At 42.3% G+C, this 142,238-nt stretch overlaps 5 protein-coding genes across 8 annotated transcripts in view; 2 read left to right on the top strand and 3 right to left on the bottom strand.

Moving 5' to 3' along the window:
• Positions 1-7,642, bottom strand: part of CFAP36 (cilia and flagella associated protein 36) — a 10,153-nt gene extending 2,511 nt beyond the window's left edge. For both annotated transcript variants that reach the window (XR_014615998.1, XM_084201821.1), the window contains exons 1-6: positions 7,512-7,642; positions 3,940-4,004; positions 2,952-3,053; positions 2,440-2,554; positions 1,422-1,509; positions 731-782 (exon numbers count right to left, since the gene is read on the bottom strand). Coding sequence is in view for 1 of the 2 variants with exons in the window: in XM_084201821.1 (XP_084057947.1) it covers positions 731-782; positions 1,422-1,509; positions 2,440-2,554; positions 2,952-3,053; positions 3,940-4,004; positions 7,512-7,626 (537 nt within the window). In the remaining variant the exon portion in view is untranslated. The remainder of the gene's footprint in view (positions 1-730; positions 783-1,421; positions 1,510-2,439; positions 2,555-2,951; positions 3,054-3,939; positions 4,005-7,511) is intronic.
• An 18,367-nt stretch (positions 7,643-26,009) lies between these two features.
• Positions 26,010-87,118, top strand: CCDC88A (coiled-coil domain containing 88A; the record flags this gene model as incomplete). 3 transcript variants are annotated; one of them, XM_084201682.1, is made up of 31 exons in its annotated part: positions 26,010-26,779; positions 26,901-27,001; positions 41,095-41,203; positions 44,796-44,865; positions 48,447-48,505; positions 49,095-49,178; positions 49,735-49,875; positions 50,987-51,156; positions 54,680-54,761; positions 55,688-55,846; positions 58,307-58,453; positions 58,933-59,077; positions 59,684-59,868; positions 61,200-61,337; positions 63,413-64,483; positions 64,954-65,081; positions 67,923-68,061; positions 68,640-68,816; positions 69,318-69,479; positions 72,178-72,455; positions 73,242-73,385; positions 73,914-74,100; positions 74,469-74,614; positions 75,287-75,379; positions 75,571-75,785; positions 80,526-80,609; positions 81,652-81,855; positions 82,144-82,215; positions 83,188-83,268; positions 84,654-84,919; positions 86,111-87,118. In XM_084201682.1, exons 1-31 carry the CDS (start codon positions 26,717-26,719, stop codon positions 87,116-87,118), a joined length of 6,108 nt encoding a protein of 2,035 aa, XP_084057808.1. In that variant the 5' UTR covers positions 26,010-26,716. The 3 variants fall into 3 exon arrangements, with proteins under 3 accessions (XP_084057808.1, XP_084057807.1, XP_084057809.1); XM_084201681.1 differs by having other exon boundaries at positions 67,920-68,061; XM_084201683.1 differs by lacking the exon at positions 80,526-80,609 and having other exon boundaries at positions 67,920-68,061.
• A 7,955-nt stretch (positions 87,119-95,073) lies between these two features.
• LOC311151533 (prolyl-tRNA synthetase associated domain-containing protein 1-like) lies at positions 95,074-96,206 on the bottom strand. Its single transcript, XM_084202041.1, has 2 exons — positions 96,102-96,206; positions 95,074-95,565 (listed from the first exon to the last, which is right to left on the bottom strand). Exons 1-2 carry the CDS (start codon positions 96,180-96,182, stop codon positions 95,128-95,130), a joined length of 519 nt encoding a protein of 172 aa, XP_084058167.1. The 5' UTR covers positions 96,183-96,206; the 3' UTR covers positions 95,074-95,127.
• A 1,880-nt stretch (positions 96,207-98,086) lies between these two features.
• MTIF2 (mitochondrial translational initiation factor 2) lies at positions 98,087-108,035 on the top strand. Its single transcript, XM_084202349.1, has 14 exons — positions 98,087-98,280; positions 99,505-99,736; positions 100,223-100,328; positions 101,226-101,397; positions 101,553-101,713; positions 102,127-102,303; positions 102,696-102,835; positions 103,226-103,350; positions 104,079-104,283; positions 104,868-105,120; positions 105,750-105,890; positions 106,648-106,812; positions 106,942-107,082; positions 107,454-108,035. The coding sequence occupies exons 2-14, from the start codon at positions 99,512-99,514 to the stop codon at positions 107,621-107,623; spliced, it is 2,181 nt and encodes a 726-aa protein (XP_084058475.1). The 5' UTR covers positions 98,087-98,280; positions 99,505-99,511; the 3' UTR covers positions 107,624-108,035.
• Positions 108,036-108,263: 228 nt separating this feature from the next.
• Positions 108,264-109,898, bottom strand: RPS27A (ribosomal protein S27a). The gene is made up of 5 exons (XM_084203554.1): positions 109,746-109,898; positions 109,418-109,472; positions 109,140-109,225; positions 108,746-108,877; positions 108,264-108,442 (listed from the first exon to the last, which is right to left on the bottom strand). Exons 1-5 carry the CDS (start codon positions 109,791-109,793, stop codon positions 108,293-108,295), a joined length of 471 nt encoding a protein of 156 aa, XP_084059680.1. The 5' UTR covers positions 109,794-109,898; the 3' UTR covers positions 108,264-108,292.
• Between the last annotated feature and the right edge of the window lie 32,340 nt (positions 109,899-142,238).

Here is a 142,238-nt window from a genome sequence, read left to right as displayed (position 1 = left end):
GAATTTCTGCCTAGAAATTGTCTATGCTGTTGATCAACCGCAGCATTCATGTCAGAACCCCACACCATTCATTAAAATACGAAATTATTTCGTGTTGAAACATTCTTTTAACAAAAACCATATCACTGACCACTAACCATCATCTTCTCTGGCCAGGTGAACTTGACTGGGGGCTCTGCAATCTGGCTTGTTTATCAAGATATTGCTGTTCTTGGTGGTCTATAGAGCTTTGGACAAACCTGCCTGTTTTCCCAGTCAAGGGGAGGTTTATTGCCATGATTCCCCAATTTGGACAGTCCCCATTTCCATTCAGTTTCCTTCCTCTGTGGTTTACTCTGATGGACACCAAGGGATAGTCCCTTGGAGAGGATTTCTGGGTCCTGGTGATTAGTTCTCTCTTGTGAATACTCCCTGAATAACTACACTGTCTATCAAGTCATCCTGAAGGTAATTCCTGTGGGATTATGAGTGCTGCCATCTCCAAGCAGCTTACAATTTGAAGGCTCTTTGATCCTGACAATATCAGCAAGTCAGCTGCTCCCTGGATCTGAAAGGCTGACACCCATTAGCAGGATTTCAGGGTTCAGGTGCTGAGCAGGGAATGTGCTGCTGGTGGGATACTGCACTGATGGAACACAGGGCCTGGAAGGGATCTGGCCATAGCCAGCACAGAATATCAGGGGATTTCTTAATCCTCCCCATAACTCACACACAAAGGTAAGACACTCACTTCTTCAGTCCTCTTTCTCTCTTGCTCTATTTCATACTCTTCCTTAGATTTTCTGTAACAATAAACATAAGTAAACACTCAAAACTCATTTAGTGGTAGTGATTTCCAGGGAAATTTAACACTGCTTAAATATTTGAGGACTATCAAAGCAATTATAAGGTAATGTGAATTTTTCAGTATCTAAAATATTTCCATGACTTAAATCTTAATAGAAATAAATAATTGGGATAAACACCTAAGAGCCCACTGTCCTCAACTACCTTTGTGCTAAAATAATTGTGTAAGAAGTTCCAGGACTTACCCATCCCTTTATTTCATTTGCTAATTTAAAGACAGGAAGGGAAGTATTCCCGGAATCCAGAAGGAAAACAGCCCTATCTAATACAACCTGGATGGACTCATCTGCTATTATTTGTTTATGTGTCTGTGAACTGGGAGTGGGGGAGAATCTGCAGAAGTTGTACTGGTCTCACCCATCTCAGATCACAGCCACAGCTCTCACTCACTGTTTCAATGTTCCTGAGCACACCCACTGCCCAGCACCACCCATTTGCCCTCAGGCTGGATGTTGACAAGAATATTCCTATTATCTGTAAGATGAAGGCAGTTTCCTGGAAAAGGCTGGAAGAGTTAGGTCCTACAGACCTGTACTTGAAAATAGCATACTAAATGGGTCTGATTGATTTCTTACCTCAGAACCTCCCTGAGTATTTTCATTTCCTCCTGTTCAATTTCACTGAATACATCAGAACCCTCTGTCAAACACTCAGGCAATACACCTGGAAGAAAACAAGATTTATGCATTATTCCAAGGAAAATGATCTTGTGTTCCAGTTGGCAGAGAAGAAAAGAAAAATGAAAAAAAAAAAACCCAAACAAAAGAAAATCGCATTCACAAAACCAAAGCCATGTGAACTGTTTCCACAAAGTTCCTAGAGGAAAACATCCTAAATCCTGTTAGGAAAAAGGCACAGATTTCTGGCAATGAAAGCTTTGACATCAAAGGTTAAGCCAAACTTTGCACTGACCACTATGTGGCATTTCCTGTAGGCTGCAATGCAGCCATGGCCACCTGAACCACTCCCAAATGTGGCTGTTATATGGAAGGTGAAATCTAAAAATGATTCTCTGAAGAACACTCATACTGTAAGAAGTAAAACGAAAGACATGGAAGGAAGGAGTGGGATTAAAATCCTTTCAGAAGCATCAACAGAGCAGCAAAGTTGGGTGTGGATTATTTTCTCTTCATCTTCTTTCTCATGCATGTATGAGCATGATGAAGGCCTTAACTTGTGCTTCCTGAATAGATTTTTTCAGTGTGAATTGCACAGCAGACACTCCACCATCCTTGCCGTGCAGGGAAAAGAATTCCAGCTATTGATATTGCTCCTTTTGAGGAACTGCTCGAACTGCTTTAACTCAGAAATGCTACCAAAATTCTGCAACAGAAAACTCAGTTAAATTTCACGAGAAATTCAGACAAACAGACCTGAAAACTCTGCTAACCTCACAGTACAGACAGCTGCCACTGGGAGTGCAAGCCAAGGACTAGGTAATGAAATCCCTGTCCCAGTATCATCAACTGGGTGTCTTCCAGTATCTGCAACTGGAGCTGAACCAGCATTCCACGCTCATTTATGAATGGCTTAAAGAGTCATCAAAAGAACACTAAAATCCTGCAGAGAACCCCCACATTCACCACTGCTCACCATTTCTTTCTTTGATAATTCGAATTGCTTGCAGTTGCATTTCAATATTTTTCTGTACCATCATTTTTTTAAATAGCCTAAAATCTTCTGCTGCCAACACTGTTTGCAGAATGGCCTGTGGGAGGAAAGATATGCACAAAATTAAACCCCCACAGAAAATCCTAACCAGCTCAGTCTGTTTGAAATTAGCTTGATTTTTCAATTCTGGGGAGCATGTTTTTAATAATTAGATCTCATTCTCCTATCTGTCTGTTTTTCCAGATACACAAGAAGAGCTCGTGGTCAGGAAAATAACTTGTGGGTTACATCTTTAGATCAACATGCCTGCAGTAACATTCTGAAATATTATAAATTTATTACAAAATTAGGTTTTGTCAGTTTACAGCTGCAGTTCAATTGAAAATTACAGTTGCACCATGGAAACTTCTCCAATTTTCATCTCCTGCCAGCTGCGTTAGGGAAAGCATCAAGCTAAGAATGAAATCCATACATTCCTTAAGGAAGGCAAATACCTGGGAGGTGTGGGTCTTTGCAAGAGGAGAAGAAAAAGCTTCTTGAAATTTCTCCTCATTAATTCCAACTTCTTTAAGGTAGTCCTCTAGTAACCTCTCCACCTGTAAGAAAGAATAAGCCTTACCTTCTAAGGTTTTTCCCTGAGAATCAGTGGAATTTCTGTCATGATTGCCTATTCTTTTCTGCTGGTGTGGTTTATAAACCCCAAGGAAAATCACTACAATAGCGTAACTGACTTTCCTGATTTCAAGCTTTATTTGCTTGCATGAATTGTTCAAAATGAGAATTTTTATTGCTAAATTTGATGGCTCCTTAATGTATCTTCTCCAATTTCCAGGACTCTCACCCATGTACCTTTTCCCTAGTCTCCTGGCTACTATTCCTCATGGTTTTTTCATGAAAATAAAAGGCTTTTTGCCAGTCTGTGCCTGAAAGCCTTTAGGGTCAGAGTAGAAATGAATGCTGATTTGTATTTATTCAGTCAAAGCTTTTAAATATCATGTATTTCCCAGCCTCATTACAGAAAGTGTTAGAAATCTGCATGTACTATTTTATTGGTATTTAAGCTCCAAAAATCTCCTGTAGTTTTTTCTAATAATTGAAAGATAATTCAAAAGATTTCCCAGACTCATCAGTGAACACAATACAAGTTGTGAGTGTTCTCAGACATCCTGCTGGTTGTCATTTTCACTTGACAGAAAATAACATTATCAAGCTTATAAATACAACCTTGAAGGTAGTGGATATATTCATTTTAATGATGAATATGTAAAGCAGCCTAAGAGCTGTGACTGTGCCACAATTTCTTTTCTATGTACCTGGTCTTTAGGCATATAAATGCATATGACAACTCCCAGGATTTCTAAATAACACATGGAAAAATACTGAATAACAATAATAACCCAGTCAGAAGTTCATCTAAATACTTGTTTGACATTTTAAATTCTTTTGCTTAGAAATTTACCACAGATAGTGAATAATGCTCACCAGAGCTTGGTACTCCTGATAAATTTCTGTGTATGACAACTTGCTTTCTTCTTCATCATCAAAAACTGAGGAGGGGGAAGAAGAAACATTTTACAGTCAGTGTACAAACCACCACAAATTAACTTACACCCTAAACAGATTACTTACTTACACCCTAAAAGATTAACCTTTACAGGATAATATATTTAATCAATGAAAATATAGGCCATGACTTATAAAAGTCCTGTGTTTTTCCACACACTTAGGCTAAGTGTGTGCTTTTGATAATTGAAAGTAATGAAGCTGCCTAATTTAATATTGGGAAAATTTATCTGCATAATAGACTTGTAAGCAAGTTGAGGATTCAGCAGATGCATTCACTAAAAAGTAAGCTTGAATATGAGAACTGCCCCATGATTCTGTGTAAGGTTGTTCTATGACACATCAAGCAGGAAATTGCTCTCTCTCCAAGTATTTACATGGAAGATGTATTTATTAATGACTTAATTTTTTAAATGTCATCCATATAGTGAGAAACCAAGGTGATGCAGAAAAATGAGTCCCTGCCTGCACAACCAGATAAACCCAAAGAGGAAATGTGGTGCAGTTAAGTTATATTTTAATTCTGTCTATCCTGATGTAGGAAAAATGGACATTCCTATACTATAGGCCATGTTAATCATATTCATGTAAATTCATCTTAAATCCCTGACTGGAGCTACTCAAGCTCATGATCTCTATGCTGCAGAATATGTGGAAGAAGCAGAAAATAAGAACTGAAAACTAAGGTTTGGGGGGAGGGGTGGGGCTTAATTTACATTTTTTTCATGCCAGCAACTAAGAGAGGTAATGTAAAACCTGGCAATTAAAGCAGAGGCTTAGAAATAAATCTGCTTCAATCCCCTTCAAGATTAGCCACTTGGACAAGTCACTTGCCAGGAACATCCTTTGAAGTCATTTGAAGAATAGGAATTCTGCTTAAATTATTCTTCATGCACATGTGACATCTCTGATGGTGGTGATGCCTCTGGAACCAGTGCAACCTTCAGACAAACTCAGAGTGACTTTTTGAAGGCATCCAACATCTTTCCCAGCTGTGACAGCCCTGAGGTCACATCACTCCAGACCTGGGGACAGTGTGAGCTGAGGTGGCACTTCCTAAAGCAGCATCACTTTCTAACACAGAAGTGCAATGACAGAAATCCAGTGACACATTTCAGATCCCCCAAAAGCAGAGGAAAATCTGGTTTTTAATCATACTTTGGAAAACCAACATTGCTTGTGGGTTTTGCACAAGGCAAAATTTTTAATGAAGAAATTAAACTAAAAGGTTTACAAATATCTAGGATTAAATTGAAATGGTAGGGGAGGTATTACAGGTATCAGTTCTGTGCAACCACCACGTTACCAAACTGAGGAGAGTGAAGACACTTGACAGCCTCTGTTGTCTCCTCCTGGCTGGGGATCACTTCCAGCCCTTGCAGCCCACAACTTTCCCCTTTTTCCCCCCCCCTTCCTGCCCTGGGGATGCCAAGCACAGGGATGTCACCCCTCAGTGACAGCTGCCTGGCACTGCCAAGGGGATGTTCCTGCTGCAGAGCAGAGTGGGAAGCTGGCACAGCCCGTGCTCTGTCCCCAGGCTGGGGACACACCGGGATGAGGTTCAGTGCCAAGTAAAGCAAGCTGCAGTCAGCATCTCCTCTCAGCTAAGTGGCTTTAAGGAGTACTTGGAACAGAGACCTTGGATTTTCTTGAGTCAGGGCTTCTGAATCACGTAGTCATTATTCCTTACGGTTTTGGCACAGTCTTTGGTGGCCCAACAGGAATAAAGATCTGAAGAACCACAGTATGTGGTTCATATGTATGCCCCACAGTAGGAAGACAAGCCAGGGGACACAGATGTCCTGGAGACACTCATCATCTTCTTGTTAAAACTGAAAATCTTGGCTAGGACCCCTCAAATGGGATGGTACACACCCATCTATTTAATTTCAGTTTGATGTAAAAGGAAATTTATCAAGCTGTAAAAAAATGAATCAAGTTCCCAGAAGGAGGGAGAGAGAGAAAGCAAACACTTACTAACAGAGAGAAAACCATTACAATAAGTTTACAAGTTGAAGTGCAAGGACTTGGCTGAAGTAACTACAGTTCTCAAATGAATTCCTCACATACCGATTACCAAAATCCAAACTGTATTTTCGAGGAGTCACAAATTATTGGCAGTTAATCAGAGTGTTGCTAATTTGCTTGTCCAGCCCAAAGATCAAATGTTTTGGGAGTGCAAAGGACTCTGTCCTGACAAAGTATGTCAGTACCAAATCAGCAGGAAGTGACCATCACGAGCCTGCCTCACGCTAGGTGGAAATTTACAGCGGTTCCACAAATCTTCTTACTGTCAGTAAATTCCCCTCAACCTTCTAAGGAGAAGGGATCATTGCTCCTGAGAGGGATAAATCAATTCCCTCGATAGCTAAACCCAGACCCTTTGCAAGATAACCAGAGCATTCAGCCCACCCCAGGTTTAGGCAGACTTCCCAGGACAAAACTTCCAGCCTAGGTTTCTCCAACCCTTCCTAGCTGTGAAGGCTCCAGGAGCTTTCCCTTCCTCTTTTCCCAGAGAGGAAGCATATGGATGGACTCATGACAATCGTGCCTCATGCAAAGTTTGGGGGAGTAGAAACGATTCAGGGAGAAACTGAGAAGCAATTTTTTTTTTTTCCAAGGATCACAAACAAAAGCTGCCTTTGTTTTTCCAAAGGGCTTAGGCACTGCTTTGAGACTTGCCCAAATTGTCATTACTTTGCTACTGTAAGGATCCAGGTGTTTTTTTGGCAGCAGAAGTTGTTCTGTATGCAGAAGTAACTTAGCCAAATCTCTTCATCAGAAAGTCAATTTCCTCCTTCACCCTCTGCAGATACAAACCTGCACAGGCTCCCCTGGCTACAGGGCAATCCTGGCCCCTCCTCACTGCCTGTACTTGCACTTCACCCGGGCTGCTCCCCAAATTATGCCTTGATGGTCTCAAGAAGACAAAGGAAGAAAGGGAAGTTTGAACTGGAGTTGCTTCCGAGCTAAACTCACTCACAGGATAGCCTACAAAACATTCCCGGTAACCCCTGACAGCGCCGACTATCATTTTTGCGACGTACTAAAACTCAGGGGTTTTCACCTCTTAACTGACAGCACTCACATAATTGCAGGGATTTAACTTTGGGCCTTCTCCTCCTCTGTCGCACTGACCGGACAGAGCTTTCGGTTGTCCGGAGCAGTTTCCTGAGGAAAACTCCCGGCTCTGGGAGACCTTTGGAGGCCGTGCCGGGGTCCGGGCCGCCGCAGGGTGCAGCGCTCGCTCGGTGTCAGCCGTAAGCTCACGCCATAATCCCAGGACGAGCTAATGGATGCGAACGGCACCTCCCGGCACACGGCTCGCCCGGGGGACACGGCGGGCCCCGGGCAGCGCCCGGCGGGAGCGCGGCCGGCGGGGCCGAGTGCGCGCTCCCGCAGAGAGCGCCGGGGCCGCGGGGACGCGCACCGGGACAGGCCCCGGCCGCGGCCTCGGGCACCCGCCCCGCCCCGCCCGGCGCCCCGCTCACCCTCGCAGTTGTGCTCCATGAACTCCAGGATGGGGATGGACCAGGCGGGCCCCCGCAGGAAGCCGGCGATGGTGTCCACCACCCACTCCACGTCGTCCTCCTCCCCGGCCGCCATGGCCAGCGGCGCGGCCGCTATGGCAACCGGCGTCACGGGGCGGGACCTGCGGGCCCGGGGCCGCCCTCACGGCATTCCCGGGATTGCGGCGCGGCGGGAAGCGGCAGCGGCGGGCGGGCGGCTGGGCGGCGTCCCCCGCCGCCTGGCGAGCGGGTCCTGCAGGGCAATGGACAGAGAAGAAATTGGCAGCTGCGGGGATTGTCAGTCGCCAGCGTTGAGGGAAATGGAGCACGGGAATAGGGGCTCAGGCAGGCTTCCCTGTGCTCGGGGATAGCCGGGATGTGAGGGAAATGGAGCACGGGAATAGGGGCTCAGCCAGGCTTCCCTGTGCTCGGGGATAGCCGGGATATGAGGGAAATGGAGCGCGGGAATAGGGGCTCAGGCAGGCTTCCCTGTGCTCGGGGATGGCCGGGATATGAGGGAAATGGAGCGCGGGAATAGGGGCTCAGGCAGGCTTCCCTGTGCTCGGGGATAGCCGGGATATGAGGGACACGGCCCGGTGCCCTCCGGAGAGCCCCAGCTGTTCTAAGGCATCTCTCACCCACATTTTCACAGCGCAGTCCAAGTTGGGTTTATATATTTAAATTTTATCAAATACTATGCCAGAGGATGGAAAATTCCTGTTGCCTGTGCAGAATGCAGAGACATTGTGGAGCAAATTATAACACATTCCTTGTTAGCTATTAAAAGTGGTGCTCTATTCTAATGTTAATGGCTCATCAGGCCTTCCTAAGAACGTGGATAATTTGTAATTTAGTAATGCTGCAAACGCCCTACAGTGCTGGAATTAGGAAATAATTTACAAAGCAATGGGTAAGAAGGTTTACATTGATGCTTAATCATTTGGGTATTTCTTAGGGATGGTGGTTGTGGTATATTCCTTTTCTCCACTAAAATTAAGGTAATTTCTATCCCTGTCCTCATCTCTTACACTGCTGACAAACTGATAAGTTTTTCCCAATGTTTAAATGCATGTTCTTCCTAATCCTGGATGATTGCTTGCCTTACTGGTGCATGTCACTGGTAAGTGAAAAAAAAACCAACCAGAACCCCCAAAACACAAACAAACAATCAAACAATCCACAAAACCCCCAACAAAACAAAACAAAACAAGACAAAACAAAAAAACCAACCAAAAAGAACTTCTTGATCCTTTTTGAAATATTTCAATGACCACAAACAGTGGCAGTTCCAGGATCGTGCTTGATCTTGCTCAAGAACTCTTGTAGCCATTAATAAGATTTTACCTGCACAAAGTTTCAGTGCAGGTAATTTATTTTATTTAATTATTTAGAATTTAATTTATTTCCTGACTATTTTTTCTCAAAGCTAACAATTCTATGCCCTCAGAACTGCAGAGAAGTACCTGATCATCATTTAAATAAGAATCTGCACTGGAAAAACTTCCAATTTTCCTTTTGCAGGCCACTTTTTTTCACCATCAGTGCTTCCATTTCCACAGCCAGTTTTGTGGTCTGAGAGCATCAGCATGATATATTCACTGATATATCAGCATGATATATTCACTTCCTACTTGTTGCATAAAAAGTTAAAGCATTTCATCACAGTTACAAGAAAAATTGCTGCAGTAATGAGTATGAGGAAATTCTGTCCTCTGTAATCAAATCCATTTTGGTGTCTCACAGGAAACTGCCTGATGTGATCATGTTCTATCCATAGGTGTCAGGGGAAGCACTGGAGTTGGTGGTTTACTTGTTAATAATACAAAAGATAGAGCAGGAAACAAGTTGCTACTTCAGACATTTTGACATACATACATATATATATTTATATATATTTATATATACACTCACACACTGACAGGCAAATCTTGTCAAGCCTTTCCAGTCTCTGTGTTCCTTCCACTGAATTCTTTATGTCAGTGCCCAGCTCTCTTCACATCCAGTGGTTTCCACTCACTAGCACAGTAATAAAGTTTGAAATTCCAGAATCTTGAGAATAGCTGACTTCTTTTTGCTGAATGCTGGTTTTGATCTGTTGCTGAATTTATAAATTTCTTTATCTATTAATAAATAAAGAGGCAAGAAGTGAGGCAGATGAGCTTCTTAGCTATTAGCAGAGGTGGTTTTTACATCACTTCTAATTTCTTCAGTGTGAATAATTCTTTAGCTTTTGAGCAGTTTAAAGGATACTGGCAAAAGTGCAATCATAAAATTAATACTTAAACAGTATTATTTTTAATTACTCTTTTGTTTAGGCTTTAATTCTCCCACCCACCTTGTTTGTAACAGTCTTACTACTACAACAGCTATAAATATTTTTACCTTAGTAAACTTAATGCAACTTTTCCAGTTTGTTTTTATAAATTTTAGTTTGGGGGGAATTTTTTTTTAATAAATCTGACCTCAAAGAGAACACTGAGCTCAAGCTTCTGAAAACCTGTGGTGTAAAGGCCTTTTCTTTCAGTCCAGGAGGCAGAATTAAATGTGACTTCCATATAGAAGGCTGGAAATTAAAACACTAATCACTTTGGGCTTATTGGCAACAATTTATTGTGGAGATTTTTTGGTTAAATATGTTATACTTCAGGGACTTCACTGCACTTTAGTCAAAGCTAAACTAGGAGAGAAATTGGTTCTGAGCAATGCAGACACATTGAAGAAGTGCCTGAAGTCAAGTAAGGAATTGTGAGTTATCTTCATTTTCCTCCCCTCTGGGATATTGAGCTCCTGCAGGAACTCCTAAAGATCTTCTATTTAGGTCATTTTCTTTCATTTTATAAAGCTGTCCTTTTCTCTTGTGACTCGGAGCTTTTATACAAATGTAAGGCTGTTTCACAGCATCCATTCTGCCTGAGAGGCCACTCCTAATATAATTATCTCATAATAAGCATATGCTTTTCCTATAATAATGCTTCTCAGCTAAATTATCTAATCTTAAAAGCATCTCAAGTGTCCAACATCTTGTGCTTACTCTCTGTAGCTTGTGGAAAAAAGAGATACTAGAACTACAAGAATATTATTTCTTCTCTTTTTTAGATCTTTTTTCCTTTATATACTTGCCACAAACCATGCACATTTTACCCACACATTTATCTGAAAGTCTATCCATACACCTGATTTCATATATTTTCCTGAAGCAAATTTTGTTGTTTATTTAGCAACACCAGGGTTCATTCCCATATACACTTTTTTTTTTTCCACAGGGATTTTCTCCACATCTATTGACCTGGTGTTTCAGTAATTGCTGCAGTGCTTTTACCATTGCTTTTTTTCTGTAATGCCTGCACCTCTTGAATTCCAAAAAGCCTTGTAACAGTTTAGATTTTTCTGTCCAATTTCAGCTGATATTGATGGAAGATGAACTACAGCAAGGTGAAGCCTGTGGTTTGGTCTGAAGCCTGTGAGCTTTGTTATTCTAATCTCTTCTGGCATAGAGTTCTGCAGCCATGAGCAGGTTAAAAAAGGAAAAAGAAAAAGCCCTGTGACCTTTCTTTGGAAGTGGAGAGTTTCACTGAACCAGGAAAGGAGGCATCTGTGGAGGATGAAATGGTATCAATAAGGGTATGAGATGGTTAGAAACAGTAAAACAATAAATTGCCAGATGCATGGGCATTTTATTCATTGCAAAATAAGGGTGGGAGAAAGGTCAGGGAATGCCACAAATCCATGATAATAATAGCTTAAAAAGAAAAAACATAACTTTCTGTTGTGTATTGATTTTGGGGAAAGATCTTTATTTCTGAGCTTAGGTGACTGTCTACACAAGTCCAGCTTCTAACACCTTCAGCCAAGAGTCATGAAAGCTCTGCAGAAAGACTTGTACCCACCAACTCATTTCACTTTCTCTTCAGTTTTTAGCACTGTGAGAATTATGCATTTTTAATTTCTTTGTAGAACTTCCCTTAAAAAGAACTCCTCAATATTAGGATTACTGAAGTGGGGCTGTGTGGGGAGTGGGACTAGAAGAGGCTTGAAGGCTGCCCAGCCTTGGAGTTTCCTTGACTGCACAGTGCAAGAGAGAATTTATTTGAGGCATGAGTTTGGTTTGAGTCATTTAGTGTTACCTCAGGGCTTGGCTTTCAAAGAGGAATTTACAGACAAAGTGCTGGTTCTGGGGGCTCTGGGGAAGAACTGGAGTTTGCATTTCTGAGTTTTATTACCCACATGTTTCAGTTGCCCCCAAGAACTTTGGCTAATTGCATTGTATTGTTGATTATAAAAGCCAAAGAAAAACCCCAAGGAAAACAATGCACTGGAGTGCCTCACAGAAACTCTGCTTTCTACTGCTGAAACTGAAAAATCAATTGGATGTACAAGAAAGAAATACTTCCACAGAGATACAGATGGAAGTGCTTTGTACAGAACCTCATCAGTCCTGTTTCATGGATTTCAGATGTATATGACTTTAGCAGGTGGGATATTGGAAGAATTACACAAATGAGGTGAGCAGAGTACATGTGCTGGAGAGCAGCACTTTATCCCATGTTCCAGGTGTGTTCTCTGGCCCCCAGGGGCAAAGGGACTCCACGCTCTCAGCTCACACTCTCACTGTGCCAGCTCACTGATGGGATGGAGCTCCGTGTCCAGGGTGACACAGGAGTGTCAGGGTGACTTGTTTTGAGATCTGAGCAGAGCCCAGGAATTCCAGACCCCTCACTCCACCCCATTAACTCTCCTCACTGCTGCAATTGGCCTTCCAGCAGCTTGCAGGTTTGAGGGGCACTGATCAATAAGGAGTTTTGCCACCACAGCCAGCAGTGGGGAGAACAGAGATGCTGCTGTGGTGCTGCTGCTTCCCTCTTGCTCTGCTATTTCCTTTTCATTTTCTAAGGTGCTGTCCTAGGTTACAATATTAAGATATATTCTATTCCCATCCTCAAGAGCTGCTGAAACCAAGAGGGGCATTGTTTCCTCCTTATCTCCTGTTAATGGGCCCATCAGTGCCTTGCAGCATGACTCAGAGATAACTCCCTCCAGGAGCCATTTCTGTTTAGTGGCCCCACCACACCACTCACAGACTGCTCTGCTCAGGGGGGAGGAGCTCAGCATCCCCACCTGGATATAATCTGGGATTTGGGACAGAACAGCCAGTCTTTCCACTGCATCCCCAGAGGAATGGCTGTCTTTTCCACTGGATCCTCAGGGGAAGACTACACCCTTTCTGCAGGATCACTGCTCCAACAGAACCACATCTGCCACTCCAGGAGGACTGCAGCCACCAATCCAACTGGACTGCTACCAACACCCTGAGCCACAGGGTGTCAGGTTGTACTCTGACTTTGTCAGTGGTTTTTCTTTTGCATTTTTACATATATTTTGGTTTTCTTTTCCTAATAAATTGTATTTTTGACTTGGAGGCTCTCACTGGTTTTGCTGTTGAACCAGAACAGGTGCCATGTACTCAGGCTCATAGCGGAGGCTCTGAGTTGGACGTGGCCTGGAGGTACGGAGCTGTGCCTCTCTGTATATCTGGATACAGCTGCCACACCAGTAGGTGTGACTCAGGAAGGCATAAAAACCAGAGCTGGGGGACAAAGAGTGGAGCTTTTCACAGCTTCATGAACAGGTTCAATGATAGCAGCACAAGCAGAGTTGCTCCTGTTCTTACGTGGAGGACACACTGTAGGATTCCAGTGTATGCATGGTTTTCATTAAGCTCTGTAACTTTTAATACTTGATTTTTATGAAAGCACCATGAGTTATTTATTAAGTAGTTTGTATTTGTGGAGTATGGGATTTTTACTTGTGCTTTAATGCTATGATTTAAAAAAAAAAAAAAAAAAAGTTGGCAACTATGCTTTTATAAAATTTTCATTATCAAATGATGCTGTGTGTAACTGAGGGTTATTTTGTGACTGAATCATGGATTGCCTCACAGTGGAGCTCAGAGATGTGGGCTATGCTGTCATTTCAGAGGACTTATTTCACCCTGCATGTCTTGCTCATGCTTTTTAACCTTGAAAAACTTGCTAAATATATCGAGTGTATGAAACTTGTCACCAGTCTTTACAAAGGTGTGAATAAGCAGGCTAGTTAGATTTTGTAGGAAACAGAGACCAGGAATGAGGTGAAATGAGTAGTACAAAAAATTGTGATTTCCAATTAGTTTGAGAATGGAAGGTGGACAGCAGGAAGTTACCACTGCACAAAGCTTTTTGCCCTGGCTTTTTCTGTCTACTCCTAGCTCTGCTTTTTGGAGAGGAGTGCAAGCCACCTGTGCTTTCAGCTGAAGGGCTCAAAAGACAGCCATGAACTTTAGTTTTCAACAGCCTGCAGGGAGAAAGGCTGACTGGACAGCCTTGGAGGTAAACCACTGTTCCCCAAAAGGAAGGAGCTTTGGGGATCTTGCCAGACCAGGATTATCACTCCTTGTCTGTTGGTGGTTAGGACTCTTGGAGTTTTATTGTCTTGGGGCTGGGGTTTTTGGGGGTGGGGTGGCGATGATGATGTTTTCTTAGCCAGTTGCTGGTACAGGTTCCTCAGAGTTCAGTGTCTGTTCAGAAGTGTTTGCCCTGATGTTTCTCTGCAAGGTTTTATGGAGCTCTGCTGGTTTGCATATGCCTGTGGTGGGCTGGCAAACGGGGCTCTGAGGCTCACAGGGTGAAGCTAATCCCTGCTTCTGCGCTCTTGGCAGAAATCCTGGCAGGACTTTAGGCCATGAGGGAAGTTGGATAGAGGACAAGGGTCGGGGGGAGGTTGGAAATTGCATTTAAGACTCTGCTGGGAGTCTTAATACTGGTAATGTGTTCACTGAGATAAAGTAGGAAAAGTGCTGGTTGGGAAAGCTGACAAGAGCCCAGCCAGATCCATTTTGGAGCTAGGGATCAGAAAGTTTCTTCCTGACACTTTGCTTGGCTGGACAGGCTTAGTTTACTATTTTAGAGCAAACAACAAAGCAGCTCTGCATTGTGGTGCCAGAGTAGTAATAGAGCACTTCCTGTACTTGAAATTCAATTTTACATTCCCTGCAGAAATACACATGGTTTTCACTGAACTAAATAGAGTTTAGCATGTTTGGTATTAATATTACTGGATCCTTGCTGTTTGTATGCATTTCTGTGCCAGAATGCCTTTATATGAGAAAAATATGTCCTGAAAGCTTTTGTAGGGATGAAAACACCATGCTTTTTACTTGGAAAATGCCTCCAGAAGGTCTCATGTGGTGTTGTGTATTAATCTGTAATAGGATGGAGTGATTTGAACTGACCTTCACAAAGTGTTTAGCTGAGTGAACACTTTCTGTGGCAGCATTTTCATTCGTAAATCCAGGATGCCAGAGGGAATAAGGGATGGGGAAAAGGAGAACTTCTAGAGTAGCAAACTCTAAAGCCTAACCAACATGAAGGAATGAGATAAGGGAGTTGTTGAGCAAAAGGTACAAGTGAATTAAGTGGGTTTTTCTGCCAGGCCTTCACTGTTCACCACAGAATACATGAGTGAGGAGCACTGACACTAAGGATAGGGAGCTTGGAAAGAGAAGGTGACAGTTCCTGACAGGCTGAGTGGTGCTTGGGCTGGTTAGGAGCAGGTGACTGGAGATACACAGGGCAAGGGTTATTTTTTTTCAGATGCACGGTGAGGGAAGTGTAAAGCTGATGGCATACAGCCACAAGATAATCACCAACATCTCAGTTGCAGGTCTGCATCTTTGGGTGCGCACAGGAGTCGAGAGCAGCAGATAAAAGGGCTGAGAGATTTGTTATCAGGGCCCACTCCAGCACTTGCTGCTCCTCAGGGCTCAGCCAGTCCCTTGCATAAGGCTCTTTGAGTCTAATGCCACTCCTGTAAGCACAAAGGACATCGAGGCTCTCAGGGTGACAGCAGATCCCAGAGCAAGCTGCCCTGGGCTGTGAGGAGGCAGGCTGGGTGGTAAAGCACCAGGAGGAGTGCAAACCAAAGGACAGCTCTGAAGCATGGATATCAAAGGCAGTGCCAGCCCACTGCCCCTTCAAACCCCACTTTGTACAGAAGCAGCTGTGTGATATTGTGCCAGTCACTGGCTGCGTCCTATGGTTTAAGATCCTTTCAATCAGCAGTAACTGAGCTCAGTACAATTAATTTGTTCCATTCCCCTATGTGGGCACACCCTGGAACAGAAGCAACTCTCTGATTTTTCAAATCAGCAGTTCTCTTATGAGATTTTATACATGACACTTTCAGAATTTCTCATATGCTGTCCTTCTTATACTTTTTTTCTGTGTCAGGGAAGTTTTATTTTAACATGCTTTTGTCTTTTCTGCTCATAGTGGCATATCCTAATAAATCTTTTTTATTTCTGAAACCTTTCTTACCTGCCATGATTTCTGAGGATTTTTTCCCCATTTTCATCCTTTGAATCAAAGCCTTTTTATGTTGATCTTTACTGCAAGCCAACAGTGTTATTTTTGTTAAGATTTGGTAGACTTTTTAATTGCTCTGAGGAGGTGGGCATTTCAATAACGTAGTTTTAGGATTAGCCAAAATTACAGAGAGGTTTGGAAGGAACAAGGCCTCTTTGGATCCACATCAACCTAATAAAAAAATCTGTAGAAAAACTGTTTCCAACTTTCTGGGCCTCATTTGTAGGAAAAAGTACTAAGTTTAATTTCCCTTGTAGTTGAACCCTCGAGCTGTCTACTCCTATGCATGCATATATATAAAAAAATCCTCACGGGGGCACTCTTGGTTTAAGCACAATGTAGAGGAGGTGCATTTTCATCTTGATTTTCCTTTGTAGTAGACTGACAAAAAAAAGCTTAAGGAGCTCCTAGAATGACTTTCAAGACACAGTTAAAAATAAGCTAAAATAAATGTTACATAAGGCAAAGGAGCTTCAATTCTGTCATTCTGGTATAAAGCAAATCTAGTTATATAATCCCTACTGCCAGAATTTTGACTTTCACTTAAAATAGGGTCATAGTAGGAATGAAAGGTCATTATTTAGAAATTTGGGATTCAGTTGATTTACCTGTCTCATTGTTTTTCTTAGTACTTTTGCAACCATTACCTTTTTTTGTATGTAAAAGAAGGGGAGAAATAAACTGTCCCTGTATGTGATGTTGTGGCTTTCCTGCTGTTACAGGTTATGATGTCTAACCCACAGTGACAGGGAAATCCAAGATACCTAGGGGAAGAATTTATTTGGTAATTTGGACAAAGCCTCCTGCTCGTGTCCATTTCTCAAGCCCACAAGAATTGAACTGAAATGATTTCTGAATTTGTATATTGTTAAGCTTCTTGACCAGCTGGAGTTCTCTTTGTTATCATTATTAATAAGCAAAATTATTAGTTGTTCAAAGAGCAGGCATATCAATATATTATTGATCATAACAATGCCATCACCAAACAGCCCAAGAAAAATTTGCAGAAAGAGAAGAAAATTACATTAAACACCTATTTTTGCTTTTTTTTGTCTTGCTGCAAGAACATTTAGTAGGTAGAGCTGAACTGTGTCATGGGCTCTTGAGTGAGGAATTCCTTGGGAGAAACAAGCCTTGTATTCTTCACAAGAAGGATTAGCAGTTCCTAAATGCCTGACTAATTTCTTAAACACAGTCCATGTTGCTGGTACAAAGGGAACTACAGAACTCCCAATACCTCACTGTTCCCTGCTTCCACTTAACTGCATCAGGACAGAAGCAGTAAAAGAAAGAACTAGACAGGGCAGAAGATCTGGGCTCGAGCAGTGATGAAGTCAAGTCAATCTGAATCATTTGCAATGTGTATTTCCACTCGGTGCAAAGGGATCAGCTCTGAAAGGTTAAAAAAAAAATCCTCACAAGCTGGAAGCATGTCAGTCATCTTTTTAATGGAGGTGTGGATGAACTGGGGGAAGTCTCCAGGGAGCAGAGAGGGATCGTTTGAGTCAGAGGTTACTCGTGGGCTATTTCCACTATCAGCACACCAGCCCTCTGCAGCAGCCTCTGCTTTCCTGCCAGCAGCTCTGTGCTCCACAGGCACCCAGGCTGGGAGCTGCAGCTCCTGCAGGGAGCTCATCAGAGGCAGGAGACCTCTCTGTGCTTTGGGATAATGATGATTATTACTGCCAACACCCCTTTTGGGTGACTGTCAGCTTCAGCTATAGCACAAAATTGGCTGTCCTCGTTCGTTAATTAATTTTGTTTGTAAAATACTCCTCTGAGGGAGAGGGAATAAATGTTACCATTAAGGACTTAAATAGGCTTTCAGATGAAATACCATAACCAGCTGCAGGTCAGCAACAAACCATTCTTTGTTAAGGTGTTTTCCTTTTGCAGAGATACAGCCTGAATAAGCTGAATAATCTCATCCTTTTAAGGCAGACTGTTAAGGTGGACTAATTCTATGATCAAAAATGTTCTATAGATCAAAACAGCAGGAAGAAATCAATTTAAAACTATTCATTATTTTAGCAGAGCATTTTCTGTGTGAAAAGGGCTACAATCTTCTACTTTGTATATTAAATATATCAATTATATTTTAATACTTTATATATTTTTGACCTGTTAATAATATTTAAAAGTAATAACCTTAAGAAGAATAAAACCTTCTCTGGTCCGCACAAGAATTATCAAGTGATGAAATCAAGACTGATATACATAAAAATCAGAATTCTAATCATACCCAGGTTATTAAAAAAAAAATCAAACAAATCATAGACTCTTTTAGATTGAAAAAGATCTTTGAGTCCAACCATTCCCCCAGCCCTGCCAAGGCCACCACTAAACCACATCCTCAAGTGCCACATCTGCATGGCTTAACTCCCTCCAGGGCTGGGGACTCCACCACTCTCCCAGGCACCCTGGTTCAGTAGTTATTTTAGCTAGCTGCTTCTTAATTTTAGCATTAAAAGTAAGGAGTGTGTTAAATTGCTTCATAATAGATTTTAAAAGGCCCAGACAACTGACATCTCAGTATAAGCCTGAAATTAGAAGGAAATTTAGTATTTTGTTGAACCATCCTTTGACCTTTCAGCCACTGTATATTGTACATTAATTCAGAAGTTGTTTTACAGAATGGAACATAAAAATCAGAAAGAACTTCAATATTGTATGACCACCTTAGGGAAAAGCAGTAGGTACATAAAGCTGGCAAGAAGAATCCACAGAGGGAGATATTTAGGCACTGGAAAGGGATAGTCAGGAAATAGCTGTTGATGACAGTGGTTTGCAAAAGCCTAAATAAATGACCAAATGTATCACTGTAGGTTTTAGCAGAAGAAAAATTACCTGTTATAGAAAAATGCTTCAATAAGAAAATTTAAAGGGTGGAAGATTTGGATTTAAAAAATGGCATATGAGAAGAACATAGGTAAGAATTCCAATTTTGTGTTCATGTCCAATTAAATTCACAATTCAGCTGGCGTCACAGTGAATTGAACCCTCTAGACTTAAAGCAAACAAAGGGGTCATGCAGTGGTGTCTGAAAGAGGTGTGAGTGAGCAGGCTGTTCCCAGTTCTAGGTAACTCAGGAATCCACCTTCTTTCAAGAAGCTTCATCAGGAATGCTATCTAATAAGTCTAATTATTATTTTTTAAATCCAGTATTGATTCCTTTTTGATGACCTATAATTTTTTCTGTTAATTAGTTAATATATTTTAATATCAGTCTTTTTAGTGTAATGCTGTAAATAACTTGTGTTTTCTTGTTCTATAAGCTTGTCAAATTATTGTCCCAAAGGCTAAATAGGGATATCTTAAAAGCTTTTAATTGTTTCACCAGTTTTTCATGGAGAGAAAAGCTGTTTTCAGACGTAAATAATTTGACAAATAACCAGGGGTAAAATCAGACATGAAAATGAAGAGGATAATCCTGAGGGAGGGAGCTCAGAAGAGCAGAGGCTTGAACAGAAGTGACTCTACTACAGCTGCATTCTTTGTGCTGTGCATTTTTTCATAACTAAGTCCACATACACACATGGAAATCTCAAGGACAGAAACGTTCTCCACCCAGTTCATTATTTCCTGACCTTGGGAAGATCCACCTCCAGCTGGTGAGGAATGCCTCTCTAATGAGACAGGCTAACATCAAAGGTGATGCAGGGCTCTGGAACTTAATAACCTCTCCTGAGCTCACAAATCTGGGTCTTGTGGCAGCACTGCCCAAGCTCCTGGGGTCAAGTGACATCCAGACTGCAAAAGATGGGTGAAAGCAGGGAGGCACCAGCAAGAGTCCATGGCAAAGGACAGGGAGCCAATTACCAGAGATGTGGTGTGTGTGAAAGAAAGTAAACTTAATGCCATAATAAAGCAAAACTGAGGCAAATGGAGTTTTAAGAGGTACAAAAGTCTTTCCCAGGGATAAAAAATCCCTTCTGTTTTGTGAAGCTGAATGAGGAGAGTGCTCCATGCAGAAGGAAAACACCAGAGAAGAAAACCAGCTCAACATTTCTGTACATCAGGGACCCGAGATGATGACTACAGGCCTAGTGCTGTAGATACAATTCCAATGTCTTGCTTTCCCAAGCCCCAGATCTGCAGATCCACGGGCAGCTGTCTGCTAACAATGAGCAGCCTGGGCTGCACTTTGCTCCTCATCAGAGGAAATGCAGAGCGTGCTCTGTAATTCATCTTTCTGACCCAGTTCATAAGAAACACTGCTCGTACTGGCAGCATCTCCTCTGACAGAAGGCATGTCAGCAAGAGCTTTTGCTCAGTCTCACTCCACTGGCCACAGCAGAAGTGAGTACCAAAGCTATTGTCCTGGAAACTGCTGCTCTTGCTGTAATGCTCAACGCTTGCCTTTAGGAAAAGAACAATCTATTTCCTTCATATACAGCAAATAACAAGGGGAAATTCACAAACAGCGTTATTAGACAGTCTTGTAGTTCACAGATGACAGCTGGAAACAGATGAAGGTTTTATTGGCTAAACAGGAAAAAGAGCTGAATTGTAATACTAAGTTCAAATTTTCTTTGAAAGGGAGTATTTCTCTGACACCCTTTTAAGAGTTTAAACCTATGAAAAATCTTAGGAATGGCTATTAAATTTAAAAATCAAGACAAATACTTGGTTTATTTCTGATCACATCAGTTGGCCTGCCACAGTAACATTCTTTCTTCCTGTCCAAGTGATTGAAGAGTAACAAGAAGCTGTAGGCTCCTCCTTCCTCAGACGGATCCCAGTATTAAATGAGACACTTTTACCAAGTGTTTCACCTTTTAAATACTGTCCACATACTGTCCACATAGTCCTCAAAGGAAAGTGTGGATATGTTAGGTAGGCATGGCTAGAAATGGTCAATAGGTGTTCTTGCAATGAACATTGTGCCTGACAGGAAATTCTGATGCATTTGACACTGGTACCCATAGAGGGTATTCTTTGTCTGCTGTCTCTGTACCAATTTCTTGCTATTTGCCACAATTGGACACTAACTGTAAAATGTCTGGGATGTGTAAAAAATCTTAAACGGACAACACCAACTTTCCCCAAGCTCCTACTGTTTTCTTCTTAATTTTTCTCTCAAAATATCCTAATTTTGAGGTTACTTACAACTTTCTCAGGAAGTTCCCTTAAAGTTGATGGGGAATTTTGGTCACGTCAGAGCAGACACTGTAGCAAGGAAAAAAATCTTCAAGAATTGTTGTGGAATTTTCAGTTCTTTATTAATGTCACAGAGGGATTTCCCCTTCTTTTCACTCCTATGGAACAAAAAGTAACATTTAGTCTGCTATATTTGTGGCACCTTTAGGATTTCATAGACGTACTTAAAAAGGCTCAACCCCTCAGTGTCCCTTGTCTTTACTGCCCTATCTTGATAGGGAATAGGATTTGATAGGGAAATGGGATTCTCTGGGAGCAAACAGGACAAGGAAGGTGGCTGTCCTTGTCATTGGCTAGGAGTTTTCACCAGACATTGTCCTACCAAGCCAGCCCATAATCAGAACATTCCAGTTTTGGCTGTGGTTTCATAACCCTGCTGTGGATCCCAAGCATCCATGCTTGGTCCCTGCTTTTCCCATGTTCTAAAGTCCCATCAGGCAAAGGCTGTTAACCAGCAGTGCTGACTGGGAGGCAGAGCCAGCAGCGAGCGCAGCGTCACCTCTTTCCTCTGCTTGTGTGTGAGAGGAAGAGAAAACCACTGTGTCTTGCAACAGCCAAAAAGGGAAGCCTGGTTGTCATCTACTCCCCAAACTGTCCCCTCCCTTGGCTCACTGTGGGCAGGGCTGACCAGAAATGATCTGACAATCCCTGACAAGGTAAGTGGGGCTGTATGTGGTCACCCTTTCCTGCTGTCTGCAGATTGAAGGCATCAGGTTTTTTCTGGATGTTCTTTTTCAATTTGTATTTTGCAATAGCAGGTACAGGAAATGATGCCATGAGCAAAAAAAAAAAAAAAGTTCACTGAGAAGATGAAGTAACTCTGTAATTTGCAGATCTGGCATCTAGGCACAGATCATTTATAATTTCCATGTCTTCTGTGTAGAGTCTTTGTGGCACATGGAAGATGCAAAAGAAAGGAGATGGGGGTGCTCTACCTGTACGAGAACAAACATGGCTCTTCTAACAACAAGGTAATCTCTAAATTTGTTTGTTCAGAAGCAGTAGATCATACCCTGTATTAAATACTGACAGTGCTGTTCCAGAAAATGAGATGTGAAATAACAAGATTGTCCTCTATGCATTTTTTCAAATTATAAAAAGGGTATTTTTTTTAGTTCCAAAATATTCCTGAATGTACATTCTTAGAATAGTTAGAACTATTAAAACTTCAGTTTTATAATAATGTTTCTTCTCTGTTTCTGGGTCAGCTAACTTCAGTTGTCAACTTTTTCAGCTTCTGGGACTGACCACTGTAAGTGCAGTCATCAAACTTTCTTTTAGGAGCTTTCCCAGGTAAAAAGTGCTAAAACAATGCAGCCAAATATATCACAAGCTACAGGTTCCAGTAGTGTAGTCCTGTAGAGCTGTGACTTCGAAGTATTTCCTTGAACAATACTCCTGGGACTCGTGACAGCTACGCTGAAAATGAAAGCCTTCCGTATTCAGTTCAAGATCAGAGAAATAACCCCAAAGACAAACATTTTAATTCATTTTAAGGGTTGTCTGTCAAACAAGGGCTGAGCAATCAAAGGCTGACAGCTTCCTGTCCTAGGGCGAGTTGTCTCACCTCGACGGGGTGGCTGCAGTCCAGGTTCTTCTGGCTCTGACTGCACTGCAAACATCTGCCCTGGCAGCGGTTCACCCTGGTCGGTGTCTGCGTGTACCTGGAAAGAGGTAAATGTTCTCACACTGGGTGGGACAAAGTGGGAGCTACTTAGAAGAAACTTTAGAGTTTCTTCACAGGTTTTCAGGGCTCTTAGTCTTGGGGGAAAAGAAAAAAAAAAAACCCAACTCAAACCAAAACTGAAAACAAAACTCCTCTGACTGCATCTGGATACCTTCTCTGGCAATTATCTTGTACTAATCTCCAGTTCAAATAGAGAACTGTAAATCATTTGAGGTAAAACAGCTGACAGTACATTTCATAGCTAAAATGTAGCACTCTTTCTGCAGGAACAGCGATCAACAGCAATGCTGAGCACACAGGCCAACTGCCTGATGTGGATGGAAGCAAAAACATCTAAAACCATTTAATTCAATTTTTAATGCTAGGGAATCTCAGTATAAAATGGTTTCTGTGAGCCAGCTGCTGTTACTACTACATGGGCTATCAACTTCTACTGGCTGGGCTCTAATTCCTAGAAATTTCTTGATGCCAAAGTCATTACTGCCTAATTAGAGCCCAGAAGAAACAAGGGGATGAGCCAGGGAAGTTCCATGGCATTGTGGGCACAGTCGCATGTTTACAGACTGCTGCCAGCCCAGGGAGTGCAGCGGTTGGCTGGTCAGGCTTGTACAAAAATGCTTTTGTGGCTGCCTTTAAGGGCTGGGGATTTATTGGCAGTTATTTCACCCATGGATCACCAGGTTCTTATTCAGAACCAAGACTGCAGAGTCTTCCTTTGCCCTTCCTTATTTCTGTTGTTTCACAGGAGGGCTGAGTTCACTCTAGAGATCTGTGAGAATCAAAGTCATTTAACTATGCAACATTGTCTAAATTTACAAAAAAGAATGCTTAGAATGCAAAAGATAGACTAATATTACAAGGTCCATAATTTATTTTTCTAATCTGTTACTTAGGCATTCTGGGAAACAAGTCATGATTGGAATTGGGTTTTTCCCCAATCTTGGACATTAGGAAAAATGTATATCTGGTATTTGGGTTAAGGAAAACCTTATCTGTTTAGCTGTTACTTGATTTTTTTCAAAGGCACTTAACTTCAGTCACTTCTATTGCAATGTTTTGTGGGATTTGGTTTTATTTTTTTTTTTTTATTAGGTGTGCAAAACTAAAGGTATTTGAAAAAATGCTGCTGCAATTCAATTATACCACACAGAAGAGAAGCTGAATTTAGTTTGAGATTTTGTAAAATGCTTTGTCAATGAACCACATAATGTATTAAGCAGATATGTACATGCATATTAATGCAGGACTGAATACTGAAAGCACAAGAAGGAGGAGAAGGCTCAGGGAAGGGACAATGATCAGGCCAGCACACTGCTTGTCATCCTCTGATTCCCCAGAAAATCTTTCTAGAAAGTTGGATTTTACTTTAACAGGGATGTGTCTGGATTCCACCTTCTGAGGAGAAAACCTGTCCTGCTTCTAGATTCCACTTCCTGAGGGGAAACCCGTCCTGCTTCTGGATTCCACTTCCTGAGGGTAAGAGTTTTTCTCTTCACAGGCACCTTTATTCTCAAAAAGGAAAATGGAAGATATCTCAGTCCTGCCCTGAGTTTTTCCCTCATGGGCCCTTTTTTTCCCCAAAGGAGAATGAAAGAGCATCTTTTCTTCCCACACTTATCCCCTCATAGATACCTTTACTCCCTTAACAGGCAATAGAAAGTCATCTCTTTCCCACACCGAGCTTTTCCCTCGTGGCTTTATTCCCTGAGAGGGGAATGGAAGAGCATCTCCTTCCCACCCTTCTCCCCTCATCTTTATTCCACATGAGGGGAATGGAAGAGGATCTTCCTCCCTCCTGTGCCGAGTTTTCCCCTTCCGGGCATCTTTATTCTCCCAAGGGGAATCAAAGAGCCTCTCCCTTCCTCCCTCTCTCCCTCCCGTGCTTTTTTTCCTCATGGGCACCTTTATTCTCCTAGAGGAAATAGAGAATATCCCTCCCGTGCCAAGTTTTTTCCCCCTACCGGCACCTTTATTCCCTAAGTGGGGAATGGAAGAGCATTTCCCTCCCTCACAGGCTTTGCCCTCACGGGTACCTTTATTCCCCAAAGGGGAAAGGAAGAGCATCTCCTTCCTGCCCTTCTCCCCTCATGGGCACCTTCCTTCTCCAAGAAGTGCCTGGAAGAGCCTCTCCTCCCGTGCTTTTTCCTTCCCTCACGGGCACCTTTATTGCCCCAAAGGGTAATGGGAGAGCATCTCCCTCTCTCACCTGCTTTTCCCTTTCCCGGCCCGTTTATTCTCCCAAGGGAAATGGAGAATATCCCTTCTGCGTTGAGTTTTCCCCTCACGGGCACCTTTATTCCCTCGGGGAGGAATGGAACAGCGTCCGCCTCCCTCATACGCTTTCCCCGCCACCTTTGGGTACCTTTATTCCCCAAAGGGAAGAGCATCTCGTTCCCGCCCTTTTCCCCTCACGGGCACCTTTATTGCACAAGGGGTGACTGGAAGAGCCTCTCCCTCCCTCACGGGCTTTTTCCCTTACACTTCCCTTACTCTTTTATTCTTCTGGGTTGAGATTTCCCCTCGCGGGCATCTTTATTCCTCAAAGGAGAATGAAAGAGCATCTTTCCCTCCTACACTTTCTGCCTCACGGGCACCTTTATTCTCCTAAGGGAAATGAAGAGTATCCCTCCCGCCCTGAGTTTTCCCCTCACGGGCATCTTTATTCCACCAGAGGGGAATGGAAGAGCATCTCCCTCACGGGCCCCTCTATTTCCCCCAAAAGGGGGACTGGAAGAGCATTATTATCCCTCGGGGGCACCTTTATTCCCGGAGCTGGGAAGGGACGAGTCTCTCCTCTCTCCGCCCGGCCCCACCGGAGGCTGAGCGGGGCCCGCAGCCGCATCGCGCGCGCGCGCGCGCCGGGCGCGAGTCCTGCAGCGGTTCGGCCGCGGCCCCGCCCCTTTCCAACCGCGCCGCCATCCCCGAGCGGCGGCGGAGGGATACCCGGCTCGGGGCGGAGGGATCCGCACGCTGGAGCGGCCGGCCGGGCAGGGAGGGCGGGAGGCAGGCGGGCAGGGAGGGAAGGAGGACGAGGACGAGGCGAGCGATGCGGCGCGGCCGCGCTGGCTGAGGCGAGGTGGCCCCGCAGTTGGGGAGGACGGGGGGTGGGGAGCGGAGCGGAGCTGGCGCCGCGGGAGCGGCGGCGGAGCGGCAGGAGAAGAGCTGGGGAGGGGTCGGGGGGCGCTCCGGGAGCGGCGAGGGGAGAGCGGAGCCTGAGGGGAGCGGCCAGCGCGGGGGAAGGGCGAGGCTGCGGGGCCGGGCGGCGTGTGTCGGTCCTGCCGCTCTCTGGCGCCGTAGTTTAGTGGAAAAGGGAAGGGATAGAAAAGGGAACTGATTTAAAATAGCCCCCGATCCCTCCGGGGGCCGGTTCCCTGTCGGTGCCATTGCAGGGGGGCAGCGGGGCTCTGGTGCAGCCGCAGCCCGGGGGGCTTGGCTGCGAGAGGGGCGGGGGTCGCTGCCCTCGCTGCTCCCCTCGCCCGGGCTTGGGGCTTTTTTTGTGGGGAAGGGGCAGGATGAGCTTGCGGAGTTTCACTGGAATTTTTCCTTCCTTTCTGAGGCGCTGCCGCTGCTGAAGCAGATTTTTCCTTCCTCTCTTTTTTTTTTTTTTTTTTGTCTGATGCAGAATCCCAGTAGCTAGGCAGCCTCCCTCTTTTCTTTCCTTCCTTCCTTCCACCTCTTCGCTATGTAGGAAGGGAGATGCATCAATGGAAAGGCTGAAATACGCTTAGATGGACTTTTGGATGCATTTTTTCTTGAAAGAGGAAGATAAATCCCGCTTGCCAGTGCACTGACTTTTGTTGGTGTTGCATCGCTTGGTAAAAATGGGGTTCGCTCACTCCAGCTGAATCCTTGGAGCATTCCAGAGAGTTGCTGCAGTGAAGGACTTATCTTTATTTTTTGCATCAGAGGAGCTGCATTGATGTTAACCATTTTTTTGTAAAATGGAGAACGAGATCTTCACACCCCTTCTGGAGCAGTTCATGTCGAGCCCTCTTGTCACCTGGGTAAGCGTTCATTTTCCCCTCACACGTTCCTGGTTTTATTTGCTCATTGTTTGAGAAGAGCCTTGCGGCAGGGGAGCGAGGTGGACTTGGTGTCACGGTGCTGCTGCTGCTTCTGTTCCAGGTGAAGACGTTCGGACCGCTGGCTGGAGGAAATGGGACCAACCTGGAGGAATATGTGGCGCTGGTGGATGGAGTGTATCTGAACGAAGTCATGCTGCAAATGTGAGTGTGGGCAAGCGCTGCCTTGGGGTAATTTTTTGCTGGTTTGTTTCTCTTGTATTTTTTTGCTGCCTTATGAAAAAGCCTTTCCCCCCCTCTCCCCTTACTGACCTTGGTAAATTACTTTTATTTGTGCGTGACCCGGTCGTGTGGTGAGTTAAGAGGAGACTTGGGATCGTGGCAGATCCCGACTCCACACAGCTGAATGTCCGAGCAATGTATTTGCAGGATGTATAGTGTGATACAGGCTGAATCATCTTTGTAGAACTTACTGGAAAATGGGATGACTCTAAATAGTTTCCCAGATTTCCACTGAGAGACATAAAAAAGGTTCATCCTGCTGTAAGTCATGCTCATAAAGAAAATTTTGAATAAATTTGCTTGGCTAATAAGGTTCTAATCCATATCTTGGTGCACGTGACCTGCAACTTAAGGATGGCATGCAACTCACACAGGGCTGTTCACTGAGCAAAAGGACTGCCCTTAAATTCCTTCCTCTTCATTTTCCACACTTCCTAATGAGGGTAGATATCAGTTAAGCAGTAAAGCTGATGCTTTGGCTATAGCCAACAGAAGAAACGTTTTTACGTGGGGTTATAAACTGTTTATGGAAAACTCTGGTTGTCAGAAAAAATCCTTTACAGTGGCTCTCTGTTAATTATAATTTTGACTGGAATGTTGCCCACTACTGTCATGCTGGAGAGTAACACTTGTCAGGTGTCTAGTGATATAATCATAAAAGTGTTACTAGTGCAAAAATTTCTACTTACTTTTTTTTTTTTTAATATATTTTGAGTCTCTGCAGAGAAATCCATCCATTTTCTGTATAGGTATGAAAAGCTGTGGGCTTATGGCCGGCTGGGTACATCCAGCAGTGTGTGAGCAGCTTGTGTTGGCAGCTGTTCCTCAGGAACAGTGCTCAGGGATGGGCATCCTCTTGCTCTGTTTATAGCTTTTATTCATATTCAGTGCTTTAAAAGTTATTACCCTTGCTGTTCAGCTGGTGTAAGTAGTCTGTGTCAAAAGAGCAATGCTTTACCACATCTAAGTGTGAATTCACAGCCTTTTAAAACCAATATTTCTTTTGTCACCTATTTCTGTACAACTAAGACTCCCAAGTATTCACTTCTAATATTCACTCTAATGTTGAAAAACATGGAAAACTTGGTGGAATGGAACTTCTTGGGAAAAAAAAAATCTGAGTGGAATCTGGCACACTCTAATAAGAATTTTAAGTGATACATTTTACTGAAGAATAGTATTTTTATTTTACGACGACTTTCTTTTTTTCTTGGATTGTATGAAGTAAGTAGATTGTCAGCTGTGGCCACGCATTTGATATGTAGAACTTCCATGGGATAAAAAAGTTTGACAGCTGGAAGGCAAATTTAGCAAGGTGATTTTGAAGAATATAGTCTTAAACTTTTTCCAGTGAATTTTTTAATACTGAGTATAAATTGATGCATGTATGTAAAATGGAAAACTGGGGAGAAGGAACATTCCCATGCCTAAGGCACTGTGTGTTGAATTTGGCTGTGACTTTGTGCATCCTTGACCCCATGCCATGATTACTGTACTTAGGAAGCATTGGGTGTGTATGTGTAAAAAAATACACATTGGAGATATAAATAAAAAAAAAATAAGTTGGTATTCAGAGAAGTGAAAACAGTGAAATGTAGAAAAGCATTGGTGTACAAATAAAATTAATTTTAGAAATATATCACTACACTGGAGGGTCTTTTGGGAGCTGAGAATTGCTGCTTAGAATTGCCTCTCAGAACTCTGTTCGTATTTTGGGAAAGTTCAGTTTGTTTTGGGTTTTGTGCCAGGATTGAAATAGGGGAAAAATTGTTTCATGTTTTGCAGTGTGGTCCTGTCTGTGGTGAAGTCACTGTGGAAACCTGTGTTAACTTTTAGTCCTGTTCATTTTGAATAGCCACATATTAAGCAAGTATCTTTATTTGCAAAAACACATACAAGATGCAGTTCTAACTAATCAATACAGATTATTAACAGTGCTTTCTGTTTTTATATCTCTTTTATTTTCCTTTTATACTTTACTGACATATATTGAGGAAATGTGGCAGAAAAATTTGTGTCATGTGACTTCAAAAGAAGGGTGTCTTTCGTCAGCATGTTGGGCTTGGGGAAGTTTTTTTTGGTTGTTTGGTTTGGTTTTTTTTTAAAGCTCAGTGACTTCACTTGAGAGCTAGAGGTCTGTGGTTAGGAGCCATGGCAGTATGGAGGCTGTTAGAGGTGCTGTGGTCCTGCTGCATATGTACTTTAATACTTACTTTTTCTTGCCAAATGTTGAAAAAACAAATTCTGTGACCATAAAAGTGAGTGTTAATATTGGATTAGGCATGGTTTGTAAACAGTTACACAGTCAAAAAAAAAAAAAAGTGGCTTTGTGAGTTAGAGAAGGTTTTTTGTTCAGTTAGAAAAGAGTTAATCCTGCCCTCCATCATCTGCAAGTGAGAGTCCAGCATTTGGTTCTCCTTGTGCTTGTCTGGATCAACTTTATTTTCAACAATTGTAATGATTCAGACAGGGCAGAGAGGTGTCAGCATTGGAATAGTTGCAGGATGCTGATGGTGCTGAGATTTATCAGCACTGAGTTTATTAGTAGCTCATCCATGAGAGAATTCATTGCATTCTTTGTATGATTTTTACCTTTGGATGTTGTGAGACGTGTGAAAAATTGCCCAGATTCTGTTCAGTGACCAGTTACATCTGAAGGGCTCTCCCTTGCTGGAGATGCTACAGGCCAATTGATATTATTTTTAATTAAGGAGAGCTCCTTACTTGAGAGAATGTCTCTAATTTCCTGTTTAAATTTAGGTCCCGTTCTTCAGAAGTATCCGGTTACTTACCTTCTGCTGGGATCAGTCAGTATCTGATGCTTGTGGATAGAAACCCATCTGTCTTTCTAAATCTGAGCCTTTATCTTTGTGCTCTTTGATACAAAAAAGGGGTCATGCATCTTGGAAATAAATCAGAGCACAAGAGATCACTGCACTGGTGTTCTGCCATGGCAGGGAGGTGGAGGAACATGCCAGGAATGCTTCATACCTTCACTGCACCTCTGTATCCTAGTGCTTCTAACATTATATTTTTAAAGTGCCCCTAGGCTTGAGTGCAATCTGTTGTGTATGGTGCTGAAATCAGGAACCAGCATCATTCAGTGGATTAGTCACCTGTTGCACACCCAATTACAATTGCAGTAAAATAATACTCACTTGTCCTGGAGATATTTTTCCAGATCCTGATTAACATCACCTCAGGTTTTTTTAATAGTCTTAGCACTGTACTGTTTATAAACTCCTCTGATCCAAAAAAACATGCAGTATTTTTACAGAAACACTCATTTTCTGCGTGGTATTTATTTCCATTTTTGATAGGTCTTGTTCTCTGATACTTGTTAACCGAATTCCAATAGGATTGGGTAAGAAACGATGAAAGTCTTTCAGTATGAGCTGTGGTTCCCAAACTGACAAGAGTCTTGCTGGCTCCTTTGAATAAAAAGAGGCAGCTGCAAGTACTTACAAGATTGGGGCTTTCATTACATTTACCACCACCATTAATATTTGGTCAAGCAACAAAGACTTGAAATAGTATTTTAGCTTTAATTGTTTTATAATACTGTGCTTTGTATTTGTGGAAATAAATCTAGTTTAAAGGAAATATTGGACCCAGACTGTATGCAGAGTTGGTAATGTACAGCCCCAAACTCTGGAACTGAATTAATTTAATCCACTGTCTGGAAAACCTGGCTGCTTTCATCCCAGTGTGCCTTTTATAACTTTGGTCTTCATTACATAAATTAAGTGATACTTTCCATATCAGTCTTTGCATCCAGACATGCTGAAAACTACTTCCAAGATGCAGTCTTTCATTCTTCTCCTGGGTTTTTCCCCTTTTACCATTCTCCCACGGTTTTTCCCTGACTGAATCCACTTGCAGGCCTTTGACACCATCAGATTTTCCAGGTGGACTGGCTGCCTGTTTCCTCCCAGCACGCTGGTGGTGTGTGCCTAGAATGTGGACAGCTTCCTTGGCTGCTGTTTGCAGCTCTCAGCCTTCACTTGTGTGCTTTTTTCCGAGCACTTCAGCTTGCCAGCCCATACTTCTGGCTTGCCTATATCTTCCCCTGAAAACTGGACCCTGTCTCCAGTGCTGGAGCCAGCTGCCAGGGCTCTGTGAAAGAGTGCAGCTACTCAATCCAATTAACTCCTTCTTGGGAAGACCAAGGAGGGAGAGGCAGCTTCAGCCAGGCCCTGGCTGGGTGGGGGAAATGGAAAAGAGTTTTGAGGAAAAGGAAATCGGCGACTTTGGCAGCAAAAGTAGGAGTGTGTATTTTAGAAAGTCAGGTATTATGAAGTCCACACCTTTATCACTTCATGGTGTAGATTCACACTTCCCAGATGTGCTCTGACAGGCTTTCCAAGGTGCAAGGTGTCACTTGGACTTTGTGAGAGTTGCTGCTCCCAAGAGTAGTTCTGCAGCAGCAGGGCTGAGATTTTTCCTCAGGAAAGCTGAATTTGTAACAGTCACTTTTTTTGTAAAGAAGCAAATTCTTTAATAAGTGGTCCAGCACAATGTGCACCAGGACTGCTGAAATTAAACCCTTTTGATTAGAGAAGAGGAAAATGTAGTTCTTAGTGTAATAATGAATGATTTTAGATGGGACCATCAGCCTGCAGTGAGCTCTGAACTGGGCAGGTGAGGTGGACAAAGGCTGACAGCTGCACCTGTGGGGTGCTTGGGTTTTTGATAGATAGAGGGAGGAAGAGCATGGGTTGAACATGGCATGCTTGAAGTGCTTGATCTTGGCCTGTCTCTGTTTTACTAGTTTTTGTTATGCTTCTGTACCCTTTGCTACAGCTGATGTCCACTTCCTTCATCCTGGCTACCCTGATTTATTTCTGAGCAGGAAACTACTTTGTAGTTTGCTCTTGTTCTGTGCAAAATTTTGGAGATTAGGAATTAAATCATCTTACTTTCCTTTACACGTACCCATCCACTTCTGTCCTCTCTCCTTCATGTGCCATCTTGGTTATCTTTCTTTGACTCTGTCTCCTTATTTCATTTGGTAGCCTGCTACTGCCCCATCCTTACTCTAGGCTAGTCCCTTGGGCCAGGGAATAAAAACTGAATTTAAAACTATTTTTTAATACATATAGAGAATTCTGTTAAGCCTGTCAACCTATTCCATAAATAGCCATCTTAGATGTAATATCAAAATAACTTGTCTCAGCATTGAAAGCATTCTGGCAAGGAAAGAGCATAACGTTCACTATGGCTTTGCAGTTTCTTTTTCAGAGAATTTTGCATTTCACATTCTACATGGTGTTTCAAAGCACTCCATGAGAATAAGAGCAGCAGTAAAATCCAGTTTTAAGTTAGCCACAGACACCTGGCTGATCAGCTTGTACCCTTCAGTGGCAAGGCTGTGCTGCTCCAGGTTTCATGGCTGCTCTGGGGATCTCTATCACAAACCCTTGCAAAGTGTTGTTGTGCTCTGATCTTTCTTTTGAAAACTAACCTAGTTAACTGAATTTGGGTGCTAAATCAAGCTCATCTTATCTTATGCCAAATTTGAGATTTACTTCTAGATTTTCCTCATTTGTTTCTTCTCTTAAGAAGGGACTTTTGAGTTTTGTGTTTGTTCATATGTTCTTATTTTTGTTTCCTCCTTTTTGTTCTAAGCTAAATAGCAATTTATTACCTTCCTTGTCTTTCATAATGCACCACTTTTCCCTAGGTAGTAATTATTTAGGGATCAAGACTTTTTTCAAGATGCTGCTTTGTTAGACCATGTGACTTCAGTGGTGAAAGATTATTTGGGAATAACTGTGTGAGAGTGTCTGTGTTTGTTTGCTTTGTTTCAGAGCCCAGCCTTTATCCTGAAGATGCTCCAGAGGCAGTTGCTGTTGAGCACTGTTTGCAAAATGCCTCCCTTTTGTTTAATGGGATTAATTGATGCCAGGGCTTTGAATTGAAGCAAGGCTACTGCTTGACCCAAGCAAAAATTGCCTGCTGTTGTATTTTGGGATGGGAAATTGTAAGGGATGAACTCATAAATGGTGTCTCTTGTATTCCTGGCCATTGAGTGAATCTTTGTGTTGCACATTTAGAGACACTCCAATACTTGCTTTCTTTCCTACAGTGACAGAAGACAGTCCACTTAGGTTTATTACAGAATTTTATCTTGGTTTAAGCTTCAGGGAAATATTTGCTCTAGTTTTTCTCTGTGTGGTATCTTTGTTTTTCTTAAATAAGCCCCTGAGCAAAAAGTGTCTGCTGGAATTTCCTGGTGGCTTGGGAATACACTTGCTGTATATTTGGAGTATTGTGTGTGCTGGGCAAAACCAGAATACAGATACTGGGAGATACACAAGTGAATGCAGGAATGTCACATTGTCACTAGTCTAACAGTGGGTGTAGAGAATGATGAAAATACGTATTTTATTATTAATCATTTACTTATAGAGGGTTTATTTCCCTTCATAAGAAAGGAAATGGTGTTCCAACCAAAAGTATTTTGTGGAAATCTGTGTGGTACTATTTTTACTACTGAAGATCTTTCTGGTCACTGAAACCACAATATTTGTGTATTTGGTGCCATCACACATCAGTATTTCCTGTAGTTGTTAATGCTGAGTACTGGGGTGTTTACCTGTGGTCAGACTGTTTGTGACTCTGAAGTGAGAACTAATGTTTTGTGAGAATTTGAAGCTTCAGCCAAGTTTATAGTCAGGAGTAAAATGAGTGAATGTTTTTTCAAGTCTTTCAAAGGAGAAATAATTTTTGATAATGCTGTGATTATCAAATAAAGCAAAGTACATACTGCTGTGGTGCTGTTAGTTAGGATACAAGAAAAAAACCCTTGTCCTTACAAGCTCTTCTTAAAAGCCTTTTTTCAACTTAAATAAAGAAGACTGCACAAATGGGTGTTGCTTTTAAATCCTACATAGTAATTTTCCCTTATATTAATATTTTAAATATCTTAGAAATCATGTTAGCTCCACAAATGTCATTTGCTCAGGGCAGTAAGTGTTCATTGTCTTCTGTTCTGTGCTGCTTGCTGCTTCCTGGCAGCGATGACAGCTCTGCTGCTTTTAGAACTCGTTGTTTCTTCCAAACTAATACCTTCATGCTTGCAGAGTGATCCTCCCAAGGTGTGCTGTGCAAACATTTCCTGACTGCAGCGCCCTGGGATGTTTGGTGCCGAGTCAGGCTGCATCTTGTGAGGCAGGTGTGGCAGTGCCTGTGTGTGAAGCTGATGTTAGGCTGTCACAGCATCGCTGGGGGTGGCAGTGTTTGCAGCGTTCCCGCGGTCAGCTGCTTTGAGGTGTTAATCACAAAGTAAAGTAGTTCTCTGCTGCTCTGGTTTTTGGTACTGAGCTGAATAGGTCCTGAAAATTTGGACTCATTTCAGAAGTAAAAATTCTTGGCTCTGAGAGGGAAAATAACAGGCAGTGCTTGAAGTAGAAGTCAAAACTTCAGACTTCAATATCCTCAGTATTTTGCTTCTGTGGCATGTCCATGTTGTTGCTCTCCTGACCTTTGGCCTGTGCACTCTTGCATCCTTGGGCACCTTTGGGTTTAGTTTAATTTGGAAAATTGTGTGGTGCAAGTACTACAGCAGTTTAATTCTCCCTTTTCAAATTATATTTCCTGCTAACCTTCTGTAGTTAAAGAAAACCCTGCAAAACCAACCAAGTAAACCAACAAGATGTTCCTTGAAAGATACTTAGATTTGTGGGGTAGAGTGTGTTTCTCAGACTTCCTGGTTCTCATATGTTTTTACTCACAAAAAAAAAAATTTTGTTCGTTGATGTTTCTTCTGGGAATTCTCAAATTTTTAATACCTGGGTGTGTTTATTTTGTGTGTTAAGTGTTCTGTGCTGCTCTGAATACTGTAGATTTTCTTTTCTGTGAGTGACACTTTTAATTTGGTGGCAGCCAGATGACTTTTTGCCAGCTGTGCCATTCTTTGATTTGTTGTGGGGAGCTCACCCAGGTTACTTGGTGTGGTCAGCAGTGACTCACTAGGTTCAATTTTTGGCAGAAAGCTTTATTTTTACATATTACCGTTTTAGTGTGATAGGAGAAGAATAGTCAAGGTGAATCAATAGTAATGAAGTTATTTCATACTATTTGATGATAAAGACAGTGGTTGCTCTATAAACTTGGAACTTAGGGTCCAAGGTTTTGGTCTTTGCCACAAGAGTTTGTGTAGTCACAGTTGTGTTTAGTCAAACAGGTGAACTCTTTTACCTCCTTTCTTGTTTTCTCACACATTTTACTCACCTGCATACATCTTCTTTACTGCAGTTAGGGAGAAGAGAACAAAAGTAAATCTGGGCAGTTCTGAATTTTGTTTTGTTTATTTTTTAAGCCCTGGGAAGAAGAAATGAAAGATCAGTCAGCAGACCTGTTGAATCCCTGTGGTTTAGCCTGGCTGTTGGCACATTCCCATGTCCCTGGCAGTGTGGGGCTGGGAGGGGATGTCTCTTCACGCCGATGCTGCCACCACAGGGGGACCACGCAGCGGCTGTGATGTGCAGCAGGTCCCCATCCCTGGGGCAGGGAGGTACAGCCTTACTGGGCAGGACGCAGCTGCAGCTCTCCCAGCACCCTGCAGCCTTGAGGAGCCGTGCAGCTCCTGTGCTGGAGTGCCAGCCAGGCTGCTGAGGCACCGGGCAGCTGCCCTGGGAGCAGTTGAGGCGCTCAGATGCTGAGCTGAGGCTGGCAGGGGGAGGCTGTCTGCATATGCTCAGTATGCACAGCTATGTTCCTGGCAGTGCTCCCTGCGATCCCACCAGCCACTCTGTTTGGGTCAGGCCAGTTGGTGGTGGTTTGGTTGGTTTTTATTTTTAAGTAGGCATAGGGCTTCAGCCTCCCTAACAGTTTATGATGTTGGACATAATCCTAGGAAATGGGGTTTTGTGCAGGGGCCAAAAGACGTTTGATGTTAGGCCTGCTTCCTAAAGCTCGCATGATCACGAGGCAGCAAACCTTGCATACAGCTGTTGGACTTCTGGCACACACAGTCAGTCCTTGCTAAGTGCAGAGTTAGTGCAGTGTCCTTAAATGGAGGTATTAATGCTGATTTGGTGGTGTTTGGGGTTATCTTCAGATGTTTGAGCAGATGACCGTTTCAACACTGCATCGGTTACTGCTCAAGCATTATTGTCTCGAGGATAGAAATACAGTGTTTTACAACTGAAAGGTAGATTGTAAAATGTTAAGTAATTTGAAGATTATCAGTTATTCTCCAGTGAAAGCCCCATGGGTTTTTATTACTTTTTTATTGTTTTGCCAGTAAAAGGACACTTCTGTATTGTCTCTTTGTAAAACACGTTTTGAGCATGCTTATTATTTTTGTGCCAGTAGTAAATGATGAAGATGCTGCTTTATTAGTTGAAGTCTATCCCAAAATTCTGTTATCAGTAATTACTGAAATATTTGACAGATACCAAGAGTGAACCTCAGCATTCCAGTTAAAAGGACTTGGCAGAAAATAAACTTTCTTAGGCATGCAGCATTTATTTGTACAAGTGAATGCTGTGCTGCTGTAAGCTGAACCACAGGGTAGCATTTCACTGAACTCACCAAATACATTCAAACAATGGTATATTTCAAATTAGGGAGCGTTATGATACCAGACTTAATCATTAAGTACCATCAAGGAACAGATGGCAACAGAGGACACAACTGGTTTGCAGTCTGCATAGATTTAAGCATGAGGCCATTAAGCTATCACATTCCCATTTCTGATAGATTTTGGTCAATGAAAAATTAAAGACACATAATCCCTGATTATATGAAGTCTCAATCTGTGATTCATGACACTGGTAGTATTTCAAAATCACTGAAGTTCCCTGTGTAATCAGGAGTTTTAAACTAATGCATTATTGGGATAGATGCTCCTGTCTGGTTTTATTGCTATTGAAATTAATGTATCTTGTCATAAGTAGGTTGCTCTTAAATGTAAAATTGCTTCAGGGCATCTTTTACCGCTCTGCTTCCTATCGACTTCTAGACAGATTTGCCCTATTTTGCTGGGCTGTTTGCCACTGAAGCAGCTCAGTGTCCCCATCTCATAAAAGGAGTAGTTCAGAGCATGGATGGCCTTAAAAATGTTTATAGTAGCCACCAGAATCTGAAGGTTTTAAAAAGCTGCTTTTTAAAGCTGTGTCTTAAACTGGTAACGTAGACCTTTTTGTCTTCAAAATAATTTAATTTGCATCCTGTATTTCCAGGATAATCCAGTTTATTTCAGTGTCATTGGACCTGATGTATTCTAATAAATAGAATTGTTTTGCATTAATAAAAATATAACAATTATAACCATTTTGCTGGTCATAGAAATTCGACAATTCAATTTATGGGTATAAGTACTTCATTAAAATCTTTAATAAATTAGTTTTCCAGAACTGTAAATGAGTTTAGAGTTGCTCTTAGAAGGTTCTGGCAGTTCATGTTTAGAATTTTATCTTTCTGTATGAAAAGTAGTTGCACACAGACTTCATGCTTAGTAAAAAGTATTAGTATGCCATGACTTGGACCAGCCTGAAAAAATTTCTACAGACCACGTAAAATGGAAATGTGCAGCCAGCATCCTGCTATAGTATTTGAGATGATGAGCTATATTGACTAAATAAATAATATTTAAAATGCTGTTTAGTGGATTAACGAGTGCTCAGGTTGGAGTCTTTGAGAACATGAGACCTGGTTATCAGTATTGGAAGTTGAAGGTGGGTTTAGTTGGTTGGTTTTTTTTTAAATAAGGAATTTCCTGTTCAAGGGCCTAATCATGGTCCTTTCATAGCACTGGTGTAAGGAGGGATCTGTCAGGTCTGTGCTTGGCTGTTCCATGCACCAACCTGACAGTTCTAACACAATCTGAAAGGTAGAAATAAATCAGTGACTGAAGATGAGGGAGCTCTGCTCAACATCAGCACAGAGGCTGCTTGGTGGGAATCCCTCTGTTTCCAACATTCACTTTTCAGCACAGGGTCATTTTGGTAGGCAGCCTCTAAACAGTCTGTGTTTATAATCATTTAATGGCATCATGTGGTTAGAAGGATCTCAATTACTGTAACCCAGAAGTGAAGTCCTGTTTGCAATGGAAGGTACTGAGAGCAGGATTGCACTCTGGCAAGCATGGGAAACAATTTTTTTGTCCAAGTCACTCACCCTAGTCATGGCTAACATATACTGAGAGTGTAAAGACAGCTGACCTCTCATGGTTGAAGAATAATGAGCCAAGAGAACATTCATTACCAAAAAACCAGAAAAAAGAACCTACTACCAATAGTGAGTTATTGAGGGTGCATGTTTAATTAAATAAAAATGACTGTTAGAGAGTAGTACTGATACCTCACTACCTTGCTTTTACTGAACCTTAAAACCAGTGGTTAAACTTCTTGTTCCCACTACCTACTTTTAAGTTCTGCTGAAAAATGTTAAGGGAACTTGGAGTTTGGGGTTTCTGTTGGACCCTTTGCCATAATCTTTTGGAAAAGTTTAAAATTACTAAAATAATTTTTTTCTGTGCATCAGATTGTCCCAAGGCTGACATTCTGATTTTAAGTGCTGGTCATTTGCACTAGCAGAGCATCTTGAAAGTGGACAGTAGAGTTTTTCCCAGTGGTAGAAACCCAGCTCCAGAGCACGTCTGCAGCTCAAGTTTTCCCAGCAAAAATTCACAATCTCAGTAAACTGCTTCCTGCAATTTAAGCCAACAACAAAAAGCCAAACCAAAACAAAAAACTCCCCAACTTTCTGTTTTAAGCTACAGGAATGAATCATTTTGGCACTAGGCTGGTCACAAAGCTTGGCATAGAGGGAGGTGAGGTTGTTAAAGCAGCCCAAGCCTTCCCTGCTGGCTGGGCTGATCCTGTGGTGTCATGAAGATCCAGTAATATGCAAATGTTGAAGTTTTTGTTCATCCAGGATCAATCTCAATACCCTAATACAGCTTTGGAAATGAGAAAGTGGAAAGCCTGAGCTTTTATGACGTTTCTGTTTTGAGTTCTTGTGGTTGCACGCTAATTTTGGTGTTGATGCTAAAATAAGAGCTGGCACTATATCCAGGAAACCCCTTTGCCCTGTTCTGAGTGCTCTAAAGGGAGAGGCATCTGAAATGTGTGGCTGTAGAAATGCTGCTGAAGATGATGAAAAAGCCCAGAGATAATCTTCATCTTTAATCTTAATGACCATGGGATTAAGGGCCCAAATCGGCCTTTTGGAGATATGCATGTAGAAATAGGAGACTTCAGCTGATCTCTGTAGGTCAGCAGGATTTATTGTGGATTTTCTCTTCTGATTTTAACAAATTTGAATGAATTCAGTGTGGAAAGGAGTCCAGTTCTGTGCATTTGCAAAGCATAATTATTTTTAGCCCATTTAGTTGCTTTTACAGCTACAGGTTGGCTGATCTAATAAACCCAAGGTCACATCTTAGTCACATGGTTTGGCTAATATGTTCTAAAATGTATTTTAATTGTTCATAATATTTTTAGGAACATGGTGATGAGCATTTAGGAATGAGGCAATTACCCATGTCCTAATTTTCCTAGATTTATAATAATAAATACAGAAAAAAGATTCTGTGCCTACTGCTTTTCTTTTAGAAATGTCTGTGTGTTGGAGGTGCATTTTTTATATGACCTGACTTCCTTTCCCAGCAGTGGTTTTTCTATTATTTCTATTTGTGTTTATAAGCCAGGAAATGCTGATAGCAACAAACTGAAGAAAAGACATAAATATATATATTTTTAAAAATCTAATATGCTAAAAGTTGAGTGAGCTGTAGAAGGCAAATAAAGTTTGTGTAGGTAAGTTATATATAAATGAAAAATATGTAATTTTTGTACAGAGAGTATGTGAAACTACCAATCAAAGGGATAAATTGCATCAGAGTAAGTCACAATACCACAATATTCAGGTCATTTTTGTTTTATAGCAAATAACTCCTCTTTCTGCATTTGATTCTGTAATCCTTTGCCTGTGAGTGAGTTATTGAATTCCATTACTTTTGCACATTATCAGGATCATTCTCCATTGCCATAATATTTTTTGAAGGTTGCTCTTTGGGGTTTTTTTCTCCTAAAGTTTGCCAGTGGCTGTTCTGGAAAGTGTATTCTGTATTCCATTGTTTAAATCATTAATGACAATGTTGAATAAAACCAGAGCCAGCAGACACATATTCCTGCTGGGAGCCCCGGTTTGACAGGGAAAAATTGGTAGTTTGTTTTTGAGTGCAGCATCCCAGCCAGCTCTCATTTATCTAATAATAATATCATTAAACAATACAATAATACCATTAAATATCAAAACTTGCATTATCAAGAATCTGTAAAAGTGAGAAACTTCACATTGGCCATCCCTTAGGAATTCTTTAAACATTTCAGAGAGTGTTATGGGGTGTGCTTTGATTCTGCATGGTTTTCCAGGAGAAATCCCGGTCCATGGTTGTCCTGCTGTCCTCTGTGTGTTCCAAGGTATTGAAAAGGGTGACTCATCTGCCTTTCCTCAGATCCTTTCTGCTTTGTGAAGGAAGAAGTGATTGATTTCCTCCTTGAAGCCAAGACAAACCAGAGAAAAATCTGGTAGTATATGATAGTACATGACAAAAACTCCAATTAATAATCCCTTTGTTGTCACATTCCAGCAATCTGTAAATACATTTAAAACAGTTTAGTGTGTGTTAGCACGATGTGTTTCATATTCATCATTGTTCTAAAAGTTAAAAATTCCATTTTGTTCCTAGTGAAATACCATCATAGAGCCACAAAAACTTTCCTGTCAGACCCATTCCCTGGGAGTTGTGGTGGGTGCTCCCAGTTTCAGGCTGCATTGGCAGCAAACAAGAATGTGAGGCTGGCTGGCTATGTCAGAGACATGTTTCAAGCTCTTTCCATCTTCCACAACTCCTTATTGATTAGTGGAGGGGAAAACAAGGCTGGTTATCAAGACAAGGAATGGCTGTGCTGGCACATTAACTATAGCATTTGTTTTATAGAGGAAGCTTTAAAGATTAATGGTCAGTGTGTTTAATGTATTCTTTTTTCTTTTCACAGCAATCCAAAGTCTGCTAATCAGAGGATAAACAAAAAAGTAAACAATGATGCATCATTAAGGATTCAAAATTTGTCTATTTTGGTGAAACAAATAAAAACTTACTATCAGGTCAGTAATTGTTTGTTGTTTTGTGTTTTGTCTGGAATTATTTCTAAATTTTCTTCTCTAGTTATGTCTTTAAGGGTAACAGGAGTAAGATGAACAAGAGATGCTTGTATGGATGGTTGTTTAGATATCTGGGCAAATTTCTTATCACTGTTTACAGGTATAAAGGTGGTGTGGACACACTTTTGTATGAATGATGATCTGTTTGCAGAATAGATACTCTGTGTGTGCAGTTACTCCTGTGGTTGGTATTTTCTGAGTTGAAGCAAGTTTTGTGTCAGTGAGGGAGATTATTGCATGTGCATTTAGTCTTGTAAATGGAATTTTTGTTAGAAAAATGTGATGAAATTTCCTGGGCTTAGAGTTAATTGGGGAATTTGTAGTAAATGCAGCGAGGATCTAAGTCAGAGCTGTAAAAGAGCCACTGAAGTTTGATGCAGTAGTAGGAGCTGGTGCTGTGGCTGCTGAGCTGGAGAGGTGCTGTACACATGGCCACAGCAGAGCTGGGTGCTGCTGCTGTCACCAGTGTCCCTCAGTGTGGCTTTCAGTGCCCTTCCCCACTCCCCTGCTCCTCCTTGCCAGGAGAGCCCAGACCTGGGAGAAATCCTTGGCTCTGCCTCTCCCCACACTCCTGTCCTGAAGTCTGCTGCTGCTCCTGTGTCCACACTCAGTGTGTGCTTCCCAAAACCCTGAGTGCAGTGAGGATTCCCAGCTGTCACTGCCCTGACCGGCCATGGAACATCTTCCCAGCACTTCCCACCCCTCTCTCCTTGGCAGCCCCTGCACATGGATGTATGTGCTGCCTGCTAAGGCCCATATGCTTTTCCTTTCCCTAAAGGAAGTCATTTTCCACCAGGCATTAGTGTTCCACAACTGGTGCAACAGAGGCACAAACACTGACAGGATTGATCTTTTTTGGAACACAAAGCATTCCCCATCCTGCCCTGGCCTCATGGTATCACCAGTCCAAGTGCCCCAGAACCAGGCAGAATTACTGGCATTTAGGTACCTTTGGATGGTTCAGGATAGCAGATGTTGCTCCAAACCTTTGTGATAGAAACAAGTTCATTAGAGCTTTCTTAAAAGAAAAAAAATTATTATTTTTAAAGAAATGGTAAAACCAGTCACCACTTTAGTGGTCCAAGCTGTATTGAACTGGCCTTTTTAAATTGTTTCATACATTTTCCTCCCCTTCCCAGTCTTTCAGGGTTTTGGTCACCAAACATTGAAGGGCTGGTGTTTCTAGCAGGAGTGAAGGCATTTACTCTCCAATCTGGAGAGCTCCTCAGAACCTAAAATTGCTTTTGGCATGTGTAGATATTCACTCCCTACAGTGCTGCAGGGAGGTTTGTGCTTTGTGGTAGTTAAAGTGTTAATGGATGGGCTGTTTCACAGAGGGGTCAGTTGAGTTCCTGTCACCTGTGAAATTCCCCAAGGCAGGAAAGCTGGGGCTTGATGGATGCCTTGGAATCAAACTGAGAGGCCTCCCTTAGGCTGGGGTGAGGCAGGAGCCTCACAGCCCAGTGCTCCTGAAAGCTGAGAGTACAGGAACCCTGCCTGGGGGTGTTCCTGGGGGTGCCTGGGATCCCAGGGAGGGCACAGGACACCACTCACTGCACTGAGAGAGGATTTTACTGAGGGTTGGCAGCAGACACTGATGAATGTGGGATTTGGGGATTTTTAGCCCTGTTAACCTGACTCTTAACACTTCTCATTGTGAGCTTGTCCATGCTGGTTCGTTCCATGTGGTTTATAACATCTGGGGAAAACCTTCTCTCAGTTTAGTGGCAAATCACATCAGTGCTGTGGAAGTACTTGTTAAAAAACCTGCACTGGTATGATGTAACATTCAAAATTAAGGTGTTATGTTAGATTAGTCAATTTTTTTGTTCCTGTATCATCTTAGTTATTCTCTGGAATGACAATGCTGGTCCTGAACCAGTAATTGGAGTGTGTACATTTCTTGGCAGTGTAAGAGCGTGGAACTGTTCTCAGCAGTTAGTTCAAGACAAATGATTCTAAATTTTTTGGTGGGCTCAAGAGGTTTAATCCACTGAGATTGGACTGAGGAGGTGAAAATCTTCAGTAAAATAAATGCTAGTGAACTGTGAAAGTTTGTGCAAGCAAAGCCAGTGCTGAAGTTAACTCCAAGAGACAGAAAAGGTGTCAGACATCTCTGGGGCACGGCAGAGGTGTTGTAAGGAAACAGGTGATCCTGTCTGTTCAGGACAGGTGTGTTGGTTACTGCTGCTCATGCTCTGCTTTGATACATGATCAGCTTTATGATAGCATCATGGAATTATTTGAGATGGTACCAAAAAACCACCCCCAAAAAAACAATAAAAGCAAACAACAAAAAGCCACTCTAAAAATATGTGATTTTCTTTCATAGTAGCTGTCAGCACTAATTAAATTCATTATTTTTTATCTGTTTTATATTTTATTTGAAAGTAGTCTTTATGAAAGTCTGAGAAGTATGGGTATCAGAGTTGTTTACATTTCATGATATTGGAGGAAGTCAAAGCTGTTTTCTCCCTCCTTATAATTTGTCTTAGGCATGTCCAGAGGGAATGTATATTTTGTAGTCTACTATTAATCAATTCAGGTATAATGTTGATGTTGTATATGAACTGATGGGAGCTTTCAAGTATAGCTGTAACTAATAATTTCTACTGGTGTTTTTCAAGAAATATTAGGGTTTTGTTCAATTTGACCTAAAGCAAGTGGACTTGTGTTAGGTTGTTGCTTATGATGTGACACCTGATGTGTGCCTTGGGCTCTTCTGGAATATGTTGCTTTTGAGTAGGAGCATTTTGTATAGTAATGGATCTGTCACTGTAGAAAAACAAAAAGCCTGACTATAGGATGGCATCTGCTGGGAATAAATATCTGGGAACAGGAGAAAGACTGTTCTGCTTCAGGAGAATTATGCTCTGTCTAGACTGGGGATTTGACCCGATTACAGCCATTACAGGAGCTCCATTGATGGAATCCATGGAACAGATAGGCAGAGCTGCTGCCTGGTGTGTGGCACTTCCCAGCTAAAATTCCATGTGATTGTGCACACAGGGGCTTGTACCTTTATATTCACAGCTGGCCCAGTGTCACTGCAGCAAAAACCCCTGGGATTGTCACATCCACGTTTTGGTGAGGCCAAAGAAACCATGAAATAAAGGAAATGGATTTTTTGCAGTAGAAATGCACCTTAGAGCCAATAAAACAAATACGTATCAATAAGTTAGTCAGGGAAACATGAACATATTCAATTTAAAGGGTTTTGCTACATTCTGAGACTTGGGATCTCGTTTGCCTTAAGATCCCTAAGCCAGCTCATTGCCACGAGAGGATTTTGCTGTGTGAGATGATTGTGCAAACCAGTAAAACAAAGCTGAGAACAAATATGAGAAGTAACTCATATTTGTTAGTTGTTTTTTTAATTAGAATGCAAATAATTAAGTATTGTACGAATTGTATGCATGAAGTTCTGAAAAATATTAAAACTGTTTAATTAATACTGATTTTTCTTTAATGGCTGTTGGCATTTGCTTTCATTCAGTACATATGATGTAAATAATGTTTTAATTAACTTTTATAGGAGACTTTGCAGCAGTTGATCATGATGTCTTTGCCAAATGTGCTAATAATTGGCAAAAATCCTTTTTCTGGTAAGTTTATTTTTGAACTAAGATAAAAATGTATACTTGGCGTGATAATTTATATTCTTTCACTGGAAATAAAATTTCTGTAGTGTTGAGCCTTTCAACAGAAAATTGTTTAAATTCTTTATCAAATAAGTGGTTTAACAATGATGAGTGGTGATTTAATCATGATTTTCTTTGTCCTCACAAAGGGACCACACTCTAAAAAATGTTCTGTCACAGTCTCAGCCCTGGCTTTCACTAGGATTTATACTGAGCCCGAGTGCATTTCCCAGCAACCAGTGAACCACTGATGGCACAGAGTTAAAGTTTCATGTTCTCCCAGCTACTGCACCTTCAACTTTCTTTACTGGTGTCACTGCTGAGGGAATTGGCAGTCCAGTGCATCTCACTTGATCCAGCTCCTGATCCTTGTTTCTCCTTCTCCCAAACTCTCCTGCTTCTCTTGCATCCATACCTGAAAAATATTGCAGTTACCTTCTTGTTTTCTCCCCTGAACTGACACTGTCTTCTCCATGCTCCCACCTTCTCTGCTTCCAGCTCTGAGAGTTGCAATTTTCAGACCAAGAAAATTAGCCTGTGTGGAGCCAGCTGACTGTCCACAGCCACTTGGGAATCTCTGCACCATGCTCTCAATTCCAGCAGCACGGAGCAGACACACCTGGCCTGCATGGAGCCACTATGGATTGGGCAGAATTTATTTCCCTAGGTCTAATGTGCCCCAGGTGTTGTCCTCCTGATGTTCTGCACCTCAGCAGAGAGGTCAGGAACTGCTCTAACAGGCTGTGTAGCTTCCCCTGGCTGCTTTTATTTCTTTGGGATGTCTTCTCTGCCACGCTTCTGTGTCTGTGGGCCAGGGGCTTCCTCATGAGCCAGAAGAACCATCTGTGTTTCCTCACTTCCCAGTCCCAGGGCTCATAACATTGGTCTTTTCCATATCCCATCTGCACATATCCCATCTCTGGAGGTATCTTGCTTTAATTCTTTTGGGTTTTACTTTCTGCTGTTGAGTATTGCTGCTTTTGCTTCCGAGGTCACAGCTTTCTCAGTTTTTATATGTGCAGCTGCTGTCATATGCACCAAGAAGTGTGAATGTGGTCTCTTCCTTTCCAAAAGAACAGAATGCATCGTGCTTTTATAATTTGGATTCCAGACTCTCTTAAGGTTTTCAAAAGACTCCATGGATTTGCCTAGAAACCAGATTTATTGGAAAAACAGATTTAAAAAAACCTCAGCTCATAGTATTGTTTTGTAGTGACATTTTTTATTCTGTTCAAGATACTGAGAGAAAATGTTTTGACAATATTGTGTAGTAGAAGATGACATTTTATTGAAGATGCACTATCAAACCCCACAGAGATAATACTGCATTCAGTTGTATATGTTCAATTTTATGGTTTGGTCATTTTTAAGGAGTTGTCTTTGTGTTTTGGGATCTGTGCTTTGGCAGTTCTGCTGGTGTGTGCTTTGCTCTTCTGTGGAGATTTTGTTGGATTTGTGAGAAAATTTGAGCTTTTCTGCAGTGTAGCACTCACATTTAAAAAAAAAAAATTTGTGCTTGTACAACATTTTTGAAGGTGTTTCAGCTCCCTGCTGGAGTTCAATCACAGAGTTTGGTCTGAACTAGAGTATTGACCTGTTCTTCTGGGTTCTGTCCAGAACCTTCCCCCTTTGAAAGTTAGGGCTGCTCTTGCTGTGTCAGCTTGGAAAAAAAAAATCCCTATGTGGATTTTTAAGCTTTTTTTGGGCAGGTGCAGGGAAATGAAACCTCAGAGATCTTTGGAGACTCTTGCTGTGTAAATCTGGTTGCATCAAGGCAAGCCCTGGAGTAAAAGTCAATTCCCTGATAAAGACTTGGATTTGGTCCACTAAAACTTAGCTGGAGGTGTGATTTTTCACAGGGATGTTTCCCAGATTTGCCCTTTGCACTTAGGGAATGATCAGTAGAGAAATCCCAGAAGATGCCAAATTGCAGAAGGCAGGAGCAGCTAGCAGAGGCAGTTGGCTCATGGAGGAAAATGCAGGGAGAAGGCTGGAGTTGAGGTTTGGTAAAACAGGTCAGCAGGGATTTTATCAGGAAATATTTCCTGAGCTGATTGGCAGGAAGGCAGTTGGAGGAGAAAACTGGAGGAGAGCTACAGCCTGGGACTGTAAATGTTAAATTAAATTACAAAGGGATAGTGATGAGGCAGAGGGGAAGGGGAAAGATGAAAGCAAGTTCATATTCCTGAGGGAGCAGGGCAGGGAAGGGTGGAAGCCTGCAGAGGGTGTGAAAGTCAGGGATAAGGGTGAGCTCAGGGAAGATCAAACAGTGGCACTGGGTAGGGACTAAGTTCAGCAGCAGGTTGAAGGGTGTAAAACAGAATCATCTATTTCTGTGTTTCTGATGGAGGAAAAGGAAGAAAAACAGAAGATGAGGGAAGCTGAGATGGTTCAGTATTTTACCCTGTTCCTTCAGGGAACGTGGGGAAGAGACAAGGAGTCAATATTCAGGCAGGTGTTTGAAAGGGAGTCAGGAGATGAAGAGTGAAGAGGAGCTTAGGGATTGCTTAAAAATTAAGCAAATGTGATTGATTTATTGGGGTAAGTGAATGCAGGCTATGAGCTGTTGGATTCTCCTGTGGCAGTATTCCTGTTAACCTTTATTGATAGGACAGAAAGCCAGGTGGAATTCCCCTTCTTCGGCTGAAGCCGCTTCTGGTGAAACACATTCCTTGATGGTTTTTCTGTTTCTCCATAAAAGACTTCACAGCTTGAGCCTTTGGGAAACAAGAAGTCTGAATAAATGACTGAAATAGCCCCTTCAAGTCTTTTTTTTTTTTTTGCAATGTATTTATCTACCTGAGAGACCTCTTGAAAAATTGCAATATTCCATGATTATTGGGATTATACACATTATGTTGCTCCCTCCAAAAGCAGCAGCCTGAGTCAATGCCTAAACTATGTTGTCATCCTTGAAGCATTTGCTTCATGGCATTTATGTTCTAGATATAGAATATATTTCTATATTTAGTAGCAAGATGAGGACATTGTCAATGTAAAAAGTAAGAAACATTTTTGTTAATCTGTATACAGAGTTCTTTGATTTAAGCTTCTTTAGGAGATTAAGATGCTTAAGGCCAGATTTGGAAATACATTTTGATTTTTTGGATGTACAGATGAATATCTAATACAGCTTTGTAAGGAATTTAAATGAACTTTTCACCTAAACTCTTCCAACTTGGGAGCTGCAGATAATTTAAACACTTTTGTAACTATCTTGAGATACCTGAGATTACCATTGAAAACTTGATTGTAGGTCTCCAAAGCACTTCTAAAAATGCCACTCTGACGTTTTGCTTTTTGAAGAGCTGAATTTTTTTTCCATTTGGAATTGTTGTGGCTGCTAAGGTGTTTGGTAACTCTGGAAGTTGGCAAAAGTTAAATGGCAAAAAGGACTGAGCTGAAAGCTCCTCTGGTTCTTTTCTAAACTAGGTTAACAAAAATGATGTGGAAATAACAAGAAAAATCTCCTGTTTTCTGAGCTGTAGGGGAATAAGCTCTAATTACAATTTTACAGTTACCATTTTTTGTTGTTTTCTTCTCAGAGCCAGGTACTGAAGAAGTAAAAAAGCTCCTCCTGCTTTTGCTTGGTTGTGCAGTTCAGGTGAGTTTAATTATGTTGGTCTCTATGAAACTTTGGAATTACTTGTCTGTTTTCTTACTTTAATACTTGGGGTAGTATAAAACTTCTTCCTTTGGTGGTACCACTGCACTCCTTGAAAAATTGGAATATTCTGATTTTTAATTGAATGGCTACAACCCTACATCTGTTACTGCACAAATATCTCCAGTACCACCATAATGGGTTATTAATTTCAGTAGTGTTCATTTACCTGATACTGTAAAGAAAGGAAGGAAATGGTAAAGTGCTGACAATTAACTCACTGCACTGTTTCATGTTTTTAATGAACTCACAGAATTTGAATAAGTAGCATTTTTAAGAAACCTCTTCCTTGTACCATTTCAATTTGATTTTCCTTGTATCATTTAATTAATGTTGAAAGTTATAATGACTGTAACATGGCATGAAGCATGGATTTACTGGTCACCAGAATTATTGGATAATAATTTAGTCATGTGGCCATTGCAATGTCAGCTTTGTAAGTTTTAGCTCTTAAGAAATGCAAAAGAGGAATGAAAATACTTGCAATTATACGTATAAATGTGTATAAAATAGATGTCTCTATTTTTAGTGTCAGAAAAAAGAAGAATTTATTGAAAGAATCCAAAGTCTGGATTTTGATACCAGAGCAGCTGTTGCAGCCCATATTCAGGAGGTATTTTGGGGGGTTTTTGCTTTTCATTTTGGGGATTTTTTTGAGATGGAATATTGTACTGCAGGAGGGGGAGTTGCACGTGTTCAATGGCAAGTAAATCACATATGTGATTTGCATATTGAGTGGTTGTAGTAAGCAAAAAAGGCTTTATTTTTTCACTTGATTCACAAAAAGATCTAATGATTGAGCATTTTTGGGTTTTATTTTTAGAGCAGTACCAGAAAGCAAGTTTGTTGCTTCATGGATTTCTTAGTTACATACAGTAAATTTAGTTCAGTGAAATCTTTATATGCAATTTCTTTATAAAATATAATTCCAATCCAATGTATGTGGCAGGTAATTTATAATGTTATTGTCACCAGAAGGACAAGGTGCTGCTTCCAGGTAGACAAAAAAACTCTTCCTTTACATACAATTAAATATATTTTAAATGTTTCTTCATACCTTATCCAGCGAATTTAACCTGTAGAGTTGCAGCTTTATTTTTTTTATGCTTCCTTTCTACTCTTAAAATTTCAAGAGGATGTATTTTTCTCTTCCATTTCACCCCATATAGGTAACTCATAATCAGGAAAATGTGTTTGACCTGCAGTGGATGGATGTCATTGTGCTGACACAAGAGTATGTTGAGCCTCTCCTGAAAAATATGGCATTGCATTTAAAAAGGCTTATAGATGAAAGAGATGAGCACTCAGAGGTATGGATGTGGCTTAAGAGAAATACAAGAAATCTTCTGGTTTTCAGATAATGCAGCTCAGGATTTCTATAACTAACAGTTTGATTTTCTGCTGACATGTTAAAGCAAGGATTCCTGACTGCCAGAACATTGTTTCAGGGAGTTCCTCTGTGCATATTTGTTAAATAATGTAGGAAAGATAAAGTAGGAATGATAAGAGGTGATCTTTTCATGTAGCCAGAGTGGGAAACAACTTCACCATTCATCAGTAGCTGAAAACAGAGAATCCAAAGCTGTATCAGCTGCATTTACCAGGAATCAATAACCCATCAATTTGCAAGCCAGTCACTGAAAGCTGTTCTATTCCCATGTCCTGTTGTCCAGGTTTGAGGGGGATAACAGAATCCATACCAGCAGAGGAGGTTTTGCAGGCTTATCTTGAGGCACAGTTGTTGTACCTTGTTAGAATCAAGGAACAGAACTGTATTTACTAAAAAGTTCGAGTTGTGAATCATCTTGGTGGTCCCAGATTTGCCCCTCAGTAGAGGGGATGCGTCAATGTTGCAATTATTCCAGCTATTCCTTTGACAGTTCTTCCAGATCACAGCCTTGATAGGACTAAAACAGAGGGTAGAGGATGGGGGTGATGCCTTTGGGCAAAGCAAAGGAAAAATACTTCAAACTATGAGAGATGTTCAGATTTGGCTAACACCTTTCTTTGTAGGGGGAAATAGGAATACTCCTGTAGATCTGGTACTTGATTCAGTTGGCAAGGATGCTGCTGCTCGCTGAAGAACACAACTTTGTTTAGAGATAGATGTTTATCTTTATTTTTAGGAGGTGATGGTTTTCAAGGAATTCATACCTTTCATTACCCTGTCCGTTCTGAGCACTGGTCATTTTGTGGACTTAAAAGTCTGAGGTGAAAAGCAAAGTTTAAAATAGCAGAAGGTCCTGTTCAAAAGCTGTGGCTCTTTGCTTTAGGCATAGAGGTGCAGGCAGAACTTTTGACTGCCTCGAGGGCCAAAACCTTTCCATTGTTGTTGTGCCATTGCAGTGTTTGATATGAATGACACCCAGAAGTGGCTCTGGGAGGGCCTCTCTGGACTTTTCCTGTGCTCTGCCCCCTCAGACCATCATCGAGCTGTCGGAGGAGCGGGACTGTCTCCGATTCCTGCCGCACGCCTCGGCCGCGCAGTCCCCGTGCGGCTCCCCCGGCATGAAGCGCACCGAGAGCCGGCAGCACCTGAGCGTGGAGCTCGCCGACGCCAAGGCCAAGATCAGGAGGCTCAGGCAGGAGCTGTGAGTACCAATTCACACTCAAATCCTTTCCACACATCTAGTCCTCTGCAGACCAATTCACACAATCACAGAATAATGAGGTTGGAAGAGACCTCTAGGGTCATTGAGTCCAACCTATGCCCTAACACCTCAACTAGACTCTAGCACCAAGTGCCATGTCCAGTCTTTTTTTAAACACATCCAGAGATGGTGATTCTACCACCATCTACCACCACTATCCCTCCCTGGGAAGAGGGAGCATTCCAGTACTTTGTTATTCTTCTGGTGAAAATTCTCTTCCCAATATCCAGCCTATACCTTCCCTGACGTAGCTTGAGACTGTGTCCTCTGGTTCTGTCAGAGACCAACCCCCACCTGTCCACAGCCTCCCTTCAGGAAGTTGTAGAGAGCAATAAGGTCACCCCTGAGCCTCCTCTTCTCCAGGCTAAGCAGCCCCAGCTCCCTCAAATGTTCCTCACAGGGTTTGTGTTCCCAGCCCCTCACCAGCCTTGTTGCCCTCCTCTGGACGCGCTCCAGCGTCTCAACATCCTTCCCAAAGTGAGGGCCCAGAGCTGGACACAGCACTCAAGGTGTGGTCTCATAGCACCCAGTACAGGGGCAGAATGACCTCCCTGCTCCTGCTGGCCACACCATTCCTCATGCAGGCCAGGATGCCATTGGCCTTCTTGGCCACCAAGGCACTGCTGGCTCACATTCAACCAGCTGTCGACCAGCACCCCCAGGTGCCTTTGTGCCTGAACACTGTCCAGCCACACTGTCCCCAGCCTGTGATTCTTTGTCCTTTCACATAGTTGTTTTAGTTATTGCTCCCCAGGAGGGGTATTTTTATAATAGAAGAAGATTTGTGCACCCGTGGGACAAATACAACATTTCATCTGTGTTTCTCTGTTTGTATTCATAATGATGTTTTGACCTAAATTTTATTCTCTGATGTCCCTGAAATCATGGATTAAAGGTGGAAGTCTCACAAATCTCAGCATTTTGTTCTCAAACCAGGTGATCATTAAAAGGAGATGAGGCAGGAGGGATTCCTTCTCAGCAGCATGATTAGGTGACCTGTTTCCAACAAGAAATACTCACCTATGGTTTATTCATGGTTTAAAATCATTGCAGATAGGACAAAAAAATTTCCAGTAGAATGCTTTCCTATCTCCCACCTCTTTGTTCCTGTGTAAAAAATTACTTGTCTGAACAACATTTACTTGCTCCTTGAAAACTGCTCCTGATTCTGAAGGTTTCTGTGGGCACTTTGTCTTCATAGTCGAGGAGCAGATCTGAGCAGAGTGAGGAGTTATTTAAAGAGAAGATCAATAACACACCTGTGGAGAATCTGCTTCTCCCTGTAGCAATGTGTCAGTTGCTTTAGCAGAATGAAGTGTGTGTTCTGAATTAAAATGCTCAATCTGAAGAGATTCAATATGTGTAGAAACAGCATAAATAAAGATTTATTTTTTTTTAATTCAGCAATGGGGAGAGCAGACAGGTAAACTAAATCACAAGCTGAAGGTAGCATAAGTCACAATTCCCAGAGTTTGTTGATCAGATGATTTCTAGCTGGCTGGATTAAAAATCTTGTTGATTTACTCAGAGGATCCCCTTCCCCCACTACAGCATGGTCTTCATGAGGAACAGAGGACAAAAGCTGGGGCTCTTTTTCCCTGATGTCTGTATTATTATGTGTCTCCTGCAATGAGCCCGCCCAGGATATTCTATAAACAGCTGCACCAAGAAAATTAGTGAAAAAATTGCTGTTATTAGTTTGATTGACAGTTAATAGATAGCCTAAACAGTGAACACTGGTACGTTCTGTATAATTTAGTCCAATCCTCTCCAGTCTGTAGCTGAAGCGTGCAATTAGGGCAACACTGATGGCTCAGAACAGTCCACATTTTGCACTCTTATTTGAATTCAGTTGGTAAATAATTTCCCTTTACATGTAGCAGTATCTTAAAATACCAGACTTGGATGAATTAACTTCTGTCTGCAGCATTTAGTGTTAATGCTGCATCTATTTGATAAATTTTAAATTACATTAATTCCAGACTTGGAAATACTCAGCATAAAATTTATTTATAATCTGGTTTTGGCAGTGAATCTTCATACCTGGTTTAATATGCAGTGTAGCTGATGTAATTTCCTATAAAAGGTCTATAAAGATAATTTTTCAGTTGGATGCAAACCAGGGAATACAGAAACTCCAAAGATGGAATTTGCACACCTCATTTTCAGAGTGTTGAGTTCTGTGTTTTCCCATGTAGAACAATAACAGGAATGTGGATGCTGATGGAAGAGTTACAGAAATCAGGAAATAATTTGTGTTGGTGCATGGTTTCTGAGCACCTCTGCAGGGGGAAAGCTCTGACAGGGATGTTGCACTGAGCTGTGCAGAGCTGAGCCTCCCCTGCTTGTAGGCTCAGTGACCTTTTCCAAATAATCCTTTTCTAAAAAGATCATTCATGGTGAAACTGGCTGTTTTTAAAAACAACTGCTCCAGTTTTGTTCAAAACATACCTATTTTTTGTTAGTATGATTGCTTTGAATTAGCATTATACATCTCAGTCCATCAAATTTTCTTCTTTGCCCCTTTTCTACTTTAGTTTCTTACTTATATTCCAGAATGTGATATAGTACAGTAACAGATCTGAATATGCATTACATCTTTTAAGAATATTCAACATTGGCAGGTTTTTCTACAGCAAATACTGTTTGTTCTGAGGTGCAGTTGAAGTTTGAACATCAGGTGTTCTTTGTCCGTGAGAGAATTAAATATTTCCTTTGCACTTACTCATGGTTTAGCAAACTCATTTTTTAAGGATTGGGAAATGAATTGGAAGTTAAGAATGATTCATGTAAGAACTGTAGCATTCTATGTCACATTGTTTTTATCACAGGTTTCTGAGTAGACTACAACAGACACTGTGTTGTTTCCATAAAGTTAAAATTCGTTGTGTGTTTCATGAAATTACTGAGCTTATTAAGCAGTATCTTCTTCAATTGAGTCAAGAAACCTAAAACCCTTAATTCTTGTCTGCAAGACAAGGAAAAATTACAGAATTATAAAAGTGCTGTTAAAATTGACTTTGCTTGATTGTGGCAAGGGGTCAATGTCTGGTTCTCCTGGAAAGAATTTGGATCTTTGGAATGTGTAATTAAAAATTATTCTGAGTTGAGTTTTGGATGGGGATCTCCTGGTACACATTCATGTGTGGTGTCTGTGGTTTTTTACATAAAATCCCTTATTGCAAAAATTCCCTATTTTACACCCTGTTTTCTGCCTTGCATGAGTAGGAAACAACAATTTAAAGCACTATGCAAAGTCTCACAATATTTAAAATACTAGATAAAGACTAAAACCAAAAGAATAACTCAATCATAATGGCAGCCCTAAATTTTACACTCTGATGTCCCTGAAATTGTGGGTAAAGGTGGAAGCCTCACAAATCTCAGCATTTTGTTCTCAAACCTGGTGATCATTAGCAGGTTTTGTGGCCATGTTTAACTGGTTTGTGTTTTCTCCTTCAAGTGAGGAAAAGACTGAGCAGCTGCTTGACTGTAAACAAGAACTGGAACAGATGGAAGCTGAACTGAAGAGACTTCAGCAAGAGGTGTGGGTTTAATCATTTTATTATTTTAAGAAAAGTTGCCACCACCTGAACAATTCACCACTCTTTTTTGATATTAAGTATGTTTTCATGTTTATTTTTCTGTTTTGCATTCTGAACCTGACCTTGTGGAATTTATTCCTTTATTTGGTATATTATGATGGGAAAAAATGCCCTGACTTAGGTTAGTATTTCTTCTCTAATTTTTTTGTTTCTTCATTCAAGCAATTTGCCACCAGATCTGAAAGGATCTTCTTAAAATGAAAGAGCTCCAATTTTGTCTGGTTTTTCTTTGGTGATAATGAGGGGAAAAACTTAAACTTATCATGAATATACAATATCTGTTGTGGTGTTGTGAGGGTCCCCAGAATGAGGTGGGAGATGAGAATTTGACTCCAAGTTCTCAGAAGGCTGATTTATTATTTTATGATATGATAGATATTATATGCTATGCTATGATATGCTAAAACTACACTAAAGAAAGAGAAAGGAGACATCAGAAGGCTGGACAAGAATGAATAGTAAAATCCCATGACAGACCAGAAAGTCCGACACAGCTGGACTGGGATTGGTCGTTAAGGAAAAACAATTCACATATTGGCATAACCAGTTCTGCAAATCACATTCCAAAGCAGTAAAACAGGGAGAAGCTGAAGCTTCTCAGGAGCAAAAATCCTGGCAAAGGGATTTTTCAGAAAGTATCATGGTGACACAATAGATATATATATTTATAGTGAGTCCTTGAAAAAGCCCAGTGCAGTTTCCTTGGCAATGCAATCATCTACAATCCTGTAGAATATATTCAATTTCTCTTTGAATTCTCAGAATAACAATTCCCCTCTGCATTCCCTGAATTACCCAATGAAGGAGCTGTTCCCCTCCCCACGTTGTGTGCAGCCCTGCTGTATTGCTGTCTCCCTGTGTCCCAGAACATGAACCTGCTGTCGGACGCCCGCTCTGCCAGGGTGTACCGGGACGAGCTGGACGCGCTGCGGGAGAAGGCGATCCGCGTGGACAAGCTGGAGAGCGAAGTCAGCCGCTACAAAGAGAGGCTCCATGACATTGAGTTCTACAAAGCCAGGGTGGAGGTGAATAAATCCAGGGGAAATCACCCAGAATCACCATTCTTTACTGCACTGGGTTTTGGGGTATCCCCAGCGGGCTGCATTGGGTCTGGATAGCTCAGTCCTGCTCAGCACAGCCTGTCCGAGCTCCCAAGCAGCCATGTCGGAATTCAGGGCATCCCTCTGGCTGTCCTGGATCGCCAGGACCCCTGCCAGGGGGCTCAGAGACCCTGGCACAGAGCCCAAGATGCCTGTGACTTTGATTATCACCCATAGAGCAAATTATCAATCTTATATGAAGGTCTGCAAGCCATGAAAGTATAAGTGGAATAATAATCTGTTTGTCACGAGGTAGAAAAATAGATTTTTTTTGAGTTTTTAGAATGGGGGTTTAGAGGGCAAGATGGAGGAATCTGGGCGCGTCCAGCCTTTCTCTTTCTCCTTCTTGGCCTCCATCTTCTGCTGTGATGCTGGCACTTTTGGATTGGTTTAAGGTAGCAGCTCACTGTCTGACATAGGTGATAGGTATTGGGAAGTTATGGTAAATATTGCACACGTAGTTTTTAGTATAAAGAGATAACACTGCCCCAAGGCAGTGAATGTGCCTCTGTCTGACCTGCTGAACGGACATCAGCAGGCCAGAGAAAGAATTTTATAGATAAGAAACAATAAACAACTTTGAGACTGAGAACTGAAGAGTTCTGACTCCTCCTTTGACCACCAGGCTGGGAAAAGAGGCTTTCTAACACATCTCAGGGTCAGTCTGAGCAGCTAAAGCCCCAAGACCCCCAGCCACAGGCCACCTTAGCAAGCTTGGGTGATACCAGCTCTACTGGTTATCAGCTCATTTGTGATTGCAGCTCTTTGCTTGCCAGGTGCCTTAGGCAGATGCAGGAGAGAGAGGAGAAGGCTGTGTGAGGTTCCACAGGGATGTCTTTATTGAATCTTCTGTCAAGGTTCTCAGGGACAGCTCATCTGCTGAGCTGGGTAAAAGTAGGGTTTTTTATAGGGTACAGAGGTTTTTAGGAATTGTCCAATAGTGAGGGTCAGAGAAGGTGACCTGTAGCCTTACAGGGGCTTCTAAGGTGCAGTCATTGTGACTCGGTATTTCCTATCTCAGGCTGCTGAACATGGGGGCAGTGCACGTCCTGGGCCTGCTACAGTTCTTCTCTTGGCTGGGGCTCTTCCAAAGTGTATTTGGAGATGGAAGTGTTGGGATAGGAGAAAGGGTTGCAGAGTCTGGCTCTGGGAGATGGCAGTCAGGTTTTTGTGACAAATTCCATTTTTTTTTGGGAATTGTTTCCGTGTGTAATGGCATGGAAATCAGCAGTGTTCAGCAGAGCTCTAAGCTAGCAAGGAAAGTGGAAACCTCTGTGAAGGATGGATTGAGAAACACACAGAGGAATTAATTTTAAAAATGCTATCAATATAATCATTCCTTTCTCCTGTTGGTCTCCTAAGGGAAAGCAATTTTCTAAGTCAAGTGTTGAGGAAAGGAGGGCTGTTCACATAAATGAGTGCAGGACAATGGCATAAAATACACTAAAAAAAGATGTACCAACACCAGGCAAGGGGAACTTAGAGTTCTGGCATGAGTTAGTAATTTAGGAGGCAAATCAACATGCAGGCCATCATTCTGTCTGTAAATGACAAATTTGATGGGCAAGTGCCATATGGTATAAAAATCAGTAAAGGAAAACAGATTAGTGTACAGGATTTGACAACACTGGAAGTTTCGTTCTCATAGAATGTTTAAACTAATAAACCCCCTAAAAATCATTTATGTGTTTTCATAGCTTGTAAACTATCAGATATTTCAAGCATTCTTCAATACAGATAAATGTTAATTAGTTGGGTTTGCCTCATAATAATTATGAGTTGACTTATTATTTGGGGAGGAGTATGAAGGATATTTATGTGATCCGTTTTCAGATTTTGCAGTTGACTCTGTGCTGAAGTTTGAAAGTTTTGTCTTTATATCATGAGGAAAATTGCCAATTATGTATTTTACACATTATTTCATCAGCTTCTATTAAAAAAATCCTCTGTGTACCAAAATTAAAGCTGCTGAGACCCTTTGAGAGTGACTGGTTGTATTTTAAGATTGTGGGTGCATTTTCAGCATCATGGCCTGACTTTGGGCCCAGTGGCCTATAAACCTAATTTTGGGCTGTACATGCAGTACATCTTTCCAGATCACAGCCCAAATCACAGAGATTCTGATGGTTTAATTATAATTATCAACACCTTATTTATTCTTAATGGCTTAGGGAGTATTTCATTTATGTCAAATTTTGTTTTCACTGAAATTCATAGGTTGCTTTTATGTGGAATTGCTGTTAATGTGCTTTTTATAAAAAGTGTTTCAGCTCCCAGTTTTAGTTTGGGTTTCTGAAACTGGTTGTGATGTGTACCAAAGTTTGCATGAACAGGGGAATGCTTCTGGTTTGGGATTTATTTGTTGTTGTTGATCCATTTTTGCAGGAGTTAAAGGAAGACAATCAGGTGTTGCTAGAAACCAAGACAATGCTGGAAGATCAGTTAGAGGGGACCCGAGCTCGTTCAGATAAACTGCACGAGTTAGAAAAGGAGAATTTACAGCTGAAAGCTAAATTGCATGACATGGAGATGGTGAGTGGCAGGGGAGGGTGGCAAGGGCAACTGATGCACACTGAATTTAATTTCCTTTTTTAATAAAAGCCTTCAAAATAGCAGGGAGGAGAAGGAATGGGATAATAAATGCAGAGATCTGAGAGCAATAGGTTTGATTTTATTTATGTTGATCAGTTGTCACTTAAATATTGTGTTCACCCCATGCACTTTGCTTCCTAATATTCAGAAGTAAATTTTGGAAGAGTAGGGAGTGATTGCTGTAGGTTATGAGGAGAAGAGGTTCTTTGCAATCTTCTTTTTACTGTCCCCTTCAAAGTTCTCCCAACTTTTCCCAATTCCTCCCCATCTCAGTGTCTAGGCAGACCAGCAAAAGCACTTTGCCCTTCCTTGTGACAACACAATAAAGATAATATAATATAGACATCAATAGAATATAGATCATGAAATACTTTGCACATATTGAGACTTTTGTATTAACCTGTGAAATAATTTTCAAGGAGCGTGATATGGACAGGAAGAAGATTGAGGAGCTCATGGAGGAAAATATGACCCTAGAAATGGCTCAGAAACAAAGTATGGATGAGTCTTTGCATCTTGGCTGGGAGCTGGAGCAGATAAACAGGACTACTGAACTTTCTGAAGGTAAACATAAATTATTGAAATTGAAATCTCAGAGGCTGAATAGCATTAGGAAATGCAATGTCCTTATTTCTGAAGTAGAATGTGTTGTCCTCTGGAGCAATGCTGATTCCCATGTATCCATTGAGATACAGCCTACATGAGAAGTCTGTCCTTGTGGCTCTTGGTCAGTTAAATAGTTCTGTAAACCCCATAAAGAACTGGAAATGACATTTTTTTTTGCTATCCACACTTCTGTACTCTGCAGCACAGATCATGAGTCTTCTTGCTTGGCTGTTCTCAAAGTTAAGGAGAAGAGCTGTGGTAAAAATTTTGATTCTTCAGTATAACATGCTTGGATACAAACTGGATTCTGTGCAAAGCACTTGTGGAATTTGGAGACACATCCTGAGTTGTGGGAAACAAATCTGTGCTGTGATTAGGAACGTTAGGAGAGTAGAACATATTTTAATTTCTAATATTTCTAATCCTAATCAGCTCTGGTCACCAAGAGGGCATTGGAAGGACCTTCAAAGGCTGTTAAATCCTCTAAGTTTAAAACTGCAGAATCTGAAGAACTCTGGCTAATAAGTCACCTTTTATTTGAATAATGGTGTTTTTCTCCTGCAGTGCCACAGAAATCACTGGGCCATGAGGTGAACGAGCTGACATCCAGCAGGTTACTGAAGCTGGAAATGGAAAACCAAAGTTTGCTGAAGACTGTGGAAGAGCTGCAAAGTGCAGTGGGCTCTGTGGAAGGCAGCAGTTCAAGGATTCTGAAAATGGAAAAAGAAAACCAAAGACTTAGCAAGAAGGTAAAGGTCAGGCTGTGCTTGGATTGTGGGAGAGCTGCCTCATGTTCTCTGCTGCTTTCTTCCTAAAGGGTAATTCTATGAATTGCTGTTATTTTGGGTAAGACATTACAAGGGTCTAAGTGTTGTAAGTTTATGGTAAAAAATAAATCATCTCCAGGAGGTTTTCTTCTTTTTTATTATGTGAGAGTGTGACCAGTTTATTCAGAAAGGTCTTAGACCAGTGAGGGGAAAAATAATAATATATTGGGGATATGATGAGTAATGAAAGTGGTTTAGAATACTGGAGAGCATTAATTTTGGTAATTATGAAGCAGAAGAAAGTGAGTGTGCAGAGGTGGAGAGTGAGTGATGAGTCTGAGCTGAAAACTTGGTCCTGTGTCCTCATTTTAGCTGAGGGAGGGAGAAGGTGGGTCAAGGAATTGATAAACAGCTCAAGAGGGGAGTTTGTCAGGTTTAACTGTGCTGAGCTACAGTACTTTGCTCCTCAAATTATGTGTATCAAATGGAATCATTTAGTCAGTGGTATTTATAGAGAATAAAAATTAGGAAAAAAAAAGAAGCTGGGGCTAATTACAGTGGGGTGCAAATGTCTAAAATTCCTGAAATAGCTTTGACTTCAGCAGCTATTTCAGGTGAAAGACTATTCTTAGAGTGGCTAAGAGATAATTAAAAAAAGAAAATTAAAGAAATCCCTACTGCATTCCATGCTTCCATAAGTTTTCTGATCCCTAAGAAGCTGGTGATTTTTGGAGCAGCCCCTGTGCTGTGCCCAAAAGAAAGGAATAGGTGTAAGAAACACACAAACATCATTCAGGTCAACTTGTTACCACTTAAATGTGGCAGAGAAATCATGCTTGGGTATTTTAAATTTTAAATAGCTTTGCTCTCTGCAACTTGGAAGCACTTGACAAAACAAACCCATATATTTAATTCCCAAGGAATCATCTTAATTATCTCTTGAAATTGTTAAGTAAGATCAAACAACATTGAACCTTTCTAAGTTGAAAGGGTCTTGGAGGAGCAGTATAAATCTCACTGAAATGGAATTTTAAGAGAAAAAAAAGATGCTTGAGGAAATATCCAGAGCCTGAGAAAATCTGACCCTTTTCTTTACACTAAAGTACTTTATAGATACAGTGTTCTGAGCCAGGGAGAAAATTCTGGCAGGCGTGAATGTATTCCCAGAAGAAATTAATGTTTCAATTAAAGATTAGAAAATTCTGTTTAATTCTTTCCCTTAAGCTCCTTTATTCATTTCTGTAAGGGTGCCTTCAGCCCAGCTAAGACTGTCATTTTTAAGTACATTTTAAAACTTTTGTTTCTCTTCCCAGCTTGAAGAGCTGGAGAATGAAATTAGCCAAGAGAAACAAAGTCTTCAGAACAGTCAGAATCAGAGTAAAGATTTGATGAAAGAAAAAGCCCAGCTTGAAAAGACACTTGAGGCACTTCGAGAGAACTCCGAGCGACAAGTGAGTACAGAACCAAAAGTTTTAATGCTGCTTTGTGCTCTGCTGCTCTCCTTTTGGAGGATTTTACAGACATGAAGGGATTGTAAATGTAGTGCATTTGCCAAAAGGAGGTTCCTGCAGGAAAACAGCTTTGCTGGGAGCTGCAGCCAGTGAGAGACGTGACTCATTTCTGGCTGGGGCTTTCCTGGTGGGTTTTGGAGCTTGGTGGTGTTTGTAACGCTCCCACAGCTTTGTGGGCATCTGCTGGAGCTGCTTGGAGGGTGTAGCTCAGCCAGGAGAGAAAATTGGGAGCTTTGGAGGGAGGCCAGACAGCTCCCAGAGGAAGAGAGCGGGTCCCAGGCAGCTGGCAGTGCTCGGAGTAATGTTGGAGTGTTGATGGGAATTCCAGCAGCCTCAGGGCCAGCTCTGTCATTCTGCCCTGGGATGGGATGGGTTCCTGCTGTGGCCACCTGGATTTATTTGTGGCTGCCAAAAACTGGCATCTGAATCTTTGTAAAAGATGTACCTGTGCCTGATGGACACTGGCACCTCCTAAGCTGTCTGCAGAGGAAAAAGAGTTCTGGAAACTTCTGGAATTCCCAGATTTAGGAATTACGTCCTTCAGAATTAGAACTGCCAGTAGCTCTTATAAATTCAGTTTATACCTCCTGATGACATGGCCATTTAGTTTAATTTAATTCTGAAATGCAGAATATTGTATTTCCAAAAATACTGAATATTTTTAAAGGCTATTAATCAGTAAATGAAATTCCAGAAGGAAGAAAAAAGGGAGGTGAAAAAAAAAAGCTTGGCATGGAAGGTTTACTTTCATTTAAACATACATATCTTGTTTTAGCACTGATGTTTCAGTGGGCCTATTTCTGCTTAAAAATAATACACTTAAGTCTGATGGTTCAACAGCATCTTCCATGTCCCTTCCAAAATCCTGTGCTGACACTTACTGGAGTTGACTGTAGGAGATTCATTTGATCTCATCCGAAATCCTGGAGGCATTTCTCAGGATTTTTTGTAGAATTGGGATTATGGAGGCAGGATTCATGGGCAGTAATTCAATGCCATGCCAGGTGCTCCAGAGCTGTGTTTTTAGGCACCTGTTATGAGGAGTTTTTGGTGAATATTCCAGAGCAGTGTGTCACTGCTGGGAGCAGAGCTGTGGATCTGTAATTAATAGTTCCATTCAGATTTCACTGTGGAAGAGCAGCCTGTAATTTTCTCCGTCTGTTTTTCATTGCAAGCAGCACTTTTGCTTTTCTCCCAAACAATTTATTGTTGAAACATCCCTTACACTGGGTTATTAGTGTACATTTAAATATTGATCCAAACAGTTTTGCTGGATTTTGCTGTCTGGTGTTTCATGCCCAGATAATTCCAAATGATTTAGAGCAACCTATAAAGTCAAGAAATACTAAAAATTCAAGTGTAAGTTCTGCCTTTATCTTTGAGGTAGATCTGGGAAAATGTTTCCTGGGAAAATAATTCCAATATGATTTACTTTCTCTGAAGCTGGTTTGGAACAGAATATCCAAAGGTTCTTTTTAACTCAAAAATCAGTGTAACTTTGGTGTGTTTCTTCTCAAATTTTTGTTGAATGTGATCGGGATTCCCTCATCTCCCACCCCTCACTTCTACTTTTTCCAAATGAAATAAAGAGATTTTTGTGGCTCCCACACCTCCCTCCATCTCAGGTTTGGTTTAGAACTTGCTGCAGTCCTGTTCTTCGTGGACACACAGCTCTGGAAGTCAGAGAGTGTAAGAAAAAACAATCTAAACATGGATAAACGCAAATGAAAGTTAAATTTGCTAGGAAGTAGGTAAAGCTTTCTTTTGATTTGTGCTTTATTAGTTTTGGATTTACTTATATCTATTAATATTCAAGAGGAAGAGATTTGAAGATTTACTTTGTTGTCAAACTTGAAATAATGTTTGTAATTCTTCACATGAACATTAGCAGAGTAAGAGATTTTCTTTAACTTAAAAGGTGAATATGATATGATGAATATCTTTTAGTTTATGTATGAAAGCAATTCCTTGCTGGCACATTGTTTATCACTTTACCATTTTTCTACCCAAATTAGATTAAACTCTTAGAACAAGAAAATGAACACTTGAATCAAACTGTGGCTTCTCTAAGGCAGCGCTCACAAATCAGTGCTGAGGCAAGAATGAAAGAAATTGAGAAGGAAAATAAAATCCTCCACGAGTCTATCAAAGAGACCAGCAGTAAGTTAAATAAAATTGAATTTGAAAAAAAACAAGTCAGGAAAGAACTGGAACACTACAAAGAGAAAGGGGAGAGGGCAGAAGAATTAGAGAACGAGCTGCATCGTCTGGAGAAAGAAAATGAGTTATTACAGAAGAAAATCACCAACCTAAAAATCACTTGTGAGAAGATTGAGGCCTTAGAACAAGAGAACTCTGACCTGGAGACAGAGAACAGAAAGCTGAAAAAAACCTTGGATAGCCTGAAAAACCTCACTTTTCAGTTGGAATCGTTAGAAAAGGAGAATTCCCAACTCGACGAAGAAAATTTAGAGTTACGGAGGACAATTGAATCCTTGAAGTGTACAAGCATGAAAGTGGCACAGTTACAGTTGGAAAATAAGGAGCTGGAGAGTGAAAAGGAGCAGCTCAAAAAAAGCCTTGAGCTGATGAAAGCCTCTTTTAAGAAGACTGAACGCTTGGAAGTCAGTTACCAAGGCCTGGACACAGAAAACCAAAGGCTGCAGAAAGCCCTGGAAAACAGCAATAAGAAGATTCAGCAATTAGAGAGCGAATTACAAGATTTAGAGACTGAAAATCAAACCCTGCAAAAGAACTTGGAAGAGTTAAAAATCTCCAGTAAGCGCCTGGAGCAGTTGGAAAAGGAGAATAAGTTGTTAGAACAAGAGACTTCTCAACTGGAAAAGGATAAGAAACAACTGGAAAAGGAAAATAAAAGGCTTCGACAGCAAGCAGAAATTAAAGATAGTACCTTAGAAGAAAATAATGTCAAAATCAGTAATCTGGAAAGGGAAAATAAATCTCTATTTAAAGAAATAGTTGTGTATAAAGAGTCCTGTCTGCGCCTGAAAGAGCTGGAAAAGGAAAACAAGGAGCTGGTGAAAAGAGCTACCATTGATAAGAAAACCCTGGTCACTTTGAGAGAGGTAAACACAGAGGAATTTCCATTCCCATCATAATCTGTGTATAATGTACAGAAATTGCAGCTGGGTTTCTGATTTGGGATTTTTATTCTGCATTAATCTGTGTACTGTTAAGACTTTATGCATTAGATAATCAACATTTCTATAATCATAGGCATGGATAGGAATATCATATTACTGGAATATTTCCCCTTCACTGGCATGTTCCAGACCAAATTTAAAGGGAAATTCTAAAGGAAATTTTAAATGGAAAGGAAGAGAGCACTGGGATATCATATTCTAGTTGCAGTGTAATGTCTGATACAGCTGAAAGCTGCAACTGGGAGGACACTTAAAGCTGAATTATTCCAGTCATGTAGTGATACAGCACCCTTGTCTCCTAGAACTCAGACTACATTGTTTTATTTTGCTGAAAATTTTATTGTTTCTTTTTATTTTGCTGTAATACTGACTGTAGTTTTTTTCTGTGCAAGGACTTGGTGAATGAGAAATTGAAGACTCAACAGATGAACAATGATCTGGAAAAACTGGCCCACGAGCTGGAGAAAATTGGCTTGAACAAGGAGCGTCTCCTGCACGATGAGCAGAGCAGTGATGACAGGTGAGAATGGCAGGGCCTGCATGACAAAGAGGACAAATGAGGATCTTTTTTATTCATAAAGTGGTTTTGCAGACTAGTTCTGTGCATACTCCTAGATTTTTAAAAGCACACTCATAGACCCAAAAAGGAACTTGATATTTTTGGAAATTAATTAGTTCATGTGCTTTCACATTCAGCTGACTGTGACAGTGAGTTGCCACTTTTTGTTGCTAAGAGACTCATTGAAGTATGTCAGGAGATACAGTTAATTATAATTAAAATGTTTTATGCTCTAGTCAGCAGCAGCAACAGTAGCAGTAAAAGATAATTAGCTCAAAGTAGGTTTTTTCCCTTTTTGTCTGCCTGTCTGACACAAATGGTTTTTTGGAACATAGTGATTACCTTAAACTGTCTCACTCTTTCCTTGCAACCATTTCCTTCTAATTCTTCCATTGTGAAGGAAGCTGCATTCCTACTTTCCCTGGCTGGGAAGTATCCAGTGCTTGTGTACCTCCAGAACTTGGTGGTGGCTCCATCACTCCTCCACACCTTCCCCTGGAAAGCAGCTGCTGCCCTGACATCTGTCTCCTCTGCTGCGCTTCCCTCCTCTGCCTTATCCTGCAGGGATTTAGGGAAAATTGGTGACAGGAGCAAAGCAGACAGTGTGGGCTTCCAGCCAAGCATTGCTTCCCAGTGCAGTTCTGCTGCCATGATCTGTTATTACAGCTGATTGTCATGAGCATGGAGATTGATGTGGGACCTTCTGTGTGCAGAGGAACCCAAAAAACACTTGGGGTTTGAATCCAGCTTCCCTTTCCCAGTGCTCTGTCACAGGGGTGGTGCCAGGGCCATGTGTTACCCCCTCCTGGTTTCTGCTGGTGGCTTTCACCTGCCTTCCTCAGCTCCCAGATGAGCTCAGGAAAAGTTCTCAGAACTTGAACTGGTTGGATTTCTTTTGATTTAAGCATTTCTGTGTCACATACAGCACTTGATTAGCATTTGGTGTGTCCTTAGATAAATATACCCAATAAAAAATCACCAGACCTCGATCCGAGATGAAGCTTAAACTCAGATGAAGCCCAAATGGAGCAGCATTTCATCAAGTTCTAGGGTAGAGGTGGTTGGGCTCAGCTGCTGGCTTGAGCTTCCTCCCAAGCTCCATGTAGAGCTGGAGGATCATGAAAGGACAGTGTTGGCTATCAAAGTGAGAGCTAGGATTGGTTTGAAATCTTGCTCTGCCCATAAATATCCTGCTTTTCCATTGTTCTCAACTTCTTCATTCATCCCAAAGATACCTGGATTGCTTTCCTTACACAGCAGCACATAGGTGAGTCAGTGCCAGCTCTTCCATCAGGGCTATGAAGTGCTGGGTTCATTATGGATAAAATGACTTCTCAGTGGAGTTTTTCATCTGCCTCTGTCATTCTGCTAATGGAAATTAAAAATGTACCATTTTCCTCTTCCTGATTGGAAAGAGCTGCTTGTGGTTTCTAAGGAATGATCTTTGGTAGCACCTCAGTGTCTTCCTATTGAGGTGTAAACTGGCTGGGTTTTATGAGTTAACTTTGAAGTGTTCTCCATTTTCTCTTGCCTGCTGTCCTTGGACAAAGAGATTTATGGATTTTGACTCTGAATCCAAATAACATAACTTGCAGTCATATTCAAAAATGTGTGCCATCTCTCATTGTTCAAAGTGGAAGTGGGTATTGGATCTCTGCTATTATCATTTTTCCTCCTTTGTTTTCTGTACAGCTGTGTCATTTTTCAGTAGCAGGAATTACTTGTAGCCAAATCTGTGCTTCAGCCCAAGAAGGTGAAATTCTGTATATTTTAGTAGTCAACAGGCTGCCTACTATTCCATAAATCCTTGGGTATTAGTTGTCATATCTGAAAATCTCGGATTCCCCTCCTGCTGCGTGATGCTACTGGACAGCTTTCTGCTTATTAATTCTCTTCCCATTGGTCTTCTGCTCTAGTTCCTGACTGGATCTGATGCCATTGTCCATTCAGGAGTCTGCTGCAGTTTATTCCCTTCACTAAACTGATGGATCCTTCAGCAGCCAGGATTAGAAATGGGGGGTATCAGTGGTTGGGTTTATTTTATCCAGCTGTGGGGAGGAGTGGGGTGTTCTCCAGAATCTGAGCCACACACAGGGACTGAACTGCTTAGAAGTGATTAATGAGTGTGGGTTTTGGTATTTCCCATAAAGGGTGTGCAGTTCTAAATCAATGCAGTTCAATCTGGCCACTTGTCTCTCAGACTGATATTTTGGGGCATTTTAGGTGCTCTACAATATCATGAATGTGGTTAAAAATGGAAGCTTTGCACATCAAGGGTGGCAGCAGTCTCAAAATATCAGCAGCTGGGCTGAGTGAGCAATTTGCACATAGATGCAGCAGAGAGTGTGCACCTGCACAGTGCTGTGCTCCATCTCCTGCCCTGTCCCCTTCTTTGGAGCTGGCAGGAAATGGCAACTGATGAAAATCTTGCTCTCCACATACTTCACATCCTACTTGACTTCAGGTCTCTGCTGGATTGGCTGGAGTAGAGCCAGAAGGAGTGCAGGCATCACTCACTGATGATGCAGAGAGACCCAGCACCCCCCTGGTGTGCCTGAATGGGGCTTTTTCTGAGTCTAACATGTTCTAAAAGAAAGGAGGAGTCAAAAATGGTTTTGACAACCATCTTCTGGTTATTTTTGACATAGAACTTGCTGTGGATGCTGAGGTGTCTTCATACTTTTGACCACAGCACTAAGGGATTTTGGAATGTAGCTAGGAGTCTTTTGTAGAACATTTTAGAATGTAAATACCTGGACTAATTATTTAAATTACAGACTCTCTTTTGTTGTTGGCCAGTAGGTACAAGCTTTTGGAGTCTAAATTAGAATCCACGCTCAAGAAGTCTCTGGAAATAAAAGAAGAAAAAATTGCTGCTTTGGAGGCTCGTTTGGAAGAATCAACAAATCTAAACCAGCAGCTGCGTCAGGAGCTGAAAACAGTAAGGAAAAGGGCATTTTTCTGTAATATTAAATGAGCTGGTGTTATTTCTACACTTTTTGGGTAAGACAGCAAAAAATGGGCATCATTCAGGTCATAGAAAGCAGGACAAAGGTGTGAATGCTTTTAAGACTGTGTTGAAATCACATGAAAAGTTTTTGAGCTTATTCACTGGGCATGAAAACGTCAGCTGGATAAATAACCTGGAGATGATTTGATTTGGGATGTCATTTCCAGTTAGATTTTCTGGCCTACCTTGAGCAGCCTGAGTAGATTGGTTAAAAAAGGAAATTCTATCACTTTGGTTGTAGAATTTTATTATAAAAGCTGTGGGGTACAGTTAAAAACACTAAAATAAAATATAAAATAGAGGTCTGCTGCTTTTTGGGGTTAAACTGTCCATATCCATAAATAATTTGTACATCATCTCCCCAAACATGTAAAAAACCAAATTTACAAATGCAGTAACAGCACTTCCTGTTCTTTGAGGAGGGTCATGGTCAGGTAATAAAGTAATAAATTTGGAAGTACAAAATGGAAAATTCTAAACCTAACCTAAGTTGTCCTAAATAATTCCAGGTGAAGAAAAACTATGAAGCTCTCAAGCAGAGACAAGAAGAGGAAAGGATGGTTCAGAATTCTCCTCCAAGAAGTGGAGAAGGAAATCAGTCTGTCAATAAGTGGGAGAAAGAAAATCAGGAGACTACTAGAGAATTACTGAAAGTTAAAGATCGATTAATCGAGGTGGAGAGGAATGTAAGATATGTTTTAAGTATGATTCTGGTGGTAATAATTTGTGGTGAGCTGTTCCAGTAATGCAAATGAGGGTGCTGCTAGGACACTTTAATTTATCACCGTGTTTCCGTCCCAGGCACAATCTGAATTAAATGCCGTGTGTGCAGCAGCTGCATTCTGCTCTGTGGGATGCCATAAAGCACTTGACAGGCATTTTGAAAGGAAATGTGGAAACCTGAATTTGCCCTTTGGCATTCACAGCTCTCTCTCCAATCCCTGTTATATAATCCCCATTTGCACCAGTCCTGGAGATTCCTCTCCTGTTTCTCCATAGGTGCAACATCTGTTACCTGTTTTTCCAGTGATAAATCCCCCCAAAGTGTGTTTGTTCTGCAGTTTTATCCCACCCTGTAAATCTCTGCATGGCCCTGCTGCTTCCTATGGTCTGGAGAACACTTCTGTTTTATCTTGGAGTTCCTGGAGCAGCTGTGAGCTGAGGTTTTGTGTGGTTTTCACCCCCAGAATGCCACGCTGCAGGCGGAGAAGCAGGCACTGAAAACGCAGCTCAAGCAGCTCGAGACGCAGAACAACAACCTGCAGGCCCAGATCCTGGCCCTGCAGAGACAGACTGTGTCCCTCCAGGAGCAAAACACCACTCTGCAAACTCAGAATGCCAAGCTGCAGGTAATGCTGCCTTAGTTTGCTTTCAAAAATAAAATTAAAGGTTTTTTTTTTTTTCCAAAGGAAAACTTAAAGTACATCGTTACCATTAGCTTTAAAATCACATTTGGCTTCCTGCAGAGACTTGGGAGAGAAGGTGATGTGAAAATAATCTGCAGTCAAAAATAGTTTGTTTGCTGATGAATAACTACATTTTTAGAAATCTGTAATTCTTTGTCCAATGTAAAATCTTTATACTTCAAAGTAGATTCTCTTACTCAGTCTTCCAAGATTCATTGAAATTTTATTGTATTTATGCATCTAAATTAGATCAGGGAAGTAGTGTGTCCAACCATATTCTAATAAATTTTATCTATTTTTATAAATAAAAAAAAAAATAACCAAAAGTAAAGGCATACCTAAGAGAAAAATCAAGATACTTAAAAAAAAAAAAAAAGCTACATAAATATGGAAAGCTACATAAATATGTGAAGACCTGAATTTAGATAATTTAGAGGCAGTAAAAAAGGTCACGTGGGACCATGGAAATTATAAAAATGGTTGTCCCCAGAGTCTTGCAGCTCTTCTGGCCAAAATGCAGATGCTGCCCTTATAGTTTAATAGGGATATTAAATATGTATGTTTTTTTCTTTAAGCATTAAATATTCTTGTTAATGCTTTTGGTGTTCTAAGAATCAAAACTCCTTCAAGAGGGGATAAAAACCTCACGATGCAGCAGAAATAGTAAAGAGTGTCAGAAAGGATGAAGGGCTGATGGAAATCAAGATTTCAAGGACTGTTTCAATGGAACAAATGATGCATTTGGTGAATGCCTGGATTGTCCTCCTGGCTCCTCCTGCAAAGCAGATCATTGCTGTCCCATGGATGCACTTTCTGCTGTCACATTGAAATGTCATTATTAGTGCCCAGCACTCCAGTCAAGCAGGACATTGGTGCACCCCCTGTGCCACCTCTGGTTGGTAAAAAGCAGTGGATATGACATAGAAATATCCCATTTTACCAACTGAGAGGGGATTGCTGGGATTCAGAGCTCTCTGAGGGCTTTGTAATTGCCTTCATCAAAAGTCCCCAGGAATATCTGTGTAGTTCCTTTTTTGCCTCATGCCCAGCAGAGCAGGCCTTTCCTCCCTGGCAGAACAATTCTCTGTGAACTGCAAATCCAAGTGGAAGTTGAAATATGTTCAGGAAAATCAAAGTGATGAACTGTTTGGTAAATCTGAAGTGCAGACTGAGCTGCTCTACCTGGGCTGTGCCAAAATTGTTCCTCAGCAGCTAATTCTTCTCTTCCTCCTGATATCCATAAGGAGCAGCCAAGGGAAAGGATGTCTGAAAGGGTGACTGGGAATTCTGACCTAACCAAACTCAGGATTCAGCCTGGGAAGTTTCCCAGCACACCCATGCCATCAGACATGACTTCATTTCCAGTGAAAGATTCAGCTTTCTCATCTGTAACAAAGAACACTGCAGTTCCAGCAGGAAGGGATTTGTTCCCTGGTAACAGCAGGAACTGGAGTGAGAGATGGAATTTTTTTTCCTTAATAGATACCCCGAGGGTATTAGAAGGCTCAGTAGTTTGTGGTTTTCATCTCTTGCACAGAAAAGAAAAGGAAGCTGGTACAGGTCAGGTGACAAGCACCAGTTCTTTAAGATATCCAAGGATTTCTCCAGAGGCACAAAAAGTGAAGTTGTTGGTTGATTGGGGCTTTTTTAAACTGTTGAAGGTTGAAGGCTTTAGTGTGTTAATACACATGAATGCTGTTCTGGGACAGTTGTTGGAGAGCTGGTGCTGTTCCACAAAAGGCACAGAACAGAACGTGGATAGTTCCTTCCAGGTGCCGTTGTTTATCTCCCAGCCTCTGTTAAATGGATGTTCCTGCTGGAGCTCTCATTGGGAAGGAATGTGTGGATACCATGAAGATTTCATGGTGACACTACAGAATTCTTTAAAAAATAAATCTCCATGCCGGTGTGAAAGTTCCTTTTATTTCACAGATTTGGCTTTTATCAGGATCACTGGTGATCCTTTTTTCCAAGGTATCTCGGTGCTAGGGGAAAACAGCCCTGTCAGCAAGATAACATTTTAACAGATGTTGAAAGGTAGATAATAATTTGATCCATCCCTGTCAATTCAATCACATGCTTCATTGCTTTCTGCTAAAAAATATTCTTGGAACATTTTGAATTGGAGCTGTCTCCTGGGATGTAAGAAAAGGTTGTCTGTGGCATTCACATTCTCTGAAAAAATTCATTTGCCAGGATTTTCTCCTGGGAAGTTGAGAAGCCTCAGAGAAAAGGAAAACAGTTCTTATCTCATTTGCTTCTCCTGTGGTGTGCTGATGTGGAATGTGTTTGGAGATTGTGATTGTTCCATTGCATTCTGCTGGGAGTTGTTTTCACTCTCTGGCCAATCAGGGCCAAACTGTGTCGAGACTCTGGAAAGAGTCACGAGTTTTCATGATTATCTTTTGATTATCTCATGATTATACAGTATCCTTTCTGTATTCTTTAGTATAGCATAGTATTCTTTAATACAATATAATAAAGTAATGAATTGGCCTTCTGAAAACATGGAGTCAGATGCATCATTCCTGCCTTGGTTGGGGCATTCTGTACAAATACAATAGTTTTCAGTGGAACAGCCAGCAGGTCGAGAAGGGTTAAACCCAAGACAACTCAGAGTGCTCCCCGTTTGTGGCTGCAGGTTGAGAATTCCACACTGAACTCCCAGAGCACGTCCCTGATGAACCAGAACGCGCAGCTGCTGATCCAGCAGTCGGCCCTGGAGAGCGAGAACGAGGCGGTGCTGAAGGAGCGCGAGGACCTGAAGGGGCTCTACGAGGCCCTGCTCAAGGACCACGAGCGCCTGGAGCAGCTGCACGAGCGCCAGGCCGCCGAGTACGAGTCCCTGATCGCCAAGCACGGCAGCCTCAAGTCTGCCCACAAGAACCTGGAGGTGGAGCACAAGGACTTGGAGGATAGGTAAATACTCAGGAAGAGCAGGCTGCCATTCAGTGGAAATGGCTCTGTGGGGGTACCAGTCATGGGTTTCTCTGGGTCTGGACTGAAGGCACTTGAGACAGCTGTTCATGTTCAGACTCAGGTGTTTATTATTTCTTATCAGTAGAGCAGTCTCTGCTGTGAGTTCAGCAGCTTTTCATTAGAAGACACAAAATGGCCAACAATCTCTTGGTACAAGGTCTCTTAAGACTAAACTATCAATTAAGAACTGACACCTGGATTATTTTCCCTTTTAACCCAATAACTGATCCCACAGAGCTGCAATGGGGACTTTTCTGCCCAATTGCAAAATGCCCCCCAAACCCGTGGAGAAGGAGGAAAAAGCAGAAGAAGAAGAAGCCCAGGATGACACCCTGTGCCCTCCATCTTGCTTCCATCCACAACATACTAAAAATCCCAACACCTAAATTTTCCACCAAGTGATACACCTACACTGCTCTCTATAATCTATTTCACACTTTTGTGGGTTCCAGTTTATCTTGAAGTCTAGGAAACTTTCTCCATGAATGAGGGTCAAAGTCAGTGCTGCCCTGGGGGTCAGGGCACCCCAGAGCAGACAGAGAAATATTCCCAGTGCCCTGGGCTTCCACAGCTTTCTAATAAAATGATAGAATGAATAAAATCACCATCACTCAATCACTAGATTATGATTTAACAGAGGCCATCTTATCAAAATCCCTTTTTGATATTTTCATTCCACAAAAGGAATTGTCTTTGCAGGTACAACCAATTCTATTGTCTTTGCAGGTACAATCAATTGCTAAAACAGAAAGTGCAGCTGGAAGAGCTAGAGAAGGTTCTCAAGACAGAGCAGGACAAAATGCTGCAGCAAAGTGAGAAGCATGAAACTGTGGCAGCAGAGTATAAAAAGCTTCGGGATGAAAATGAAAGGTAAAGAGAATTCTGGCATCTGAGCACTTGCCAGTGCAGCCTGAACATGTGGTGTGTTCTTCACATTTCTTTGACACCTGACGCTGCTATTCCAAATCTTCATGATCCCACAAAAAGAATCATTATATCCTGAGGGGACATGTGGGACAAAGGGGCATGGCAGGGCCCGAGGGACAAAGGGAGCCCAGGAAATGTGTAACCTCCATGATTGCCAAAGTTTGGGCTGTTCCTTTTTTTTCTTGGCAGGAAATCCTGGCTGTTTTGTAAGATTCTTTCGTTCTGAAAAGAGGCATCTTAAAACGAGCTGTGACATAGAGATGCTGCTTTGTATTTAAATGTACAGGGAACAGTGCTTGGCTCAAAGGCAGAACACATTCCTAGGAGAGTTAGGCTGGGATAACTTACAGTATGTGACAGTAAGGAATTTGTGTGTATATTTTATGGAGTAGTTGGAAATGTTATGTTTCAGAGGGAGTGTGGGTAACAAATTCATTTCCAGCACTTTTTGATGGTGTCTTTGCATCCCAGGCTCACTCACACATACACTCAGCTCCTGAGGGAGAATGAAGTGCTACAGACTGACCACAAGAATCTGAAAACATTGTTGAACAATTCCAAACTGGAGCAAACTCGGCTGGAAGCTGAGTTTTCCAAACTCAAAGAACAGTACCAGCAACTGGATATTACATCAACAAAGCTAAATAATCAGTGTGAGGTATGTGGGAATTGTGCTGTTTGTAATGGCTAGAATCACTGGAATATTTTTATAATTGTATTTATGGGTTCATAAAATCATATGAAGTGCTGGAGTATCAGTCATTTATAGATAATGAAGTGGATCCAAAGACTAATTAGTTTGCCTGCTGTACAGGCAATACACAATCTCAGGCTCATATTAGGGAAACTGGTTTAAATTATTTAAAGCATCAAAGAGGCTTTTATCAGTTGATTGGTGATTTCATTTTGAGTTTAATTTGACTCTGAGAACTGCTCTCTAGACCTAAATTTTCTTGATAATCTCATTATCTGTGTGTAAAATACACTCACATATAAATGCATGGGCAATTTCCTCTGTTGTAACAGCTGCTCAGCCAACTTAAAGGAAACCTGGAGGAGGAAAACAGACACCTGCTGGATCAAATCCAGACCTTAATGCTGCAGAACAGAACGTTACTGGAGCAGAACATGGAAAGCAAGGATCTCTTCCATGTAGAGCAAAGGCAGTACATGTGAGTTGTGAAAACAAGGAGGTCACTGGGATTAGGGCAGTGACACCAATACCTGCATTTTTTAAAAAAAGCTTCTGTTAAATATAGAATTTAAGACATGTGCTGCTTCTGAAATGTTTCTCTTTAAAATAAGAATTTCAATGATAAATGTAAAACAGGTAACTCAAAACGTCAACATTATATTTGTAGTTCTAAAGGATCAGTGCAACTGTGTTCATTACTGATGATGCAAATAAGGAATGAAAACTGATATTTATTCCTCATTCTACTACTGGCAGAGTTTAGATTTGTAATCACTGTATTTGTGGATTGATAATATTCATGCATGAGTCTACATACACTGTAGATTAATTTGTAGATTTGTAATCTAAGCTTCTTCAGTGGACTCGAGGGAAGAGAAAATGTGCTCATCTAAATGATAGAGCACTTCATTTAAAAAGGAGGAAGGTGTAAAAAAGGCAAATGGAATTTTATTTCATTTTATATCATGAAGTTAAGCCTAAGGCTGATTGTTTGCTGTATCTCTTGCTTTTTCAATAAGAACCAAGGGTTATGTAAGAATTCCTCACAAAAGGTAGCAATTCTCAGATAACAGATTCCCAGAGGAGTGTGCTGCCCACGCATCCTGTGTACGTTTTTGAAGCATAAATTATCATTAATTTCTGTTTGCAGTGACAAACTAAACGAATTGAGGCGGCAGAAGGAGAAACTGGAGGAGAAGATAATGGATCAGTATAAATTTTACGAGCCATCCCCACCCAGAAGGTACTGGTGAACATGGTGTGAAATAAAACAGCTCTGAAGCACGGCAGGCCTGTTCTGTTCCCGCTGAGAATCGAGATTCCATCGCATTCGTGGGAGCAGAATCACGTCTGTCTTGCATAAAAATGAGTTGACTCTGCAGGCCTAAGCAGTGTGTTAGAATTGCAGTGAATGTGCTGTGGTTTTGATGACAGAAGGGGCAACTGGATCACCCTGAAGATGAGGAAGCTGATCAAGTCCAAGAAGGACGGGAACCGCGAGCGCCTCAAGTCGGTGACGCTGACGCCCACGCGCTCCGAGTCCAGCGAGGGATTCCTGCAGCTGCCCCACCAGGACAGCCAGGACAGCTCCTCTGTGGGCTCCAACTCCCTGGAGGATGGGCAGACCCTGGGCACCAAAAAGAGTAGTAGTGAGTACTGCAAACCGCTTCGTTCCGTGAATAAACCTTGGCTAAATGTCGGCAAAGACTGCGTGTTGTGGAGGATTTGTAAAGATCATTTCTAAGTCTGTAGGAATGAAGCCTGAATTAATTTATTAAGGGCAGAACTTCTTGCAAACTCCCTGAAGTGTTTGAGCAGAAATAGTTTTGAGCGTTATCTCAAAATGCAAGTGTTAAAATACACTCACAGTGCCTGGGTAAGATGAAGCAGGCACTGGTACTGGGTCAGGTGAGCAGGATTTGGGATAGAATGTCAGGTGTCACCACAAGGACCCTTTTTGTTTCTCCCTCTTGTCCCAGCATGACTCTATCCCCTTGTCTTGGAATGTTTTCCAAGCTGTGGCTGTGCTGACATCCTTGAGTTGCTATAAACACCTTCTGTCTGAAGGTGTTCCCTCAGCATCTCACAAAACCAGCAGTGAAATTTGGATATGCAACAGAAAGTGTGAATGTTAGAAACACAACCTGTTAAAAATACAGGAATTGTTACTGATCCTGAAATTGAAGTGGTTGAGAGGGAGAATGAGGACCTACAGAAGTGCGATTAGATGGAATATTCCAGATAGAATTTGCTGACCTTGAAAGATTTGATAGGCATCCCATTAGGGTGCCCCCATTAGGATATGTAAGACCAGATTCTGTTTATTATTATTTATTATCTATGTCTTTTGTTCTTCATTTTTGGCATGAATCATAAACTGCCCAGTCTCTCACAACTTGAGAGGTAGTTACAGCCAAGTTATCAGGATGTAATGGTTCTGTTTAATAGCTATGCACCAAAAGCATTTTGGCTGTGCATGTAAAAGCATCAGAATCCATGTGCATTAACAGTCACTTCCAATGTTTGCACTACTACTTTTAAATTTAATGTATTGGGTTTCAAAAGACAGCAGGTCTGGGGTTTGTGCCAGCTGTGAATTATTACAGCCATTATGATGTGGTTTTTTTTCCTTCTGTGCTTCTTGCAGAAGCTTAGTCAAAGTTTAAAACATCCCAAAAAATGCTAAAGTTAAAATCAGATCTGTGTTTTTTTAATAACTGAAGAAAATAGTTCAAGGGTACATTTTAGCACTTTTGTTACTAACTTACCCCTTTGGGGAGCTCAGCCTTTTTCAGTGTAAGCATCAAAACAGGTACTTTTAAACTCTTTTAAAAAGCAACTGTTGCTTTTACATCCAAACCGTGAGTGGTGTGGAACTGGGGAGTGACTGAAGCTGTCCTGGATGTGTGTCAGCGGGAACTGAGAGTGTGCACGCTGTGGTTTAGCCCATCTGCATCTGTGTCAGCAATGTCATGTTCTGGAAGGGCTTTTCTGTGACAGTTTTCTTTGCATGATCCTTGGGACCTTGTAGTGTGCAGTTACCCTCCTGGGGAGCCACGGCTGCAGTTACGGTGGCTGAGCCTCAAAAAGAGGTTTGAAGCTGTTCAGACCTCATTAATTTTCTACTCCATGGACCTTGCTCATGTTCCCCTTAATCCCAGTGTATTTATCCACAAACTGGAAGGGCTGATCTAATTCCGGATCCTAACCTTCCTCCGTTACACATGTCGCCATGGAAACCACAGTTTTGGAGAGAATTCGGATGCATTTTGTGCCAACTCAGCTCTGACAGTCTCTGAGGCAGACATCTGAGACGGTCTGTGCCTCACAAAGCAGAGAGAATGTCTCAGTGGGACGAGTGCTGGTGATGGTGCACATTTTGCAGTCTTCTTCTTCTGCTCCTAGAGTGACTGTAAGTCCTGAATCCCGGGATTTGGGTCCTTTCTTTTCCATGGGAAGCAGTTTGGCAGTAGCAGCCTCCACTGAAGGAGCCACAGGAGGGAGCAAACGTGTGAGTGCAGCCTGCCTGTGCCAGTGCTCAGGTGTTGGAGCTCCCTGTGCTGGCTGAAGGCAGCTCTGGCTCTGGAAGAGTTCTGTGCCACCCTGACCTCCAGCAGCTGGGCAAGGAGCTGGTTCCAGCAGGAGCTGCCGAGGTGAAATGTCCTGAGTGTCCTTGAGGAGGCAGGAGAAGGCAGCTCACCCTCCCTGGCACAAACCAGCAATGTTTGAGCTGAGGACTGAGGATCTGACAGAGATCTCCATGATGCACAGGGCTCCCACCCCCCATTCCCTGTCAGAGCTACTGATTTCAAAAGTGTTTGCTCTGTGTGACATCTGTAGTTTCTCCTCTTTTGTGGGTGGTGATGGAGATTGTGTTTTTCCAACACAGGCCACTTTCTCATGCAAATGTTTCCAGGTGAGCTGTTATCTCCCTGGGAAAGGTGATCTTGGCACAAAAATCAGGTTACCCTGTTCTCAGAGAATACCACCTGAGGTCTCACAGTGTGGCCACAGCCTGTGTGTGATCCCTGTGGGAAGGAGGGCGTGCCTGGAGGGCTTTTGCTGTCCCAGCACAGGTTAATCCTGCAGGAAGTGTGTGCTCCTGACTGCAGGGTTTCACCTTGGCTTTTCATGCCTCCTTATTCCCAGGTACTGCCCACAGATTATCACTGATACCCCTCAGGATCAGGTGAGTGCCATGGATCTGACACCTGCTCTGTACAGGGCTTTTCCTCTGGATGGGGCCATTCTGAGCTTTTCCAGAGAAAACCCAAGGCAGGCAGACAGGGGAGTTTTGTTTTCTGTGGAGAAATACAGGTATCTTTTGCTGGTTTCCACTTCAGCCATTTCAGGAAATTAACAAGTTCCCAAGGAATTAGGGCTGTTACTAAACTGCCATCTCTGCTAGGAACACCAGTAGCAGGTATGCCATGTCACAGAGGGAATAAAAGGAGTGTTCTGGGCTCCCAGTACCGAGGCATTTTGAAGATTTCTGCCTCATATTTTCTTCTCTGTATGAACCAAAAAATGTCAGGATTTTAATGCAGAATTCCCCAGAGGATTTCAGGCCAGCAGGAGAGTTACAAAATGGAATGTTTCCTGCTCATTTGAGGAATTCTGCAATACTCATCATTCATTCTCAGCTCAGAAAGCAAGAAGGTATTCATGGAATACTGAAAAGCAAAAGAACAGTTGATTTCTGCCATAGCTCTGCCATCCCAGGATTAATTATTAGTATTACTCTTCCAGGACATTTTCTGAGGTGAGTTCTGTGCAGATATTACTGACACAGTTTCCCCTCCAAGCATTTTGCCTTTTGATGCAGGGTTTGCAGGACATCAGTGGTTGCAGGGGAGTTTCCTGGTGGGCACAGTTGCTGAGAGCCATGAATCACCCCTTTTGGAGGGGATCTCTGTTAATGGACAGGAAGGACAGATGCCTCTTGAGCATCCTCTGGTTACTTTTTCAGAAGTTTTAGGAGTTTTTAGTGAAGAGGAGTCAGTTATCTTCCATAAAGGATTACAGAGGGATGAGTTATTTTGTTTGTAAAGGAGTACACAAGCTACAGAGAATTTTTTTTTTCCTGTGTTGTCTTGATGACAAAGAGTGGAGATAGAACAGAATGACCTCTGTGCTTGGATTGGTTTGTGAACCTGTTCCTGTGGGTGCAGACATGGGAAGAGCTGAGGGAGAGGCAGGAATAGGGAATATTTCACTGCCAGGATAGCTCATGTGCACTTGTAAATGGTATATATGATATATATGCACTGCTCTGTACACAGAACTGCTGTGTGCCAGGCTGGGGGAGCAGGGCACACCCCCCAGAAGGGGCTGCAGAGACAAAGCAGGCAGAGCATGGTCTGACAGACCTCTGCAGAAACCAGAGTGCTGCCATCTCTGCAGAAATTACTTTGGGGAATTCCATCCTGTGTCCCCTTCTGGATCTTTCCATGGCGGCTCCTGTGCCTGGCATCAGCCCCCAGACTTACCCGAGGCAGGTCAGCAGTTCCTAATGCAGAGTTCCTGACTCCAAGGACAAGATTAACTCGTGACTTCCCCCTCCTCCCTCTTTTAATACTGTTTGTAATTTTAACTCTGTAATTCTCCTGGTAGAATTTAACTCGGTTTTCCTTGGGCCCTCCCAAAACGTTACAGCAACACTCAGATTTGGATTTTCTTTTGCTGTTTTGGTTTTTTTTTTCCTTTGGTATTTTTTCAGCTAAAATACTTGCACATTTGAAGCAGATTGATTTTAGTATTTTACCAAAATACCGCCCACAAATTATATTGATCAGAAGGCCCTTGAAGGTTTTCTATGAGACAGTAGATGAGCAAAGTTATTGCTGAGCACAGAATGGAAGAACTGAAGGCTGATAATAGACTCTGTCCTCTTAGATTTGCAGGCAAAGCATTACAGAAGTTATTAACCCCCAAAAATAAGGATGTGAACATATTTTAACATAGGAATGGTACTTAGAGTTGCTTTCATTTTCAGCTTTTTTTGCTTCACATTTTTCTTTATGTTCCAAAAAAATGCTGTTTTTCACAGTAAAGATTACATAGGGGTCAATTCCTGTAATCACCTGCAAAGAAATTACATTGATTTTTTTCAAGAGCTTCAAACTGTATTACCCTCTGCACTGTAATTTTCAGTGCATTTCTGAGTGATCTATGGAAGTTTTCCTAGTGCAGTTTTCCTGTTTCAGTGTACTTTCATATTTCATTATCACCCAGAAGCAGGAGAATGATAGCTTTTAGCATAGCATACCTAGCTTAAACTCAGACATTCATTTCTGTCCTTAGTTTCAACATTTAACTTCCATCTGTTCTTCTCCCTTTTTTTCTTTCATTTCCCTGTTTCCGTTTTTCCTCATGCTATGACATAAAAGTGGGTGCACTGAAAAGACTGCCCTTTTTGAGGAACAGACCGAAGGAAAAAGACAAAATGAAGGCCTTCTACCGTCGCTCCATGTGTAAGACTTTATGACAGTTCAGCTTCTTCTCAATGGCTACACTGGCTTCCGTTACTAATTTTTCACTAACCTCTCCCTGGACTGCGCTCTATTTTTCCTCCTCTTTTGCAATGTGCAAGTCCTGCTACGGTACAAGGAGCTGGAGCTTTTTCTTTTTACTTTTTTACCCCCCTCCCACCTTTTTTTTTTTTTTAAAAAAAAAAAACCACTTTGGCACTGAATACTTTATGCCTGTGCAGCTGTGCACACACACGTAGCCACACGTTGCCGTGCACATGCATATAATCTATTCAGTGCCTTGTGACTGCATATATTTGTATACATAGCTGTCTATATACACATGGCCCCATGTGTATATGAATTTACAGTGCACTGTGTTAACGGAAATAGTTTTAAATGACACGTTGCATAAGCCTTTCGTTCAGAAGTCACTGTAATTTTTTTTTGTTGTTGTTTAAAGCAAGCGTAGGAGATTGTGCAAGGCTCTCTGGTGGTCTGTCACTCTGCGAGTGTTCATCAGTTCTCGTTGCCAGAATGCTGCATTGATTTCTTTTGTTTCGTTTTGTTTTCTAATGAGGGGTGGACAGTTTTCTCGAGTTTGGGGAAGTAAAGGTGAATATCATCAGATGTGGTATTTTTCAGATCCTCTCTCTGTTGCTCTGTAAACCCCAGTGTGCCTGCAGTAACCTGCACTGTACAAGGATCCCGTGTCGGCGCCGGCACTCCGTTGTATGAGCACCCGTGCCCGTTTTGTCCCCGCTCATCCCATTTTCTCACGGCAAGCAGCTGGCAGAGCCTCTAACAGCACCTGGCGCATGGCGATCCCTGACAATCCCGTTTTGAGCACCTCCCTGGGCTCAGGAGCCCGCTTCCCCTCCCTCCCGCCGAGCCTGTTGCATGCGGTACCCGGGGTGTGGTTTGCTCCTGCCGGCTGCTGCGGGCGCTTTAATGCTTAGAAAACTGTCCGACCTTTGCAATGCAAATTAACAACCCCAGCAGGTACATTGCCCACGCTGATCATTTGCTTTCATTTGCATCCCAGCCATGAATGACCTGGTGCAGTCCATGGTCCTGGCAGGAGGACAATGGACAGGTAGTTCTGAGCATCTGGAGGGTCCTGATGATATATCCACGGGTAAAAGGAGGAAGGAATTGGGAGCTATGGCCTTCTCTACTACAGCTATCAACTTTGCCACTGTCAACTCCTCCACAGGCTTCAGATCCAAGCAGTTGCTAAATAATAAAGGTATAGGTAGAAGCTTTTTGCACCCTGATCTAACTATGTAAATATTGGTTTGACTTAATGTTTTAAGTTTTTCAATCTTAATGATTGAGTTGCAGTGCTAAGATAATGATCCGGTTTAATAACTGCAGTTATAAAATGTTTCAAGGTTTTTCCTACAGAATGTTTCCTAAGTAAAAATGGATTGCTTTGAAAAATATTTTAATTTCTACAGTTTTATCAATAATAAGTATTTAAATAATCTTTCCACTTTATTTTATTTTACATCTTCCTTTATGTCTCTGTGTGTAGATACTACATCCTTTGAAGATGTAAGTCCACAAGGTATTAGTGATGATTCTAGTACAGGATCAAGAGTTCATGGTAAGATGTGAGCTTTCATTAAATGAATTAAGGATATATGATGTGAATGTTAATGAATTTGTGAAAATACAGTGAATGGCATCATTGCAATGAGCATGCTCTCTCTGATTTTCATATCTCTCTAATGTACTGTATCATTTCTTCAGATTCTCCTTTCTCTCTTAACTACTACATCAGACAGATGTTCTGTATCTCTGGTAGAAAGTATTTGTGAAGTGCATCTGAACAGGATCAAAACATTTTCCCTTTTAGTGGGAAAATGTTTTCGCTTCCATTTGGAGTTGATAGTAAATAAAGGAAGTTAACATTTCAATCTTAAAAAATCAAGTCCAAATCTGGCCTGAGTTTTCAATGTTTATTGTTCAGTGAGCCCCAAATTTGCCATGTGCTGTAGTTTATAAAATCGTTACGTGTTCCTTCAAGCAAAGCTTTGAAGTGAAAAATAGGCTATTAATAGAAGTGGAGTTTTAACTGTACTATAAACATTTACAATGAGTACAAGCAGCAAACATTTCTGAGGCTACTAACAGTGAATTTCCCTTGTATTGGCTTAGGAGTACAGGACTTTATCTGTGCAGATGCTCTTGCTCCTCCTGTCCGTGGCATTCCAGCCCTGTGCAGGGTTCCCTGTCAGATCTGTTGTAAGTGACCTGACCACAGCAGCCCCTGCATGCCCCTGTCTGAGCCCTGCTTCCCCACTGAGCACTCAGTTTCAATTCTAAACTAGACTCTTTCTCTTTTCCTCTCCTCTGTACCTCGCTATTCCTGTAGTGCCCTTTTCCAAAGTGTCCTCTTGGACCGCCTGGAAATTCCTTCGCTTTCTGATCTGTAAGAAACCACTTTGTTCCCATGGGCATGTTCAGCCTGGGAGGTTGTGCATGATCCTCTGAGCATTCTGGCAGCAGAATGTGAAGGTGCAGTGTCCTCTGCTAAAATGTTGTTCATCATGGTGTCTCCTAATTTTCCATTCAGCTTCCAGACCAGCCAGCCTTGATAGTGGCAGGACATCCACTAGCAATAGCAATAACAATGCTTCACTCCATGAAGTCAAAGGTATGCTGGGGGTGAATTCACATCCGTGCTTCATTTCCGTTCTTTTCTCTGTAAGATCATTTGTAGAGGTTCAAAAACCCCCAGAACCAAAAACCTCCCACTGCATACACAGCCTGTGCTTCCTTGAGTGTTTCACAGCCTTCATTCCCCAGATTAGAAGCACAGGTATTTTATGGTTTTAGTAAATATTACAAAGGTGGTGTTAGTTTTTAAGTTACCAAGTATTTAAAATCAAACCTAACCTGGATAACACTGTTATAATAAGAAAAATAAGAATTCCCCCCCAAATTACTTTAAAAGCTTTTTAAGCTGAGAAGTTGCTCCTTTTTTTTTTCTCCAAGCATCCTCCTGCACTGCACTGCTGCTGTGAGCTGTGTGCTGTACAACTACACAAAATGGCACATGTGATTCATGCTAGAAGCCTTTATATCACGATTTTAATAGATTATTAACATCCCTTGATTTATCAGTAGTCTCTAAATTTCATGTACTAAGAACCCTGATGTATTTTTGTATCTCGTGGCTTCTTTAGCTGGAGACTGTTGTGTAGACTAGACTAGAGCACTGCCAGCTCAAGACTTCATTTAATATCCATGGCTTGCATCTCTTAAATGGTGTCTGTTTGTTTGGAAATCGAGGAATGAATGCTAGCTGAATATTTCTAATAGTTTATTTTATATCTGTTTGATTGCTCCCTTCTGTAAAAGATCCCTTGGAGTCCTCCTTGCCCCAGTGACTGTACAGGATTAGGCATTTCCACTGTAAACAATTTATCTTGGTTCAAACTTAATTTCATTTCTTAGGAGTGACATGAAGCTGGAAATACTTGATTATCTATCAGTATTTTTTAAGCAATTTATACTTCCTGACAAATAAAATGAACTGGTGTTGTGAAATTTATTTTGCATCTAACACCATGTGCTTCCTTCAGGTCCCAGTTGTCACAAACTAGGAGTAACAGCAGGAATTTTTGGAGGAGCAGCATTCCTGAGTAGCTCTTATTGGAGAAAACATTTCCTTTCCACTCAACCCTTTGTATTTCCTTTAACATTTAATTACCCTGTGTCTCTCAGTGATGCTGAATAAGAGTGGAGATGTCTCTTTAACCTCTTGGAATATATTATTATGTAGGTGGAGGCCAAGATTATAAGTGAAAGGTAGTTTTTATTTAAAAAAAAAAAATCATGCCATGTCTGAAGAGCTACAGAAGGTAAGTCAGGGCAGTGTAATTTTACAGAATAAAAAATAACTCGGTTTTTTTTTAGTCTTTTCAATAGAATGAATGCCAACTGAACCTGGTAACATTCCAGGTTTCAGTGGGGTTATGCAGGTTTACAGCTCTCTGGTGTGTTTCTAATGGAAATACTTACTGCCTTCCCCCAAAGCAGGTGCAGTGAACAGCCAGAGCAGGCCCCAGAGCCACAGCAGCGGGGAGTTCAGCCTGCTCCACGAGCACGAGGCCTGGTCCAGCAGCAGCAGCAGCCCCATCCAGTACCTGAAGGGCCACACCAGGTCCAGCCCTGTGCTCCAGCACAGGACGCCCGAGGCGCCCGAGAGTCGCAGCAAGGCCACCAAAACAGGCTCCCCTGGCAGTGAAGTGGTCACCCTGCAGCAGTTCCTGGAAGAAAGCAACAAGAGTAGCTCCAGTGAGGTCAGTGTAAGAGTGTTTAACGACACAGTGCCTGTCTGTGGGCTCAGAATTAATGCAAGGCACAGTGAGTAGAATTGCTTAAAAGGTGTCTTGGAGCTGTCGGTCACACCTGCACTGAGAAGTCACAGGCAGTGTCTCCTGATGCACTGTCTGGTTTCTCCAGCAGGAAATCTGTGGAATTTTGCAGTTTGACCCTCTGTGGTCCCTGGGTTGGGTAGGAAAGTCGACATGTACTGACAAAGCTGTCCAGTGCATGAGACACCGGAGATCAGAATGGGTTCACTCTTCTTCTTCCAGTCCAGCAGCATCTGCTGTCACATCTGTCCTGTATCAGCCACAAGGAAGATGTTTGACTCCCTGAGGAGACTCCTGTCTGCTTCAGTTTCATCTTCTTAACAGTACTGGGAAACAAAAAGTGACCTTGGAGCTTATTGAAATCTAAGAGGAGTAAGATGAAGGGATTGTTTCTGTAAATCAGTGTCAGTTTCTAAGAAGCCCCAAATCACCTCACCTCTGCTGGAATTCCAGGTTCTGCATCCCTGATTCTTGAGCAGATCTGCCCAAACTCCTGTAGGATATCATGCTGTAGGATAAAGCTAGCCAGTCACTGTGACTGGGGCCTCTCAGGAGTGGGGATCCAGGGTTGTCTGGGGCAGGTGACACAGATCTGGAGAAAAGTCTGCATTTTTTGGTTAGATACTTAACATGGCTCTCACTCGTGGTCTCCCTGAGAAGGATTTTTGGGGTTTAAGCACTAGACAATACTCTTCTGGCAACAAGAAATAAAAAAACCTACCTAAGTCATCAAGCCAGGTCCACTGCTGTTCACAAATTCCAGAATCCCTTTCATAGCCTCACAGACCCATTCTGGGTGGAAGGGCATTCAAGCTTTCCAGTCCTCTGCCAGAGCATTTCCCTTATGCCTTTACCTTAATTCTTCCCCAGTTGTCTCTGGTACCATTTTGAAAACAACTGCTATCTTTCTTGACTGAGTTTGAGTACTATTCACCTAAACTCTTTTTTTGTAAACTGTACAGAGGATGCCTAATCATAAATGTTTAATACTGCTTTTAGAGATGAAAAAATTTTTAAAAACCAAATCTTTGTAGAATTGTTCACTTATGTCCACAAAAATAGCTTAAGAAAAGGTAACAATTGCAATTTAGAAACGTCTGTTTTCTGGTTTTACAGATGAAGTCTGCAAGTGAAGAGAACCTTTTAGATGAAGTGATGAGGAGCTTGTCCGAGTCTGCGGAGCTGGCAGGGAGGGAGAAGCTGCGAAAGCAGCCGGCAGCTGGCTGTGGGATCGTGAGATCCCTGAGTGTCAGAAACACAGGGGATTTCTCAGATGGACGATCCCTCAAAGCAGAGCAGCTGGTGAGGCCCAGCCTCCGGAAGGCTGAAGATCTCTACTTCAGTAGCTCTCCAATCAAATTCACCCCCGGCGCCCAGGGGAAAGCCCGCTCCGTGAAAGAAAAGATCCAAGCGACCGTGAGCCAGCGACAATCCAGGGACTGCAACCCCTACGCCACCTTACCTCGTGCCAGCAGCGTGATTTCCACGGCAGAAGGAACCACCCGAAGGACAAGCATCCATGATTTTTTGTCTAAGGACAGTAGGCCGCCCGTGCCCGTGGATGCAGCCCCGGCTGACAGGAGTGCTCCGCCCAGCTCCAGTGAGTACTCGGCACTGCGGGTGTCCTCTCCTTGTGTTCACTGTGTGCCTGCCAGGGGGGAGCGTGGCCCGCAGGGCGAGGCAGCTCCCACGCTCCCCCCACGTCCTGTAGGAGGTAACTCCGAGCTCGCCAAGCCTTCCAGGATGGAAAGGCCAGGTTGTCGTGAGAGGACTTTGCCGAGCGCGGGCGTGTTCTGGGATAAAGCCAGCGGGTCTGGGAGCGGCAGTGCAGGCTCCTTCACTGCGCCCCAGCCCTTCTTATCCCTCAACACCGAGTTAGTCAGCAATATCAGTGGATTGCCCCCGAGATCCTCCTCCAAAGCAGCTGACCAGGCAAACGTGTCGGCCTTTAGGTCAGTGCTGAGGAGCCAGGAGCAGCCTAGTGCTGCTCCAAAGGCTCAGGGTGACCCGCGGGCAGCTCTGACCGGGGACCCTGTCCCTGCCCCCGGCCCTAGCGAGGCCCAGTCCCCGCTGCTGGTCTCGGAAGATAACCAGACCCTGTGGTATGAGTATGGCTGTGTATGAAAGAAAGTTGTATTATTAAATGTTTATGTCTAACATGCCATAAAGGTGTTCTCCATGTCCACTGGATGACAGAGGAAGCTTCCCTCCAATGAAGGAATCATTCCTGGTTTATCCGCGGGGTGGTTGTTCCCTGCGGACGGCGGCTGTGGACCTGTGGCATGTTTGAATGTGGAATTGTAACCCCACCAAAGTCTGCATGAAACATTAATTGCACTGTGTATATTTTGCATGCCTTTATAATACAAGCTCTATTTTTATTTGTCACGCATTGCAAATATTTTGGTGTTTTCCTGTTGGTTACTGCTGCATGTTAAAGCGAGCGCATGTCTGGAACGGCGCAGGGAGCAGCATTCCTGGGACAAGGACAGCACTGGCAGTGGAGCTCGAGCTCTCAGGGCTATCAGTAATACCCTGAATATCTACCTGGAGGGAAAAAAACTTTTTTTTTCCCTCTTCTTTCAAAAATGAGGTACTAATGGTAAGAAGCATTTGGAGATAACTCAGTGTCTTCTTACCCTTTTCATTTATGCTGTGTCATGGCATAAATGCACGAGGAACAAGTACCCAGTAATGCAAATAATTCAGTGCCTCTAGTTTGCACAGTAAATATTAATTACTGTCCATACTGAGTAATAAACACATAGACCATTCATAATCCCAAACAGAAATGATAATTCTTACAAAGAGGTGATAAATAGTTGCGTGATACACAGCACTTGTCATGAAAAAATGACCTTTTCCACCTTTTCCCTTTGGTCTGCTTTGTCTTTCCAGTCATGGGTACAACTGTGGTGAAGTGTTTGGTTTTATCAGGGGTCAAATAACAGGCTCCTTGTGATGCATAGGAATAAAAAACTGTCTTGAGTATGGTGGAAATTCATTTTTTCTTGTCAATGGAAGTACCACTGATGTAATAAAAAACAAAGGGTGTAAAAAAATAACAGAAAATATTAAATTAATGCAGCTAAATAAAAGAAAAAATAAAGTTGCTTGCAAGGTTATGGGAGGATATGAATACTTCAGCAAATAACTTCTTAAATGAGCAGCTAAAAAGAAATGTTGAAAAGTAATTAGTCATGTGCCACTATCTCTGCACATGCTTGAAACTTCTCAATGGTAAATTCAAAGAGAGTTAAAATTTGTATCAGATTTAAGCTATAATTACACTAGGCTTTGGGCATGAGCACTTCTTTGCAAGAGGACATTGGTTATGGCAGTTGTGGGAGCTAAAATACATTATAAAAAATTTGAATGACAGTATAGCTAGAGGAAAAATAATTAAAATTGAAAATATATATATTGAAAAACAACAAGCGTCACATTCTGTTTTGTACAAATGCATTTATTCTGCCAACAGTTGTGTGGCAGTCACAGAACCACTGTGTGGACTGAACTTCTAATTCCTCAGTGCCTAATTAGTGAGGGGCAGTGAATCCATAGCTCCCCAAGGAAGAGCAGCAGCTATCCCATGTGGGAGTCTGGAAGGACTCTGTTTTATATGGGATGGGAAGCCCTGCTCTTCAGGAGCAAGGGCAGGATATGAATGTCTGTGGAGAATAAAATGACTATTTGAGGATGTGACACAGTCCTTCCCTCAGGTCTGTACCACTCATTGTTATTGGGCTGACAGTTCTTTCACTTCTCCCAGGACTAGGCACAGTCCATTATTGCTGTGTTCCCTCTGCACTATCTCAGCAGCAAAAGGATGAGATATCTGAGCTCTATAAAATCAATTTCACACGTTTACTGTCACAGAGCAAGACCAGTGTTGTAGTCTTGGGTTGTGCCATTTGACTTCTCTCCAGCTCATCTGTAGTTGTGTGGGGATTAGGTTGGAGGTGAAGAGCACCAGCATCCCAAGCAATGTGTGCACAAGGCATTTTGCAAGTTGTTTAAAGAATTACAATCCTAGCTCTGAGAGCCCTTAATACAAACTCATGCTGAGCTGCCAAGGCCTGGCTCTTCTTCCCTGTGCCCAGCAGAGCCCCTGATCAGAACAAGGTGTGTGGCTGCTTTAGATCAACTCTGGCTGCAGAAGTCTCAGGTGTGGTGTTGCCTCCTCCTCCTCTTGGTTAGGTTCTTAGACAGTCACACCTACAAAAACTTCCAGTATTGTCCTCAGCTTCCCTCTTAAACGCCAAGGGCTTTGGAATTGCCAAGCATGAATATCCTGGAGCACCAGTGTCTCCAGTCTGCTGGAGTTGGACACTAAGCTTGTTCAGCTCAAGCCACTCTGCCCTGGTTTATAAATTTGCAAGGAATTGCATTTCAATTCTGAGAATAACTTGTTTTGTTCCACTGAGTTCAGCAGCAGCAGAATGTTCTGCAAGAGAGTGTTCAGTGGCTCTGAATAATGTCTTATCAACATTTATTTGTTACAATTGAAAAAAAAGAATATGTTGTCATGGACAGAAGAATCTTTTTTTTCCTTCACTTTTCGGATGTTCGTGGATGTCTGTCTGTGTTCAAGTAGTGGAAGGTTCCATGGAGTTCCTTCCATTCCCCATCCCTGCTGCTCCTCAGCCACATGTGCATGGCAGGATGGAGCCCTTGCTCATTCCTTGGTTCCTGCTGCCTTGGGCAGTGCTAAATTAGGGCTGCATGATACTGATAAACACTAAATATGTGGCTGCTGCCCAGAAAGGTTTTGTTGTTCAGGCTTGGCCGTTTGCTCCCAGTTGAGGTTTGCCTGGCTCAGGGTTTGCTTGATGCTTTGCTTTCAGTGACTGGGGAATTCAGATGCTGCATTTTGCATGTTCATGCTGTTGCATGCAAAGAAGGTTTTGTGCTTTGTGGAGCTGAATGTGAACGTTCCTGTCGGTGTGCAGCAGGTCAAAACACAATGAAAGAAGTTCTCTGCTAGGGCTAGTCAGCTGTGATTGCACCTCATTATTGCTTTTTATTTCCATTCATGCAGAAATGTAGGGTTGGTGTAGCTGAAGGTGACATGTATCTGACCGTGGCTTTAGGAGTAACACCTGGCTGCTGTAAATGCTGAGATGAATGTCAGTGAGTGTAGATGAGCAGGCACTTGCAGTGAGTTTCTTCTGTCCCTCTCCTCTGTCCTTTCCTCCTAAAAACAACCAGAAAGTGTTTATGTATCCTTTTGCTCTCCTAATGAGTAGAATGTGTTTTAATGCATGAGGGGTTTTTTCCATGTCCTGATAAACACAATGAATAACCTGAAATGCTTTTCTCTGCAGATGTGGAAGCTATCCCAGAAAGCAGAAATTCAAAAAGCAGGTCTAGGGAGCAACAAAGCTCCTAATTCTATTACCCACTACCTGAGCTGTGGGCCAAGTGGTGAGTTTCCTGCCCAACCTGTAAATGAGATGAATTTCATTTACAACAAACTAACAGCATTCCATCTCAGCCCCAGAGCACATTGCATTAACCAGATGTAAATCCTGCTTGCTTCCCTGGCTTCTCTCGCACTCACTTGTTAGCCCGGGGCCGGTGGCTCTCCAGAGCTTCTTCCAGAGGCAGGGAACCTCATCCTGCTCAGCCTTTTGCCTGTAAAAATGATGTTTATTTTTATTTTTCCAATCTCCTGAAGAAGAAAGTTCAAAGAAATCCCATTAAGAAATAATACTGTAGTCAGTTTTTTTAGACAGGGACAGGTAAATCTGAAAGAGCAGTTGAACAAAACTGCGAGTATTCAGTACCCCACGGAATCTTGTCTTTTTATAAAGCTTGGTTTTGGTGTTCTGTCCTCTTCTTGACTTCCCTGAGCCCCTTTGGTGCATGCTGTTAGTGCTGTTAGTGACTGAACTCTGTGTGTTGTGCCTCTACACTTGAAGCTTTTTCTTACACTCTTTTCTCTTTCTGCCTTTTGACTGAACACAGAGAGAAAAGTGTCCTTCAGTATCTCAGTGTGAAGCCTTTATATCTGAAGTAACAAGACAGCGACTGTAGGAATCAATTAATAAAAATTAAGGGAATTTTTTACATTCTTCGTGACTAGAGCAGGCAAGAAATAAAAACCTACCTACCTACCTTCCTTCCTTGAATCAAGGAGCTCTACTGGAGTCTACTGCCGAAAATGTGTAGATGGTCTTAGGAATTATTGCACATTGCACTGTTAAGATCTACTGAATAAAGGACAGTTCTCATCTCCCTAAGGACCAAGGATTTTAAGGTCTCAAGAATTACTCCAGGGGAAAAAAAAAAAACAAAACAAAACTTCTTTCATCTTCTGTTTTTGAAATTAGCCACTGATTTGCTTAAGCTTCTGCTAATAATTAGCCAAAAACCCCCAAAACTAGCAGTTTCTATTGACGTCTGTAAATCTAAAGGAAATGCTGTAGAATTTTGTTGAAATGGACTGTATATACAGATACAAAAACCTCACAGCTACTGGCACTTCACTGCCTTATTTGGTTAGCATAATCTGCATGAAATTGCTCTTAAGAAAGTTTATGCTGATTTTTGTTGCATACTGCAAGAGAAAAATTTGTTTACATCCATGGAAAAGCTTGGTAACTAACAGAAGTGGGAGTCATGGGATAATGGTATTATAGAGACATTGTTTGTCCTTTGTGTTTTTCACATTCCCGAGTTACTCTGCATATGTATGTTCAGATGTTTCTGACAGGAAATTGTCGGGTATGGTTTTTCTATAATTTTTATTTTAATATAAGGCTGTTTTCCACAAATGCCATTTCCAGGATAAGACTGTCTTACGATGTTTGTGTATTGACTAATTTTTTTTTTTACTGTTTGTCTTTTGACATGAGCTGATTGTGGCATAGGAGGTTTCTTGATGGCAAAAAGAAATGTAAATAATATCATATGCATTTTACAATCAGTTCCCTCTAAGGTTATCTTTTACTAGATGCATTTTGTTCATTATTGATTTATATTAAAGTCAACAAACATTATTGGTACATTTGGTGGTCGCATATATTTGTCTGGAAAGATTTGCAGCAAGCTCAGAGGAAGTTGATGGGAACTGAGACCCAGAATGAGTCGTTCTATTTTATTAAAGCCAGTAAGCACATTCCTGTTCCTCCTGTAAAGGGCTGAGTTCCCTGTGTCATCTCCAAGTGTCCAGCAGGCAGGTGCATAATGTCCCCTGCAGCTTCCTCACAAGGTGAGCCCCACTGCTGAAGGCAGCTCAACAGATCCAAAAGCTTGAATTCTTCTCACAAAGGGGAAAAAAGAGGCATGGGCAATAAGCTTTAGAAGGGGAGATGTTCTGTTTGTTTTCTTGAAAATGAGTTTCTTCTGAAATTTTCTTTGTGATAAAATGGGCTAAAAAGATCTAAAAGGGCATAACGGGTATGACAGAAAATTCAGAGGCCATAAAGATCAGGAAAATCTCTTCATTCTGAATGACAGTGGGCTCAAGCTCATTTCAGGGCCTGTGCCTGGGTTCTCCTCGCTCTGCTGACAGAGGACTGATGCAGCTCAAACCCCCCAGCCAGAACTATTTGTCACGTTACTGTTACAGATCCAGGAGATTGAAACTGCAGTGCCAAATGCTGCCAGGATCCCAGCGGAGTGGCTGTGTCTGGGGACACTCACTGTCACTGCCGTGACTCTGGCACACACTCCTGTGTGTGGAGCACTGCTGGGCACGTGTAGGTGCCCTCAGCACAGCTGGATGTGTCCTTTCCATCACACAGGGATCCCCTCCCGCTCCACTGACCAGCTCAGCTCTTCTCAAGCTGCCTGCTTTGCTTTGCTTTGCAGAGAACTTCCCTGGCATTCAAGCAGTCAGGTGGCTCTCTGTGCTCTGCCAATTCCCCTTTTCCTTCTTCCTTTCTTAACCTTCCCAGTCTGTGCCCTTAAAGGGAAATAAAAAACCAAATTTAACCTGGGAGCAGCTTCTCAGTTCCTGCTGCTCCCAATGCCAGGGATGCACGTGGCAGCTTTGTACCCCAGGAATCCCAAACCCAGCACTGCCAGTTCCAGGTTACAGAGGAGGTTCTCATGCCATACAATGTGTATGTTCTATTCACTTTTCTGATAGTCTCTGAAGATTTAGTAACATTCCCAGCACCTATTATTATCATTATTTCTAAATTTTTGTCCAGGACATGATGCAGCCTAACAAAGGGAGCTCATGTGTGATTTTTAGGGGTAGCTGATGATGTATATGTAAATAATGCTTTGATATTAATAAAACTGCCTTAAAGGAATGTACCGAGGTGTGAACCAGAACTTAAAAAGCTCTTATTTAAAACTGTAATTTCCTTTGCATATTGATTTTTTTAATGTTTGCCATTGTATACATTTATTAATGATGTTATTAAAATGCCAAACCAAATAATTTTTATTCTTATTTTGTGTGTGTATATTTATACACACTTTTTTCTGGAAACTGATGTTACTGGAAGGGTATTGGTGTCGTGGTGATGTGTGCAGTGAGTATTTCTTCTGGAAGGAAACTGATAAAACTGTAGCAGAATTTTTCTGGACCATGTGTAGTTTGTTCTGTGTGATTTGTGTAGAGCTGGGTAGCTTTTAACTGTACACTATTTTGATACTATTATTTAAAAAATATATACACTGATTTCATTAGTAAATACAAAAAGAAATCATTCTAGATCTGCCAGATGTAGGATTTGAAGGCTGGTAGTTATTTTTGCTGAGATGAGTCTCAGGGTCCCTTCTGAGGATGAAGTTAGTCACACTTTAGGCAGTGCAGATTCCAGAATTGTGCACGTCCTTCAGACAATTTGTCACATTTAAAACATTGCAGATTTAAAAACCTTGGCAAGTCAAATCTAATAGTCTTTTTTTAAGTGATAAGGGATTTTGGGGTACCACCAAAAAAAAAGTTAAGGGGGAGGGAGAGTGAATGGCAGAGAGAGAGCAAGGTAAATATTACATTTAAAGACAGGTCCTAATGTATCAATGTGGAGCTAATTTAGTGGTGCATCTGTGAATCCAGAGCTCATTTATCTAGCCAGTATTCCTAAATACCAGATGTTCCCTTCAGTCTATAAAATCAAATGTATCTGGACATCATCCTAGTGACTCTTCCTACAGCTGCAGCATTTTTTGGTCACTTCTTTCCCACTGGACATGGCTCCCAGGATAGATGGGGTTGGTTTGTGTCAGAGGTAGAGAACTGAAACTGCTGGATGGTGAAGGATTCTGTCGCTCAGAGCTCCAAGAACAGGTGCCAGATCCTTCCAGATGAAGGAAACATAAGGCTGTGAGTGAAGGAACTTGCCTTACTGTAGATGGTGATTTTTCCTACTCAGTTAATAGTAATTGTTCATTCACCCAAGATCACAAATGCTTTTATGCATTTTTAATTCGTGCTCCTGTTGTTTTGGTTTCAGTTCATCCCAGCCTGTGCTGATGCTCTTGCCCTGGAGGCATTGTTTGTACTGACATTTTCCTTGGCTGCTTTTTCCAAAAGCCTTTACCCCCAGCGCCCTCAGATTCCATCCCTCACTCACTCCTCCCCTGGCTTTGGGTTTTGGGGGGTGCTCATTGCCATGGGATGTTTACTGAACTTGAGGGAGTTTCTGCTGCTTCTGCCTTCAGCACACCATGACTGAAAAATGACAATCAAATGCATTTCCAGTGTAGGTGAGTTGTTTTTTTAGGTAAAAAGAATAAAAAGAAAGCAATGTGTAGTAGGATATAAATGGGTGCAGGGACAGTCACTCTGTTCTGGTGTTATTGAAAGGTGTCCTACAACTTGGAATTTGTTCTTTCCTAGTGATGTCAAGTTTAAACCCTCAAGGCCAGTCCCATGCCTGGGAAATTCTAGTTTTATCTATTTACTGTAGTAGTATTTAAATAATGCCTTTTCTACTTACTAGCTACTTAGTGGTAGATTGCAAAATGTCTTTTTAAGAACATTGTTAACCTTCTAATAACTGAAAGGCAGTATTTTTTCTCACCAGATTATACACTACAAACTTACATAGCTGAAACAAATGAAAAAGGAGTAAGCCATTTTTTTCAAGTTTTATTTGTAATGAGATTTTTTTCACCAGTTTTGCTCTACAAAAATCTATCAGTAGTAGTAGAAAAATGAACTTCCTCTACTTAATGTCTTCATCAAAGTGTACGATGATGGGGTCGTGACCTGTTGATCTCACAAACTTCAGGAAGTCGTCGGGGCTTAAGCCCATGGTTGCAGAATTTGTCATGGGATGAAAATACACCTTTTCATAGCCCCCTTGGAGCAGGGCAGCGTCCAGCACCAGCCTCACATCTCCCTGGTCACAGAAGAGGGCGAGCGGCGTGGCACAGCCCTGACCCACTCTGAGCTTTTCCAGCATGGCGTTCTCGTCAGCAAATCTTAGGTTTCCGCTTCCAATGCCCAGTTTTTTACCAAGTTCGTTCAGATTGACCTGCCTGTTGTGCAGGACAGTCACCAGCCAGAACCCTTTCTTCTTTTTGTCTTTAAGAAACAGGTTTTTACTGTGACCTCCTTTCATGTGTTGGACGTGGGGCATCATTTCTTCGACAGTGAACACCTGGAAAACAGCAGCAGTGCGGTGTCAGACTCTATATCCCATTAGACTCCCAGTCGTGTGCTGGCAGGTATCTTTTGTTAAGTATTTAGAAAATGCTGAATGTTCTACTCGGCCTAAAAGCTGTACCCTTTTATGAAGGAATTTTAACAGAACACGAATAAAATGTGACGAACTGCTCCGGCACACTTTCAGAATCGTTTCTGTCTCGTGTGTGCAGCAATGTCTCGCACTAAAGGCAGCGCTGGGAGCGCTCCCGTGTGCGGCTCCACACCCTTGGAATGACGTGGCGTGTAACCGGGAGCGAGTAGAAGTTTGGAAAGCATCTTGGATGCCGCCGACTTCAGGGAAAAGAAGCGGGCGAGCCTCTCCTCAGACTACGGGGGAAAAGGGGGTGGATCCGGAGGCAGAGTCAGAACGACCAAAACCGTCCCCAAACATTCTGCCAGGCCCTGCGAGCACTTCCACACTGATACGTCTGATAAAACCGCGGGGGCAGGGCGGGGGTTTATTCCGGGGTTTGAAGGAGGCTGCCGTACCTGGGGGTGCTCGGCGGTGACGGTGGCGATGCCCAGGTCCCGCAGCCGCCGCTCCAGCGCCTCCCGCAGCTCGGCCGCCATCGCGCCCCGCCCCGCCCCCGGCAGCGCCCTGCCCAAAGAGCGGGCACATCCCGGGAAACTGCGCTCGGTTTCGCTGAGGAGCACCCCCTGCGGACCGGGCTGTGGGTATAACATGTCCCGGCTGAGCTGAGCCTGCCCCAAAGAGCGGGCACATCCCGGGAAACCGCGCTCGGCTTTGCTGAGGAGCACGCCCTGCGGATCGGGCCGTGGGTATAACACGTCCCCGTCCCAGCGTTGCTTCGGCGCACATTCCCTGGGGACTGTGTTTGGGTTAAATGTTGGTTTCAAGCAGATATTTGTCTCCGTTTAACCTGTTAATTTTTTTATACATGTTCTTACTCTAATTTCAGGTTCTGGCGTGCTCCTTACCTACTGTTTTGCTGAAAACGCTGCTAGATAAGAAAGTTACGAAAAAAATGAAAGCTGAAAAGAAAATCAAAATACAAGATACACCCTATAAACAAAACCTGCATCATTTGTATTTTTTAAAAATCAACCAATAATAATCAGGAATTGAAACTAAGGGACCAAGCCAAACATTAATGGCCACACAGTTGGAAAATATTCCTATAACCCAAACTATCGCCCTGACCTATGACATCAATAATTATTTGTTTCCAGTTTACCCTTTAGAAAAACGGGCAGTCAGTAATAAGCTTTAAATTAAAACAGTATGACTCTGTGGTGAAGAGATATGTGGATGGAATATGATCCCACGCTAATTCCCAGAGCCTTACAGCAGCACACAGGAAGATTTCCAGGCAGCATCCAGTGGAAGATCAACTCAAAAAGCAGATTGGCAGTAAACTCATTGATGAGTTTCACACGCTAAATCTATCTTTGCATTAAAACACTTTTCAGGTCAGTCCCAGGATGTGTTGCCCTCATAGCGGCCCTTGCTTCCCAGCATGTCTTCTGTGCTAGAGCACTGACTGCTTTTAATGTGCTCTGCACACCTTTTGGTATTTAATTTTTTTTTTCTACTGTGATTTATTTTTGAGATTATTTTACCTCTGGAGAAGCGCTCAAGGGCCCTGTGCATTCCAAGGTGTCAGTACCCCGCCTTTGAAATGCAGAATGTTTTTTTTTTTTCAACACTCAGCATCATAAATGAGCAAATACTTGTAGGAAAGATACTGAGGGCAGCAAAACACATAGTTATGGCTCTTGCAACCGTGTGGAAAACCGCGGCTGTGAGCTATCACAGGTCCTACGTTATGGGCAAAGAGCGTGAAAGACACAGCTCAGACAGGTAAAGGAAATTACGGTCATTATTTGTCACACACGATTTGCAGTGTCCGGACAGGGATGGCCACAGCAGCAGCACTGTGCTGGGCAGGCCCCTGGGATTATCCCTGGGTCTTACAACCAGCATCGGCCAGGTAACATTAAGGATTTTTCACTCGTAGAACTTCATCTTACATTTTGGTTTTCTCTGCTCCATTAAGTGGCGCTGTTTTAGAGACGCCAAATTAGAGAGGACTTAAAAATCAGGCGCGTTAAAGCTTTAGATTGCATGTGGGTGGGGAGGGCTTTGCAGAGAGGAAGCTGCTGTCTCCCGGCAGGAAGGAGTAAAACAAATTTAAGTGTGTAGATAGACAAGTAGATGTTTTTAAAAAATAAATTTCGAAACCCTGGAATGGGCGTGAGCTCAGAAAACCCCGGTCCTGTGACGGGTCCGTGTCCCGCCTCCCCTGAGGGCATTTCCCGCCTCCCCCGCGGGCATTTCCCGCCTCCCCTGAGGGCATTTCCCGCCTCCCCCGCGGGCATTTCCCGCCTCCCCTGAGGGCATTTCCCGCCTCCCCCGCGGGCATTTCCCGCCTCCCGTGAGGCGAGGCCCCGCCCCCGTCCGGGCAGCCCCGGGGGCGCAGCTGCGCCTGCGCGGGTCCCTCGCTCCCCCTGGCGGCGCGTGCGCAGAGAGCGGCGCGCCGGGCGTGAGGCGCGGAGGGGACGCGGAGCCCTTTCCCCTCTTTCCCTCCCTTCCCGTCCCTCTTTTCTTCCCTCATTCCTTCCTTCATTCCTCGGGCTGTCAAGGCCGCCACCCGGGGGCTCGGAGAAAGGCGCTGCCGCCGCGGGGAGGGCGGGCTGCAGCTGACAGGTATTACCAGGCGGAGCCATGGGCAGGAGAGCAGCGGGAATGTCGCTCCTCCGCCCCGGGAGCCGGGAAGGGTTTTCCGCAGGCAGAGCCTGGCGTGGGTTTCGCTGCTGTGAGCTGGGCCGGTGCCGCTTTGACCTTGTGTTGTTTGTGTGTGTGTGCGCAGCGTCTTGAGGCGGCTCCGCGGCTCCCTCGGCTTTACCGATTCGGCCCCTTGAGGGTTCTCTTTAGGGTTAAAAACCCCACCAAAACACCTGGGTTTGGTTGGTCAAGTTTGTCAAGTGCTCGCTTGCTGCAGGAGTCAGGGTGCCGGGGAGGTTTTAAAGGGCCCGCAGCCATTCCAGGAGGAAGCGAGAGCGTTCCCTGCCTTGGAGCTGCAGGGAGGGTGACACAAGGACACCTGTGAGTGCGGACATGGAAGGAACAGAGAGTCCATCCCCGAGCAGGACAGAATCACAGAAGGGTTTGGGTTGGAAAGGACCTTCCGTCCTGCTCCACCCCTGCCATGGGCAGGGACACCTTCCACTATCCCAGGGAACCCCGTCCAAGCTGGCCTTGGACGCTTCCAGGGATGAGGCAGCCCCAGGGGATCCTGTGCCAGCGCAGAATAGGCAGCTCTGGGCAACAGGAGAAGCTCAGGGTGTTGTACAGGATAATTGGCAAAACGACTCAAACCAAAGTTAAGATGGTTAAAACAAGATGTGGGATGATCTGACAGAAGCTTAATTGCTGAGCCAGGGCTTAGCCTCACTGGAGGTCTCTGACCACACGTCAGCACTGCTGTCACTGCCGTGCTGTGGTCTTTCAGTGGTGCTTTTGTCTTAAAATGCTCAGGAAAAGGGCACTTTGCAGGTGTGTTTTGGTGGTTTAGAGAGGTTGGGTAATTCTGTCAGTATAGCGTGAGGAGTGCAAATGTGAGGTGTTTGTAGGAGATGTCAAAGAACCTGCAGTGGGGGAATTATAGTTTATATAAGAGACCAGTGGAGAAAGATGAAAGATCTGTAGGCTCTTAGTAGATCCATGTGTCTGCAATAGAGAAGTTGAAGAAGGTGAAGTGCAGAAGGAAATGGAAAAACTGGAACAGTTCCTAAACAGTTTAATTTTGCCAGCGTTAAAAAGCCTGTTTGGAAACATAGTATTTGTGCCTCGTGTTCCTGTACATTTTGTCCTGAGAAGGAGGATCTTCGAGCCTCTAGGCTGACCTCAGTGTGTGCTTTGTGTTTGCAGTGGGGAAATGAACCAAGGGTTGCTGCTGAGGTTTGAAAATCTGGTGCAGCTCCGTGGTGCCTGCCAGCAGCTGCGTGCCCTGTCCTCCAGGAGAGTGTGTGGAGCACGATGGAAGCCTGTGGAGTTGTCTGCACATCCACTGGGCTCCCTCCCTCTGCATCCACAGCTCTGGCCAAAACACAGAAAAATCAGTGCTGCCTTATCACACTGCAGACATCTAACCACAAAGGAGGTAATTAAGGACATCCAGTAATTCCTGGGTTTGTGTGGGAAGTACAAGAGCTCAGTTTGAACATATTAATTAAAAAGGAAAATAAGCACTTTATTAATGAATATAGAGAAGTTGTTATAAATCTATAAAACAAAATGTACTTCATGTATCATTTTTTTGCCATTCCCTCTCAAATACTGACTTAGACCAGTAGCATCAGGAATTTTTGCTGACACTGGAGGAAATTATTACAAACAAAAATGGAAATGGTTTTATTAGCTTTTGTCCTTGTTCTGAAAAATTAAAAATGCAAAAAGATTAAGGGTAGTGGGCTATACATTTGAAATGTTCATTATGATGTGTTAACTCATTCATTAATTGTAATTAATTGGTATTATAGTAAAAGAAGATGTGTTTTCCTCAAATGGTTTGAGACCATTATCTTTTTAATTTTGTTTTTGTTATTTCTTAGTTTGTATTCCTGTGTATGTGTCTAATTCCTTGTAGGAGAGAAAAAAGAAGAAAAAGAAGATTCCCCTGACAAAAGGTGAAGTGGAGATAAGGCAGAAGATGACTGTGGAAGAACTGGCACAAGCTATGGGCAAAGACATAGGTGAGAGCCTGCTTTGGGGTCAGAAACAGCAGCATTTTTCACACCCCTTCCCTTCCACCAGTGGGAAAGGAAAAGGTGTCTTCAGTGGCCTCAGTGGTTGTGGATGCATCCCAAAGGAAATGTTGGGAAACACAGTGCAGACTAAAGAGAAAAAATGTTGGGCCATCCAAATGACCAGGCCAGGCATTTAAATGTGAAGAAGTCCTGTCTGTCTGTCCTGTCCAGCAGAAAGGCCTCAGATCCATGCAGGCTGCTCCTAGTGGCTGTGCTTCCCAGGGGATAAGTTACTCCAGAAGGAAAACGCTGCTCCCTGGTTTGTCAGAGCTGGACCCCTGTGAATTAAGAACTTGAGGCTAAAGAGCTTCAGCCCAAAATCCAGGGTAGGAGTAGGAATCTTGGGTTCAGGAGCAATTTCTCTTTCATTAGAACAGTCCTTTGATTCACTGGAAGTAACAAGACTTGTCTGGAATTGCTCCCTATAACAATTTTTGACTGCTGTGATATGTTCTTTGTTTCTAGAACCAAAGAAAGCATGTGATCAGGTTTATCAAATTTCCTTCTTCCTTGAATCACTCCTTTGCTGTTTGCTTTAGATGAGTTTTAGTTGTTTTCTCTTTTGGAGTTAGTGGAAAAGTAAGCCATGAATATCTGAGTGGAAAATAAGATTCTAGCAGCCAACAGAGCAGTAATTTTCAGTAAACCTGCAAAAAGTTCTTCTCTGCAAGTATGTAGATTAATGGCAACTTCTAGATAAATCTAAGTAAAGGAAAACTGCTTGGTGAATAATACTTATTAGCACAAAGAAAATCATGGAAAAGTCTGATGAAGTGGGTTGGGTTTTTTTGTCCCACGTGTTTTTATGGATGTAATTGTTAAATGTGTTTATGTTTGCTGCAGATCATATTTATGAAGTGCTGCTGTACACAAACATTAACCTTGATTCAGTAGAACCAGATTCCATCTTAAGTGAAGACCACATCAAGATGATTGTGCAAAAATCAGGAATGAAGTATAAATCAGCAAAACTGAAGGAGGAAAAGGATAGAAAAAACACAGATGCTGTCAAGAGGCAAGTTGTGAGCTGCTCTTTTTGGCTCTTTTTATTCCTTTCTGCAGCTGTTTGGGGAGGAGGCAGCTTTGACTGTGTGGCATCGAGTGCTGTGGTGGGCGTGGCCCAGTGAATTTTTTTGGCATTTACAAGCCCTGTTTTTGCTGCAATTACAGACCTCCTGCAGACCCAGCTGTACTGACCCCACGGCCCCCAGTTGTCACCATCCTGGGACACGTGGATCACGGCAAGACAACCCTGCTGGACAGCCTGCGGAAAACCCAGGTGGCGGCGATGGAAGCAGGAGGCATCACACAACACATTGGAGCTTTTATTGGTATGATCCAAGTCCACCTGCTCAGCTGTAACACAATTTCCCCTCCATCTCACACAGCAGGCTGACTTGCTGCCAGTTCATTGGGGAAAAAAAGTTGCCACATAAATGGTGAGAAAGGAAACCATAACATAAAATGTCTGTTGCTGATACCTGTCATAACTATGTACATAGAGCTTTGAAATTAATTGTCTGCACAAGTTCACATTAGACTGTTTTGGGTTATGGAAGATCCCAGGACGCTTTCTAGTTCCTGAGGATTTAACAGCACCATTGGCCTTCACGCCAACAATTACCTGACTGCCTGAAACATGTCATTATTATTAAAATGCCCTCAAAGTGGTGATGCTTGATCTACGACACATCAGCTAAAGCTGGCTGAAATGCTGATGTTAAGCTGTACCATTTGCTCACAGTGCACATGCCTTCTGGGGAAAAGATCACCTTCCTTGACACTCCTGGCCACGCAGCCTTTTCAGCCATGCGGGCGAGAGGCACCAACGTCACCGACATTGTCATTCTGGTGGTGGCAGCAGAGGATGGAGTGATGCAGCAAACCATAGAGTCCATCCAGCACGCCAAAAATGCAGGAGGTACTGACTGGGGGGCTTTGGGAACCTTGCTTTTACCTCTCAAAAAAGCCTCCTTGGACTGGAATCCACAGAACCTGGAAGTGACTGTCCTGGTCCCATTCATCATCCCCTGTGATGTTTGAAAATGTCCTGAATATTGCAGTGATACAAAAAGATCCTAAAATACAAATATTTAACAAGACAGGGGTTCATTGTTTGGGTTTTTTTTACCTTCTCTACATGGGTAACTCCTGCAGCTTCCTCCTGGTAGCTCAGATCTTGATGGTTGCTCAGGGAAGAGTAAGGTGATCTGTTCTAAGTGGCCATAACTTGCTCTAACCTTTTCTAGCAGCCGTGGTGGTAGCATCAGGTTTTGGTTAGGTTGGTGCTGAGTTTGTGTGTTCTCTTTTTAGTTCCTCTTATCCTGGCCATTAATAAATGTGACAAACCTGAAGCTGATCCTGAAAGAGTAAAGAAGGAATTGCTGGCTCATGATGTGGTGTGTGAAGAGTTTGGAGGTGATGTTCAGGCTGTAAATATTTCTGCCCTCAAGGTAAGATTGTGGTAGAAAAAAATGATGCTGTTCATGGGTGTCTTAATATGTGTAGAAAAATGCTTTTTTTTTTGGCAGCTGGAAAATAAAATGCTTCTTTTCCTGGTATTTGATATCTTGCCATGAGCTCAGTGCTACTGGCTCTTGTTAGAATTATTTGAAACACACTGAAATGTATTTTGAGGCTCAGACTTCCAGCAGGCCATAATAGCCCCCTTTTCTACTGATAATTCAGTCCAGCAGATTTGTGTCTGATGTCTGGAAGCCTTGCCTGGGTGTTGAGTGTCATCACATTTCAGTGGGGGAATTTGGCACTAAGGGTTGGACTTCTGATCTCCCTTTGCTTGGGCAATTCCTTTATTCTGTGTGGTTTTGTGCGGTTTTATGCAGGGGGAAAACCTGATGGTTTTGGCAGAGGCAACTGTTGCTCTGGCAGAGATGTTGGAACTGAAGGCAGATGCCACGGGGCTGGTGGAGGGGACGATCATTGAGTCTCGGAAGGACAAAGGGAAAGGGTGAGTCAAGTGCCACCTCTGCAGCTTCAGGGAAGCACTTGGTGACAGCACAGACACGCTGGGCAGGGGACCTGTGCCTCAGTAAGTAAAGGCAGAGCACTTCCTTTGCAGTGTTCCTAGCCAAAGCCTTGGAATACTACTCTGTAACACAAGAGGTTATAAACCGACGGGGCAAAATTCATCATATCCCTGAAATGAAAATCCTGTAACAGGAAGTAGTTTCAAATGGTAGAACTTAAGTTGTTTTTAAAATGTCTTTTAAAAAGTAGGAATGATGAAGTTAACAGTCTATACATACAAATTTGTGACTAGTTTTGTGTAACATGACATACTACCCTTAAGTATCTTAGTCCATTGGCAGGGTCTGTGAACAAGGGTCTGTGTTCTGCCTTCTTTAAAAATGAACTGAATTCTACAAGGTTGTTGGGATTTGTTGTTTGGGGTTGGAGTTTTTTTGGATCACTTAATATGTAAAATCATCCTGTTGCTGAGTTCACAAATGTCAGATTTTGGATTGATCTGCAGAAATGAAGAGTACAGTACAGATTTTGGGGCTTTTTGACTCACTGAAACATTTGGTGAGTGCTCTAGTAAATCATCACAGGAATATTCTGCCTGTGATGGATCACAAATCCATTCTGGTTGTGTTGTGCCTACATGGGCTGTGAAGACAGGGAGAAACATCACTTGAATTTTGTCTGTTATTTTTCTCCTCTGCTCTTCACCAGTCCACTCACCACAGCCATCATCCAGAGAGGAACTCTGAGGAAAGGCTGTGTTCTGGTTGCAGGGAAGACCTGGGCAAAAGTGCGTTTCCTGTTCGATGAGAATGGCAAAGCTGTGGATGCAGCCTCACCAGGCATGCCTGTGGAAATCATGGGCTGGAAGGAATGCCCTTCAGCAGGAGATGAAATCCTTGAAGTAGAGTCTGAGGTACACAAAGAACTCTTCAGTGAAAAGCTCACACTGCTGCAAGGATGGGAAGGAGCTGAGTAATAAAATAAGGGAGAGCTTTTAATCACCTGCATAATCCCATGAAAGGTCGAGCATGGGGATTAAGGGACCTGAGCTAGGTGCTCTGGAAGAGGAATGAGGGTTTGCATTTTGCCTCTTCCTTTTCCGCCTTTCCCCTACTGGACTGTCCTCATCTCCACTGGAACAATCCAGTACTTGAGGAGATCAGTGTTTTAATTTGAGAAAGACATAACTCTTGCCTGACAAAAAGAAAATGCATAAAATACAGCTTGAAATAGGTGTTGTGAGTGCTGGAAAAACCCCACATGAAAGAATGAACAATAATTCTCTTCTGCAATGAAGAGATACTATAAAAATAGGCCTTGAGTTGTGTGGTAGCTCAGGGAAGAAAAGCTCTTGTCTCATTTCTCTGCCATCTGTGCAGCAAAACTATAGTTAAAAGTGAAGGAAAATGAGTGAGTCTGTAGAGAGGATGTGAAAGGATGAAATTGCAGAGTTATGAAGCAGTGCTTTAAAGGTATTGTTTCTGTCTTCCTGCCCAGCAAAGGGCACAGGAAGTTGTGGCTTGGAGGACCTATGCTGAACAACAGGAGAAGATGAAGAAGGATCTGGAAGTTATTGAAGCAAAGCAAAAGGAGCACAGGTTGGAATATGAGAAGCAGCAGCAGAAGCTGGCCCACCTGACCTGGAGACAGAGGAAGGCAGTGCTGTACAAGGCCAGTAAGCAACTGATGTTCTCAAGGCCTAAGGAGAGAACAGAGATGGATGAAAACACACTCTCATTAATAGTTAAAGGTGCTGTCCCTGTCTGTGTGCTGCTCCTTTGGTTCTGTGCTTCTCAAATGCTCAGTCTGAAACAGAGCTCTAAACTAAACACAGCTTCCGTTATCAAAAGTTCGATCAGTTTGAAACTTATTGAACTCCCATAAGAGCAGGGGCATCAGAAAACATCCACTGGTCAGGAGGATGTGCTGCCAGCAGGGCCAGAGCAACAGGAAAACTTAACATGCTCAATGCACTTACCCAGGGGCTCCTGAGTAAAACCCATACATATTAAAAAAGTCCCAAGCTGTAAGTGTTTGGCATCAGCAAAATAGAGGAGAATAACAGAAGAACAGTTGTATTAAAGTGGGATAGGAGGAACTTGGTTTAACCTCATTTAGTGATACTCAAGCAGTGACTGTAGTTGAAAATCTGTAAACTTGACCTGACAGTGACAGCAGATGAAGAGCCTCTGGGCCTTCTGTATTTATCCAGTTTAGTTTTGGAATTAACAGGCTTTTTGGTTGGGTTTTAACATATTACTCAAAATATAGTGACAGATGTCAGAAGCCTTTCTGTTGCACAGTGTGGAGTTGCCATTAGTTGTATTTCTGTGTCTTTGACTTACACAAAGCCAGCAATACTTCCATTTATCCGTGCAGGTGATGTGGATGGATCTGTTGAAGCTATTCTGAACATTCTGGACAGCTATGATTGTGAGGATGAATGCAAACTAGATATTGTCTACTTTGGAATGGGAGATATCAGTGAAAATGATATCAGCCTTGCTGAAGCCTTTAATGGTGGGTGTCTCAAAATCATTTTACAGTTTTCAGATTACTGACTTACTGAAATGCATATGCCTCTGCCAGGTTTTGTTTTCTCAATAATAATTAGCAGCATCAATAAGGTACATTTCTGTGAATGTTGAAAATGTTTCCTTGAACATCAGACCAGTGCAGAAGGGGAGGCTCAAAGTCTCACAGAAATGGAAGGACTCTGCAAAAGCTCTTGCCAGAAATTCAGTTGTTAAGGTTAAACTCTGGCTCTTCACTCTGGTTGCTTTATGATGCTCACACAGGGCAAAGCTAGAAAAGCAGGTTAGAAAATAATTTTCTCTTTGCTCAGGGAGACACCTGGATCTAGGACTGAGTCAGTTGTTGCTGTTCATACCCCATAATTCTCACTGCTGCAGAGAGTGAGGTCACTGCACGTGCCACAGGTGGGCAAGAATCAGTTAGAATTCACTTCTGGCTTTATTTGCACAACCTAGTTGGTTTTCCAGCCCAAAAAGATAGATCTGTGTCCTTTACATGAGCTCTGTGTGTTATTTTCTGCTTTGATACCTCTAGTTCTGTCATCAGGGACCTTCTGTGGGCTTTTTGGGGCTATTTATTTTGATAGGTTTGTAGCAGTCCATGAGCCATAGCTGGAGAGGCAAATGGTCCCCCCTTGAAAGAGAAGCAGGAATAAAATGTACCCTGTGCTGCAGAATTTCACTTTAACTGTTCAAAGGCTCATCCCTTGTAGTCATCACTTGACAGTTGTTTCATTTTTCAGGTGTAATATTTGGATTCAGTGTGAAAGCCAATGAAAGTATCAAAAAGCTGGCTGATAAAAAGGGAATAAAAATTAAACTTCACAACATTATCTACAAACTTATAGAAGACTTGAAGGAGGAGCTGAACAGCAGGCTGCCCCCAGCTGTGGTGGAGACTACAGTAGGTGAGTTTTCATTGATAGATTTTTGCCTCAAAATGTGGCAAATTCTGCACTCCTAGAAAAATGCACCCTGCTTCTATCTCGTGCCAGTTTGTTATTCCTGTGGACTTCAACTTTACTTTTTTATTTTAGGGGAAGCTTCTGTTCTTGACACCTTCTCTGTCACAGTAGGAAAAAACAAAATTCCAGTGGCTGGATGCAGAGTGCACAAGGGGCTGCTGGACCGAAAAATGAAGTTTAAGCTAATCCGTAACAGGGATGTTATTTGGAAGGGTGAGTGGAATTGCCACAGAACGTGGATTTGTGCTTAGTATTTTTAGACATTGCCAGTTCCCTGGGAAGTCAGTGCAAAGGATCCTAGAGACATCCTGAATTCTGTCCAGGATGGAGAGGAAAGCCACCAAATGCCAGTGGATTGTTCCCAGACCTTTTTCCAACCACCCACTCTGGCAGGCGAGCAGGAGCATCACAGGCTCTACCCACCAAAAGGACCTGGTGTCTGACTGCCATTAACCACAAGCATCCCCCATCCCTACATTTCCCTGTGGAGCCACAAAGTGAAACATTCATCCTGCAGGAGGAGCAAACCAAATCACTCTGCTCTGCTGCTGGTGGCCTCTCTTTCATGCATTTTCTTTTTGCAGGATGTTTGTCATCACTGAAGCACCATAAAGATGATGTCCAGGTAATAAAAACAGGAATGGATTGTGGATTGAGTTTGGACAAAAATCTGGAGTTTAGTATTGGAGATGAAATTATCTGTTATGAAGAAAAAGAAGTTCAACAGACAACTTCCTGGGACCCAGGATTTTAAAGACATTTTAATATGTGAACACTAAAGGACATAGATGATGATCCTGGCTGGCCTTTAGCTCTTTACATTAAATGAACTTTCAGAGATGCACAGGAGCTGTTCTTTACATCAGAGCACTTCAGATACATTTTATATCTGAAATGTTCTGCTCTTCTATCATGTCAAGCAACCAGCTGCCCTCACTGGACCATGGGATAAACTACTGGAGTAACTCCAAGCGCTTCAAGTATGTAAAACCAGCACAGTAAAATATTCCTGATGACAATCTTGGTTCCAAACTAGTTGAGCCATCTCCTCCCTCCCCACCCAGTCCTGCTGTGCAGTATTTCAGTGTGTTGGCTGCACTTTGTCACCAGGACTCCTGGTCAGCCCACTCTCTAGCACTGACCCACTGTGGACCTCTGAAGTTGCCATTTTTCCACATCAGAACTGTCTCATGTTAAAGAAAACACTTTTAAGGTTAGCTTGGGTGTTGGTTTTCTTCCTTTTACAACTGATACCCAATATTCTTTAAATCTAACTGCTGCTTCAGCTTTCCACTCAGTATTTCACCCTGGCTGGCTGGCAGCACCCCAGATTTTTCTCACTGAGCAGCAGAGAGGAAACACAGCGCCACAGAAAGAAACCCTTCAGCCATACAGAAGTTCAGATTTTTATTGTCTGGTACATTTACTTGTCTTCTGGCTTATTGAAGCAGTATGTCAGGCAGCACTTGCCACAGTAGTGCCTGTCAAAGTGGCTGGCCATGAAGACTCCAGCTCCACACTCCTCCGAGGGGCACTCCCGGCGCAGGCGGCTGATCTTGCCATTCTCATCCACCTGGGAAGGACAAACAGACAATGGCTCACACACACTCTCCTCTTTTTAGCAACAATAATCATTTTGAGTATTTTTTCCTTGGCATAATAGTTTCTGTAACAGCAACTACATCAAACTTCTTCAGGTACACGTCAGAATTGCAACAGGTTACGTGTCTTTTATTTAACACATGGGATATTTACCAGTAGAAGGAGTTTAAATATAAAATACACCAGAATCTGTGCAGACCAGTCACAGGCTCCACACCCTCCCTGGTGAGAGCTGAGTTTCCAGCAAGTTCTTCCCCAAATTAGTTCTACTTACCTTGTAGTACTTGAGCACTGCAAGCTTAACCTTCTTTCTCTTATGCTTGTTCTTCTTGGGAGTTGTGTAAGACTTCTTCTTCCTTTTCTTAGCACCACCACGAAGTCTCAGCACCAGGTGAAGGGTTGATTCCTGTTTGCAAAGCACATGAAACAGACTCAAAATGCTTTCTCAAGGCAACTGCAGCATTTAAACAGGCCTCTTCCTTCTACCTAGAGAAAGTACATCTCAAGTGCCAGGCACATAGGAAAGCTCTAAAAGGGTTATTTGCTGTTAAGGTGGTATCCCAAGCTCCCAGCATCAACACTACTCCAATCCCTTGAATTTCTCAATCTCAACCGCAAAGGTCAGTCAGCTCTGCCCGTGCCAGCTCCACGCTGCCTTTCCTACTCACCTTCTGAATGTTGTAGTCGGACAGCGTGCGTCCATCCTCCAGCTGCTTCCCAGCGAAGATCAGCCGCTGCTGATCCGGAGGGATGCCTAATGGTGACAGAAATCAGGAATAAATGAGGGACGTGAGCTACAGCATGCTGTAATAAAATCAAGATTGCTGCAGGAAATTATATCTGTGTAAGACACACATCAATCCAAAAAAGCAGAGAACAGAATAATGTATATAAAATATACTGATTGATATCAATATATAATATAGTAAGTTCCTTTAGAACTTACCCTCCTTATCCTGGATCTTCGCTTTTACATTTTCTATAGTATCAGAAGGTTCAACCTAGTACGAAACAGAACAACAGAATCAAAAGGTGCTGCACATTTTAATTAGCCCAGCAAGGCCGAAAAACCACGAGGTGCTCCCGGCACAGGCCCGGTGCTGCCACGGCCATTCCGGGCCCCACCGCGCGGTCGGAACCGCCCGAGGCAGCGCAGGGCGGCGATTCCCCGCACATGCCGGGCTCTCCCGGCGCATCCCGCTGCCTGCCGGCACATCCCCGCCTTCCGGAGCACCGGCAGGCGTAGGCGGCGCGGCGCGGCGGTGGAGGCTCACCTCGAGGGTGATAGTTTTCCCCGTGAGGGTCTTCACGAAGATCTGCATGGCGAGGCAGGCAGGGGGAACGGCGGGACCGGAGCGCGGGCTGCCCGCGCTGCTCGCGGAATGGCGGCGGCGGCCCGAGAGAGCGCCGCGCCCGCACGCACGGGGTTTCCGTGCGCGCCGCAGGGGCGGGGCGTACGGCGCCCTGGGACTACAGCTCCCGGCATGCCCCGCCAGCGGCGGCCGCGGGCATGCCTGCTGGGAGATGTAGTCCCGGCACAGGAGGAGTGGGCGGGAACTGCGGCTCCCACAGTGCATCGCGGTGGCCGCCGTGAGGGGAGGAGGAGGAGCCGTGAGGGGAGGAGGAGAAGCCGCCGTGACGGAAAAAGGAGGAGCCGCCGTGACGGAAAAAGGAAGAGCCGCCGTGACGAGAGAGGTGGGGCCGCCAGGAGGGGAGGAGGAGCAGCTGCCGTGACGGGTGAGGCGGGGTCGCCATGAAGGGGGGGAGGAGGAGGAGGAGCTGCCATGGCGGGTGAGGCGGTGCTGCCGTGAGGGGAGGAGGCGGTGTCGCCATGAGGCGGGGAGGAGGAGTCGCCGTGAGGGCGGGGTTCTCCAGCTGAATGACTCGGGATTTTTGCGCGTTGTAGTGGCTGTCGGTGAATTGTTATTCTAGGGCTAGCAGGTTTTTGATTTACCGGCGTCTCCGTCAAGGCCAGATTGGACACGACTTGGAGCAGCCTGGTCTAGTGGGAGGTGTCCCTGCCCATAGGGGGGATGGAACTGGATGAGCTTTAAGGTCCTTTCCCACCCAAACCATTCTGTGGTTCTGTGATTCTGTGATTTTCTTCAGTCTAAAATCCGAGAATTCGATGTCCTGGTTCTTGAGGAGGTAGTTTAAACACACCTCAGCCGCTTTGCCACCTGCAGATTCCTCGAGATCAATTTCATGTTCATGTCTGGGCAAAGATTTTTAAAACTAGAAAAGCCGTAGGGTAAATTGGGAATAAAGGAGCCCAGAGCCACGATTTGGAAATTACTTGTTAGGTTGTGAGTGGAAAATGGGAACAGCTAGAGCAGAATTGGGATCTGCTTGAATAAATCAGCTGAGGACATTTTAACAATTTCAACCCTTCTGTGGTTTGGTGACAAAATGAGACGGTGGGCTGTGTTAGGTAAGGGCCATCTGAGGAGTGTTACATTGTACACAATAATGCATTTTGTAAGATAACAAATAGTTTTCCAGTAAATGAGCACTTGACAGTATGTAAAATGTGGTTTGCTGGTTTTTTGTCTCCAGTTGGTGTAAGCAGACTGGTTGTGACAGAAATCAAGGACTGATACATTTTCAGCTGGTTTTTGTGCTCCTGTAAACACTGCAGTGGAGTCAGAGTCACTACAATGAATTCATAATCCCAGGAATAATAGTAGGGTTCATGCTTGAAAACCACTTTTATGGGAGTTTTGAAATGATAAAGCTGTCCTAAACCAGGAGAAAATCAACAAAACTGAAAAGACTCATGACGTTTATCTTGCATGCTAGCATTACCAGCCCTTCTGTGCAAAGGTTACTGCTGAAATTCCTAAGGGATTCCTGCCTGCCTGTGTCTGCCTTCTTCAGACACTGAGATGGGAAAGGCCTAGAATAAATCAAGATTCCAGGTTTTGGAGATGGATAGGAAAAAGGGATGCTGGCTCTGCTTTTAAATCTTGAGTTGGTTTGGTATTTTAAGATACTAAAATGCACAGCCCCTGCTCCCTTGGTTCTCCACAGCTGTAAGTGCAAAGGACATTTAGTGCCCACCTAGAGAAAACAAATGGTGTTCCAGCTGTCCAAATAAGTGCTGGTTAACTTAGTTTTAAATAATATTGGTGATTATTTAATCTCAGGTGAATTTAGAGACTGCCTCATAATGAAATGTTTTTCTGCATTTTCATCATCTTGAATGACGTTGCCATGCTTTTGGGGCTGTTTTTTGTTATCTTAGAGCAGCACCATGAAGCTGGTCTATTACTTTCTCTATTCATTTTATTTTCCTTATTAGAGTGTTCCACAAAGTTGTTCTCCTGTTAATTCTCTCTCTATAAATGTCATATCTGAAAATATATCAGTGGATAATGCAGTATGTTACTGTATGCAAGGATGTCCTCACTTCAGCCAAATGAACTGTGAGGTGTTTATTGCCAGAATCAAGAATGGTAAAGGAATGCATTTTTTTCTTACAGGAGATTAAAAGCTCTGGAATCTGAGCCCTCAGCTCTGTTATACTATAGGAAAGGATTATTAATTAAAATTAATTTATTTTATTTTAAAAATTTAAAAATATATTTTTAAATTTTATTTTTTTATTATTAATATTTAAAATATCTGAAAAACATGTTAATTAAGACATTGATAATTTAATTGTCTCTGGCTTCTTTCATTTGTATTTTTAAATGTTTCCATTCTTCTTATATTTTCATATGGCAGCTGCTAATAATCATTTATAACCTTGCTAACTGGAAAACCTGAATTTAACTGATGCTGCCAAAGGTGTTTCATAAAAAATTATCTGCCTGAGGGGATTTTTTCAGTTCTTATAAAAATATAATCAGTTATATATATTTTATATAAATAATATATTTTCATATAAATCTATTAGTTTATAAAGTTTGTGATTGTTTGGTTTGTTTGCTTGTTTGTTTGTTTTTAATTACTATTTTTCAAAGCTTGAACTGTTTTGAATTGATGAGATGGTACTGGGGTTGTCCTGCCCTGCCATGTTTTGTATTTTGTGATGTCCCTGGTAAAACAGCTGAAGAGTCACTTGGATATTTGGAAAGGAAAGAAGTTTGTGTGCTGTAGCAATTTGAAATATCCCAGTTCACACATCACACTGAATGCAGCCCTTCCAGGACATGTTTTTTTGGGAACCCTCTTGATTTTTGTAAAAGTGCTGCTGCGACAGCCATGCACATGGAGTCATTTTTATCCATTTTCACAGGTTCTTCCTTGGCCCTTTCTGAAAGGAACTGAAATTGCAGAGCTCAGCTGTTCTGTGTGTTGTGAAAACTGACAAGCCAATTTTCAATCTGTTTCTGTGTGTACAGATGAGAAAGTACAGCTTGAGGCTTTTCCAAAAGAATCCAGAGTCCTGCAAGGAGATGGGTATCAGATGCTGTTGAAAACCCCAATAAGGCAAAAGTCTATTTCTGGGTGCTGAGCTCTCATGGCTGATGTAATCCCTGGGTATCAAACCCACAAATTAGTTCATTAACTCATCTCCCATAGCCTGCTGAGTAGCTGCTACTCAAAAATAGCTCTCTCCTGTTTCTAGCCATTGATTAATTAGATTAGTTCTTCCCAAATCACAGATGCTATATTTTCTGTAATTTCACTTGAAAAGCAATATATTCTAGGGACTTCCAGCCCCCTGAGATTTACCTGTCAATGGTGAAATGAGTCCTTTTCTTTCTTCTATATGTTCTCTTCCTTAGACTGTTGTTGCTTAGTTATGACACCGTTTTTAATTCTTATTTTATTTCCTGGCTATATTTCAGACCCTTTTATATGAGGATTTTCAAGTTATCATCTTCTATTGTTTCTTGATACTGTCATTCTAGGACATTTCTATTTACAGGAAAAAATGTTCTTTGTATCCATGTTTTCAAGTAAGAGGTTGGATATTAATATCACCTCCAGCCTTTCCACAGTGTTCAGGGGAATCAGTCAAGATTGTGTGGCTTTATGGCAGGGAAAGGGAGAGGTAGCTATACACAAATACAGAATAATCTAGCTAGCTGATTTTTCAGATGATTGTTTATTTCTGTTGGAAAACTGTCCTAACACTGCATTAATTCACTGTCTCAGTCAACTGTGGGTTAGAAAATTACAATTTTCATTTATGAGGGCTGGTTTTAATCTCAAAAAGATGTTTTTACCCAAAAGATGGGTTTGGGCTGTTAGGAGAAATGAGCAAAAAAAGGAAAACACAACAAAATTTTAATAACAAACTTTGAAATGTGAAATTTTAACTTAGCTCTGATTTTGGCCTACAAATGACTTTGGATTCAGTGCTCCCTTGGGCAGCTTTCCAGGGAGAGAACTCTGCAGGCACTTGGCTTCCAGTGGAGCCTCTATGAGCTGACTCTTGGACAAGCTGCAACTGCAGCACTTGGTGCTTAGGACACAAAAATAAACAGAGTCCTGCTTGGTTCCAAGGCCTGGAAGTTTTCAGAGGGGCTTTTCCTTGCGCTGCCAGACCCAGGGGCAGAAGCTCTCCAGGCAGCAGGAGCCCAAGCCAAGGGCGGACAGCTGCAGCAAATCACATGGGCAGCAAGTGCCAGGAAACCACTCTGCAGGCAAGCGAACACATATCTGCCTGGACTGAGCTAGAGAAGGGCTTACATTTAAAGACAAAATTTCTGAAAACTCACACGTAGCTATTTGCATCCAGTGTGCTTTTTGTGTCTTGCTCCAATGAACTGCCCTAGACTCTGTACCTGCAGCTCCTCTGTCATTCTGTTACTGTTATAGGTTTCACAAATGGTTTTGAGTGCAAGGAGGAATTTTGGCCTTTAAACCTTTTAAACTGAAATGCATGCTATTTCTCTTCTGTGTCAGTAATTTCATCACCTTTATTTTTTTTTCAACTCAGTCTTTGAATTTCTAATCCACATTGAAATCAGTGAGTGAGTTAAGCAGTTCATGCTTAATATGAATAGTAAAAAGATTTTTAGGGCAAATTCAGGATATTTAAATGTGGGGTTTACTTTTCCTTAGATGTATTGCTATTCTGAATGATACCAGCAGTACTTTGTAAGGCTGGGCTGAGACAGAAGTTGCTTGGGGAGAAAATAAGCATGAAAAGTTATCTCAGGATGGAATACTTGAAGAGGAGAAAGGTGCCAGGCTGATGTAACATGTTTGCTGGTCGCTCCTCTGCACAACAACAGAGGGAGCACTTAGAGCAGCCAAGTGAAGAATCCTCCTGGCTCTGGATGAGCTGTAGGGAGCGCTGAGCATCACAAGCAATGCTGAGAACGTTTCTACAAGTCTCAGTTATTTGTCCGTGTAATATGTCTGTGTGAGAATGTGTGCGTGTCTGTATTTTAACTGGAGGTATGTTCTCCGTGCAGAAGCAAGCTCTGCAGAGGGATGGAAATGGAAAGGAAATGGTTTGTGCCTCTGTGTTGCCAGCTGCAGCACATCAGGTCTGTCCTTGCTGTAGTCTGCACAAGGGTTTAGAGTCAGTGTGAGTGAGCTGCTTCTGAGTGCTCCCTCACTAGGGAGCTGCCCACAGGGGGTGCAGGGTAGGCATGTCCCAGTGCTTGGTCTTGTTGGTTTGTTCCCTGCTAGGTCGTTGCTGCAGTCGTAGCACAAATGAGATTATCAGGATAATTAACAAATCCTGTCAAAACAACAAACGCCTGCCTAGAACAAATGTAGGCTTTGGTCACATGCACCCACCTGCTCCTTGGGCTGCTGTGGGAATGGCCTGGGCTGTAAGAGCCAGTATGACAGCTTGGCCCAGGCTGGTTCTTAAGAAATAGATCATTCAGCCTCAAGGAAGGAAAGATGCCCAGCTGCAGATTGCCTGGGTGCCTCTTGGCAGAGCCTCTTTTAGCTCAGCCCACAGCCAGTATCAACAGGAAGAATTCTGAATGTCATTTGCTTTTGTAACTGTGATACTTGTTCCCAAATAACATTTATCTCAGTAATTAAGCTACATGTAGCTACTGCTGGTTTGTTTCAGTTTTAATACATTTTGGCACTCTTTAAAAGCTTATTTATTATATGGATAAATCTGCAGAGTTAGGATTCACAAGAGAAGGGTAGTTAAAGGAAGAATTACTAGTGTAGAGATATTGGAAGTGTTGTGTGGATGAGGACTAGAGAAAGGTGTGGAAGTTCACTTTTCAGCATGTAGAATGATATGCCCTCAAGTATGTAATCCTTCAGAATGTAACTCAGTACAGATGAGATATTGACCAAAAGAGTGAAAACATTGAATGAAAAGGTCACTCACTGGCTTTGTTACTGCACAGAAGCTGACCATGCGAGAAAGCAGTGCAGGGTAACAGCCACACTCCCCAGAGTGATTTCATGGTTCTTGTTTAATGTTTGCAGCAGCTGAGAAGGGAAAGTGCTCATTAAATCAAACAAGACAGTGGTGGACCAAACCACAAAGTTTTATTCTTATTGGTTTTTTCCCTTTGTAGCCATTTTCACAGTGCAGCAGGGATTTCTAGCAGGGATGCATGACCAAATGGCAGGCCTGAGTTAGGTGCTTCTATTGTTGACCTATTTACTTGTTGGTTGTTTTTTAATCAGCATCCTCTGGAAGTTTTAGAAATCAAGCTCCAAAAGAAAGTGCAGGTGCAGGGTCAAATGAATACTGTCTAAAGCAAACTGAGAAGGATTGTACTGATGTGGCCTTGTGTGCCTCGCTTTCCTTCAGAAGAGCTTGGTGTCTCCCAACCCAAGACTCAGTTGCTAATTGTCCATTGAGATTTAAACCAATTTAGATGCATGATTTATTCAGTAAGCTCAAGAATTTTCACTCACTTCATCTTGAAAAAAAAACTCTCTAAGAAATTCTCTAGCAAGATGGCAATATGCTTTTACCCATATACTTTTACTGTCCATGAAAGCCAAGCTGTATTTTAGCAATATTCAAACACCCAAAGTTACATATAAAGAGGAAATGGAGTTTCATAAAAGCTAGAGACATCTGTAAATGCCCAAACAAGTTTAAGGATCCATGCTTTGCAAAACTTTGCTCCCAGTCTCAGATATTATTTTGAAGGAAAGGTAGGTGGTTTCACAACAGGAGGAGCATGAGTGCTGTCTTGTCAGCTTAGTGGTAAGAGAGATTCTGAAACATTTTAGATACTGGCAGTACTAATATTTATTTTTTCTCTTTTATTATTCAAACTTAGATTTTATCATTTTCTCAGGGCCTGACTGACTTGGATGAAACTGTCTGGTCAAAATATGATAAAGTGGTTGTGATTTTCTAAAATACTTGGAGAATGAACCAAATATACCGGTGCACAGCATCATAGTTCTATGCAATTGATTACTGCCAACCTGTGAGAAGTTGAATTTCTTCCTGTCTGTGCTTGACTGGTGTGCTGCAGTCACTCCTAAAGGTCAGCCACAGCATTATACCTTGATTTATGTAGAAATTAGGCTGTTAACTAACAAGACCTTACTGAATGGGACATTAAAGTCATGGAAATGAGAGGAAATGGGAGGTTACTTCCATAGCTTAATGCTCAGGACACTTACCTGAAGGAGGAAGTCATAAGCTGTTCTTCCTGCTTCGTGGTGTTCTTCTGATTTAAAATTAATTTCTTATTAATCTTCTGTCTTTAATTCATTATTCACTGAAAAAGTACAAAGCCCATCCAAGATCCACTTCCAGCTGAGTGCCCTTACCACAGAGAAGATGATTTTGTTCCACTCCCTCACTAAGAAATTTCATTAGAGCTTGAGGAAGTGATAATATTATTTTTATTCAAGTCTTGTCTTTGTGAGTTTTTTGGGTTTTTTTAATATTACTCTGACAAGTTTTATGGAGTGGAGATGGGCATAATGAAGCTTGTTGCCTGCTTTAAGCACAAATCTCTTATGTGATGTGAGAGTTAGATTTTCTGAAGTCATCCAAAGCCAAAGAAAATTTTGTGTTACAGCTTCTACCAAATTAAAATCATGGGTAGAAGCTTATCTGTATAAAAGAATTTGTGTTGACAAACAGATAAATGGTAAATGTATTGATGAGGGTTTATACTGATAAGAGTCTATACATGATATTCATGAGGACTTTTTAAGGGAAATCAGGATATTAAATTTCTTTTATGTTGCTTCTTCAAGCTCTTACTATTATTTCACTTTTTTTCTTTGACCTTCCTTGTACCCCCATGGGCAAATTATCCTTCTATGTGAAATCTCAGCATGGGAGGAGCAATCTTTCCCTGGCAGATTAATGACACTAGCATGGTGACCTAATAGGGTAAATGTGGTCTATTTCCATCCCTCTGTAATCCCATGGAAATCCATGAGTCATACTCAAGGTGCTTGGCCTTAGTCCCTTTCCTTCCCTGAGCTCCAGGACTTTTTCTGCTCTCAGAGCTGGATGCAGCCACCTGATTTGTTGAAGCCATTGGTCAGAGCCATGGAAAAGGCACCTCTGGCCAATGATGCAGGCTCTCCCAAGCACAATGACTCCCTGGCCTAGAGACAGTAACACTTCTGACAGATGGTTTGGAAACTTCCAGATGCACTGAGAAATCCTGGAAGTTTTATTCCAAATGAATGGATGGAATCTGCTGTCTAGTCCCAGTCCTTGAGACTTCATTAATTAAAGCTTCTCCCTGAATTTAGTAAGCCATAAATTCTGGCCTGTGCTTTGCTCCAATGATACTCAGTCTGACTATTCTGCTGGAAAGCTGAAAATGGAAGTGGGTTATCTCTGGAGAAAGCAGAGCAAAAAATGAAGGATTATCTTCTCAGGTTTTTGTGATTGGGCTGTCAGGCTTGAACTCCAGTTGTTCTCTATTTTATGCTCTGCAAAAATAAGCATAGTCTAAAAAAATTTTTTTTAAAGTTCTATAAATACGGTGCAGGGGACAGGATTAGTGAGCATGCAGCTGCTGAGGCCACTTGGGTAGGATGGAGTAAATTAATTTTGAATTAAGCTCACATTGAAATTGTAAGGGCCTAATAGTTTCCCAGTAACTCACCATTAGTGCCTGATGCAACTGGCACATCTAGCTAACTGTGCTTCTACTTCAAGAGTAAAAATTAAATTATAGTAAAAAGAGAGTGAAATATCATTTAAGACATGTCAGCACAGACTATTCCATGCTTGATGTTGCAAGTGAGAGTTACTCAAAAGCAGGAAAACCTGCACAGCCCTCCCTCCTGGAATCACCAGAGCAGCAAGTAGTCAATTACCAACATTTTGATCAGAAACTATCAAGGGAGGGGGAGGTAGCCTTTGGAGTTTCATAAACTGTAGGAACACAAAACCATGTAAGAAGAATGCTATTAAAAAAAAAAAAATCCTTCCAATAAAACAATATTAGAAAAGAAATCTCTGCTGGATATCTTGCAGAGATTATTATTTCTCGCAGAGCTATAGCACCAAGACTATATTCTCATTTCACCAGATATTGCTCAAATACCAAGAGACAGACAGCAAAGATGAAAAGAAAGCACTCTACAAATATTGAAGTAGATCTGGAAAGGTCGCTGATAGACACTTTAGTTCTGGTTACTTTTCTGAATTCTAAAATGCACAATGAAAAGAGCAGAGGGGGAAAGACACTGCATAATAATTTGAATTTTTTAGATCAGAGTCTGATTCTAGAGATTAATTGCTGGTTAATTTGTACATCTGAGTTCTACTTGGACCAAAATTAGAGAGTAACAAATGTGGTTGCATTATGAATATAATCTGGGTGTCGTAGATTAGCTAAACAACACTTGCTTGACAGCCTTGAGTGTTAGGTTATTTTATTCATAATTGCACAAAAATATAAGATGGTTGAAAATGCCCTGCACCTGCTAAGGAGGGTGCACGTCACTCAGCCGAGCTGCTCCTTTCCTGAGGCTGCTGCTGCTGTGGGGTCACAGTGCAGAGCTGCTGCCAGAGCACAACGGGGCCAGGCCCCTCTCCCTGCTCCCCTCCTCAGCTGCCGTTGCTCAGGCAACAGGATCATTCAGCAGCACAGCAACGACAGAAGGAAGCTGTAAGGGTGGGAGGAGAGAGATTTCCCAAGGGCTGTTGGAAAGGGTGGAGGAAAGAGAGGGAGAATATTAGTACATGTCTCAGAGAAGATATTTGCCCTTGTTGTACACAACGGTGCCAGAGGCTCCTTCAAAGCACTGCAGTTATGCTGCTTTGTAAGTTTTCCATTTGGAGCAGCTTCTTTCCCTCTCTTGGCTTTTGCAAGAGGTGAGCAGATGGAATGAGGTGCCAGGTGCTGCAGTGTTGGGATCCTCCTGGAAGGGCACGCTTGAGGGCTCATGCAAGTGACTTTGCCCAGTAAATTTGGGATGAGGCATGTCACCTGCTGTGTTGGGCCAGTAGCAAAGCTCTCTGACACAGAGGAGCAGTGGGACCTGGAGGAGCCATTGCCAGCACTCAGGGCTTCTCCTCCCCTTGGCTCTCAGGAGACCTTGCTCTGTGTCCTGGGGGCTCTCGCCTCAAGAATCACAATCAGGAAGCTTCTGGTAGCTGGTTTACTGTCACCCTTGAGCCAGAAATGACACAAACTCACTTGAAGGCTGGCTTGCAGGAGAAGAGCGTTCAACATGAGAAATCCTCTCTTTTATAGACAGATTCGACACATTCCACTTGATTGGCTAACTAACAAAAACATCTTTCTCACAAACAGTCTTTGAGAAGAACAGCAAAACAGAGTAGGAAAACACCACCTGCAGGTTGTTTGTACTAACCAACCATCATCATTTTTCTACAACTCCCTTAAAAGTGTCACAAGTCCACTGTGAGAAAACAAAGCCCATTTTCTCGCTTTCTGACCAGGCTGTTGGATCCACAGTTTACCAAGTAGGGAAGATGGTGTCTGTAATCATCCTCTTATAGGAGTGAGAAAAGATTAAAAAGGAAAAAATCACAACCCCACACACCTCCTCACATTTCAGCATTTGGGGTATTGATCCTTTTATCAAAGCTGGTCAAAGTAAGAGCTTGTTACTGAAATTTCTTTAAACTTAACGCTGAGGAAAAATAACTATTTCTTAGATCTTAACATTACCTCTTCATTATAATTTGATTTAATTGCTATTACTTTCATTTCATCAGTACCAGAACATGAACACTCTGTAGGCTTAATGCAGTCTGTCCTTGCAATTCTGATTTCCAGTTAATTAAAATTGATTGGCTGACCTGACATTTATATTTATCACATCTTATGAAGGATCCAGGTTTTCCTTCACATAAATTTTACTGCTGCTCTCTGTTAGCTGTTTTGTGCAAAAAAGCTTTACATAATGTCAGATACAGTAAAAAAAGTATCTTAATCTTTAAAAGTTGCATTGCAGTCAAAGCTACTATCAATGACAAGATTTTTCCCCTTAACTGCAAAGAATTACATTGTTTGGATCAAACTGTTTCTTTTTATGGTCATTTTTTGAAAGTTTTGAAATGAATTCTTACAGCAATGCTGACAAAAATCTTGGTTACAATTCTATGGTTAGCACTTCTCGTGTTGGCCAATACTATTATCTCATTACTTCCCTTGTAGAAAATTTACATGTGTTGTGTCTCATCTCTGACAGTAAATTCCTTGGAGCTGTGATTGTCCTATGTTCTATATATAGTTGTCCTGCAAATGAAGTTTTGTTCCTGAGCAGGGTTCTTGTGCAGCGTGGTGACTGAAATCAGAACTTCTCCTGTATATTTTTCCATTAAAATAGGCAGTGAAGGCAGCAGCAGAGCAATGACATTGACAGACTTGTTCACACGGGGGATTGTTCCCAAAGGCTGCAGGGGCTGCAGGAAGTGGTTTTGCCACTGCTGGAAGTGGTTTTGCCACTGCTGCAGAACAAATATTCATTCAAGTTTTTACACTTTGCCTCCAAGTTTGAAGTTCATTTCTTGAGAAGAGCAGCTGGCTACATTTGTATCAGTCCCCACAGAGGGAATTCTTTGGAATTAGATGTAGAATTTAGAGCCAATAAGGGGAATAAATAGAATTTATTAGATCAGGGTAGGGAGTGGTGAGGTAAGTGGAAAGGTGTCAGAAAGGGAAGAAAAGTTAGTTAGGAGTCATATCCAAGGCAATGAAAGAACAGGAGACAGGAGCTGGCAGAAGGGATGGTGATTCTGTGCTGCAGTCTGAGGCACTTAATGGGGATTTAATGCTTTGGGGCACGGGATGTCACATTGATGGGAAGCTGTGACTTTGTACTGTGAATGTGTGATATTATTCCATTAAAATGTACGTGTCACATCACCAGGTACATAAATAGTTGGGTTTGTTTTGGCACCCTTTTCATCTGTGAAAGAATTGATGGCTCCAGAACAGAGATGGGCACTGTAGCGCTGCACAGAATGGAAAGCTGAAAGAGGAGACCTGGATGCAAGTGAGGAAGGAGGAGAGGAAAGTTGACTATTATTTATGAACTTTGAGATGGGTGAAAAACAAAACAGGAGAAAACTGTCGGAGAGAATACAGAAATTTAAGGGAGCATAGGCACTCCTTGAGCTGTGAAAATCAAATAATGCAAATGTTTCTGGGTGAACAGCAGGGAATGCTCAAGAAAACAACCATGAATTGAAAAAAAAAGATTGAAGAAATGTCAGAAGACAGGGATAGCTTTATTTTTCAGGTAGGAAAGACTGTCATCCAGCGGCCCTTCAGCTGGTGGCTGTATAGCTTGTATGCCTTTCCTTTTCAATTCCTCTAGGGGAGTTGTTTTGGGATTTTGGGATTTTTTTTTTTTTTTTTTTTTTTAGTATACCGAAAGCTCCTTTTCACTGATCTCTTCAGTAGAAGGAGACATAGAAACCCAAAAAATGAGTGGAATTGTTTACAGTCATATCAGTATTGCACTGAAAACTCCAAAAAGGGAAATTATTCTGGTTAGGAGGGAGTATTTCTTTAAAATGCATGTATTATGGTCTCAGGGGAGATGATAGTTTCTCCTTTGGGATATTTGAAACTGGATTGGAGAGAAGAGCAGAGGTGAGTGGTGGGGTCTGAGTGTTGTGTGTGAGCACAGCAGCAGTGCAGGGTCAGTGCCATGTGAGCTGAACCAGCACTGCTTTGTCATTTGCAGCAGGTCTGGATCTTTAATTAGACTCACAGACAAGTAATGCTGCGTGAATTTGCATCCCAACAGTTGCATTCCAGGGATTTGAAGTGCAAACAGGAACTGGCAGCTGCTCATGGAATATTTGAATACAAGGTTATATTCAGGATTTTCCTTCTGCACTGACTATGGTTATAAATATTCTTATGCATCAGGATTAATACATCCCTCATTAGTTGCCCATGTTTAAATCCTCTTTGCACTGAGATACTTACAGGGTGGGTTTAGTTATTCTTAGGGTTGATCCTTTGGCAAAAAAATGTATGACAGGGTTTAATAGTTGTACACTTGCTTCTGCTAAGCCCTGCTATTAAATATACTTCTAATTTCCATTTGGTGAGTATATGCAATTTGTCTTCATAGCTGTGGTTGTGGAAACAGGTTTGTATTTTTCTTTAGCTGATGTTTCCAAATTGAGTTTTGTGTCATCAGCAGAGAATTTTAGAGCTGAATTTCTTCCTCATTCTACAGCCTACATATGGCAGGAGGTTTCTTTGAAGAGGAGCAGCTCAATGATCCTCTCATTCTAAAATGCTTGTGGAAATTCCCTGGTTGATTCATACACTTGTAAATTTAGATTATGTTTGTCACACACAAATAATGCCAAATTCTCTTGTGCCTCATGGGAGTATCTGACTCTTAGAGGTATTTATTCTGCCTGTTTGGAATGACAGAGATCTGTACAAACAGCAGCTTGTCCTTCTCAGAACAGTGGTGTGATGCCTTTGTCTGCAGAGAGAGAGTCTGGGCTAGGAATAGGCATGAACTGGAGTCTTACATCCTGTGTTTGGGAGCTGCAGGGACACAGGGATTCATGGGCTTAAGGGATTCATGGCTTTGAGTCCAGATCCTGGCACAAACCACACTTTTATCTCTTAGCCAGAGGTGGATCAGGCTCACTGTGGGTCAGAATGACCACAAGATTTGGAGTCGTGTAGTCGAGACCTACATTTTGGGGCTTGGGATCAACTGCTGAGACACGGGGGGGTACCGGCAGCAGCATAAACAGGACAGGCCACAGCAGGTTTAGGAGCTTTGCTGGACGTTTGGGCAGCGCACTCCCACCTAGGAAAGGGAAAATGCTCCTGGAAGCAAAGGGGGCCGTGATCAATGAATCGCCGGCAGGTGGCGCCCGAGAACACCGAGTGCCGCACCCGCTCTTGGCTCGGCGTCACCCGGTGCCGCTCCCGAGGACCTCCACGCGCGATGTCTCCTGGAATTCAGTCCTACAAGCAACAAGTAGAGCACCAAAGCGACACCCACCCATTGCTCCGTGTAAGAACCGAAGCTGTGTGGGGGCTGCTTGCAGTGCTAGTGACAGGGACAGACAAGAACTGCAGTATTCAGAGGGTAATGCCCATGGCAGGAGGGAAATAAAACCCCTCCCTCCAGATGTGGCTTCATTAAGTAGTGAGTTATCTGTAACAAATTCATGTGGCAAATAAACTCCTTGTAAAGCCTTGCAGAAGGCCAGGCCATTGCAAATAAATAATTGCTTGGGTGGGTGTAATAGGGATGGCATGTCAGGAATGATTTTTTTTCTTAGTCATGCTTTGCAACATGTGTTCAAATATTTCTTTGCTCTTATAAATATTGGAGAGAATAAGATGGGAGCCTAGATGGTGGAGCTTTCTTCTCTTGCTCAGCACTCAGGTGAAAACACATAGGGATTTAAGATGGATTAGATAAGCATTCTTGAGGGAGTAGAGAACTCTGGGAACAGTACTCTGGCCTACTAATTCTGAAGGATGCAAAAAACTGCCTGGCCCTTTTCTGGTTGGAAAAGCACAATGTTTATATCTGGGTTTTATCTGATATACAGCTTCAGTTGGTTTTGTTGGATTGGATGATCATTTTTCCCCCTGCGTATCTTTCTTTTTAACTGGTTCAGGGTACCCAAAGTGTTTGCACAGCTCTGTTCAGGTGTCCTTTCCCTGGTGTGTCCCATGTGCCTTAAAATGCCAGCAGGACTGAAAATAAAACTGTGACCCATAAATGAATGCTAAAACTGTCATGTAATGACAATTTGTCAAGATACAAAAATTTACTTTTAGTAAGGCAATTTATTCTCTGCAGAGTTCTCTGCCTGATTATTCAGAACTTTTTTGTTGACTTCAATGGGAAGGAAGCGAGGCTATGCCATGAATATACTTTGTGTGCCTATTTTGATTTAATCTTGTATATTTGCTAGATGATGGGTGTGGAGGAGAGTCAGAGCATGTAATTATTATGTGTTAATTAGTGCCCTAAAGCTATATTTAATTAAACCTTTAATAGCAACAGATTACAAATATTCTTGGGAAATAAATTCCTCTTTGTGAAGCAAGGCCATTGTAGTGCAGCCGAGCTACGAGCCCACAGCCTGACAGCTTGCACCATCCAACACTGATTTTTCTGTGGGGAAAGATAAGAACACGGGGAACGAAGGGCAAAGTGTCAGTGTCACCATTTTAGCAGCTGAATCCATTCTGTCTGTCTCCTGCCAAACAGCCTATTAAACCTTTTAGCATTATGCTGTCTGTGACAGTAGGAGTTGGTCCCATTTATACTAACAGCTTTACTGAGAGAGTAGCAGGAATACCCTTCAATAGTCCTACAGATAAAACCCCACAGAGTCCATGGAACAGAAGTTGCTTTAAATGTGTTGCTTTCAGTGTATTGTAGCGCAGGTTGCCTGCTTAAGGATGTTTAACACACAGCCTAAATGGCATGCCACTGAAGTTCTACATAGGATTGAAAGTATGAAACTGTGTCTATAATTTCCATTTATTCTCTGGCTTCTGTTGAACTATTTGACCCTTTACAAGCCCCTTTGTCTCTTTTCTTCCATGTGTCCTCTTTGTAATTCTCAGTATAGTTCAGGATGGCACAAAGAAAATGTGCCAAGCTGAGCAGAAGTCCATTCCTAAGACCTGTCAAAAACATTTTCTCAGCCTTGCTGCACTTCAAAGCAACAATGTTATCCTTTCCTAAGGTTTGCTTCCTTGCTTAGCAGTAGTTCAGAAATTCAATATGCCATTTGCTTATGCACTGTGATTTGTTTCACAGAAAAAGCTTTTTTTTTGTGGTGATGCTAGTTAAGAACCCAAATTTTGTTTGGTTTCCCAAAGTACAAATATTGTTAGAAATTTCTGGGTTATGGTACTGCTTAGAAACAGATCTCAAAGACTTTCATCCCACTCACCTGGGACTTTGAGTTCTGTGAAATTGCAGTGTTCAGGTACTGAAGGAATGGGCAGAGCTTGAACTCTTGTTCATGGTGAGATATCCCACTGTGCTGATCCAAAATCCTAATCAAACAAAAAGAAGGCAAAGGTAGATATGTAGCCAGTGAATATTTAGGCAGAATTAAAAATAAAACTGTGGCAGTAAAACCCCTCAGATCCTGTGGAAAGTGCTGCTGCTCACTGAGCACACTTGGGAGAAAAAGCTTCTGAGACTTTTGGAGCCACTGGCAGAGGCCTCCCAGTCACTGCTGGAGACTGTTTGAGCATGTTATTCTATGAACAAAGAGAGCCCTCAGCCTCAGCAAGACAGACCTGTGCTCCAGATCAACAGAACAATCAAATATAAAATTAATAATTGGCAGTGAGCTGAGCAGAGAGGGAAAACTGCCCCGATTTGCCTATGCAAATGCAGCACCTCCCTGCTGTGTATCTGTACTGTGGGAAACAGCTCAGCAAACCCACACTGGGGTTTCTCCTGTCCACACTTGTGCTGCCACGCTATGCAAATGTTTGCATTCCCACTTGTTTACTCTGTGCATTTCCCTTCTCTTTAGTTACCTCCCCAAATAATTAAATAATTAAACAGCTTCTTTCCTGCAAAGATCTGTTGGCCAGTACGTTTATTTCCAACTTTGCTATTGGCCAGGGTTGTAATTGCTGCAAATTGTGTTTCTATTTCATGGTACAGTTTGGTTTTCTTACTCAGTGTTTACAAAGGCACTACTGCTGAATACCCATTTTTTGGTATCTTTCTGGTTAAATGAAGTTTTCCTCTGTCAGACTTTCAAGTCAACAGATGCTAGCAAGGCAGGCTGAGTGGTCTAAGCTAAAAGAAGATTTTGTCCCCAAAGCTGCAGTCTGGGGAAACCTCCAGTAAATTCCTGGTCCCCATATGCCGTTATACGGAACAACATGTGGTGTCCTGCTGTCCTTTCCAGGGAAGCAGTGTTTGTGAGGGTGAGCTCTGTCTGCCACTAAGATGGATGAATTCATTTTTGCAGGGTTTTGTACAGCTATTGGTATTACTTCCAGGCTCTGGTTTCTCTGTAGAATGAACTGATCTTGAGACTTCCAGGGGGGAAAAGCATCAGAAGAGAGAAGATCAGTCTTTCTTCCACTGGATGTTCTTTAAGGAAAGAAGGTGTGCAAATGCCTTTGGATTTCTTTCTAGCAGACTGCAGTTACAGCACACAGCACACTGCTGCTGGCTGTGTCCCCACTCAGCCCTTTGCTCCTTGATGGGCACCGCAGTAAAATCTCAGAATATTTACAGTGCTGTAAATCGTGCTTGTGTCTCACACGTGCAGCAGATTTGGCCTTCATTTTCGGAATTTCCTTATGCCACTGAAGGTTTCTTCTTTTTGGATTTACTGAGCAGAGATCTCCCAGCTCCTCCTTAGAGCCTTCCTGCTGAGGCCCCACCATTTTCTGTTAGGTAATTGAGGTTATTGTAACACATTACTTGAGGGACATACAAGAGAAAAGACTTCATCTGATATTCCAAAATAAATGCTGACACAGTTTTTCAGTTAAAAAAAGTTTGTCAGAATATTTTAGAAACTAACAATTAGATGCTAATATTTCTAGACTAACAGGAATAGAAATCAGAATTAATGAGTTCTCTGCAGGTACATCTGTCACGTATTTAATGATATGAGGCATATTTCATGCTCACAGCACTCTGCCAACATTATACAACCCTTGTAATAGCTTTCTGCAGTAAATACCAATCTTGCTTTGCTGCTAGGGTAAATGAAACCTAGTTCAGGCCTGACACCCTGAGCCTTTAAGAGTGTCTCCTCCTGAAGTCAGGGGATACAGACATCACTTGGGCTGTCTGTGGGCTTGAGGGGATTATTCATGACTGCACATGTCCTTGTCTGAGCCCTCTGCACAGCGTGGAAGCTCTGCAGGGCCTGCATCATTTGGGTGCATCAGCTGCTGAAGCCCCAGACACAGAGAAGCAGCCATTCCCAAACATACCTGTTGAGCTGCTCAAGGCTTCTGGGACAGAGATAAATGCTAAATAAATACATTTGCTTGCAGAACAAGGTTTGACCTGAAACAACACTGTCAAGTTTCCAGTGGGTGGTAATTAAGGGACCTGATTGGTCTCTGTTACCATTCTGCCCTGTGTAAAATTACAATACTAATTGCTGCTATCTTAGAAGAAACTGAAAGGATAAATATTTCCCTAGTGCTGAGAAAGGGTTGATCTAATAGAAATGTCTTGATCTTTCTTGTGATAGAATAAGAGTACCAAGCTAACATGCACTGCTGTCCTTGAGAGTGCACGTTCACTGACAGAGGCATCCTCTTCTTTTGGCAAACTGTGTTCATTCCAAATAAACTGGGAGACACTGGGCTCTTCCAGTCTTTCCATCATTTACAATATGGCCATAAACAAATTGCCTCTGTGGTTCATTTAACCTGAAGTTTCTAAAAGAGTCTACTCATCATTGGAAATTTGTTTCAAATTCGCTGCTTTTGACTCATTTGGCTCACTTTCATTTTTAGTCCCAAGCAGTGTAACTGTTATGACCATTAGTAGTTTTTGAGGTAAAAGTTGAATATAATGAACACAGGCATTATAGTTTCAACAGCTGCTGTAGTTCTACCTGAGATATTGGTGTTGGCAAGCATTGAATTCACTTCCCCAAACCAGAAAAGCCACTCCCAATTGCTTTGAGCATAGTCCTGGGAGATGTTCATGTTTCTTTTTGAACTACCTTATTTCAGGACAGGATAATTCCATGTATGACAGACATTTTCAGGCACAGAGGGGGACCTAAAAGGGAAGCTTTAATTTTAATCTTAACTTCTCTCTTATCTAGGGGCTTTTGAAGGTCTGTGGGAATCCCATTAAAAGCTTAATTTCTAAAGTTCAGTTCTAATTCTGAATTTTCCCTGGGCTAAAAACAAGGAGGATTTTTTTTCCACCTGGATCTCTGGTATAAATTGTGTCTTTGACATCACTCTTGATGGCATTGACAGAACAGAAAATCTTTCATTTTGTCCATTAGGAGAATCTCCATTTACGCTGTGTGATAAAACCTTTTCTCATGAACATCATGTGCCTTATAATTTTGTTCTTGAACTGTAGATGAGAAATTATTCCTTGTCCTGGGAAATGGAGACTTCACTACATGGAAATATTTGGGTTTCCAGAAGCATCTCCTGCTGCACAGGAGTTCTGAGGTTCCCTGTCACAGTGCTAACACACTTGTTACCTCTGTGCTAGTGCCATTTTCCCTTCCTGGTGCATCAGAGAATCTCCTGCTTTGTGCCTGTGCTTTAAGATTGGTCTCTTCCTGCAGACCAGCAGCCAGCCCAAAGAACCTCTTTGCACATGGATCATCTTGACTACTGCCCAGGAGCTTCCCAGGAATATATTAGTGACCAAAATTACCCAGCAGCACTCATTATTAGTTCCCTCACAAGGGCTTCTCAAGAATATCTTCTTTTTAAGGATGTAGAAATAAGAGTTGTTGATAAGAACTGTTGATGCCTCGCCACTGTTAGTGACCCTGGGCTAAAGAAACCAGTGTACTTCTGTTGCTGTTCTTTTGCTTTATTATTGAGCTGTAGCATCTGGAAGGACTGCTTTAAAAAAAAAAAAAACGTGAATCCAGGGTGATGGAATCCTGACAGAACAGTCCTGATGACTGCAGGCTGAATGCATGGGTTTAACAAGTGCCATGTCTGCACTGGAGATTGCAGTGTGGCCTCCAGGGATCCAACCTGACCCTGAACTGGACTGTCCAGAAACAGGGAAAATTAGCCCATGGCAGACTCTCCTCAGGATTGCTGCAGCCAGGCAACTTCCAGGTCTCAGTCAAACAAGCTGGGCTTGCTTAAAACTAGTTTTTGTTTCTATGCATTGTATCTCAGGCTTCAGTAAAGATCCATCCAGTTCTGGTTTTCTGGTTTTCCTACTTCAATTTAGGGAAGATACTCTGTGTGCTACAGGAAAAGCTTTATCAGTTGTGAATAAGAAATGCTAGGTGGGGCCAGGAACTTTTTCAGAATGTCTGTACGGGCTGCACAAGCATCAGCAACTAGGCAAGAAAGGATGCTGAAGTGGAAGGGGATCATGTCTTGGGTCTATTTTCCATCTAAAAGGGATGTTCAAACTGCATCAAAATACCAATAACTCTGCTCTGATACTACTACAGCAAATTCCTGAGAATGATGTGTGAGAAAAAAGGATCGGTTTAATTATTTTGATGTAATCTGTGAAGTTTAATTAGGTATCCAGTTTTAAATCCAGTTGTGTTTGCATGTGGCTTTAGCACCTCCTCTTAATTCAAGAGGCTGTGTGACCATGTTATTCTCTCACAGACTGCCCTGCAAAAGGCCTGTAAAGTTGAAATGCCCATCAGACATATTCATTACTTTTCTCTGTGACCTTCTTTATTTTTTTCTGAAAATTTGTTTACTAACAATCTACAAAATGTGACTCAGCTTCAAATAAAAAATGCAGAAAAATAGACAAACTTGAGTCAGCCAAATTGACTGTTCCTTCCTTTTTCTCAGAACTGAACCTCAGGGAGGTCTCAGAAGAGGTCTCTCCTGCCTTCTTACTTTACTGAAGAAATGTTGTACCTTGCATATAATTCCAATTTGTGAGGATTTAAATTGCAGAGAGAGTGAACTAAACTGTCCCATGTTCTGTGCTGTTCCTGGTCCCAGTTTTTGTCCTCTTGGGCCTCTCTAGGGTCACTTGCATATTGGTCATTGCCTCAGCTTCTCCTAGAAGTCCAATGTGAATAATGATGAGCTGGGATCCAGGCCTGTGAAATCCTTGAGCAAGGGCTGTGTTTTCCTGCTGTGCAGTTCATGTTTCACTCTGAGTCATGCTTCAACAGGTTCAGCAGCTGTGCATGTTAAAAGGTTCTACAGGCCTGTGCTTTTCATGTAAGGGGAGATGGAAAGGCAGAGTCTGAAAGAAATCCAGGTTGATAAATATCAGCTGTGCTAATTTTAGCTAGAATTAAAGGTTTGCAGCCTGTACATGGCTTGGGAACACCATGGACTGTTGTTTTGTATGCCCACCTTTTGGTTGAAAGGAACGAGTCCCTTCCAAAGTGGCAAGAACCACGTGTGAATGTGTGGGCCTGGCCACCTCTGTTGAACTGCTTTGGCATGGGTGTTTGTGATAGCCCCAGCCATAACCAAACTCCCACCCACCTTTTTTGATTTCACTAGGATTTGGATCTGGGAATCACATCTGCATATCTGTACTACCAATTCTCTAGGGCAGCCAGGTACACAAGCACCCACTGCACAAATTAAGAGTGCATCATGTGTTCAAGTGCAGCTTTCTCCTCTGAATTCCTCCGTCTCCTATTGTCACTTCTCTGTATTATGTATTTCATAATTAGGCAGCTCATGCATAAAAGATCCTTATTGATCAGCCGTGATGTGAAGGAGTGCTGTTCAGACTTGGCATGGAGTTAAGCAGAAGTCAAATCAAGGACAGGGCTGGCAAGTGTTCAGGCTCAGGCACCACAATGCTGAAATCTGCATTTATTCTAATCTGTTCAGATACGATTTCTGCAATACAGCCAGTGGCTAAGGCTGACCTTAAATCCAAAGAATCCTTGGCTGTTGGTCTGTTTCCAAAGGCTTAATCCCTTTTGGTCTTGAATTTCTTTTGTTCCTCCTTGTGCCTCCACAGAATCTAATGGTATTTCTCTGGCTGTGTTAGTTTTCCTGAAGCAGTCCTTCAAATTACTTATGGATTATTGGTATTTTTGCACTTTCTTTTTGAAGTAATAATTTCCCTTAATCCTAGTTCTGCAGCAGTGTTTCAGCTGACATGCAAGCACACTTGGAATTGCATCAGGGCTGCTCTGTGAGTCCAGAGGCAGGACTCAGAGTGGTACAAGGCACTCCTCCAAAGAGCCTGAGCTGAGCACTCAGCCACTGCTTTCCTCCCTGTGGTTAAAATCCAGCCATGCCACAGCACAGATAGCAGCTCAGTGAGTGTGATGTGTTGTGTTGCAAGTGTTATGATGGGAACAAAGAGGGAGAAGTAAGAAACAAGCTGTGCTGCCCCAAGTCCCCATCTGTGATCTCTTTAGGTAACCTGGCAATGCTTTATTTTACTTTAACAGGAGAAATCTTTAATAGGTAGAATCAGCTCTCTGAGGCCATGCAGGCAAGACATTTCATCCCTTTTTGCTCACTTCCTGCATAACATCCTTGTGTCAATCTGGAGAGAACAGCTGCCTTCTGCACTGGGGAGGAGGTTACCATGGGCAGGTTCCTGGCCTCATTTTCAGTGCCTTCATCTTCTAGCACCTGGTTTCAGCAGTTGGTGATCAAAGTCCTGCAGGTGGGTAGTGCTTGCACTCTCTGATTACATACATACAGAGTTGTAAAAGATGTTTGGATCTCTAGAAATTTAGGGCTTCAAATTCAAGAAACTCTGCAAGGTGCATCTGAGTTAGAATTCTTCTGAGGGAGGTGATGCTCCCCTTCTACTCTGTCCTTATGCGACCCCACCTGAAATATTGTAAATGGTTCTGGTGCCCCCAACACGAGAAGGACATGGAACTGCTTGAGAAATCCCAAAGGAGGCCAGGAAGTTGATAAGGAGACTGGAGCACTTCACCTGTGGAGACCTCTCAGCACCTTCCAGGATCTGCAGGAGCCTACAAGGAAAATAGAGTGGGACTCTTCACCAGGATCTGGAGTGACAGGATGAGGGGGAATTTCTTCAAACTGAAAGAGAGGAAATTTTACACAGAAGGAATTCTTCTTTGTGAGGGTAGAGAGGCCCTGGCACATGTTGCCCAGAGAAGCTGTGGCTGCCTCATCTCTGATAGTGTCCAAGGCCAGGTTGGCCAAGGCTTGGAGCAACCTGGGATGATGGAATGTGTCCCTGCCCGTGTCAGGGAGTAGAACAAGATGATCTCTAAGATCCCTTCCAAACCAAACCATTCTGTGATTCCCTATTATTCTAATATTTATATATTTATTTCAGGGACAACAAGATGCACCTTACCAGTTACATGCTCTTCCAGATAAAAATCAAAACAACCCAAAATCCAACCCTCTAAGAATTTCTTTTTTACTATCACCATGACAGTGTGTTTTTCCCTTTGACTTATTTCCTGGAAACAGCTGAATCATTTCTTGCTCATAGGCTCGCCAAAATTTGCAGCCAATGGCATGGAAAATTTTGACAAAGGTTTGTAAAAAGCTCAAGTCAGATTGTTTTAATGGGGAGTGGCAGGAATGTTCAGAGTGTGGAAATCTGGGAGCCCAGAGTGTAATCCACGTATATGTAAACAGAACTGTAATGTTAGATCTCCCAGGGGAATAGAAGAGGAAAAACTTTTCTTCTGTTAGAGAAATGCAAAAGATTTTAAAGCAATCATTTTTCACTACTAGTGATGGTGCTCCTGTGGGTAAGCAAGGCCAGCACATTAGATTTCCAAGTGTTCCGGAAATCTGACCTTTCCTGTAAATCTGAGCGAGATGACTGCCTTTGGTTTCATCCCAAGTGTAGATGTGTATCTTAGCACGGCGGCTGGAAGCTTTTCTGGTTGTGGCAGACACTGTTTAGCCACAAGCTGAGGTTCCTTATCACATGCTCAGTGAGATTCCGCAGGACAAAGGCTGTGTAAATTGAATTACACTAACACCACCTATGGATTCCGGGCTAGCACATTTGCATTACAAATGCCCTTACAGTGTGCATGCCCCGCATTCACCAATTAGGCTTTCTTCCCAACCCTCTTGGTCCTTCATAAAAAAAGGGAAGGTTTTTTCTTTCCTGATGGAGTTGCAAAGAAAAGCTGCTAATGAAGGGCTGATGAATGGTCTGATTGTGTTGCTGTTTGTATAGTTCCACCTTCATTTGCATCAGTACCAGGCACAGATCCCAAGACTCATTTTTCACTTTTCAGTGCTCCTCTTCTTTGGCCCCTGCCTGCACTAGGACCAACCAAACAAGCACATTTATCTTTGCCTTCTGAAACACGGGCTCGGAATATTTCCCGTCGTGCATCCCAGGGGCCTACACGTGGTGGGATGGGAGCTCTCCCCAGTACATCTGGCTTCTGTTGCAGGTTGATTTGGGAATCTGACACCAGCTGGAGTGACAAAACGTACTGGGAGCCCTCGCTGCTTTCCCTCGGGAAGACTTAATGCATCATCTCTAAGAGTGTCTCCATTTCCGGCTTCAAGGAATGGATCTCCTATTTTGTATCATTTCCCAGAAGTTCGCACGGCATGTTTGACACTGTAAGAAAAGTCCCCGCACCTCGAAGACCAGAGAAAGCACACAAACAGCATGTCAAATTGCTTACATAGAACACCCCTAAATGATGCAATCAGAACTGAGTCCATTCTGCAAAGAGTGGAGCAATCCCTCTCTTTCTGTAGGAGCAAAGCACACACAAGCCACGTTCGACCAGTGACTGCAGTTCTGGAGTTCTTTGGTTCTTCCTATTTTTCCTGTCATTTTGAAAACAGCAACTGCCAAAAAATAATGATTTTCTTTTTAAAGAAGGAAAAAAAGAGAATGAAAGAATGTGGCCCTTTGTTTTCTATATCTGTTCAGGGAACAAGCTTCATTGATTGAATGCCAGGAAGAGGATAATGCAATCTCCCATTCGGCCTGTTTGCATCTTTTTCCAGGATGACAGTTAAAGTCTGCTGGCTACAGATGGCCTTTGACAACTGACAACACTCACTGTTATGCCAGTGCATGACTTCATCTGTGTGACACTGCATGTGACTGCAGCTTTCTTCCTCTTTCCTTGCAGGAACTATTCTCCATTTCAGGAGCACCAGAAGAACAGAGGAAGTTTCCCTTGCCAGAACTAGAAGCCTAAAAATGCCTTCCAGGCACTGGAAAAACAGTATTGTTGGAATATTGTTGTTTGCTTGGGGCTTTAACTGCCAAGTCTGAAGTTCAGAGGCCAAATTTGGTAAAGCTTCAATACTTTTTTGAATGGACATTTTTCAATACTAGTAAGGCCCACATGGGCATTTCAGAGTGTCCCATGCTCCAGAGTGCTTCCCAAAGGGACACCAAGCTTTGCAGCTTGTGCTGGAGGTGCAAAAGCTCCAGACCTGTGCTGGAATTTGGAGGAGTTTTTGTATTCCGTGAATCTTGGCAACCTCAGGGAATGCTGCAAGTTGAATGAATGAAGTCATCCATCATCTAGCAGTAACTGGAGTAGGTTGAACTCATTACCGTTCTGTCTTTTGCTTCAGAAGCAGAAAAAAATAAGGCTTATATTCTAGTCTTTTCTATTTGCCACTTTTAAACACAGGTCACAATTAGATTTATGGTTAGTAGCTCTTACCTTGTCCTAATTTTTATTATAACCATTTGATCTAAACTTGATTCTCAGTTAATTGACTATTAACTTTTTTGAAAAAAAAAAAAAAGGAAAAATACTTTTGTATTTTCTTCAACATTTTTTTCTGTTTATTGCTCTAGGCAAGTAGAGAGCTGAGATAACAGAGAGGTGTGGTTCACATACAGGTGCTGTCAAAGTAGTCCATCATGGATTTGGGATGAAATTTAGTAAATACTGGGCTTCGTATCAGAAGATGACAGCCAAAGAGTTAAATAGAGACATAATTACTAGAAGTCATATTTTTCATCCTTTCTTGTTGTAGTGGAACTCAGGAAGCCTCCTCTGAACTATATGGCACAAGCATTTCAAAGTCTTCTTGTTAGTAATTCAGTTTTTCAATTTTAGCAAACAAAGCGTTTTTCAATATCTGGGGAACAATGAAGAGTGTATTTCTTTGAAGATCACATTTCAATGGTCCTGTCTTCACCATGGAGCCACATTCCTGTGAAAATGCCGCTGCCATGAGGCTGTGAACCATGCTAACAAATAGGGAAATGAATATGCTTAGCTGAAAATTTATTTTCTTTGAGTGATTGTGTCGTTGAGTCTGTCAAAAACTGTGGGCAGCCTGGGAGGCAGAAAAAAACTGACATCCCAAAAGTTGTTTGGCATCATTGAGGAGAGCCCTGCATCTGCAGAGCATGCGTGAATTCCATATCACTTTCAAAAGGCAGTTTATTAAAATAAAATTTGTGTCCCGGATAACTAAAATATCTTAATTAGAGGAGAGTTTAGGAAACAAACCAACATTCTGAGAAGCTGATTCTCTCTCTGTCTTGCAAGCAGGCCAAATAAGCCCTTGTGTGTTGAATAAGTCACAGAATAGGTCTGTGACTCTTCAGAGGATCACTTCTCCAAGTACCACTAGTAAAATAATGTGTTCCCCACAACCTGCTAAGAATGAGTGGGACAGATGCTGCAGATTTCACTTTGACACTTATCCCATCTGGTCAGATGGTAATCTAAGGGATGACAAAAGAGAGGAATGACACTGACAAAAAGAATTTCTATCCTAGTTCCTTTAGTCATGTGGTGGACATGTTGGTTGAAGAGTCAGGGTCACATCCAGCACGTTGGGAGTGCTGAGTTATAGTTCCTGTTCTGTTCTGAAATCCATCACCTCTTCTATCAGGCAGTGATTGATCTCTTCAAGCTGGCAGGCACATGGCCAGCTAAATGTCACCTCTACTGTGATGCTCCAACCAGCCTCTCCACACTCTTAGCTACCAAAATATTCATATTATTCTTACAGAGTCTCCTGATGCCACACAGCTTCTAAAAGATCTTAGATCAAACAAATTGATTGCTCCTTCTGCCCATGGTTCTTGGGACAGTGGATGAATCTGCTTTCTTGTTTTGGCACTTCAGAATGTGTGAATTTTCCCCTTGTTCAGGCTGATCTTTCTCTATGTGATGGCATGAAACCGAGACCTTGGAAAGGACAGGGAAGAACAGCAGCAGCTTGGCTCTGAGCAATCACTTTGGCTGGCAGTCTGGGAGAGAACACAGTCTGTTGACTGGCAGAGATATAAATATTCAGGGCTGGATTGACAGTATGCAGGACATAAGCCTGCTGGGAACAGTGAAATTGAGACATGACTTCTTTCCTTCTTTTGTGCTCCTTTGTGAAGGTATGAAGGGTGTCCAGCAACAAGTTTCTTTCCTTCCCCAAAATAAGCTGTTAGAGGACAAATGGAGCTCAGCGGCGAGGAGTTGTTGGTATTGTTTTCCTCTTGGTTTCAAGTTCTGCAAACAAAGCCAAAGCTGGTAAGTGAATATTGCTTAGCCTGGGTGGCTGGACCTTCCCAAAAGCGCTGAGTCTCAAGGCTGTTCTTGCTCCTCCTCAGCTAAAGAGGGGCTGTGTGAATGACAGAGAACTTTGGTGTTGGCTACATGGGGCTGTTTTATTGCTGTAGTTCACCCCATTACCTATCAGTTGAGGCTTGATGCAAAAGATAATGAGTTTTGGTGACAGTGAAGACACAGGTCTCAGTGGTAGTTAGGGGGCTGCATTTAAAATCTGATTAGTGTGGTGACATCAGTACTGGGGAATGTTATTTGTGGTCAAAAGTGCCAAAGAGATCAATGGTTCTACTCCAAGACTAGCCATAAAGAAAAAAGAAGCTTTAAATGGCTTTCTAGTATGCTTGTTTCCTGAATGTTAAATTGATCATTAGAGCCCTTTTTAACTTGTCCACTCATGATCAGGTCAAACCAGTCTGATTATTCAGAAGCACTCATCATATCCAGGTGGGATGAATGTGAGTGCTAAGCTAAAGAGCAGCAATCCTGTTTATCAACAAACCTAAAACTGCATCAAGTCTGGGATTTTTCCCAATAATGGAGCTGGGACCTTGAATATTTACCTGTATTGTGGAGTTGCATGTGAAGCAGAACCATTTCATTTCTGTACTTACGTTTTTGCCCTTTATTTCCTCTCTTCCTTTGGGGCATTTTCATGCACACAGCAGGAGCACACCTGAGATGGGCTCTGAAAATTGTTGTGTAATCTGTAGGCAAAGAGCATAGCAGGGGAAAGGCATGAAAGGAAAACTACCAGATTGTGAAAGGGAACCAAGACTGACTTTCTGCATTGTTCTTATTGGCACATGCTGTTTCTGCTTCACATTCTTACGTTGCTGAGAAACCCTGTCATCTGCAAACAAAACCAGCTCCTGCAGGATGGAGTGTGTGCAGAATGTAAAGAGGCAGGTGTCTGTAGGCAGCCTACAGGAGCTTGCCACGTCGCTTCCATGCACACAAAAAGTTCCTTACTTTTTGGTACCAGACTCACCACCCTGACAGGCAGCCTGTCTGCACTTAAGGTATTTCATGTCAGGAAGTTTTTCTGAAGACTTGACTCGCATATTCTTAAGTAGTAAATACAAAGCTGGTATGAAGTTATGCATTATGGTCCAAAGCATTGGTCAATGTTGTATTGAAATTATAGCATGTGGAATTATAGCATGTAATTTTCACCAGGAACACCCATCTCAGGGCTTGTGGCTATTTCTCCATACCCTTCAAAACACTGGTAGTTTTAGTACTAGATTTGGTAAATTCTTGCAGAGTATCTCTGGTTCATATTTTATTGATGATAGAATTTGATCCTGTAGTATCTTTAATAGTTTGGTCTATTTTTTGTGTCCTTTCATCCCTTTATCTGAGGATGAAATGAAGAGACTTAGTTTACCCACTGAGGGCCAAACCTGTCCTTGGATATTTAGAAGCATAGCTCTAGCTAGGAAATGCTGAAAGAAATTAAAAAAAAAAAATATTCCCAGTGGTGAAACAACTGAACATTTTCTCAGGCAAAAGCTGCTTAGCCAGACAGCCTGAGAGCAATGGCCTGGCTGCATTCAAGATCCCTACAGGAAGACACTCCTGGTAATGAAAGCTTGTCACCAGGAAGCTGGTGGCAGCAGATGGCAGTGCACAGCCTGGGCCAGGGGTCTCCTCACATTCCACTTCCCCATTATATCTGCACGGGGCTCCTCTCCTTAATGGGGGAGTTGGAGCTGGGCTTAATGGGCTCTGACTAATGACTAAAAAGGGGAAAAGATGAAGAATTGGCTCCTTTGTGATTTTCCTTTCTTTCTTTCACCCATCTTTGACAGGCTGTAAATGGATTTTCTGTAGCTGCTGCATTTCACTGGGGAAATGAGCAGGGTGTGTTTTTAGATGATTAGTCATTATCTGGAGGGTTTGTACTCAGCCCTTGCACTGCATCCCTGTGAGACCAAGGAGGCCCTTAAGTTTCCAAGTGGGAATTCTACTGGGATGTTGATGGGGAAAAAAATTGCCTAAATTCTGTTCATGCCCAAGGCAGTAACAAGACCTGTCTGACTTCATGGCTTGTGACTAAAGCAGGCTCTGGGCAAGCATGTGACTACCTGGCTCCTCTTTAGGAGCTGCCTCTGTGCCACTAAATGTGTGTCAGCACCGTGGGGAGAGAAAAGACTCCATTGTCTCCATTGCCTCAGCCCAACCTCTTGCCTTTTAGAAGGCTTCAGATTTCCAGATATTCATGTGTATGTTCAACAGACAGATTTTGGTGATAAGGTGAAGAAATGTAAATGTTTATCCTTCAAGCTTAGCGTGTAATTCCAACTTCCAGGAAAACTCTGTGGAGTAAATTCCCTGATGCCCCATGTTTGTGCTGTGCTTGCAGAGAGCTTGGCATATGCCATGTTGCCGTGTTTGTAGTGTGTTTGTTGGATCAGTATTTCACTGTTGCAGTCTGGAAAAAAGAAGGAGGGTGATTCAATACCACAGTCTGTATAGGGAAAAACCAAACCCAAACCTTTGTAATCAATTTATAATCCAGCTGGAAAAAAGTACTGTCTGTATTGGTATGTCTTAGGTGAGGCTGCAAGGCAGGGAAGGAAAAAAACACTAATTCAGGCAAGTTTTTTTCAAAGCTGAATAATCTGAAAATATTTGGTCTTTTTTTCAAAGTCCATGTAGTCCCCAGACAAATGCAGCCATCAGCCTCTTCCAAAAGCCCAATAAGGTTACACCTCTGCTCTGTAATGAAAGAGATTGCAGAGGTTATTTAGTGGGGATTCCCACCTGGGTGTTTGTGGGAAGAAATGACCTAGTGCTGGGTCTTGGCAGGTGAAAATGTGTGAAGCGCGACAGGGGCTGGAAAAAAGAAACCTCTCACAGATGGGGAAATGTACAGATAATTTAGGCTACAGATTTTGGCTTAGGACACCTGAAATATTTGAGAGAACTTTACACAGCGTATTCCTTAGAGCTGAGTGATATCCCAGCGTCTCCAGGACATTTCATGTCGTCTCACTTGGCACTGAGTAAGAGATCCAGTCTGAAAACAATTAATTGACTAGGTTTAACCAGGTACCACATGCAGATAAATGTTACATTTACAAAGGAAGGTGAGTGGCAGATACAAAATGGATTCTGCTGTTTATTACTCTGAGAGTAAGCCAGAAAGAACAGTAAAGCCTGTCACAGTTTAGAGTAGTGTCTTTTATGTGTCTGCAAGATGAGGAAGTCAAGCCATGGAGATTTAATGTCTGTGGAATTCAAGGGAAAAATTCCCTAAGGAGTTGGGTTAATCTGGAGACTGAGGCTGGGGGACAAGGTTTGCTGTCACCTCACAGGTCTGTGTTTACTTTGATAGTCAACAGTGAATTTTATCAGTTTCCTCAAATAATGATAATTTTAAAAATTGTTTTAAAACCATAAAAAGATTAGAGGGTCTTTGAAGGAAACAAGCATAGAAAGATGGAAATAACTACATTTCTCAAAAAGAGAAGGGAATGAAGGCAGAGTGTTGAGGTGAGGTGTGTCTGACAGGGGGAATGTATGATTTAAGAGGCTACTCCAGGCTCGCTCCAGTGGCCTTTGCTCTGCTGGCATTTACAGTCAGTTGTTCTGCTTCTCCACAAGAAATAAGGGCAAGCCTAAAAAACCACAGACACCTCCAGGAGGCAGTTAGGTTCAGCTGGCCTCAATGACACAGGGTAATTACCATAACTGGCATTTCCTTGTTTGTAGTAGCTGAGGATCTGACCAAAATAAGTGCAGTGTGTAGCGCAATTGTAATGTACCTTCAATTCACATAACATTTGAAACACTTGGAATTGCAGGTATATCCTGTCAATAACCAGGCTCAGTCATTCATGTTTGTTTGCACTCCACCTGGAAGAAGCAAGAGCAGATTTTCTGACTCAGGTATGTCAAATGAAGGCTGTTGTTCAACCATGAGATGTTTGGTTTGGATGTGGTAGATCACCCACACTTTGATACCATAAATAATGAAGTGGTAAAATGCTCTTAGTACTCTACTATTTGGTTACAATGGAAGTAAATAGCCTTGGTTGGAAATTGTTTAATGGGCAACTTGAGATAGGTTTCCTTTGTCTGAGAGCTTGTTTAGGTGTTTATTGTACTGTACAGATAACAGAGTTTTGGTCAAAAGTTTTTAGCTTGAGTCTAAAGAGCAAGATCAGAGTTCTAGAGGAAAAAGCAGTCTGTTTCAGACAGGCTTTAATTGCATTTTGGAACAAGAAAAGGACAAAAATTATCTGTCTGCTGTTGGTGAATGGAGAAAAAGAAAAGAATGATCAATAGACCAAGGGAATGAAAGAAGAAAAATTGTAGACCTGTCAGTGAAAGTATTTTTTTTTCAAATAGGAACTCAGTTTCAGCTGTCTCAGTTTACCCACTGGCTGCTCCCTTCAGTACTTTCACTTTCCATGGCAGAACTTTCACTGATGATTTCTGCAGCTGGACATTCCACATTTCTGCCTTCTCCCTGGAGATAAATACAGAATATCTTACAGCCCAGGTGGTTGCTGTCTGGGCTATAAGGGGAAAGAAAGGGACACTTAGTGAATTAACTTTTCTGGTCAGAATGTAGTGAAATAATTCTCTGCTTAACTTGCTGTGTGATATTCTGTTATGCTTGAGCAGGATTATCTCATGCTTTTGCATGACTGCTATGAATTAAGCCTCTACCAAAGGCTTTACACATCCATCTGCTGTTCCTCTTTACCATAATGAATCTGCTGGAAGATCCCATTTGGAAAAGGCTGAAGTTGTGATATCTTTCAGTTATACTGGAGTACTCTTGGATTCCTGGGATCAAACAGGGCAAATTCTGCAGTGCCTTGGGGCTGTACAGAAACAATGGGAGCAGGGACTCAGGCAAGTTCTCAGGGATAGCTCCTGAAATTCAGGTCCTCTCTTGGGAGCTGATTCTTTATGCACCTCAGCATTGCTCTTAGGCAACACAGGCTTATTTCCTTGAGGAAAATTCAGATGGGCAGGTGAGGCATGTTGAGTATTTTTGGCTCCAGTGTAAACATGAAACAATGTAAATCAAAGCATGCTGGATGTATTTCATTGCTGCTGTGATCTTGTTGCTTCAATACAAAAAAGTAAAATGCAATTTAGGAGAAGCTAGAAACTTAAGGTTTATTGGAATATTTGCCAGTGAGAAGGTAAATATGACATCTTTGATATCAAACTTGATATCTTTGTGATGATGTAAATTACTGCAGCCTAATGTAAGTATCTGCTTAAGGCCTGTAACTATGAGGATGTA

Source organism: Fringilla coelebs (genome assembly GCF_963513975.1).
Source record: "Fringilla coelebs genome assembly, chromosome: 3".
In the NCBI taxonomy this organism is placed as follows: domain Eukaryota; kingdom Metazoa; phylum Chordata; class Aves; order Passeriformes; family Fringillidae; genus Fringilla; species Fringilla coelebs.
This window is presented reverse-complemented; position numbering and strand designations above follow the sequence as displayed.

Bases quoted from the DNA above. Each gene is read 5' to 3' on its own strand.
- MTIF2 (XM_084202349.1), top strand. From the start codon at position 99,512: ATGAACCAAGGGTTGCTGCTGAGGTTTGAAAATCTGGTGCAGCTCCGT. The intron at 102,304-102,695 runs GTACTGACTGGG...TTCTCTTTTTAG, and splicing joins GCACGCCAAAAATGCAGGAG to TTCCTCTTATCCTGGCCATT. The intron at 105,121-105,749 runs GTGCTGTCCCTG...TTATCCGTGCAG, and splicing joins ACTCTCATTAATAGTTAAAG to GTGATGTGGATGGATCTGTT.
- LOC311151533 (XM_084202041.1), bottom strand. From the start codon at position 96,182: ATGGCGGCCGAGCTGCGGGAGGCGCTGGAGCGGCGGCTGCGGGACCTG. The intron at 95,566-96,101 runs GTACGGCAGCCT...GCTGTTTTCCAG, and splicing joins TCACCGCCGAGCACCCCCAG to GTGTTCACTGTCGAAGAAAT.
- RPS27A (XM_084203554.1), bottom strand. From the start codon at position 109,793: ATGCAGATCTTCGTGAAGACCCTCACGGGGAAAACTATCACCCTCGAG. The intron at 109,473-109,745 runs GTGAGCCTCCAC...GTTTCGTACTAG, and splicing joins GGAAAACTATCACCCTCGAG to GTTGAACCTTCTGATACTAT. The intron at 108,878-109,139 runs GTGAGTAGGAAA...CTTTGCAAACAG, and splicing joins CCGACTACAACATTCAGAAG to GAATCAACCCTTCACCTGGT.